At 41.0% G+C, this 121,896-nt stretch overlaps 2 protein-coding genes and 1 pseudogene across 6 annotated transcripts; 1 reads left to right on the forward strand and 2 right to left on the reverse strand.

The window, feature by feature from the left end:
* Nucleotides 1-7,477: 7,477 nt before the first annotated feature.
* On the reverse strand, nucleotides 7,478-20,128 carry GID8 (GID complex subunit 8 homolog). The gene is made up of 5 exons (XM_063459583.1): nucleotides 20,034-20,128; nucleotides 19,039-19,161; nucleotides 16,968-17,164; nucleotides 15,398-15,595; nucleotides 7,478-8,769 (listed from the first exon to the last, which is right to left on the reverse strand). The coding sequence occupies exons 2-5, from the start codon at nucleotides 19,154-19,156 to the stop codon at nucleotides 8,596-8,598; spliced, it is 687 nt and encodes a 228-aa protein (XP_063315653.1). The 5' UTR covers nucleotides 19,157-19,161; nucleotides 20,034-20,128; the 3' UTR covers nucleotides 7,478-8,595.
* A 3,711-nt stretch (nucleotides 20,129-23,839) lies between these two features.
* On the reverse strand, nucleotides 23,840-27,508 carry LOC134566212 (RRP12-like protein; annotated as a pseudogene).
* Nucleotides 27,509-63,569: 36,061 nt separating this feature from the next.
* DIDO1 (death inducer-obliterator 1) lies at nucleotides 63,570-111,955 on the forward strand. Of its 5 annotated transcripts, none has more exons than XM_063459576.1 (17): nucleotides 63,570-63,657; nucleotides 74,149-74,326; nucleotides 74,979-75,060; nucleotides 80,973-81,738; nucleotides 82,125-82,440; nucleotides 84,061-84,297; nucleotides 85,814-86,033; nucleotides 98,622-99,126; nucleotides 100,440-100,599; nucleotides 100,748-100,864; nucleotides 101,101-101,202; nucleotides 101,420-101,558; nucleotides 101,890-102,400; nucleotides 103,955-104,108; nucleotides 104,526-104,615; nucleotides 104,974-105,169; nucleotides 107,033-111,955. In XM_063459576.1, the coding sequence occupies exons 3-17, from the start codon at nucleotides 74,994-74,996 to the stop codon at nucleotides 110,446-110,448; spliced, it is 6,996 nt and encodes a 2,331-aa protein (XP_063315646.1). In that variant the 5' UTR covers nucleotides 63,570-63,657; nucleotides 74,149-74,326; nucleotides 74,979-74,993; the 3' UTR covers nucleotides 110,449-111,955. The 5 variants fall into 5 exon arrangements, with proteins under 5 accessions (XP_063315646.1, XP_063315648.1, XP_063315649.1 ...); XM_063459578.1 differs by having other exon boundaries at nucleotides 82,125-82,431; XM_063459577.1 differs by having other exon boundaries at nucleotides 63,591-63,657; nucleotides 74,285-74,326.
* Nucleotides 111,956-121,896: the final 9,941 nt, after the last annotated feature.

Here is a 121,896-nt window from a genome sequence, read left to right on the forward strand (position 1 = left end):
CTTTATTTTTGTAGTGCGATTTGATTGCAGGCAGGCGTGATATGCCACAATAGCAATAACCAGCGTTTCACAAGAGACAATAGTGGCAGATTGCAATACTGCACCTTCCTTTTTAAAACCATTTTTTTTTTTTAATTCTTTATTTTCAGTTTTGGTGCAACATTTTGATGTTTACAGACAATGAAAAAAATCGAGGTTCTGTGTCATTCGTGGTTTGCACCATTTTGGGTCGAGCTATAACAATTTCTTGAACAATAGTAACATGTTAAACAAAACATATTGATCAGTACATAGGTGTCGTGATGTTTTGTGCGTCCGTGTGTTTGGGATTGGACTTTGGTGTATTGCATTAGCTCCCTTCAAGTGTGGGTCTGGTGGTGATGGTACTCTATGAGAGGGTTGTGTTAGTATTCGAGACGTGTCATGGTCAGACTCTCTGTAATGTGCTGAGTATAGGTGTCTGTATGCGTTACTGGAGGTGAGCTGTTTGTCGTAGGTGGTTTGTTCGGGTTGGTTACCCCTAACCAAGGGGGCTGCGGGGGGGGGGGGAGGAGTTGTCGGGCGCCCTGTGATTGGATGTGTGGTGTGCTGGCTCTCGTTGGCTTGGAGAGGGTGAGTGCATCAGTGGCCTGTAGTGTTTGAGTATTTATAGCGGAGGTTTACTAGTAGAAAAGATAAGACATAAAACATAAGTAAAGTCACGGAAAGAACTCAAAATATAATGTGTGCACCAGTCATGGTGGCAAAGCCTGTGGTATCAGTCCACTTCTATCATGGTACAGGATGTTGTGATCCGCTGGGTCTTGGTTCCGACTGGGCGGTGTTCCCGGGGTCCCGTACTTCCATTTGAGGGCTTTTTGGTGGTGGAGGCCTCGGGTTGGGTAGATTCAAGGTGGTTAGGAGGGTAGGTGCTTCCTCCACGGAGGTTAGGACATGAGTGGTGCCGTCTTGTGTTACTTCTAGTGTCCCGTTAGTACCCCACCTGTATGCAATTCCCGCTGCTCGGAGTTGTGCGGTGAGCAATCCATATGATTTGCGCCACATGAGGGTGGCTTTTGATAGGTCTTGAAAGAACGTTAGGGAAGCGTTCTCAAACAGCAGTGGCGTCTTGCCTTTCAGCCCGGCCATTATGCATAGTTTGTCTTGCACTGTGACACATCTGAGGATGACGTCTCTGGCCGTTGGGGTCTTTATGTGTGGAGGGGTGGGCAGGCGGTGTACCCCATCTATGTTCATTTTCTTTACCGCTGTGTGTGGGAGTATTGTGGCTAGTAGGCGTCTGGCGTAATGCGGCAGATCTTCGGCTGATATCTCCGCAGGGATGCCCCTGATTTTTATGTGTGATCGGCATTGTCGATCTTCCATGGTTGACATTTTGAGTGACAGGTATGTTTGTTGTTGCTGGATTTGTTTAATGGAGTCTTCCATCGTGTTAATGTGAGTATGTACCATCACTACTTCTGCATCCGTGGCTCTCACCTTTTCTGTGACCGTGTGCAGTTCGGTCTTGAGAAGGGCTGTGTCAGGTGCTAGGAGTTTGTGGATGTCTGCTAATAGGAGCTTTAAATCACGTTAGGTGGTTGGTGCAGAGTCGTCTAGGGACTCCAGCAGTGGCTGTGGTGGTGCTTGTAAGTGCCCTTGTGAGTCAGGTCTGGGTTGTGGTGGGTTGTGTACCCTTTCAGGCTGTGTTGCCCAGGGGGGTTCTTGGGAGTTCAGGCTTTGTGGTGCCTGGGTGTGTAGCTGCAACGTTTGGTGCTTCCCAAAGAGTTTTTGCCCCTGCCGTCCTGCTTTGGGAGATTCCGGCCGTTGTTGGGGTGTGGTAGGTGCCAGGGTTGACTCCGGCGTTCCCGCCGCGGGAGTGGGTTTGGGCTGGGCGGGCTTTTGTAGCATAGTCCCAATATCTCTGCCCCCGGCCGTACCTTGTGGTTTCTGTGATCGGCGTCCCATTGCCGGCATATGTGTCGGAGCTTTGGATAGGTCCGGGGAGCTGGAGGACTCGGTGTGTTCCGCCGGGTATCTACTCAGCAGGTCATCGAGGCCCAGGATCGTTGGGGTGTAGTAGGCCCCGGTTTTGCATCTCCGATTCTGCAAACGTTGCAGTTGAAAAAAAGGCATCGGGAGATGCAGCTCGATGTGCTGATGCCGGTAGTGTATGTGGCGATGTCGGATGGGTCAGGGAAAGGTTGATATTTTGTGGATTTTGTCCGCAGAATTTGGGAGCTGACGGAAATGGCGTCCTTTCGTGTCGGGTAGCAAGCCCCGCCCCTTATGGCAGCATTTTGATATCCAAACATTGTAAATCCATCATTCAGTACTTACTTTATTGCATAGAATACAGAAGGCATGTCCTATCTCTATAGATGGCGGATAGGAGATCCAGTGTACTCAAATACCATTATAAATACCACAAAAAGAAATAGGATGTGGTGACTGCGCACTTTGGATTTCCTGTATTAGAGATTGCAAACCTTTATATTGCTCCATTGTAAAGGAACACTCCAACAGATTTTATTTAATTTTTCACAAATTAGTACATATACCCCAATGAAAACAAAGCCCTCCCCTTCTAACCCCGCCCAGACTTTCTGTGGCTGTCCAATCACAGACTTCCCAATGCAGCTCAATGAGGAGTCTTTGCAACGCAGGTGCTCTGGGTTATTGCTGCCTCTTGAGTTTAGCTCAACTTAGCTAAGCAAACCATGAAGTAACCGGATCAGGTTTCTGATTAACAGCGAGTGGGGTGGGTGTGTTGAAGAAAAAGATGACACTTCACACGTAAGGCACTTGAACAAGCTAAAGTGCGTTAGGTGTGTGGAGTGTCTAAGTGTAGAGAGCGCTACTGAAAAACACTGCACATTTAGATTACAAGCTTTCAAGACAATTTAGCCAATCGCAACCACTACTTTTAATACCTTTCCCCATGAATGTTTGGTGCCATTAATTTATGCTAGTCAACACATTTCACTTAACCCCTTAAGGACACATGACATGTGTGACATGTCATGATTCCCTTTTATTCCAGAAGTTTGGTCCTTAAGGGGTTAATTGTGATTTTTGTTTCTGTTCTATAAAGCAGTTTAAATTTTTTCTATTTCCATTTATTCAACATTTAGCAACACATTCAAATCATTCAACTTAAGATGAATTGTAATATGATAAAATAACTGCAATAACCCTCAAACATTATAAAATATGCAATGATTTTTACCAATTAGGGCAGCTAAAAAAAAAGCAGCAAGATGTGTATATAATAATATAGATATATATATATATATATAGATATATATATATATATATATATATATATATATATATATATTCCATCCATAAGTATGTAGACACAAACCGGTCCTCAATGCACGCCTACCAGTTCAGGATTTAGGGATTACCCAGTAGTGTCAAAGTGTTTTTTCTTTTATTATATGTATAAATATAAGGACTACTTGACCTCATGGCTCTCGCTGTGCTGAACAGTGTCAGAACAGTAATGGGTATTTAAAGGACCACTATAGGCACCCAGACCACTTCAGCTCAATGAAGTGGTCTGGGTGCCAGCTCCATCTAGTGTTAACCCTGGAGCTGTAAACATAGCAGTTTAAGAGAAACTGCTATGTTTACATTAGGTTTAATCCAGCCTCTAGTGGCTGTCTCACTGACAGCCGCTAGAGGTGCTTCCGCGCTTTCACAGTGAGAAGACGCCAACGTCCATAGGAAAGCATTAAGAAATCAAACAAATACTTAACCCCTTAAGGACAGACGACGGATACATCCCGTCATGATTCCCTTTTATTCCAGAAGTTGTGTCATTAAGGGGTTAAAGTACAGCTAGTGTCCAATATGATGATACAAGTTGAAAAATCTTTTGTTTATTAAAGGAACACTCCAGGCACCCAGACCACTTCTGCCCATTGGAGTGGGCTGGGTGCCAACTCCCATCACCCTTAACCCTGCAAGTGTAATTATTGCAGTTTGGACGGAGCCTGATTCAGCGCCGAGGGACATCTGCGTTGGATTCAGGTAACTTACTGACAGGGTTTAACCCCTTCAGCAACATGGGATGGGGGTGGGAGGGAGAGGGTCCTGCAGTGCCAGGAAAACAGATGTTTATAGAAAGGTTTTATTTGCAGGTTTTTATTGGAGTTTGATTTAAATAGACAAATTTCTACAATATGATGTGTTGTAATCAGACACACAATTAAATACAGATAAGTGTACTATATGGGTTATTATAAATATACATGATTGAGGGTATGAATTGAAAAGGCTGAACTATACAAACAGAACAGATTAATACTATTTAGTGAACCCTAAAGCTAAATCATTTCCACACAATAGATGATGTTGAAGGTGAATGGCCACGGTGTGTTTTAATGGCACATTTTAGCAATCAACTAAGTAACTAAAAAAAAAAAAAAATCATAATAAATAAAAGTTACATATGTAGTGAATGTAAAACTGTGCTGGCACCTGATGCAAATGCTGATACTCCAGAGGAAGTTTCATTGAGAAAAATCAGGAAACAAATGAAAAATTTAGCCGCTTTGTAGAGATATCCATACAGCCATTTTATTTAAAATGATCCCAAATGTTACTGTTACCCATTGTATAGCACCAATAGTGTTGCCGCCAGCTATAATCACATTAGATTGTATATTTTTAACTTGTATGTTGTTCATGGTGGGATAATTATCCATTATTTTTTCCACAGATACTTTTGCTTTTCCGTTTTTGTTTAGTATTTATATAGACATTTAGTTGCACCCCTGCATGGATATAAACTTGGTCAGCCGGTTAGGTTTCCTATAGGATATCGTGGTCCGGACTCCTTTTCCGGGAGATATTATCTGTTAGTCCGCAGCTGCTTGTGATTGTTGTGGGGATATTCATGCAGGTCTGCAAACTAAGTCTGTGCCGTTTTGAGAAAGTGCTGTTCAATAGCATGAAACACGTAAACTTGGCTGCCGGCAACATGGTTGAAGTATTTAGCACATTGCTGTACAATGGATATTTTAATCATCTTCAATAAAGTTTGGAATCGTTATAAATAAAATACAGTGTGGAGCCCTCTGAAAAGCAAAGGAAATTTTAATTTATATTTCCTGGTATATTTTGCAGGAGAACCACGCTCCTGGCTGCAGGACATGGAAGATACAATATAATAGAATCAAACAGCGGTACTGGCACAATAGGGAGTACATTTCAATTACAGCTTTTTTTTGGTTACTGGTTTCAATTTACATAAAAGTAGCAAAATCTTACCTTTGTTCCAGTCTGCTCCTGCTGACATCATCAGAAGTGTTGATAATAGCCAATCACAATGCTTTCCCTTGGGAAAGCATTGGATTGGCTGAGCTTGTCAAATAGGCAGATCAGGGGCAGAGCCAGCACAAGCGATACACAGCCAAGTTCAATCAGCATCTCCGCATACAGATGCATTGAATTCAGTGTCTCCATGCAGAGGGCGGAGACACTGAATGTCAGTCACACTGTGCAGCACTGCCCCAGGAAGCCCCTTTAGCAGTCATCTGAGGAGTGGCCAGTGAAGGTATCCCTAGGCTGTATTGTAAACACTGTTTTCTCTGAAAAGACAGTATTTACTGCAAAAAGCCTGAAGGGAATGATTATACTCACCAGAACAAATACAATAAGTTGTAGTTGTTTTGGGGACTATAGTGTCCCTTTAAGGTTCACTGAAAATAATGCCAGATCCTCATTAAAAAGGTCAGAGTGGTAAAGATTTTTGAATGAGGTGGAATAGGGTTGGAATAGGATTATAATGAAAGGGCTAGAATGGTTGTAATACAGGGCCTCAAACATTACAATGTTTTAGGGACTGTCACTGCACTCAGTGAGACACTACACTACCCAAATAAAAAATAAATAAAATACATTGACCGTAACATTTCAGATAAAACTATTTCTGCGCTGGTCACATGCAGATTAATGTGTAGACAGTTAGTGTGTAATGTAATCCTTACCCACTTCCCAAGGATGTGATTGGAGGTCACTAAAACTATCTTCATATACATCATTTTTCAGTGGCGCTATAGCACTTCCTGTAAGATGAGAGTTTTGGGGCTAAAGATAAAGAATAAAATGAAACCAGCACAACATCTAGAACTTCAGAAATTTTAATTGCAAAATATTTCCCGAGCTCTCCCCCCAACCTGAATTATGTGTAACACACACACAGGTCTTGCACATCATATACATTACACACACGTCCTGCAGAACAGGAATGTAAAACTATATACAGAGGTAAATGGCTATTTACACACACACACCCCGTGTAATTCATGCTGACAGCTACCGGCAAATCCCTGCACAGACCTGGTGAATATTGCCCACATGGGGCAGCTTGCCAGTCTGGTTCAGGCTAATAGAGCTGTGCCTCACTGTATTTCACGTGTATCGCTATTTCGCTTTAGTGTTGAAGCCTAAATCCTCGTCCTTTTCTATGGTAATTGATCTAAATAAGATGAAGTGATCCATGATAAACAGTGTTTTTCACTCAGCTGGGAATCTGCAGAGACCTAAAAAGGGAGCCACAAAACAGTTGAATTGGAAAACTTTTCAATTGGTCTATTTTGGTTTAAAATGTGCCACCCCCTTGACATTTCTCCCTAAATCTGACATTTCCCATCTCAATAAGTGCCAGTAAAACACTGGGAAACAGACACAGGACAGACTGTCTGCGCTATGCAAGATGTGCAGGGAAAGCACCATTGTAAATACTCTAAACCATTTCTAATATTTACTACATAATTAAACATCTCTATCAGAATCAGATCCTCAGATTTTACTCTCCATGAGTGACAAACAGTTAAGTGGCAATGTACAGTTGGGCTGGGGTTGATCAGTAGCGGAGGATACACCGAATACCTTGAAAGAAAACAAGAGAAGGGTGAACATTACTGAACACTCAATACAGAAAGAAGGGCTGACTGCCAAGGTGAAAATCTATTTTAGAAGCTAGATATTAGAATTGGCAGCAATTGAGTAATTGGGGGGCTACCGATATCTCTTGTAGACCTTTGCTGCATGACTGTATAGGTGGGCTTGCAGGATGTCAATGTAAGCAGTGTCATGTAATACAATGCAGTGACAATGTGCCACCCTTTGAGATTTGGAAAACCACAAGATTAACATTAAAAACTCATGGGGAAATGAGGAGCGATGTGAAATTCCCAACTTCATATGCTCTGAATTTTTAAACAGCACTCGGAAAATGACACAAACACACAACTAACAGTATTAAGTAGTGGGAGATCATGACAGGTCTGCCGTGCAATAATCCCAGTTAACACAAGCAAAATGCTAATTAACCCTCTACATTCCCTGCCAGAATGCCAAATACACACAGCTCATTAGCGCAGAGAATACAAGACACTGAACTCTATGTCCAGCGCACAGCATGCCTTATCACAGAGCTTGCTGGATCTCACCTGATTCTGCCATTGACAGCAGTCATCTTGCATTTTTCAGATTTTATTATATATTGCATAATCTGCAAAATCATTAATGTTGTGTGGTTTACTGTATATAAACTGGTTTATTTCGACACCAACAATGGCACTCAAGGTAGTCTACTAAAGAAAGCGAAATGGTGAACCTCAGAGACATTTTATCAGAAAGGCGAGCAGCAGGAGTCTTAAATAGGATTATTTTCAAAGTGGATAATACTCAATGTTTTTTTTTATAAAAAGTCTCATTAAGCTGGACTATTAAGTGGGTGAAAATATGACAGTTAAACCAGCGTTGCTTAGCTCTTAGAGATCAGAAGGGTGAAACACAAACATCTGACTTTATTAAGCGGGAACTACAGAGGCCACAAATAATATACAAATTTCTAGTTCACAAAAAAAAGTGGGATTTAAGTTTTATAGATGTTTTGTCGGAAGCTGCATGAACAATTCCAAAATTAAAGTCTTTATTTACAACTTAAACTTGGAACAAGTCACACGACTATAAAATTGCTAAGGCAGTGAAGGCATCCGTTTTGGCACTGCAGCTGTAACAGCCTACGTTTCCCGAGAGGTGACTGATTAAGGATCAAGGGAAATCTGATAAGCCATTGTGCCATAGGTTAACCAACACTAAGCCAAGGTAAGTAATGGAGAAATCTAGCTTACAGAACAAACGGGCCTGTAATACTATTTCCAAAATAGCTGCCGAGGTCTCTGACAAGATGAATGGAGTAAATGATAACTCCTTAAACGTGAACACATTTCTGAAACGTTCAATTTCCTCAGCTACGGTTTTAAAACACTGCATATACGGACAGACTTCTAATTTTTGTGCCGGATGCATAGACTAGAGTTTGTGGTAGATGTGCACCCAAACCTTTCTTGGTAGGTCCAGGCACCGCAGGGTCTGTGCAGGCACCAGAGTTTAATAATCTTCCTCCTGCCATCCTTGCCATGCCTCTCGCATGGAACCATCTGTAAACAGGAAACGATGTCAGAGAAAAAGGGAGATGGCCCCAAGGAGGGGCCCTCCAGCACACTAGTTAAAAGGTTTGCAGTCACAGACTGTTAATGCAGGAGGATGAAGAAGGGTGATGTTTCTGGGTCCCATTTGGGATGATGAAGGGTTTTATTTGGGTTCCTCCACTGTCCCTTTGCTGAGGTCAGCCATTTTGGGGTATTTTACTTTCTTTTGGTCTAACTCGTTCTGTGCCCACAGGAGCAGTTTGAGGAGTTTTGCCAGTTTAGGTGTGGATTCGCGGTTCTCATAATCTAAGACAGCCTGGTTGACTTCGCTCCAAACCTGCAGGAAGAATGATAAAATGAAACTAGTTAACATGACGAAAGCACAACGACGGTGGAAAAGAGCATCATTAATCAAGCTGAAAGGAAAAATGTGAACAATCACCTTTAACTAGTGATATTTAATTTATACAAATGACTTGACTCTTCCCATATGGTAGAAATCCTAATCCTCAATTTAATGCACTCCACACACCATGACCACTTAGTGTTTTGACGTAGTCATGGTGCACAGCCCAATGAAAATGTTGCTCCTGGCCTTTTCCATGATTTTACTTCCTGCTCGTAGCACTCGGACCCACCTTGAATCTGAATGCAAAAAATCATATATGAAAATAATGACCATAAGCTAATTGGGTATTATGAAAAAAATAAGCATCTCCAATCTAAGATATTTTTTATTCTAAAAGTCCAGATGAACAAACAAAATACACCTGCAATAGGTAACAATTGTACGTTACGGACTATAAAGAGTGATTCGTGATTGTACTGGCCAAAATGACAAATGAAAATCCAAACATTTGCGCCTCGTAAAGCATAGCTATTCTCTGCCTAAACACTACGAGCTGACAGAGACGGTGCCTTGTTCATACAAGGAGAAAATAAATCACATCAGTCGTTTAAAAAACAAACATTAAACCGTGCCTAGCCACATTCACAACTGCAAGCCCTGATGAAGTATTTAGAAAGCAAGTCCTCCAGAGCAGAAGAGTGCATCTATAATATCCAGCGCAACATTGGAGTCGACCATCAATAAAGACTGCAGGCTGAGCACAGATGTTCGTATTAATGACACTGTAAGTGGGTGCATGTATCTGTAGGCGCTTGGTTATCAGAGTCAGTGCTGCCCCAGTCTTTATACTGAGAGAACAATGAGGCTTTTTATATACAGATAAAGGCATATATATCACACACACGGAAATCATAGGCCAGAGACAGATTAACAGCAGCCATTGGAAAATGGACACTTCTTGTTAAATTGAAAACCATTTTTTATCTATTCTGATTATTTTCATCTATTTAGATTATTTTCAATTTATATTCCTACATATGCAGCCATTTGTAGTATCACTTCAGAGGTTTTTATGATGCACAATAAAATTGTTAAATTCATTTTATATGTTGTATTGTCTGTCTGTTGCTCATTATCCTACACCGTTGGTGGTATATATAAAGTCTATATGGCTAGGCATTAGTTTCTATTAGGAGCTATTTCTAGAGGGGTGATACAGTCCTTTTACTTTCTAGGTTTCCCATCAGATGTGTATAGGTTAGTGCTATTTCCCTATATAGGACTTGCAGCATCTCCATTCCTGTCTTTTCCTTTTTTTTATTTTAGAAGAATATTAAAAGAAAAAAAAGTGTTTCTTTTAAGGAGTTTGAATATAAGTTTTTTTGTGTTTATCTTTATTGCTCCACCACTTAGCTTTTTGTATACTGTTTGTTAAACTGGCTGAAGGTCACCTGACAGACATGTCTAGTCACACCATCTGAACAATGGCAATGAGTACATAAGATTGTCACAATCTTTAACAATAAACCTCTCATTACAGAGCCATATTTGGAAACCAATTAAAAGTGACATTTATTTGAAACAAGTGGTGAATATAGAGCATCTAGATTGCAATTAATTGAAATATACTGAATTCATATGGATTCCATCAATCATGCCATTTTTTTTTAGATCTCAGGAGGGATTGGATCTCCCGATATCCACATACAGCCTGCCAAAAACAATGCAAAATTCCTGTGTCCTGTCAAAATACGGCACTCACAAATAATGAATTGCAAGCAAAAAAAAAAGAAAGAAAAACAGGACAAAAGTCAATGAATGTATAGAATTTATTGTTTCATCTCCTGCAGAGCCATTAGAAGTTTTGTCTTTCAATACTTACGGGGCCACGGAAAGGCGCACAAAACATGCTATACATTATAACAAACTACATAAAGTCCAAACACCCCATCAGGCACGTTTTTAAGGGTTGTGCTGAATAATGCCAGAGAAAAATCTAATCCTTAGCATTAGAGGTAGTGCACAACCTACAAGTATCCTCAGAGGCCTGTATGTCTAATTTATAGTGTTGGAGAAAGTGTGGAAGATCAGGTATCATAGATGGAGTAGGCAAAGCCTTGGGTGCCCAAGATGTAGAATTTGACAAGGAGTAACTTTAGAGGACTTGCAGGCAAGAATGATAGGCTCTTTAATCCATCTTGCTAATTAACCTTCTGATGCCATGAGACCCATCACCGTGCTAGAGAACACACAGCCTGATGGATCGACAAAAAGGACTTGTTTTCTCTGCGTTTTACATCAAAGCAATGGAATTTACTTTCCTTCATGTTTTGAGGATTTTGCTAAAATGTTGGGAGAACAATATCTTAATTACTATTGCCCACGAAGAAACCTTAGGAAGATAAGAGCGACTTTCAAAATGACTATATCCATATGAAAACCCAGCCTTTTTGCTATGCAATGGGCAACAAAAATACAGTTTTCCAGGCAAAAATGTTAAGATTGCACTCCTCTAATAGCTCAAAAGGAGATTCACATAGTGCTAAAAGGACCAAATTAAGATTCAATGGAGGTACTTTTCCTCTGATAGTTGGAAGGATGTTTTAGACTGCTCTAAAAAAATACTAAAAATAAATAAATAAAAAAATCTGTAGATCTGGAAAAAAAATCTGGAGATTAGAGGATCTGAAGCCAAGTCTTTGATGGCGTTGAAACAAATAGCAGAAAATTGGAATTTCAAAGATGCTTGACGTAAACCTTTTCTAAATCCCAATTGGAGAGGTTTTAGTTTATTCTGAACAGAGATTGGTATTGAATTTTTGTGATTTTCCTGGCACCAAGAAGAAAATTCCCTCCAAATCCTGGAATAAACTCTAATGGTGGATTCTTTCTTGACTGCAATCATATTCAAGGCCTTTGGAACGTAGTAACTGCAATTCAGATACCACTCTGTGAGCTTGAAAGTCTTGAGAGTCTGTAGAGGTACCAAGTTGTGTGCCAAGATTCCTACTGAATGTTGGAGATGACCGTTTTCTTTTGAAAGGTTCAACAGAATTGAAAACCAGCTCTCTCCAGAGGCCAGAAGGGAAGCGTCGCAATGATTTTTGTTTTTTCCCCAAATTAAATTATCTGCAAAAAATAAATAAAAATGCAAAAAGAACTTGTATATAGAAAACGTAGGCCAGATGAAAATTCCAGGGAATGGATAGGGCATCCACAAAGTCCAGATTGCCTGACCGGCTGATTGCAACAAATATATATATTTTTTCTGTTCACTCATGAATTTTAATACTATTTGCCGTAATGTATGACGGTAAAGAGACCAATCTGCTTGCTTCAAATGTTTCCTGCTCAGAATCTACCAAAATATTGGTTTCTCCTTTTATATGAACCATAGATAGGGAGAGCATAAAATTGGTGCACAACCTTGTCAGGGAGGGAGAACGAGTCCTTCCTTGTCTGTTCAGATATGCAACTGTGGAAGTGCTGTCTGATTGAGTTTGAATGTGATGTCCCTTTAGGTGTTTCTTGAAACTCAGGAAAGCTAAACATGGTTGATTTGAGCACTTAGTAATTTGATAACATCCAGGAATCCTGGAAGTGTCCATTGTCCTTTTGTTGCATATTTCCCCAGATGGGATCCCCAACCAAAATCTAAAGCATCCACGGTGACTATAAAGTAATTCTTCATTCTGAATGAAAGATCCATCAAAAAGATAGATCCTATCCTTATTTTGGATGGACACATTTTCATTGGTCTAGGGAAGATATTCCTCTGTCCCATTTCGACAGAATATTTCTTTGAGGTCTCATTCTTGCCTTGGCCCAGCAGACAATGAAAATTGTACCAGTAAAGACACCAAACAACCTCATTGTTTCGCTTATGGAAGAGACCTTTTCTTTTTGTCTGTAGAACCAAAATGGACATGAAGATATTTGCTTTCTCTTCTGCTGGAAGAAATACTTTCATTTGAATGGAGTCTATGATTAGATCCAAAAACTGAATAGATCTTATGGGAACCGATTCACATTTTTCTTGATTTAAAATTAAGCCATGTGGCGCTTAGGCAGATGGAGGCTATTTTTCTTAAAGTTATTTTGAGGATGCTGTAAGAAGTCAATCATCTAAATATGAAACAAGAGAGACTTTTTTTTTTTAAGCAGCCGTAATGACCCTTGGACTTCAATAAACACCCGAGGGGCTGAGATTAGACTAAACTGGAGGTTCCTGAAATGGTAATGCCATGATTCTTTTTTCCATTTGATGCAGTAACCTTTTACTTTCTGCAATAGGAACATGCAGATAAGTATCCTTGAGGTCAAGTGACCCTAGCCAAGCCCCTTCTTGAATAATGTGTGTTGCTGCTTGCATGTTCTCCATAAGGATTTTTTTTTTCCTGATGATGAATCAATTTACTTCGTTTAGGTCTAGGATGGGACTGAATGACCTGACTGGCTTTTGTATTAAAAATATTCTTGAGTAGGTTTCTGAAATTTATTCTGCATGAGGATGTTCTTCTATGACATTTTTCTTTCAAAGATTCTGTACTTCCGCAAACAGAGTAGAAGCAGTTCTGGGTGATTGGACTGAAGTGCACATAATTCTTCTTGGAGGTAAGTCAGTGAAACTGGTATCCTCTTTTAATAGTAAGGATCCAGTTGACTGTGAAGATTTTCTGGAGAGTGAAGGCAAGAAGTCTTCCTCCTACTGCTCTGGCATAATAGCCTGCGATCTTTAGTTTTTCCAGCAAATTTTATTGTTTGTTTATTTTTATAATCAAATGGCTGTCTCCGATTTCGTCGTCTGGTAGGCTACAAAAAGAATCTCTGTAAGAAGACTTGTTTCTATAGAAGAATGTCTCAGTCAACCATTCCTTTTTCCGGTCCTCTAGGCAAGGCCTTTTTTTTCCTTCTGCCATCTGTTTTAACAGATTGTCCAGGTGAGACTCAAAGGGACTACCATGTTCAAAAGGGAAGAGGGCAAAGGGAACATTTCAATGCAGAGTCTGCTGTAAATTTTGGAGTCAAACTGCTTGCCTGACCACAGTGGATATGCCAATAGATTTGGCGGATGGTTTAAGAGCTTCTGAAGTTGAATTGGAAAGAAAATCTATAGCCCTTCTGAAACTTCACCGGATCGGCCAGAGTCTACCAGATAAAACTTTTCCAATGGAATCTGGCCAGATACACTGGACCTTAGCTACCGATGTTCCTGCAACAAGAGCTTTACTTTGAGCCGCATTAGTAGAAAAAAATAAGTTTACTTGAGGCTGATTCCGCTTTTTTATCCATTGCATCCTGAAGTCCTTTGGAATCTCCAATAGGAAGAGTAATTTTCATCCCAATTTTAGGAAAATCTTCCAATTGTATGCCGGTGTCTTCTTTAAAAGCAAACCTAGTTTTAAGATGTTTCGAAAGATTGCCTTTTTTTGAATGGATTATCTCAGCTTCAGATCCTTTAATTTAGGATGGAATGTAAAATTATTTGAGCTTTGTGTGTTTAAAAGATTCCATATCTTTTGCCAAATACTCAATTTCCATAAGAAGTTTGACTTGTTTGATAAGTCTATGCAGACTTTCTTTGGAAAATAATTCTCTTTGTTAGAGAAGACTTCCGAGTCTTCGGAAGAAGAACCTGTAAAAGAAGAGTCAGAACCGGAATTTGTCGCTTTTAGGAGGAGACTTTAGTACCGACTCAGGCAAAGATGACAGGGCTGAATGAATGGCAGCCACTTTAATATCAACAAAAGTCTGCTGTAAACAGTTTTGATTTTGCCTTTCTCAACTTGCTTATCTGGAGTCTCTAAGTTAGATATACTACAAAAAAAACACACTTTTTTTTTTAAATGCCCTTAGAATGTGTGCTGGAAGGCTGGTTAGAGCACACTGCAACAGAACTGGCAGCATTCAGATAACAGGTAGTTGCATCTGGGAATTTCGAAAAATCGAATTTGGTGTCTAAATATCAGTTATCAAATGGCAAATTTGAATAGAGTGCCGCTGAGAAGCACCTTCGGCATATCCGGCACGGAGGAAGTTATAAAAATGTGAAACGCATGCGCTTCCAATGTTTCCAGGCCCACCCGGAGATCAATTTCCCCCGCTGAAATGGAGCCCTCAGCTGCCTCTGCACCTTACTCCTAGAGAAAAATGTAAGTGCCTGACTATCCTGCCAAAGGCAGGCGAAGAACTCTGGTTACTTTGCTGTTTTGGGTGTTTATATCATGGGAGAGGAGTGTTAGGAGGGGCATAACTTTTACATTTCTAGTGTGTGTGTCTGGCTTTCCTGTCAAGACATGGTGGATACCAGTGTTCTGCACTGCCTCTAATTTGGAGGGAAAATATAAGCATCACAAGTACGAGTACAAAACGCTAAATTATAAAATTTCTCTGGTAAAACAATCTGTACTATATGGGGTATTCAGCAATCTATGCTCCAAGCCTTCATTGACCCACACTGGAGGTGGTCATAATATTGACAGTCTTTTCCCTGCAAATTGTTTCACACAGCGAGAGCTTCAGGCAAGTGAGGTTATTGGTTTGTTTTTCATTGTTGTCTTGCATACGCCAAGCAGTGTCCATTCACAGTATGAGAAGAACACATGTTCCCACTTACCTTCTGTCTCTGCATCATGTTTAGAAGGTCTCCAAAAGGAGAGTCCTCTGGGTTATCGAATGCCAGTAAGGCCAGAGTTCGTTCCATTTCAGTCAGACATTCCCGGCTCTCTTCACCCTGCTCTGCCAGCTGCGTCTGTGCAAACTCCAGTGCTGCCTCGGTTTCCCGCTGTCTGATCAGCTCTATGAGGTGTTGTTGCTGCAAAAACAAAAGACAAGCCATCATTCAACAGATCAACAAAGGTATGTTTACTAAAATATAACACTATGTATGTTGTGGACATTTCCACTGATAACCTAACGAATAGGAAGATCCAGATCTTTGCTGAGCTATGGCTAACATCAATGTATGATAAGGTTTAAAAGGAACAGTTTAGGCACCATAGTAACTTCATTTAAATGGTTATGTTGCCAGGAGGCACCCTTTCGCACTTTTACTTCAAGGGGTTAAAATGTTCTCAAAGTTGCCTCCATTGCCGATCTCAACTCCCCCCAGACGGCATCAAGCTTATGAAATTTCAGATTCAGGAAGTGCGTAGTGTCACAGAGCAGGGGCCCTGCTGATTATCTGAAGGTGCTCAGCTTAGGCTCTAAGCCAATCTGAGGTGCCCCTGCCCGTTGGCACTCCGCGCTTCCTGAACCTGAAATTTCAGAAGCCAGACGCTTCCTGGGGGGAGTAGAGATCAGCACTAGAGGCAACTTTGGGATTAAAGGACCACTATAGTGCCAGGAAAACACTCGTTTTCCTGGCACTATAGTGCCCTGATGGTGCCCCCACCCTCAGGTACCCCCTCCTGCCGGGCTGGATGGAGAGTAAAGGGTTAAAACGTACCTTTATTCCAGCGCCGGGCGGGGAGCTCTCCTCCTCCTCTCCGCCTCCGATCCTCCCTTTCGGCTGAATGCGCATGCGCGGCAAGAGCTGCGCGCGCATTCAGCCGGTCGCATAGGAAAGCATTTACAATGCTTTCCTATGGACGCTTGCGTGCTCTCACTGTGATTTTCACAGTGAGAATCACGCAAGCGCCTCTAGCGGCTGTCAGTGAGACAGCCACTAGAGGATTTGGAGGCTGGATTAACCCTATTATAAACATAGCAGTTTCTCTGAAACTGCTATGTTTATAAAAAAAAAAAAAAAAAAAAGGGTTAATCCTAGAGGGACCTGGCACCCAGACCACTTCATTAAGCTGAAGTGGTCTGCGTTCCTAGAGTGGTCCTTTAAGCCGTTTGAGAATGGTCTAACCTGTTTAGGTAAGAGTGTGCCCGGGGTCCCCCTGGCACCATAACAATGTAAATAAAGTTGTTATGGTGCTTGAATTGTTCCTTTAATCACTCAAATAGGTTAGAAAACCCAGTGAAAGCTTTATGAATTCAACAGCAGTGAGGTGCACTTAATGCAGATGCTTGTATTTGGCCCAATTAGTGCCACATGCAACAGAGAAACATGCAAGACCCAGTGTGCTCTTGGTGGGGTACTTGACAACGACATAAAAGGAGAAATGTTACTTATAAAACTGGATTTATAACTAATTTTCTAACATTCCTTGAGCGTTGTGGGATTACCACAGCCTTACCTGAAGGTGGAAGTACAGGTAGCGGTTGGTATCCAGCAGCTCAGGGTGAAGCGAGTTTATCAGCCCAATGGCTTCCTGAATCTGACCTTTGAGGATCATTTCTCGGATTTTGATCCTCTCATCCAGGCTCTCTAGGTCCACGCTGGGTTCTATGCCAGATTCCATCCGAAACTTCTCAGCTGCTTCTTTGAATCCCTCTAGGGGGGAGGGGGGAACAAAGTCATTAGTGCTAAGACCCACATTGACAATGTCTCTGAAATTATAAATCTTCTGTTTTCAGTGGATTGATCCTTTGAGGTGCAGTAATTACTCCTTCAATATGCACTGCATTATGGGAAATATCCCTATTCACATTCTGGTGTAATCTGTCGCCTTCATATCCTGAAAGGCTCAAGTTATGAGGATTGTTTGTTCGAACTGATGATTAATTTGACTTTATTTTAATTATGATGATGCATTCAGCACAAAGGGTGTTCCCAATATAAAATAAGCACTGTATCTGCTCGAAGGCAGTGTCATTACAGATAGGACACATTTTGCAGTAACCAAGTCTTAATCAGTCAAATTGCATGTTGTCGCCCAAACATGTAAAGAAGGAACTCCTTAACTGAGATTTGGGGTTTTCCCCATCCACAACTTAAAAGCTATTATATTCGTATTTCACATTTTCATACAAGATTGCAATAGACATGAAACAATAACATACTCTGATTAATAAAACTACAGAGAAATGGGAAATGAGTTGGCCTGTATTTGTGCATGGGAAGCAGACTGCCTCCCCTAGCTATGTTAATAAAGGGAAAGTACTGCTGGCCATCTATATATTATAATTTCCATGTCTATATTTACAAACATGATTAATGGGTGTTTTTATTTGCTAGAACTAAAAATACCAGTGGTAATAGATGGTCTTTCAGTAAATAAATGGCATCGAGTCAGAGTAACACGACCCATGATAAGACAGTAAAGAGCTTTGCCAGTTTTATGGGCAGACTCCAGGGGCAGGTGCGAAGGGTAATAGGCAAAGACTGATCAGAGACTGCTTGCCTTGGAGTAAAAGATGTTTACCTGGTGCACCCTTACATCTTAAATAAATAGGAAACACCCATCGTGCAAATATCACCAACACGTTGGTGCAGTGAACCCGTCATCTAACAAACAGACTGATTACATCAACCTACACAATGTCACATTCACAGTTATGGAACAGCTTCCACCACAGCAACATGGTCCATGGCTGAAACTCCAACACAATCCAAATATCTATACATACATACATACATAAACATTCTTTTTTAAAGATGACAAAAAAAAAAAAAAAAAACACTGTCATGTCTTGCTACTTTTTATTAGCCATTACTGCACAGCTCCTGACAATCTGTGGAGGAAGCCACGAGATGCCATAGAAGCACTTGGGCCAGCAGCCCACCAGGTAATTCTTGTCATAATAAAATTAAACAAAAACAAAAAATAACTATTGCCAGTGGTAAGAGTGGATTACGGACATCAGTTCCTTCTGGAAAACAGCTAATCATCTTTCATTGAGGAAAAAAAAAAGCATTGAAAGAATAAAGGTCGAGGGACAAGACTGGGAGGTGAGCACTGTGGGAAAATCCTAAATGGCGAAAGAAGTGAAGTTTGCCTTAACCTCCACCCTTTGTCAAGTGTAAGAAAAAGATGTAAGAAAGTAGTCCCCACTTTGCTTTATGTATTTTAGAGGAAGAGGGTAAAAGAGAGAAAAGATTTGGCTAGAGGAGGAAAAGATTAATAGATTTAAGAAGGGTAAGTATGACTCGATAGACCCGCTTTAATAATTAAGTGTACTTTTAAACTTGCACTAGTTCAGTAGAAATTATAAATAAAGCTTTGAAGAAATTAATTTATATTTCCCATGTTCTGTTTATATCTAATCATTTATTATTTTGTCCTATGCATACAATATGCAACAAACACCTCACTTTATGATAAAGCTGTAAACTTTTGTGAAACAGACAGGGAAAAAAAAGGCCTCAGACGTGAACGCACTGAATTTCACAACAGGCTCATTCGTGAAAGGGTTAACGTCACTCACCAGTCACCAGATAATTCATGATTAGACGGTTCATATCCGCTCTTTGGATGTGTAAGTTATTAAGCTTTTCCATCCATTCATCTTTTGTGATCTCATCAGGTTTTTCTGAATAACTCATTGTGCCTTTAAAAGGAGAAATAAAAAATAAAAATCTTTGTTACAGGGCCACAGACTTAGTGTTGAACACTTTGCATATTATATACAGGTGTGTACGTTTGAAGAGGCAATACTGAGCATAGGAAGTCAAGGTGACAGATGCAGGGTGCTTTTTGAATATAATAGAGATGTGGGGATGGGATGGTGACTGCACATTTCCAATACTCCACATATCCCCGTTACTGTATGTATCATTATACTTCCTTATATTCGTTCAGCACTTCCAGAAAACTTTTCAGAATCCTTTATTTTCAAACAGATGGGGGCATGCAAGGTGTGGGAAATCTGATTAAAAACAGCTTATGTATATTAATTTGTAACCTTTTTTGATTTTGTATTCAGACAGGGATATTTAGTAAGACCAAAATAGCCAAATTATAAAGCCTGTTTTCAGTTTGGCTATTTTGGCCTTCAATTTAAAATTCTCACTTGAGTATATAACCCTGAAAAAGTAACCCAGATTAGTGTACACAGATTGCCCAGGGTACAGGCGGTATACAGGGGGTGCAGGCGGTATACGGGGGGTGCAGGCGGTATACGGGGGGTGCAGGCGGTATACGGGGGGTACAGGCGGTATATAAAGGGTACAGGCGGTATATGAGGGGTACAGGCGGTATATGAGGGGTACAGGCGGTATATGAGGGGTACAGGCGGTATATAAAGGGTACAGGCGGTATATGAGGGGTACAGGCGGTATATAAAGGGTGCAGGCGGTATATGAGGGGTACAGGCGGTATATAAAGGGTGCAGGCGGTATATGAGGGGTGCAGGGATGGGTTATGAAGTCTGGCCCGTGGGCCGCTTTGACAGGCGGGGTCGAGTCGGTAACGGGGACTCACCGAACTTCCGGCGGCTGCGTCACTGCCGCACCGAATGCACAGCCCGGTCACCTGACCTGATCTCGCGAGACTCTGCCAGCTGACCGCCGGGGGCGGGGTCATGGGACACGTGATTAGCATCTGCGCGAGAATGGGGCGGGGCTATAGAAACTAAATGGCGGCCAATGTTTAATAAATACCACAAAAACCGTGTTATATACATCAATTATCATACAGTGTAATATAAAGTCACATAATATCATACAGTGTAATATAATGTCATGGTATCCATCGATTATCACAAAATGTCACATAATATCATACAGTGTAATATAATTTCATCTTATCCATCAATTATATAATGTCACATAATATCATCCAGTGTCATATAATGGTATCCATATTATTATTATACGAACGGTGGCCACCCAGGGGAGCACTCATTAATTACTTCCCTTGCGGTTCCACACTTATGTTTCAAGTTGCCAACGTTCTAAGTGATTGGTACAAACATTCCAATGGGCACTGGGGAGGTCCTCATTCGGGAACCGAACGAGGTGTGAAGCAATCCATGAATGCTCCCCCTGGACGGCGTTCGTATAACAAACGGGCCGCCTCCCAGGGGAGGCATGTGCCGAGGCTTCCGTTGCGGTTTGTGGTTTTTGACACCTCATTACGAGGTGCGAAGTTCTAAACCAACATTCTAAATGAGTTGTCTGGGTGGTCCTGTTCAGGAGGGGAATGCATTCTCTTCGTGTAGGACCTCCTGAATGGGGAGCAGGCACATTTATACAAAAAGTCCAGGGAAATACACAGAATATAACACAGTAATTCCGTGGCAGCGGTCCTGCCACAGGGGCAAGGCCGGGAGAGAGAAAGCCCCTATGCCCAACCAACCCAGCCAGCACCACTGGACCTCAGGGAAGCCACCCTCCAGCAAAAGGTAGGAAACTGGAGGGTGGCTATAAAAGTGTTACGTTTGCATGTGTGTATCACCATGTCTGTCAGTGTGTATGTAAATGTGTATCAGTATGTCTGTCTGTGTGTCAATATCTCTGTCTGTATGTTTGTGTGTGTTACTATGTCTGTCAGTGTGTGTCTGTGTGGGTGTCACTGTGTGTGAGTATGTCTGTCAGTGTGTATGTGTGTCAGTATATCGGTCTGTTTTGTGTCAATATGTCTGTTAGACATGTGCAATTCGTTTCGGTCCGAATTCGAATTCGGACGAATTTCGGGAAATTCAGAATGTCCGAATAGCTGAATTGCCAAAGTGACGAATTCCTGAAGTCCCAAAGTTCCGAAATTGCCGAATTTCCGAAGTGCCGAAGTAGCCGAAGTTCCGAAGTGTCGAAGTTCCAAAGCACAGTATTGCCTAAGTACTAATATACTTACCCAATGGAAGAATGAAGAATATTACACTGTATACAATTTTAAATAAAAAGTATACAAACATAGCCAGGATTCAGCTGCAAGCATTTGCAACACTTACAACAATCAAGTAACACACATTCATATAAAAATGAACTTCCGAAGTGTCGAAGTGCCGAAATTCCGAAGTTGCCGAAGTCCTGAATGGCCGAAGTCCCGAATGGCCGAAGTCCCGAATTGACGCAGTCCGGAAATTCGGAATGCCGAACCGAACCGAAATGTTTCCCCATGCACATCCCTAATGTCTGTTACAATGTGTGTCAGTATGTCTGTCAGTGTGTAAGTTTTCTGTCACAGTGTCTGTGTGTGTGTCAGTATGTCTGTCACAGTGTCTGTATCTGTGTCAGTATGTCTGTGTGTGTCTGTCGGTATGTCTGTCACAGTGTCTGTGTCAGTAGGTGTCACAGTGTCTGTGTATGTGTGTCAGTATGTCTGTCACAGTGTGTATGTGTCAGTATGTCTGTCACAGTGTGTTTCAGTCTGTTTGTCACATTGTCTGTGTGTGTGTCAGTATTTCTGTCTGTGTGTGTCAGTATGTCGGTGTGTTTCAGTATGTCTGTCAAATTGTCTGTGTCAGTACGTCTGTCTGTGTGTGTCAGTATGCTTGTCTGTGTGTGTCAGTATGTCTGTCACAGTGTGTGTCAGTATGTCTGTCACAGTGAGTGTCAGTATGTCTGTCACAATGTCTGTGTGTGTGTCAGTATGTCTGTGTGTGTGTCAGTATGCTTGTCTGTGTGTGTCAGTAAGTTTGTCAGTATATGTCTGTGTATCTGTATGTAGTCAGTGTGTGTATATCTGTTTATCTGCATGAATGTCATTGTGTGTTTCTGTGTGTATTTGTATCTGCATGTGTGTCAGTGTTTGTATCTGTGTGTACGTGTATCTGCATGTGTGTCAGGTTGTGTATCTGTGTGTTTGTACGTTTGTCAGTGTGTGTATCTGTGCATTTGCATGTGTGTCAGGTTGTGTATCTGTGTGTCTGTAATTTTATGTGTGCCAGTGTGTGTAGATGTGTCTGTATATCTGCATGCATATATATCTGTGTACGTGCATGTGTTTCTGTGTGTGTGTATTTATCATAGTGTGTGGCAGTGAATGTGTATATGTGCACACATTTTGGCATTCAAATGCCAACACTACACACAAATACACCCCTGCATTCAAACTTCAACACTACGTACAAACACAATCCTGCATAGAAACGTCAACACTACATACAAACACACCTCTGTCTTAATCACCAAAATTATATATAAATGCACACCACTTCATTAAAAAACACTTCACATAAATGCATGCTTGCATTAAAACGCCAACACCACATACAAACACCCCCCTACATTCGCACAAACATAGTCCATACAAAAAACATGCTTTCATTCAAACACACAAACACTGCTCAGTGCTCAATACAACCCTGCAAGCATGGGAAAATGGTAGAGCCCCAGCTGTGAAAGCGTTGTTGGAGTTGCACGACAGGTGGGGATCTACCTTTTGGCCACCCGTGCAATAGGGGGGCCCAAAAAAACTCTTGCACCAGGGCCATGTCTACTTTACTTCTGCCACTGCGTTGTTGTGGAGGGTGTGAATGCATGCCAGGGAATGGGATGGAGTAGAGGGGGGGGGGGAGCAGGGTCCAGGGGACCCTAGCAAATGCTTGCCCAGGGTCCAATCGATATTAAAGACAGTCCTGAAGTTAACATCTGATTGAAAATTAAACCATTTTTCATGTAGGCTGTGTCAGTTACAACCAGAGGAGATGTAGCTAGGGCTGCATAAACAGAAACAAAAATGATTTAACTTCTACATGGCAGAGAATTGAGCAGTAAGACCTCAGGGGCATGATATATACACTAAAACTGTTTTATTAAGCTAAAGTTGTTTTGGTGACCATAGTGTTCCTTTAATAAAGCCGTTATGGAGACCCTGTACCTATTCATGTTCTACAGCTGCTCAGATCTGTTAACTTACAACCTGTAGATAATTTGGTTTTATTTAAGGTTTCCTTATTTTCATATTGCGTACATACCTCTAAATAGTTGTGTAGCATCCATTTCATGCCAGTCAGGGTAGCTCTTAGCTAAGAATTTTCTTAGTTTTCTTTTGTCATATACACAAACATACCCACAGACATAGACATACACCACAATCACAGGTAGAAAGAGGATCGAGGTACTCCAAGTATCTTCAATTTTATTTATTTATTTTTTATATATATATTTGATATATTTGCTGATCCACACATTATGTCTCAATGAATCCTAAAACATAAGCCAGGATCAATCTATGTCAGAATTTTGGACAGGGATTAGCCTGATTGCTCCAATGACTCTGAGCAATTATAGGGCACTACATGGTTTAGAAATAGATGCAAAAACAAAATAAAAATGCACCTCTGTTAACACTGGATTTATAATTAGTAAACACAGGAGAGTCCTCCACTCCCATAATTAAAACTGAAGTTGGTGATTGCGCATTGTCCTCCATCAGTCCACATATCAGCGCAAGAAAAAAACAAGTTTGTTTATTAAAGAAATTGGATTCAAAGAAAGTCCAAACAGGGAGATAAAACTAAGTAGAGCTCAAGTCTTTCACTCTTTCCTTTTCTTTCTTCCGGTCTGTGCCCCTCTCTATGCAGCCTTTACAAAACCCTTAAACTGGCCTTGAATCTTCCCCTTTTTCCTTTGATTTAATGTGGCTTTGTTAAGAGGGATGTAGGCGTACGGATGTATGTTTGTCTTTCTGCTATACGTCACATTTTCCTTTCTTTGACTTTTAATGTATTCCAATCTCTGTTTTTTTGGAGAACGGTCTGTGAATCATTGAGCCACCAGCTTTATACTGTGACGAGCTGCCCACTGCATATTCATCATCATCATCTACTTCTCAGAAGCGCTTCTTTTGTGCTTTTTTCGTTTGAAGTCCAACCTCCTGCATTAGATCGCCCATCTCTTCATCCACATTTACATTTGATTTCTCTTCCTCTGCTTCAGCATCCGGGATAATAACATGGCCATCCAATGTGGTTTTAAAGTCGTGCTTCAGCTTCGAACCTTTTACATTCGGTCTTGTGGCAAAGACTCTCTGTGCTTCATTTGGATCTAGGAAGTTTAGTGGTTCATCTTGCTCTCCTTCTTTTAGCCAGGCATGGCTCTTCTGCCAGGGCTTCTCTTTCTCATCATCTTCATCGTCAGTATCTGCCAACAGATAGTCTATGCTGTCTCCCTTGATCTTTGTTTCCTTGTCATCCTCCTCGCCCTGAGAAGATTCCTGTCTCATGGCTTTCTGTTTCTTGTACTTTGCCTTTGCCTTGTGGATGTTTACGAGACCTTTATGATACTCATCAGGAAGCATATTTTTCACCACATCAAACCCAAACTTTCGGTTGAATTTGGTGAAGACGTTTCGAAGTTTCACACGAAAATGACCCCTTATGTCTTTATTTATATTTCCAATTGTCTCTATCATCATCTGCAGATGTTTAGAGAGAACTTTTATGTCCATGATAAAGATGATTACTTTAATAAAACCCAGAGCTGCTTTCACATTTTCACGCGTTTTGGAGATTAGAAGAAGACACACATTCTGTAAAAGATGTTTCGATGATATCCACTCCCATCTGTTCTTTGAATTCAAAGAGGAGCCTTGTAAGTGTAAAAACTACACAGCTGATCATTGTCACAGTGCCAGTCAATCCAGCGTACACAACGGCAAGGTAACTTTCCATAGCATCTCTGGGGTCATCTCTGAAATGGAGGAAAGCATGACCAATCTCTGCAAGGAGTGTGTAAGCATTCTTTTGTGCCCCCATCGACATCTCCCTGGTACAGATCATCACCTCAGTGTAGCGGAGAGCTGGTCTCTCACAGACTATCTCCGCTGGTAATCCAAATAAGGCTCAGGAACAAGTAATCAAACCCAAGAGAATAATATCCACGATTAGTAAAGTAATCCAAAGGTATCCCACATGTTTCCCAATGACTGGACGACACACAGCATTAGGAACAGAACTGAACTTTTAATCCACACAACCTTCTTTTATAGACTTCTCCCATGCAAGGGAGGGATTCACATTAATTAGTACAGTATCCAATAGTGTAGTTTTACCCGATTTTTGGATGTACCCCAAAACAGTCAGATAGAATTATATACTGGGTACTCCCTGGTAGCCCTGATCTGGGTGACAAACATATTAAAAATTCACCCAGATCGGACCAGGGGTTCGGGAGTTAGATGGAAGGTGAAATTTGACCGACCGCACACGAGGTAGTATCCGAAAAAGGCTCCATGTGTCGGTCTCCGTTCAGGAGTTAAAATACATAGAAATAATTGCCATCCACAGCTAATCTTATATTCGTATTAATTCCTTTGTTTCAGGACATTTATTTTACCGAACGAGGGGCTGGTTGGAGTGTCCAATTTGAGTTCCAGACACTCAACGACTAAACACAGCTGAGATTTTCTTGCATAAGATGGCCGCCACCATGCGGTTCGTATGCCGAACGGCGACCACACAGATACATACAAAGTAACGATTTCACGGTCAATTAGTTTGCGGTTACAGAGTGTGAAAGCTTAATGAGGTGCACACATCTCGCTGGGGTGGTCTGATGGTTCGGTATTTTCATTCGTATGAAAAACAGAATGAAAACTACTGAACAATTAGATGAAAGCTACATACAATACTGCTATACATGGCCATAATTACACAAAATACATTTTTAACACAAATTCTCGAGGACAGCCCAATGCCATCCGCTACACTGCTCCCCCTTGCCCACAAGCCGGCATACACTGTCTGATCCAGCACGGATCGGCTTGGGGATGTCCAGGGATGCTCACGGATCATTTTTCAAAGTCTGTTTGTCTAGACAACCCGTTAGCGTTTCCATTTTGTTTTCCCGGGCGGTACTGAATGTTAAAGTCAAAGGGCTGCATTGTCCCCAGCCACCCAGTTCAGCCATACTAACGGGTTCTGATCTGTGAGCAATGAAAAGGGCTGTCCATACAAATACGGTTGCAACTTCTTTAGGGCCCACACCACAGCCAGGCATTTCTTTTCGATGGCGGTGTAGCTTACTTCTTTGGGTAACAACTTACGACTGATGCTATGGGATGTTCTCCGCCATCGGCCCCGACTTGGCTCAGTACTGCCCCCAATACAAACATAGAAGCGTCTGTGTGGACAAGAAAACATTTACTTGGATTGGGAGCGGCCACGACAGGGGCATTTACAAGGGCATTTTTCAAGTGTTGGAATGCCTGTTCACACTCCGGGGTCCAAGTTACTTGGCGGGGAAGATTCTTACGGGTAAGGTCAGTAAGGGGCTTGGCCAGGGCACTATAATTGGGCACAAACTTTCTAGAATGAGTGTGTGTGTCTGTCTGTGAGTATGTGTGTGTGTCTGTCAGTGAGTATGTGTGTGTGTCTGTCAGTGAGTATGTGTGTGTGTGTCTATCAGTGTGTCTGAGTGTGTGTCTGTCAGTGTGTGTGTGTGTGTGTCTGTCAGTGAGTATGTGTGTGTGTGTGTGTGTGTGTGTGTGTGCGGCCCACATAAACTTAAACCTTGTTTATGTGGCCCGTGCCACACTTTGAGTTTGACATGCTTGCTGTAGACCATCTACTGGTCTGTAATAGTGAGATAGGCTTAAACTGTGTCCAATACTAGAAGCTTGGTTGCCCCTCCTTAACCTACACCAGGGGGCTGACTGTACACGTTGAACAAGATTGGGAGAAAGTTCTTGGCAAATCGGCCCACTTCAGCTTTGTCAGCCTCTTCCTCACAGCCTTTGCTGATGAGCGTGTGCAGAGCTTGGCACACAGTGAGACGGAGGTCTGGTCTGTCATTGATTGCCATCCCTAAAGTACGAGCAATGCCTTTGAAAGATGTGGCTATATCTGTAGGCTTAGTGCAGAATCCAGGCAGCCTTGTCCAGATCTGCCACTGAAGAGTCTCGCAGATTTTGGCTTCAAGATTTCTCTGAGCCTGGCTTAATTTAATTCTTAATGTTGACAGCCATAGGAAGGAAGTATCGGGTAAAGAACCCAAGTTCTGTGTTTTTAACATGATCCCGAATCACATGGACATTTGGAGCTTTCTCCAAAACAGCCAGCCAAACCAACAAAGACTGCAAATCATACTTGGGAAAAATAAAACAAAATGGAATAAAATAAATGACAATATAAAACATAAAGTCTAATAAACGATCCGGTGCATTTCGTTCGGCAAAGGGACTTCCTCGGGGATCTGTGACACAGATTCCTGAGGAAGTTCCTTCGTCGGACGAAACGCTTTGGATCGTTTATTAGACACAGATCCCTGAGGAAGTCCCTTCGCCGGACGAAACGCGTCGGATTGTTTATTACACTTTATGTTTTATATTGTCATTGTCATTTATTTTATTCCATTTTGTTTTATGCTGCTGTTTGGCGTCCTGCTTCAGTTATCAAGCTGCTACCACATTCCATTTTGCTCCAGTTTGTACGTGCATTCTAATACATTTTTCTACATTTAAAAAATTTACTTTCACCATATTTCAATTCACTTTCAATTTAAATTCACCATATGCAATTGGTCCTTCTGACTCTAGGTTCGACGCCATGGATCACAGAATGGACCAGATGGCTCTAGCACTACAGGCGTTACTATCTCGTTCTAGTAATCAACCAGAGGAGATGCGTAATACTTCTATCTCTCCTGTGAGTTCAGGTCTAGAGGTCTAGAGGTAGCCACTGTAGGTGCTTCTTCCCGTATCACTCCACCTGTACGTTATGGTGGTTCTCCAGAGAAGTGTCGTGGTTTCTTAAACCAAATAGGTATCCATTTTGAATTACAACCCCGCTCCTATCCTACAGATAGGGCGAAGGTTGGATTTATTATCACATTACTTGTTGAGAAAGCTTTGAGATGGGCCAATCCATTGTGGGAAAATGATAATCCGTTAGTATATAATTATAATGCCTTTGTAGCTGCTTTCAGAAGAACTTTTGACCCTCCAGGTAGAAAGGTCAATGCAGCTAGATTACTGTTGCGCCTTAGACAAGATAACCGAACACTTGTGGATTATGCACTAGAGTTCAGGTCTTTGGCGGCAGAGGTTAAGTGGAATGAACAGGCTTATATAGATGTATTTTTAAACGGGTTATCAGACATAATCCTTGACGAGGTTGCTACTAGAGAGCTTCCTGAAAATTTGGAGGATTTAATTTCTTTTATTTCTCGCATTGACGAACGTTTAAGAGAGAGGCAGAACACTCGAGAGAGAAACCGTAGACCTTCCTTTAAACTAGCTCCTTCATTTCAAAGTTCTGAATCCACAACCTCACTTTTTCCAGAACCTATGCAGATAGGCAATACTCGCCTCTCAGAAGAGGAGAGACAGTACAGGAGAAGGGAGGGGTTGTGTATGTACTGTGGAGTCAGAGGTCATTTACGCCTAAATTGTCCTAATCGCTCGGGAAACGCTCGCACCTAAGTTTCTCTAGAGGACAGGCCTTGGGTGTTTCTATTTTGTCCTCTAATCTTAATTATAAAGATCACAGGCTTTTGCTACCCATTTCTTTAACTTGGGAGAAGGGAGTAATAGAAACTATGGCATTGATTGATTCCGGAGCTGCTGAGAGCTTTATCGACCAAGTTTTTGTTACCAAACACGCTATCCCATCCCAGTTAAGGGAGACACCCTTGGCCGTTGAGGCCATAGATGGTAGACCTTTAGTTGAGCCTGTTATTTTCCGTGAAACCATACCCGTTAAATTAACTGTTGGTATCTTACACGAGGAAGACATATCTTTATTGCTTATTTCTTCTCCTTCTGTTCCCATAGTCCTGGGGTATCCTTGGTTAAAAAAACATAACCCTATTATTGATTGGGAATTAGGGGAGATAATCTCATGGGGTCAGGGTTGTCAGGACAGGTGCTTACGGACAGTGTCACCGCTTTGCGCAGTTAACACACCGATTAATTCTACCTACTCTACAGAGGTACAAATACCGCCCCTGTACCTGGATTTAAAGGCAGTATTTGACAAAAAGAATGCTGATACTTTACCTCCACACAGGTCTTTTGATTGTAAGATTAATCTACTACCTGGTACTATGCCCCCCAGGGGTAATGTATATCCTTTGTCCACTAAAGAGAACTTAGTCTTAGAGGAGTATATTCGTGAGAACCTTGAAAAAGGATTCATTAGGAGATCCTCCTCTCCTGCCGGGGCTGGGTTTTTTTTTGTTAAAAAGAAGGATGGTACACTAAGACCTTGCATTGATTATCGAGGTTTGAACAAAATAACCATTAGAAATGCCTACCCAATTCCTTTGATTACCGAGCTCTTTGATCGTCTAAAAGGCTCCAAGATTTTCACCAAGTTAGATCTCAGAGGGGCGTATAACTTGGTGAGAATTCAGCAGGGACACGAGTGGATGACGGCGTTCAATACCCGTTATGGGCACTATGAATACACAGTAATGCCTTTTGGTCTCTGTAATGCTCCGGCAGTATTTCAGGACCTGATCAATGAAGTTCTTAGAGAATTTCAACATGACTGCGTTATTGTATATCTGGATGATATACTTATACACTCTAGAGAGATTGAGACTCACCACAGACAAGTCAGAAGGGTATTGCGCAAGCTTCTTCAGCATGGCCTGTACTGCAAATTGGAGAAATGCAGCTCTGACCAATCCCAGATAAACTTTCTTGGTTATGTGATTTCTGGGGAAGGGTTTAAGATGGACCCGGATAAGCTCCAGTCCATTTTGGATTGGCCTTTACCCAGGGGTCTCAAGGCCATTCAGAGGTTTATTGGATTCTCCAACTATTATAGGCGCTTCATTAAGGGTTACTCTTCAATTATAGCTCCTATTACCAATATGACCAGACAGGGGGCTGACACTAAGAACTGGTCTACTGAAGCCCTTCTTGCCTTCAAAACACTCAAGGAACTGTTTGCTTCTGCACCAATTTTAGTTCACCCTGATACGACTCTGCCTTTCCTACTCGAGGTAGACGCCTCAGAGACAGGTATAGGTGCTATCCTGTCCCAAAGGTTAGGTGTGGATAAGCCCTTACATCCATGTGTTTTTTTTTCCAAGAAACTATCAGGTCCTGAGAGCAGATATGACATTGGTGACAGGGAACTACTAGCAGTTATCATGGCTTTAAAGGAGTGGAGACATTTATTGGAGGGCACCTTACATCCTGTTACTATTTTGACAGACCACAAGAACCTGTCCTATATTGGGGAGGCCAAGCGCTTGTCCTCCAGGCAAGCTCGTTGGTCTTTATTCCTCACGCATTTCAATTACGTGCTCACTTATAGACCTGGTTCTAAGAATTCTAAAGCCGATGCTTTGTCTCGACAATATGAACCTTCTGCGATATCGGAGCCGGTTTTGTCTTCTATAGTACCCAGGTGCAATATTATCGCCAACACGAGTCTTAAGATTCACTCTCCGTTGCTTGGTCAGATCATGAGGTTGCAGCATCTGGCGCCTAGACAGACTCCTGGGGCAAGGCATTTCGTTCCTCCTGAACTCCAACTGGAACTCTTACAGTGTTTTCACAACAGTAAGGCGGCTGGGCATCCGGGGATTCGCAAGACATGTTCCTTGATCTCTAAAGATTTCTGGTGGCCTTCTTTACGGAAGGATATTAGAGATTTCATCGGAGCATGTGAGGTCTGTATGAAGACTAAGCAACCTCATACGCTTCCATGTGGGTTGTTACATCCCTTGAACATTCCAGAGAGACCATGGTCCTGTTTGGCTATGGACTTCATTGTAGATTTGCCTGTTTCTAAAAAACAGACTGTGATCCTCACGGTGGTTGATAGGTTTACTAAGATGGCTCATTTCGTGCCCTTAACTAAACTCCCGACTTCTCCTGAATTGGCGGAGATATTCGCGAGAGAGATTTTTCGCTTACATGGGATACCTTCCGAAATTGTTTCCGATAGAGGTCCCCAATTTGTTTCACGTTTTTGGAGATCCTTCTGTTCTCAACTAGGCATCAAATTGAATTTTTCTTCTGCCTATCACCCTCAGTCTAACGGAGCTGCTGAACGTACCAATCAAAAGATTGAACAATATTTGCGTTGTTTTGTTTCTGAACACCAGGACTATTGGGTCGGTTTGATTCCTTGGGCGGAGTTTGCACACAATAATCTCGTTTGTGATTCTACTCGTTCCAGCCCCTTCTTCATGAATTATGGCTTTCATCCTTCCATTCTTCCCTCGGTTTCTCCTTCCCAAGGGGTACCGTCGGTTGATGTTCATGTTGCCAATTTGAGGAAGTTGTGGGATCAGACTCGACAAATTCTCCTACATAATTCCATGTTGTTCAAAAAACACGCTGATAAGCACAGAAGGGTGGCTCCAGTTTTTGTTCCAGGTGATAGGGTATGGTTGAGTACAAGAAACATTCGTTTAACCCCTTAAGGACACATGACGTGTGTGACACGTCCTGATTCCCTTTTATTCCAGAAGTTTGGTCCTTAAGGGGTTAAAGGTTCCTTCTATGAAATTCGCTCCTCGTTACATTGGCCCTTACAGGGTTCTGACTCGAATTAACCCAGTTGCGTATCGCCTAGCTCTTCCAGCTGCCTTACGCATTCCTAACTCCTTTCATGTTTCCTTACTGAAACCGTTAGTCTGTAACAGATTTTCCTCCACTATATCCTCTCCTCGCTCTGTTCAGGTTGAGGGTCAGGAGGAGTATGAAATCAACTCCATCATCGATTCTCGAATCTCCCGGGGGAAGTTACAATATCTTATTGACTGGAAGGGATATGGTCCTGAGGAGAGGACTTGGGTACCTCAGGAGGATGTACATGCTCCTCGCCTCCGCAGGTCTTTTCACTCCCGTTTTCCATCTCGTCCCGGTTCCTTCCGCCCGGTGGCCGTTTCTGAGAGGGGGGGTACTGTCAGGGTACCTGTAGTCTCTACCTCAGAGGAGGTGAGAGACTTAGACGTTTATCCTCCCAGAGGGGTTGTTTCTTCCGTTCCTCGCGGTCCTCTCGGCCATTTACAAGCCGACCGCGAGGGATCCACTTCCTTATATGACGCGACGCTCAGTAGTCGACGTCATGACGCCAACCCGAGCCGACCTGTCAGTCAAGTCCCGAGCACTAATCAGGACTCATCGGGGGCGTGATTACCCTCTAGAATCAAGGTATAAAGTAAGGCTTTTGGCATCTGCTCATTGCCCTGTCGTGGTTCTAGCCTGTCTAGTCACTCAGTGCTCTTGTATTCTAGTGGTCTCTTTGGTTCTGACCCGGCTTGTTTGTACTACCCTGTTTACCTCTGTTACCCTTTGACTCGGCTTGTCTCTCGCTTACCTGTCCTCTCGTTCCCTCGACCTCGGCTTGTTCTTAGACCATTCTCTACTTACTCCTTACGTTAAGTCCGGCCATTCTAAGGTCCGGTATACGTACCTACCACCTGTTTGTACTCTGCGTGTTGGATCCCTGTCCTGATCCTGACACTCCCAGTATCGTTGTACTTTGCCAAATGTAATATTAGTGCAGTCAGACAATCCACTCAGAAAAGAAACTCCAGATATCTCAGTTATCGCCATCTCATTCTCATCTTCCATGTTTTCTTGTGTGCTCCCGGATTTTGGGGGCATTGGCAGTGACCCTGACTGGAGATCATTGTGAAGTTTCAGAGCATCTACTTTTTCCTGAGGGGCGGCTGAAGAAGCGGCTCCTGGCGGCCTCTCTGTGTCTTCGACCCTCCGGGTTGGACTGGCTGCTGAGTCCTGTCTTCCATTGTTTCACTTCACCGGCCGCACCGGAGCGAGGCCTCCCTGATTTCCATGAAACCATGTAATATAACATGGGATAAAACCATATAATATCATATAACATGGAATAAAACCATATAATATCATATAACATGGGGTAAAACCACATAATATCATATAACATGGGATAACACCATATAATATCATATAACATGGGATAACACCATATAATATCATATAACATGGGATAACACCATATAATATCATATAACATGGGATAACACCATATAATATCATATAACATGGGGTAAAACCATATAATATCATATAACATGGGATAACACCATATTATATCATATAACATGGGATAACACCATATAATATCATATAACATGGGATAACACCATATAATATAATATAACATGGGATAACACCATATAATATCATATAACATGGAATAAAACCATATAATATCATATAACATGGGGTAAAACCACATAATATCATATAACATGGGATAACACCATATAATATCATATAACATGGGATAACACCATATAATATCATATAACATGGGATAACACCATATAATATCATATAACATGGGATAACACCATATAATATCATATAACATGGAATAAAACCATATAATATCATATAACATGGGGTAAAACCATATAATATCATATAACATGGGATAACACCATATTATATCATATAACATGGGATAACACCATATTATATCATATAACATGGGATAACACCATATAATATCATATAACATGGGATAACACCATATAATATCATATAACATGGGATAACACCATATAATATCATATAACATGGGATAACACCATATTATATCATATAACATGGGATAACACCATATAATATAATATAACATGGGATAACACCATATAATATAATATAACATGGGATAACACCATATAATATCATATAACATGGGATAACACCATATAATATCATATAACATGGGATAACACCATATAATATAATATAACATGGGATAACACCATATAATATCATATAACATGGGATAACACCATATAATATCATATAACATGGGATAACACCATATAATATAATATAACATGGGATAACACCATATAATATCATATAACATGGGATAACACCATATAATATAATATAACATGGGATAACACCATATAATATCATATAACATGGGGTAAAACCATATAATATCATATAACATGGGATAACACCATATTATATCATATAACATGGGGTAAAACCATATAATATAATATAACATGGGATAACACCATATAATATAATATAACATGGGATAACACCATATAATATCATATAACATGGGGTAAAACCATATAATATCATATAACATGGGATAACACCATATAATATCATATAACATGGGATAACACCATATAATATCATATAACATGGGATAACACCATATAATATAATATAACATGGGATAACACCATATAATATAATATAACATGGGATAACACCATATAATATCATATAACATGGGATAACACCATATAATATCATATAACATGGGATAACACCATATAATATCATATAACATGGGATAACACCATATAATATCATATAACATGGAATAAAACCATATAATATCATATAACATGGGGTAAAACCATATAATATCATATAACATGGGATAACACCATATTATATCATATAACATGGGATAACACCATATTATATCATATAACATGGGATAACACCATATAATATCATATAACATGGGATAACACCATATAATATCATATAACATGGGATAACACCATATAATATCATATAACATGGGATAACACCATATTATATCATATAACATGGGATAACACCATATAATATAATATAACATGGGATAACACCATATAATATAATATAACATGGGATAACACCATATAATATAATATAACATGGGATAACACCATATAATATCATATAACATGGGATAACACCATATAATATCATATAACATGGGATAACACCATATAATATAATATAACATGGGATAACACCATATAATATCATATAACATGGGATAACACCATATAATATCATATAACATGGGATAACACCATATAATATAATATAACATGGGATAACACCATATAATATCATATAACATGGGATAACACCATATAATATAATATAACATGGGATAACACCATATAATATCATATAACATGGGATAACACCATATAATATCATATAACATGGGATAACACCATATAATATCATATAACATGGGATAACACCATATAATATCATATAACATGGAATAAAACCATATAATATCATATAACATGGGGTAAAACCATATAATATCATATAACATGGGATAACACCATATTATATCATATAACATGGGATAACACCATATTATATCATATAACATGGGATAACACCATATAATATCATATAACATGGGATAACACCATATAATATCATATAACATGGAATAAAACCATATAATATCATATAACATGGGATAACACCATATAATATAATATAACATGGGATAAAACCATATAATATCACATAACAAAATCCCTTATGTAAGTACATACTCACCATTCTCTTCTCAAATCCAGGACATTATATGTAAAAACTGGCATATTTTACAGCTTGATAAACAGATCGGCATTCTTTTCAAAGATCCCCCTATATTTGCACATTATAGGAGGGGCCGTACAATACGTAACACTGTAGTAAACGTGGACAGCTTTATTCCTAGTAAACAGACTTTTTTGTCCAAACCCATTTTTGGTACCTACCGCTGCCTTTCCTGCAATCATTGCAGTGGCATTATCAAGGGGGAATGCTGCACACCCCCGAGCACAGGTAAAAAAACAAAACTCTGAGGTTTCTTCAACTGTCAGACTGATTTCATTGTTTATTTTCTTAGATGCCCATGTGGTTTGAGTAATGTGGGCAAACCCATACATGCATTAAAAGACCGCATCTCACAACACAAAACCACTATCTGTAGTCCTAAAGCAGACACCCCTGTAGCTCGACACTTCAGGGAAATGAGACACAATGTGTCTCAACTCAGGTACCAGGTCCTTGAAAGGGTACCCCACCTAGTGAGAGGAGGCAATAGGGAAAAGATTCTTCTTCAATAGGAAGCACGTTGGACATACCTACTGGATACAGTGGCCCTTCATGGTCTCAATGAGAAGCTTGAATGGCACTGGCTCCTGTATGTGTGTTACTTTTTGCACCCACTGGATGGCGAGTCTTGTAAGTGTATTCACCCTCTAATGTTTACCTTAGGTTTCTCCCTATGGTCTACTTAGCTATTTTTTGTAGAGCATTCCTCTCTGTTACAGTGCTCCTGTCACTTTAAATGTCCTGTGTTCACATCAGTCTTTTTTCTTTCTACCAGTTGAGCTCCATCTATTCCCCACTACTTTGTGGGGGTTCTTTGTTTAGACCCTACGTATTTCCACTGTGGGTAGGGCTAGACTCTCTGTATTTACTTTTTGCATATATTTTCTGTATATTGTGATTACTGTTTTTGTGCACTGTGTATTTGGATTCCTTCTGATGCCTAGTTATGATTATTTTTCTTTCCCAGTATTTTACTTTATTGTATTATGTACTTGAATATATTTTGAGCTACCTTCTGATTGCATTATAATAGGGCTTACACCAATGTAATTTTTAATCTTTTCTATATGCTGCTATTGAGGAATCTTTATCTGTTCTCGATTGCTTTGCCCTAGTTTGATGCTTTCTGATCTCCCAGGCAGTCAGGAGATCAGTGTAGAGCCTTTTCCTTACTTTTGTTTATTGTTGCTTAGCAACGTGATGCCCATGGCATGATGGGAAACATAAGAAAAAACGATTATAAATAGGATGGCGCAAATGAGAGAAGGATCTTAGTACATGCAGCAACCAACAAAAACAAATCCTGGTAAAGCGATTTGAACATAAAATAACTTACAGTAGTGATGGTGCGCAACAACAAAAATCGTATTCACTATGGACCTCTTATAGAGAGTGAAAGTAACCCTGTGTACATGAAATTAGGTGTTTACAGAGTGGAAATATTATAAATAATTGAAAAACAAACAGTGGTTGTGGTGAAACAAAGCACAATCTGTAGGTATACTTGCAAACATGGAAATCACGCTGACACCTATTAAGGAGACAAAAACAGAAAGAGAGCTCCTAGTGCAGCATAGTAATTTACTTATAAATATATAGAATAAAGCAAACAGAGGTGCCCTTTAGGTGTTACACTCACAAGATTGGAGTGGTAAAAGCACCACTCGTTGCTATAGCACTCAGGGAGGATCAGCCCCTAGAGTGCGTGGGATCCGTGGAAAGGAAGCTTTCTCCCAGTGGGCCATAAAAATATTTGCATAGCTGGGTGCATAAGTGCTGCCCATCGCCGTCCCTCTTAAGCTGAAGGACTTAGAATGGAAGGAGGGATATTGCCTGGTAACCTGTGATGTCACTTCTCTATATACATGTATACCACATGATAGGATGTGCAGCAGTCAAGTATTTCTTAGAACAAGATCAGACACTATTACCTGCACAAATTGATTTTTTTAGTAGAATGTATTAGATGGACTCTGAATAACAATTACTTCTGGTTTGGCTCTTCCTTTTATTTACAGAAAAGAGGGACGGCGATGGGCAGCACTTACGCACCCAGCTATGCAAATATTTTTATGGCCCACTGGGAGAATTCTTTTATTTATAATGAACATAGCTGGACTGCGTGGGTGCGGATCTATCATCGTTATATTGATGATATGATTTTTATTTGGGAAGGCACAGAAGACCATTTTAGAGATTTTTTAGAATCCGTAAATAATAATACTTGGTGCATACGCCTTACAAGTAATATCAGCACTTTATCCATTGATTTTTTAGATCTCAAGATATACATAGAAAATGGGGTCCTGAAAACACAGACTTTTTAAAAAAAAGTTGACGTGAATGGTTATGTTTCATATCACAGTGGGCACTATTCACCATGGCTTAACAACATACCCAAGGGCCAACTACTTAGGTTGAAACGGAATTGTACAGAGGAAAAAGTGTTTGATCAGCAGGCTGAAGACCTTCTAAAGAAATTTAGGGAAAAATCCTATCCAGACTGTGGCGAAACCAACTTCGCCACTGTGAACTGGAGAAGCCTGGTTGCCCGCCTGCTGCCTTTGGACTATGGACCAGACTTTATGGGAATGTGATACCCCAGATAGCTATACCATGGAGCCTATTCATATAATGAAAGACTATGGGAAAGACTTTAGCTCCATGGCAATTGTACTGTGTGAATAGGATCTGAGCGCTATTCGGTAGTTTTGTGCGCTTAGATCCCAGCTATCTGGGAATATGTGAAATGTCTGTGTGTTATGGTTAAAAAGTAACTTTCTGTATTTTAAAGTGTTTTATGTCTTTCTGTAACCATGTGGTTAATGGAGTATGTCTCTGTGCTGGAGATAATTAGATTACTTCCCCCCATTGTCTCCAGGATAGAGGGCCCTGTAAAACCATGCTTCCAGAAGGTCAAATGCACATTTGTACTAACTTTTGAACCCCTGGTCTGATCCATGCCATTTTTTAATATGTTGTTCCCCTGAATAGATTGATTGTGGATATGTATTTTTATGTGAATGTGATGTATGGTTTTAGAGTTAGGAAAGTTGTGTAAAAGTATATTTTAAACTGTATGCATAATGGGATTATGTGTCACACTAAGGGGAGGGGATGTGTGGGAGGTAACATCTATGTCATTGGTTCTTTTATGCCTCCCCCTGGGTGTGGCCTGTATGTGTGAGTTGGAAATAAAAGCCAGGCTGGATGAGCCAGTCCTGAGTTCATGTTTAACCCTCAAAATGAAGTGTCGTCTCGTTCTTGGGGGGAATTGGATTGTAAGCTGACTGCCAGGAGTGTAAGCGGATTGTATGCTTTTCTTGTTCAGCTGTTCCAGTTTGGAGTGTTATCTTGTATCCAGTTCGGGAGTTTGGTGTTCTGCAGTAGCTGTGCCTGTCTCTCAAAAAGGGGATTATCGCCTAAACGGATTTTATTCCCTTTTATGCTGAAACGGTCCGCAACAATTGGTGGCAAGCGGCGGGATCGTTCCTACAACCAGAGGGACAGCTACAGACAACACCATTCCTGGATTACAAAGTAAGGGCAACGCCAGTACCCGTACAGCGCCCCTATCTACGAAGGAATTCGGGAAAATGGAGGAGAAGCTTCAAGATACAGTGTACAGTTACGTATGCCTGGGGTCTGGAGTAGTCCCAGAGGAGGACATGCTGAGGTACAGAGATATGGCCAGAGCCAGATTGTGGGACGAAGCCCTAGAAGAAGTACAGTATTCACGAGGGGATCGGCGCCGCAGCAGAAGGCAGCGAATCCTGGCTAGAATGGCAGAGCGGATGCCCCTCCTGAGAAAACAGACCACAGAAAAGTGGGTGACTAGACTCGAGATTCTAGTATATGCAGAAGTGGCGCTAGACGACGCATACCAGGCGATACAATGGTACGCAGCTCAGTGTGTCCCCGAGATGGCAGAGTATGAGTTCCCAGAAGGCGGAGATTACACTGACCTTGGCCGATTTTGGGATAACATTGACGATGAGGACTTTGGGAAAGTGACCGACTCTCGTTTTTGGGACCTGTACTACGACCGAGAGGACATGCTGGGTCTCCCTAGCGCTATTGACCTCGAGGCAGACCTACAGTATTTGGTCGCCGAGGAATGGAACCTGGAGGGGGATTACTGGGACTCATCAATGAGGCCCGGGAAGAGACAACCGGTCCTCCTTCCCAACAGCAACCAGCGGTACCCGAGGTAGCAGATCTCCTAGACTGGTCCTGTGAGCACCCCCAGCAGCAAAGTGATATGCCAAGAAGGCAGTGTGAAGTGAAGGGAGAGGAGAGCAGCGTCCTCCCTCCCCAGCGGCAGTGTGTCCCCCAGGGAGCAGAAGGTATCGTCCTTCCTCCCCAGCGGCAGTGTGTACCTCAGGGAGCAGAAGGTATCGTCCTTCCTCCCCAGCGGGAGTGTGTACCCCAGGGAGCTGATGGTGTCGTCCATCCTCCCCAGCGGCAGTGTGTGTTCCAGGGAGCCGAAGGTGCAGTCCTTCCTCCCCAGCGGCAGTGTGTAACCCAGGGAGCTGATGGTGTCGTCCATCATCCCCAGCGGCAGTGTGTCTTGCAGGGAGCAGAGACAGTCAGTCTCGCACCCCAGCAGCCGGACAAGAGAATGAAAGGGGAGACAGCTGGTCCCCCTTTCCACCAGCAGAGAGAGTGGCAGGGAGAGGAGCCTGCTAACCCCTCTCCCCAGCAGCAGTTTACCGTCCAGAGAGAGGAGCTTGTTACACCCTCTCTCCAGCGGCAGCCTAACCCACCAAGGGGAGATGTTAAGCCCCACATCCATGCAGATGGGACCGTAGTCTCTGCACTTACAGCACCAGGGGTAGGGACGGTTGGTCCTGTCCCCCAGCCACAGAGCGATATATCCAAAGGGGAGACAGTCGGTCTCCAGCAACCAGGCTCCCACCAGACTACTCCCGTGGTAGTGCTGGCAACAGGACAGAGTACCGCCGGTCTCTGCCCCCTCAGCCACCCACCAAGGCAGCCTACCAGTCCCCCACACAGCCGTGGTGAGGCACCTGAACCTGGACAAGACCCAGGTGTAATAACTGTTTATTGTGGGTGGGCTGCTCTGCTGTTTCTGTTTTGTGGGTGGGTTGCTGGACTAACCAGGGCACTGACCGGCAGGAGGTCAGGTACCCTGTTAGTCTAATTGGTAAAGGGGAGAATTGTGGCGAAACCAACTTCGCCACTGTGAACTGGAGAAGCCTGGTTGCCCGCCTGCTGCCTTTGGACTATGGGCCAGACTTTATGGGAATGTGATACCCCAGATAGCTATACCATGGAGCCTATTCATATAATGAAAGACTATGGGAAAGACTTTAGCTCCATGGCAATTGTACTGTGTGAATAGGATCTGCGCGCTATTCGGTAGTTTTGTGCGCTCAGATCCCAGCTATCTGGGAATATGTGAAATGTCTGTGTGTTATGGTTAAAAAGTAACTTTCTGTATTTTAAAGTGTTTTATGTATTTCTGTAACCATGTGGTTAATGGAGTCTGTCTCTGTGCTGGAGATAATTAGATTACTTCTCCCATTGTCTCCAGGATAGAGGGCCCTGTAAAACCATGCTTCTAGAAGGTCAAATGCACATTTGTACTAACTTTTGAACCCCTGGTCTGATCCATGCCATTTTTTAATATGTTGTTCCCCTGAATGGATTGATTATGGATATGTATTTTTTATGTGAATGTGATGTATGATTTTAGAGTTAGGAAAGTTGTGTAAAAGTATATTTTAAACTGTATGCATAATGGGATTATGTGTCACACTAAGGGGAGGGGATGTGTGGGAGGTAACATCTATGTCATTGGTTCTTTTATGCCTCCCCCTGGGTGTGGCCTGTATGTGTGAGTTGGAAATAAAAGCCAGGCTGGATGAGCCAGTCCTGAGTTCCTGTTTAACCCTCAAAATGAAGTGTCGTCTCGTTCTTGGGGGGAATTGGATTGTAAGCTGACTGCCAGGAGTGTAAGCGGATTGTATGCTTTTCTTGTTCAGCTGTTCCAGTTCGGAGTGTTATCTTGTATCCAGTTCGGGAGTTTGGTGTTCTGCAGTAGCTGTGCCTGTCTCTCAAAAAGGGGATTATCGCCTAAACGGATTTTAGTCCCTTTTAAGCTGAAACGGTCCGCAACACAGACGATATCCTAAAAAAAAGCTTTTAACAAGGTAAAACCAATTGCACAAATAGATCTAATTCAAAAAGAAAAGGTGAAAAATATGAACCAGGAAAGTTTTAATGAAGTGTTAGTCTTTGATTTTAACCCCTTAAGGACCGGCCTGTTTTTGCGATGTTTGTACGTTAAGGACCAGAGCAGTTTTAACACTTTTGTGGTGTTTGTGTTTAGCTGTAATTTTCCGCTCTCTCATTTACGGTTCCCATACAAGTTATATATTGTTTTTTTCAGGACAAAAGGGGCTTTCTTTACATACCATTATTTGTATTATGTCATATATTGTATTTAAAAAAAATAATAAAATATGGTGAAAAAATTTAAAAAAAAACATGTTTTTGGACTTTTACTTGAAAAATCTTTTACTTATCTACAAAAGCTAATGAAAAAAACTGCTCAATAGATTCTGTCCCGAGTTTAAAAACACCCAGTGTTTACATGCTTTATTGCTTTTTTTTTGCAAGTTATAGGCCTATAAATACAAGTAGGAAATTGCTGTTTCAATATATATATATTTTAAATGTATCAATAGTGACCTTGTAACACCGTTATCTGTCATAAATCCCCGAAACACACCTAACATGTACATATTTTTTTAAAGTAGACAACCCAGGGTATTCAAAATTGGGTATGTCCAGTTTTTTTTAGTAGCCACCTAGTCACAAACACTGGCCAAAGTTAGCATTTATATTTGTTTGTGTGTTAAAAATGCAAGAAACGCTAACTTTGGCCGGTGTTTGTGGCTACTAAAAAAGGCTGAACATACCCCATTTGCAATACCTTGGGTTGTCTTCTTTTGCAAATGGTATGCCATCATGGGGCTAATTCTCATTCCTTGGCTACCATACGCTCTCAAAGGCAACCTAACCAATCCGACAAATTTCAATTAAAAAAAAAGTAAAATCAAGCCTTATATTTGACTCTGTAACTTTCACAAACACTATAAAACCTCTACATGTGGGGTACTGTTATACTCAGGAGACTTCGCTGAACACAAATATTAGTGTATCAGAACAGTAAAATGTATCACAGCAATAATATCCTCAGTGAAAGTGCTGTTTGTGTGTGAAAAATGCAAAAAAACTCACTTTCACTGACAATATCATCGCTGTGATATGTTTTACTGTTTTGAAACACTAATATTTGTGTTCATCGAAGTCTCCCAAGTAAAACAGTACCCCCATGTACAGGTTTTAGGGTGTCATAGAAAGTTACAGGGTTAAACACAGTGCTAGCAAATTAAATTATCTGGACTTTCGGCCTGGGTTGGCAGGCAGGTCCCTCAAATTGCAATCATTAAAATTACTTAATTAGGTAAAAATATTACATAAATACGCACGTAGAATTTTAATATATATACATATTTATATATTTGACGTCTACGTGTATATTTATGAAATTTTTTATGTAATTATGTATATGGACATATGTATATTTCGTATTGTTTTTATTTATTTATTTATACATAGATATATATATCATTACATTCTAAGTGTATTTTGATATAAATATATATATATATATCAAAATACTGTTAGAATAAAATTGCATATATAAATATTTTTTTTATAATTATTAAAAATTATTTTAATTTTTTGTTATTTATTTTTATTAACATATTATTTGTATTTTATAATAATATATATATATACCATATATATAGCAATTATATATATTGTATATATTCGTGTGTAATTTAAATATAAGTGTATTTTTATATTAATATACGTATATATAAATATAAAAATACTCTTAATATGACATTATAATATATTATATATAGATATAATACATGTATATATATCATATATATATATATACACATATTATTTATTTTTTTTACACTGATTTTACACTGTTTTTTTTTCACTTTATTTTTTTGATTTTTCACTTGCAGGGAGACTGCCTGTCAGCACAGACAGTCCCCCTGCAGGCAGACACATGGACACCTATTGCGGTCATGTGATCGAGTGATCACATGGCCGTGGGGTCCTGATCTGCCGAGGGGGGACTGCCCGGGCAGACAGGCAGTCCCCCTGGACCGGGTGGAGCACTGATCGCCGCCGTGGGACCGACGGCGATCAGGTAAGTAGCCCCAAACCGTTATGACGGTTCAGGACCGTCAGCGGTCCAAACGCACGTTTTACCGCTGACGGTCCTGAACCGTCAGCGGTCCTGAAGGGGTTAAGAATCAGCATAAATATTTGAAAAAAACAACAGACTCTGGCCAATATTAAAAACAGACAAAGACTTAAGTGGGCTACTCCCGTCCAAACCCAAAATTACCTTTAGAGGGGCTCCGAGTTTAAGAAGCAATCTTGTACATAGTTATTTGAGAGAAAAGCCTAAGAGAGTAACGGAGAATTTCCTAGGACACCCCATCGGTTTCTACAGATGCAAGATGTGTCTTGCCTGTAGGAATATGGGGAATATTAAAGAGAGCAAAGTGGAAAAATGTAGGTCAGAGAGAACGCAAAGAGAATTCAAGATTAAAGAGCACATTACTTGTCACAGCAATAATGTGATCTACTTGTTGAAATGTCCATGTAGACTGAGTATGTGGGAAGGACGACCCGTCCACTCCACATAAGGATAAGAGAACATATTTATAACATTAGAAAAGGATTAGAAAGTCATAGTGTCTCAGAACATTTTAAGAAAGTGCATGGACAGGATCCACGGGGACTAGAGTTCATAGGCATTAAGAAGGTACAGCGGGACTGGAGGGGAGGTGATTTTATTCGTAAGATCGGACAGGAGGAGATGAGATGGATCTTTCAAATGGAAACACTAACTCCGTTCGGTCTTAACAAAGATTTTGAACTTTGTAATTTTCTGTAGTATTTTAAAATTTTTATGTTTTTATATTTTTGATCTTAAATTGTGCTTTTTTTTCTTCTCTCTTTCCATGATATATGATCAGCAGTGCTACTAATAAAATACTTATTTTGGACTTTGAAATGTTGATGAGAAAGTTTGTATTGATTTTAAAATGGTTGGTAACATGGACTGGTGTATATAAGACACAGGACAGTGGGAGGAAGCATCAGCCGTTTGACAAAGCTCTGTGGGTGGGGCGAAATGCATTACGGACCCGGAACCAGGAAGTGACTTGGAGACAGTCGGCAACAGCAGCCAGGATAGCAGCCGGAAGATTTTTTTACGGTTTCCTGAGGCTGGTGAGCGGACTAACTACCTCCCCAACAAGTTTTGCTGTTTTTAAATTGCTATTAATAAAGTTTACTTACCTGAGATCCGGATTGCAAGCTTCCTTTCCACGGATTCCACGCACTCTAGGGGCTGATCCTCCGAGTGCTATAGCAACAAGTGGTGCTTTTACCACTCCAATCTTGTGAGTGTAACACCTAAAGGGCACCTCTGTTTGCTTTATTCTATATATTTATAAGTAAATTACTATGCTGCACTAGGAGCTCTCTTTCTGTTTTTGTCTCCTTAATAGGTGTCAGAGTGATTTCCATGTTTGCAAGTATACCTACAGATTGTGCTTTGTTTCACCACAACCACTGTTTGTTTTTCAATTATTTACAATATTTCCACTCTGTAAACACCTCATTTCATGTACACAGGGTTACTTTCACTCTCTATAAGAGGTCCATAGTGAATACAATTTTTGTTGTTGTTGGGAAACATGGCAAGATGATGACCGAATCCCAGGAGGACTCCAATCATTCACTAATCACAGAGAGGGATGGCTTTGGACTTAATCACTGTTTTTTTCCCCTGTATATAAGGGTTTGTGTGTTGTAAGCTGGGAGGGACATGGTGTATTGAGAAAGGGAACAAATGAAACGTTTGTGATATTCTGTCCTTCAAATAAATACCAGTAGCACCTTGGTGTGCACAAAGCAACTTTTTGCGCAGCCTCTTGTTTGTTCTATCTACCCTGTAATATAATATAACATGGGGTAAAACCATATAATATTGTATAACATGGGATAACATCCTATAATATCAAACAACATGGGGTAAAACCATATAATATCATATAACATGGAATAAAACCATATAATATCATATAACATGGGATAACACCATATAATATCATATAACATGGGGTAAAACCATATAATATCATATATAACATGGGGTAAAACCATATAATATCAAAAAACATGGGGTAAACCATATAATATCGTATAACATGGGATAACACCATATAATATCATATAACATGAGGTAAAACCATATAATATCAAACAACATGGGATATAAAGCCCATATAATATTATAAAAGGGATATAAAGCCCATATAATATTACAGAAGGTATATAAAGCCCATATAATATAATAGAAGGGATATAAAGCCAATATAATATTACACACCGGATATAAAGCCCATATAATATAATAGAAGGGATATAAAGCCAATATAATATTACACACCGGATATAAAGCCCATATAATATTATAGAAGGGATATAAAGCCCATATAATATACAATAAGGGATATAAAGCCCATATAATATTATACACGGGATATAAAGCCCATATAATATTATACACGGGATATAACGCCCATATAATATAAGGGATATAAAGCCCATATAATATTATACACGGGATATAAAGCCCATATAATATAATAGAAGGGATATAAAGCTCATATTATATTATACACAGGATTTAAAGCCCATATAATATAATAGAATGGATATAAAGCTTATATAATATTATACACGGGATATAAAGCCCATATAATATTATACATGGGATATAAAGCCCATATAATATTATACACGGGATATAAAGCCCATATAATATAATAGAAGGGATATAACGCTCATATTATATTATACACGGGATTTAAAGCCCATATAATATAATAGAAGGGATATAAAGCTCATATAATATTATACATGGGATATAAAGCCCATATAATATTATACATGGGATATAAAGCCCATATAATATTATAGAAGGGATATAAAGCCCATATAATATTACACACTGGATATAAAGCTCAAATAATATAATATAATATAAGGGATATAAAGCCCATATAATATTATACACGGGATATAAAGCCCATATAATATAATATAAGGTATATAAAGCCCATATAATATTACAGAAGGGATATAAAGCCCATATAATATTATACACGGGATATAAAGCCCATATAATGGCCTAGACACCGACCGGGATGGCCGCATAATTCCGGAGCTCCGTCGAATCCACTCTTAATCCGGCACTAGCCATAAGCATCGAGACCTAAAAACTAGCCTAATACCCTCCACTATGCCAGGCAGACACTCCGGCTTGAAACAGGACCCGAAAAAAAGGGGCGACAGGAGAGAAACCGGCAGATCGGTGGCTGACATGCTAACAACGCCGCGAGGCAGACAGGCCTCACAAGATGGGCGCCAGCACAGCCCGCGTGGATCCCTCTCCCCGGCCTCTACCACGGGCAGTGACCTGCCAGAAACGCAACCAGGGGACCCTGCACAAATACTGGCTAAACTTCAGGAGGTGAAAAGCTTCCTTGCCAAGGAAATCTCCAACAGCACGAGAGAGGTCAAGGCAGAAATCCAGGCGTTGGACGCCCGGACGGCGGCCCTAGAGGAAAAGATGGATCAGGCCCATAACAACACCGCATCATACTCGAGAGCAATGGAACAGCGGATCTGTGACTTAGAACTCACGGTGGAAGACCTCGCCAACCGCTCCAGGCGCAATAATGTGAGACTTAGAGGCCTCCCCGAAACAGCCGCGGAAGGGAACCTGGTGAGCAAAATGGAGCACTATTTCAAGCACTTACTCCCAGACATCCCTGATACCTACTGGGCAATCGATCGAGCACACAGAGCGCTCCGAGCCCGTAGAACGGAGGGACAGGCACCGAGAGACATCATCATCCGTTTTCATTACTATTCCACAAAAGAAGCGGTGATGAAGTATGCTAGGACCAATGAGCTAAATTATCAAAACGCTATCATCACCTTATACCACGACTTTTCCCCAACCACACTTCAATGCAGGAGAAACTGGAGATCCCTGACAACTCTGCTTCAAGAGCGGGAAATCACATATACATGGGGACACCCCTTCAAGTTGGTGGCTTTCAAGGCCGGGACTACCTACACCCTGCAACCAGGAGGGGACCCACTAAGATTCCTTAGGAGCCTCCAGATAGAACCACCAAGAAGTTTTGCCCTATCCGGAGAAACACCGCCCGAGCTTGAAGATCTACCCACAGACTGGACAGTCGTCAAAGCAGCTAAAGCCTCGACGGACCGCCACACCTGAGACCCTCAGCGGTCACCTCACGACCACCTATGGTTCACTCTCCCAACCTGCCGGGACCCGGTTCCTAAGGAGAGAGAGACTCACCTGAACTGTCGTACACTTCATCGCTGACAGCTGATCGGTATCGTATGCAGCCTTTGCCTAGTTAAAGTCTTCTACATGGGACTTAATTTTTTGCACCCAGCTCTGAAAGAGCGATCCGTGGAGGTGGGGTGTGCTTGTGTACTGTATGTTGTGATATGATGACCCCCACACGGAGTACCCCAACATGCTGTACACTACCAGTTCATTGGGGCACCCCCCCCCCTCAGCGGTCACCTCACGACCACCTATGGTTCACTCTCCCAACCTGCCGGGACCCGGTTCCTAAGGAGAGAGAGACTCACCTGAACTGTCGTACACTTCATCGCTGACAGCTGATCGGTATCGTATGCAGCCTTTGCCTAGTTAAAGTCTTCTACATGGGACTTAATTTTTTGCACCCAGCTCTGAAAGAGCGATCCGTGGAGGTGGGGTGTGCTTGTGTACTGTATGTTGTGATATGATGACCCCCACACGGAGTACCCCAACATGCTGTACACTACCAGTGTCCCCCCCCCCCAAGGTAGAGACACCCTATCCATACCAGCAACCTGCTAAATATAGTAGACATGTGATAGGTAATAGGCAACACCAAATGTTAAAAACTATGTTATGTTGAGAAAAAAAAAAAAAAAAAGCATAAAAACAAAAAAATGGAAAAAATAAAAATAAAAAAGAGGGTTAAAAACTGGAAGAAAGTTTAGCATCGCAACCAGTTACCTGCAAACTTGTTCTGGTTACGCGTATAAATGTTAGAATTGGGGTTATTGCATTAACGTGTGTAGCAACACCCTTGCAGCCTACCCGATATCAGTACAGCAGACCGAATAGGTCTCTGGATCAATTAGAGACCCAGAGCTCCGTTAGCAGCAAGGGGTATTAGGTTCATCTTTAACGAGTAGACCTGATAAGCTGAATGCCCCTGTACACCCCCCCCCCCCCCCCCGCCTTCACCCCATTAAGCTCAGAGGGCTTTAAGATATGGAGCTAGGCTCCACGACCCTGTTACAGCATTAGAGGCCTCATACAGAGGCACAGTGGACTGGAGACTCCCCCCCCCCCCTCGCAGGAGAAAATTTGGACCTGCGAAGGTGAGGGGCACCCCCACCCGACACTGGCAAGCTGTAAGACCAGTGTGCACAAATTGTTATATTACTATGTACCAAAGGTTAACAGTTACTTTATGTTTATGTTCATGTTTTTATTTATGATTTTGGGTATGACTAACACGACTGGAGGTAGGAACCAGCTCTGGTTAGAGAGCCTAGACATGCAGTCTGTCGACGAGAGGGAGACCAACAGACAACGGACAGGTAGGGAAGAAACACACTCAGCAATCACACGCCACACGAGAGTAATGGGCACATGATGCTAAAATTTTTATCCATTAACGCCAAAGGCCTAAACATACCTACCAAACGCAGATTGCTCCTACGTGATCTCAAGGCAAAAAAAGCAGACATAGCGTTGGTACAAGAGACCCACATACCGAAGGCCTCGCCAACCAAATTAGGGGATAACATTTACAACATTATCCACGAGGCCAGGGCGCTACGTAAACACGCAGGCGTGGCCGTACTCATACACAAGCGCTGCCCTTTTACGGTCACACACACACAGAAGGACCCTGAAGGCAGATACTTGGCCATCACCGGCAACTACTACAATACCAAACTGCACATAGTAAACTTGTACGCACCCAACAAACCAGATAGTGATTACTGGAATTCAATAACATCCCTACTCACCTCCCTACAGGGAGGCATAATGGTGGTGGGAGGAGACCTAAATGCCGTACCCAGCCTGGCGACCGACCGTAGCTCTAAAATAGGGACTCAGCGTTCACAGGGAAGAGGGGGTCAGGACAAACTCCTCCATACCTTTCTACAACGCACTGGACTAATGGACGCGTGGAGACTACAACACCCAGACACCTTAGACTATACATACTACTGCGCACCCCACACTACATACTCCAGAATAGACAACCTTCTCCTCAACGGAGCTGGCATGGCTAAACTAATACACTCAGAAATCAACAATATCACATGGTCGGACCATGCAGATGTGACTATAACCTTAGGCATAGGCCAACATCGCAACGCATGGACATGGAGACTCAACACAGACCTACTCACTGACAACGACATATCCGCTACCACCCGACTGAAAATCTTAGACTATTTCACCACTAACGACACGGAAGATATCAACCCGACCGCATTGTGGGCAGCACACAAAGCGGTGTTAAGGGGACACCTCATACAGGCAGCCACACATAAAAAACGAACCAAAACGAAACGCCTCCTAGAACTACAAACCACAATGAGGAAACTAGAGCTACGACATAAGCAGGCGCCCACAACCACCATATACACAAAGCTACAAACCGTACGTCACGCTATAAAAGAACTTACCATAGCAGACATAGCACGCTCCTTAGTTTGGTCAAAGCGCTTTTTCTATGAAAAAGCCAACAAGATGGACACACTACTAGCACGGACCCTCCGACCCAGACCAGGGCGTAAACCCATAACCACGCTACGAACCGCTGCCAATGACCTGGTACACACCCCGAAAGACATCAATAGCACGTTCACCGAATACTTCCAGAAACTATACAACCACACCCCAAGAGAAGGGGAAGCGCAGACACAATATACCACACGCATAACAGAATTCCTGTCCCAATTAAACCTCCCCCAGGGGTCCACAGTGGAGGCCAACACCCTGGAGAACCCCATCACACAGGAGGAGGTAGAATCGGTGATAGCAACCCTTAAAGGTCGCAAAGCACCGGGCCCTGACGGGTACGATATGGGCTATTACAAAAGATATAAACCGGAACTAGCCCCCTACCTCACCAAATTATACAACCACTTCCTCCAAGGCGGCACTCCAGACCGCGACATGGCTACGGCCAACATAATTTTAATCCCCAAACCAGACAAAGACGGTACACTAGCCACTAATTACAGACCAATATCACTTATAAACGCGGACTTAAAAATATTCGCAAAGATATTGTCGAGGAGACTAACCCCACTACTCCCAAAATTAATACACCCAGACCAAGTTGGCTTCATGCCGGGGCGCCAATTATACGAGAATACATGCAGAGGAGCTGATCTGATGTGGCTCATGTCTAACTCTAAGTCACCAGCCCTGGCATTGTCCCTTGACGCAGAGAAGGCCTTTGACAGGGTCCAATGGTCTTTCCTGTTCCATTTATTACAAATACAAGGCTTCCCGGACACATACATCACTGCCATAAAAGCCCTATACACAGATCTTCAGGCACAAACCATAATAACGGGCGCCCCGAGGACACCATTTCGAGTGAGCAATGGTACGAGACAGGGTTGTCCCTTGTCGCCGCTGTTGTTCGCGATAGTACTTGAGCCACTCCTGCATCTCATCAGAACTGATCCAAATATTAAAGGGGTACTGTCAGGGTACCTGAGGCCTCTACCTCTAAGGGAGGTAGAGATTTGGTGGTTTGCCCGTCCAGGCGAGCTGTTTCCTTCGTTCCTCGCGGTTCATCCAGTCACTTAAACACCGGCCGCGAGGAATCCACGTCCTTTTCTAGCGGGACGCTCAATACGTGACGTCATGACGCTATCACGAGCGACCTGTCACTCAAGTGTCCGATATCCAATCGGCACTTGTCAGAGGCGTGATTACCATCCAGAGCCAGGGTATTTAAGCTTACTTCTCTCTTCAGCTCATTGCCCTGTCGTGGTTCTAGCTTGTCTAGTCACTCAGTGCTCTGGTATTCTAGTTTACTCTATTTGGTTTTGACTCGGCTTGTTGTACTACCCTGCTTCTCTGTTCTCCCTTGACCCGGCTTGTCTCTCGCTTATCTGTCTTCCCGTTCCCTCGACCTCGGCTTGTCTCTGACTATTCTCTTTACTCTCGGTACGTTAGTCCGGCCTTTCTAAGGCCCGGTATACGTACCTTTCCACTCTTTGTACTCTGCGTGTTGGATCCCTGTCCCGATCCTGACAGGTACAAATTAGGGGGGAACAATTTAAAACAGCAGCATATGCGGACGATATACTCCTCACACTGGAAGATCCGATCCCCTCAATGGCGAATCTGGAAAAACTACTTCAAATTTACGGGGAGTTATCCGGGTACAAAGTCAATCTCACCAAATCAATAGCGCTACCATTTCACATTCCCGAACAAGAGTTACAATACATTAGACGAACGCACCACATCAAAACGTCTACGACCACACTCACATATCTAGGCGTCAGGCTAACTGCGGACCACAAAGCACTTTACCAACACAACTACACATCGCTGCTCAACAGACTTAAGACAGACCTAGACAACTGGACAGATAAGCCGATTACATGGCTTGGCCGATTACACTCAGTAAAAATGAATATACTGCCAAGACTGCTATTCCTCTTCCAAGCGCTCCCAGTCCGGGTCACCAAGAATGACCTAGCAGACACACAAAAGGCAATAGATGCCTTTATATGGCAAAGAAAGAGACCCAGGATAGCCAAGGCAACTCTGTATAACCCTAAATGGAGGGGAGGTTTAGGTATGCCACACCTGCACCATTACTACACGGCCGCACAATTGGCTCAAATAGCTCACTGGCACTGCCCGACTAACCAACGTAGGTGGGTGGACATAGAATCCCTCATGACTGGGGCAGACCTACCGCAATTTCTTATGTGGGTGCCCAGAGAACACAGAGTACTCCTACGGACAGAATGCCCGGCAATCCTTAACTCCCTTAGCTTATGGGACAGGGTCGCAAAGAAACTTAAACTAACAGATTTACCATCCTCAATGACTCCGGTCTTGCGCAACAGGGCATTCCCACCCGGACTGAGGGCACGAGAGTTTCAGGGCATAGAGGCCACAGGTCTACAACGCTACACACACCTGTTTTCAAACAACCAATTAGTTTCTTACCAACATCTACAATCCCTGGCCCCACTAAAAACAAGTGACTTCTTCAGATATCTCCAGATACGGGACTTCGCACAGACCAGAGAAGTCAGAACGGCAATAGCCAAACCGCTCACTTTCTATGAGAAAATTTGCTTGCAAGAGCGTATGCCAACCAAACTAATCTCGCTCTTATACAATCATATATGCCTAGAATCAGGGACCTGGGGCAATCAGACACACACAGACAAATGGGAGACGGACTTAGGGGAGACATTGGAGGGGACAGACTGGCAGGATATCTGGGAGGCTAATGCAAAAGTTTCCGTATGCACGGCCCTCCAGGAGCAATCATACAAAATACTACTTCGGTGGTACACGACCCCTGTTAAACAATGCCATATGCAATTAAGCCCCACAGACACTTGCTGGAGGCTCTGCGGAGAAAAAGGCACATACATCCACATGTGGTGGCACTGTGTCAAGGTTAAAGAGTACTGGGGAAAAGTTACAGACCTAACCTCGAATATTCTGCAACGCAGGATAACACTTGACCCTTGGGCATGCCTACTATCACGGCCAACAGAGGGGCTAAATAAACACGACCAAAAACTGTTAAATATGCTTAACCTGGCAGCTCGTAGAGCATTAGCACAATATTGGATTAAACACGAAGTACCCCCGATCTCCCTAGTCCTCTCCAAAATCAGGGATAATTACCTGATGGACAAGCTAACCGCACAGGTTCGCGATTCCAATGCCTCCTTCCAAAAAACTTGGGCACTCTGGGAACAATATGACATATAACATACTAAGCATAATCCCAACTCCGATAGTCTTGAAGATACAAAATACAGCATGACATACCCAATGTTACAGGTTTTACAGTTTTTGTTTTATACTGTACATATATTACCATACTTTATTATATTATATTTTGATGGATATTTTTACGTGTATATGTCTCAATGCACAATAGTCATCGATGTATATATGTACCTACGAACTGAGACGAAATCTAAATACATGTAGACTCGGCACAACACAAAGATATGTCTGAAAGGCTTCTGCGCAAGCCATTTGCGAAGTATTTTCTATGCACTAACATACCCTTCCTTTCTGTATTGCAACTATTAAGATGATTCTTATGATTGGGCCTCTGCGTAGGCCAAAAGTAATATGATGCAATGTGCCGGTCGACATTTAAATAAAGAATTGAAAAAAAAAATAAAGCCCATATAATATAATAGAAGGGATATAAAGCCCATCTAATATTATAGAAGGGCTATGAAGCCAATATAATATTATACACGGGATATAAAGCCCATATAATATAATATAAGGGATATAAAGCCCATATAATATAATAGAAGGGATATAAAGCCCATATAATATAATAGAAGGGATATAAAGCCCATATAATATTATAGAAGGGATATAAAGCCCATATAATATTATAGAAGGGATATAAAGCCCATATAATATAATATAAGGGATATAAAGCCCATATAATATAATAAAAGGGATATAAAGCCCATATAATATAATATAAGGGATATAAAGCCCATATAATATTATACACGGGATATAAAGCCCATATAATATAATAGAAGGGATATAAAGCTCATATTATATTATACACGGGATATAAAGCCCATATAATATAATAGAAGAGATATAAAGCCCATCTAATATTATAGAAGGGATATAAAGCCCATATAATATAATATAAGTGATATAAAGCTCATATTATATTATACACTGGATATAAAGCCCATATAATATAATAGAAGGGATATAAAGCCCATCTAATATTATAGAAGGGATATGAAGCCCATATAATATAATATAAGGGATATAAAGCCCATATAATATAATATAAGGGATATAAAGCCCATATAATATAATATAAGGGATATAAAGCCCATATAATATAATATAAGGGATATAAAGCCCATATAATATAATATAAGGGATATAAAGCCCATATAATATAATATAAGGGATATAAAGCCCATATAATATAATAGAAGGGATATAAAGCCCATCTAATATTATAGAAGGGATATAAAGCTTATATAATATTATACATGGGATATAAAGCCCATATAATATTATACATGGGATATGAAGCCCATATAATATTATACACGGGATATAAAGCCCATATAATATAATAGAAGGGATATAAAGCTCATATTATATTATACACGGGATTTAAAGCCCATATAATATAATAGAAGGGATATAAAGCTCATATAATATTATACACGGGATATAAAGCCCATATAATATTATACATGGGATATAAAGCCCATATAATATTATACATGGGATATAAAGCCCATATAATATTATAGAAGGGATATAAAGCCCATATAATATTACACACCGGATATAAAGCTCAAATAATATAATATAATATAAGGGATATAAAGCCCATATAATATTATACACGGGATATAAAGCCCATATAATATAATATAAGGGATATAAAGCCCATATAATATTATAGAAGGGATGTAAAGCCCATATAATATTATACACGGGATATAAAGCCCATATAATATAATAGAAGGGATATAAAGCCCATCTAATATTATAGAAGGGCTATGAAGCCAATATAATATTATACACGGGATATAAAGCCCATATAATATAATATAAGGGATATAAAGCCCATATAATATAATAGAAGGGATATAAAGCCTATATAATATAATAGAAGGGATATAAAGCCCATATAATATTATAGAAGGGATATAAAGCCCATATAATATTATAGAAGGGATATAAAGCCCATATAATATAATATAAGGGATATAAAGCCCATATAATATAATAAAAGGGATATAAAGCCCATATAATATAATATAAGGGATATAAAGCCCATATAATATTATACACGGGATATAAAGCCCATATAATATAATAGAAGGGATATAAAGCTCATATTATATTATACACGGGATATAAAGCCCATATAATATAATAGAAGAGATATAAAGCCCATCTAATATCATAGAAGGGATATAAAGCCCATATAATATAATAAAAGGGATATAAAGCCCATATAATATAATATAAGGGATATAAAGCCCATATAATATTATACACGGGATATAAAGCCCATATAATATAATAGAAGGGATATAAAGCTCATATTATATTATACACGGGATATAAAGCCCATATAATATAATAGAAGAGATATAAAGCCCATCTAATATTATAGAAGGGATATAAAGCCCATATAATATTATAGAAGGGATATAAAGCCCATATAATATTACACATCGGATATAAAGCCCATCTAATATTATAGAAGGGATATAAAGCCCATATAATATACTATAAGGGATATAAAGCCCATATAATATTATACACAGGATATAAAGCCCATATAATATTATACACGGGATATAAAGCCCATATAATATAATAGAAGGGATATAAAGCCCATCTAAAATTATAGAAGGCATATAAAGCCCATCTAATATTATAGAAGGCATATAAAGCCCATATAATATTATACACGGGATATAAAGCCCATATAATATTATACACGGGATATAAAGCCCATATAATATTATACACGGGATATAAAGCCCATGTAATATTATAGCAGGGATATAAAGCCCATATAATATAATATAAGGGATATAAAGCCCATATAATATAATATAAGGGATATAAAGCCCATATAATATAATAGAAGGGATATAAAGCCCATATAATATTACACACCGGATATAAAGCCCATATAATATTATAGAAGGGATATAAAGCCCATATAATATTACACACCGGATATAAAGCCCATATAATATTATAGAAGGGATATAAAGCCCATTTAAAATAATAGAAGGGACATAAAGCCCAAATAATATTATAGAAGGGATATAAAGCCCATATAAAATAATAGAAGGGATATAAAGCCATTTGCGAAGTATTTTCTATGCACTAACATACCCTTCCTTTCTGTATTGCAACTATTAAGATGATTCTTATGATTGGGCCTCTGCGTAGGCCAAAAGTAATATGATGCAATGTGCCGGTCGACATTTAAATAAAGAATTGAAAAAAAAAATAAAGCCCATATAATATAATAGAAGGGATATAAAGCCCATCTAATATTATAGAAGGGCTATGAAGCCAATATAATATTATACACGGGATATAAAGCCCATATAATATAATATAAGGGATATAAAGCCCATATAATATAATAGAAGGGATATAAAGCCCATATAATATAATAGAAGGGATATAAAGCCCATATAATATTATAGAAGGGATATAAAGCCCATATAATATTATAGAAGGGATATAAAGCCCATATAATATAATATAAGGGATATAAAGCCCATATAATATAATAAAAGGGATATAAAGCCCATATAATATAATATAAGGGATATAAAGCCCATATAATATTATACACGGGATATAAAGCCCATATAATATAATAGAAGGGATATAAAGCTCATATTATATTATACACGGGATATAAAGCCCATATAATATAATAGAAGAGATATAAAGCCCATCTAATATTATAGAAGGGATATAAAGCCCATATAATATAATAGAAGTGATATAAAGCTCATATTATATTATACACTGGATATAAAGCCCATATAATATAATAGAAGGGATATAAAGCCCATCTAATATTATAGAAGGGATATGAAGCCCATATAATATAATATAAGGGATATAAAGCCCATATAATATAATATAAGGGATATAAAGCCCATATAATATAATATAAGGGATATAAAGCCCATATAATATAATATAAGGGATATAAAGCCCATATAATATAATATAAGGGATATAAAGCCCATATAATATAATATAAGGGATATAAAGCCCATCTAATATTATAGAAGGGATATAAAGCCCATATAATATAATATAAGAGATATAAAGCCCATATAATATAATAGAAGGGATATAAAGCCCATCTAATATTATAGAAGGGATATAAAGCTTATATAATATTATACATGGGATATAAAGCCCATATAATATTATACATGGGATATAAAGCCCATATAATATTATACACGGGATATAAAGCCCATATAATATAATAGAAGGGATATAAAGCTCATATTATATTATACACGGGATTTAAAGCCCATATAATATAATAGAAGGGATATAAAGCTCATATAATATTATACACGGGATATAAAGCCCATATAATATTATACATGGGATATAAAGCCCATATAATATTATACATGGGATATAAAGCCCATATAATATTATAGAAGGGATATAAAGCCCATATAATATTACACACCGGATATAAAGCTCAAATAATATAATATAATATAAGGGATATAAAGCCCATATAATATTATACACGGGATATAAAGCCCATATAATATAATATAAGGGATATAAAGCCCATATAATATTATAGAAGGGATGTAAAGCCCATATAATATTATACACGGGATATAAAGCCCATATAATATAATAGAAGGGATATAAAGCCCATCTAATATTATAGAAGGGCTATGAAGCCAATATAATATTATACACGGGATATAAAGCCCATATAATATAATATAAGGGATATAAAGCCCATATAATATAATAGAAGGGATATAAAGCCTATATAATATAATAGAAGGGATATAAAGCCCATATAATATTATAGAAGGGATATAAAGCCCATATAATATTATAGAAGGGATATAAAGCCCATATAATATAATATAAGGGATATAAAGCCCATATAATATAATAAAAGGGATATAAAGCCCATATAATATAATATAAGGGATATAAAGCCCATATAATATTATACACGGGATATAAAGCCCATATAATATAATAGAAGGGATATAAAGCTCATATTATATTATACACGGGATATAAAGCCCATATAATATAATAGAAGAGATATAAAGCCCATCTAATATTATAGAAGGGATATAAAGCCCATATAATATAATAAAAGGGATATAAAGCCCATATAATATAATATAAGGGATATAAAGCCCATATAATATTATACACGGGATATAAAGCCCATATAATATAATAGAAGGGATATAAAGCTCATATTATATTATACACGGGATATAAAGCCCATATAATATAATAGAAGAGATATAAAGCCCATCTAATATTATAGAAGGGATATAAAGCCCATATAATATTATAGAAGGGATATAAAGCCCATATAATATTACACATCGGATATAAAGCCCATCTAATATTATAGAAGGGATATAAAGCCCATATAATATACTATAAGGGATATAAAGCCCATATAATATTATACACAGGATATAAAGCCCATATAATATTATACACGGGATATAAAGCCCATATAATATAATAGAAGGGATATAAAGCCCATCTAAAATTATAGAAGGCATATAAAGCCCATCTAATATTATAGAAGGCATATAAAGCCCATATAATATTATACACGGGATATAAAGCCCATATAATATTATACACGGGATATAAAGCCCATATAATATTATACACGGGATATAAAGCCCATGTAATATTATAGAAGGGATATAAAGCCCATATAATATAATATAAGGGATATAAAGCCCATATAATATAATATAAGGGATATAAAGCCCATATAATATAATAGAAGGGATATAAAGCCCATATAATATTACACACCGGATATAAAGCCCATATAATATTATAGAAGGGATATAAAGCCCATATAATATTACACACCGGATATAAAGCCCATATAATATTATAGAAGGGATATAAAGCCCATTTAAAATAATAGAAGGGACATAAAGCCCAAATAATATTATAGAAGGGATATAAAGCCCATATAAAATAATAGAAGGGATATAAAGCCCATATAATATACTATAAGGGATATAAAGCCCATATAATATTATACACGGGATATAAAGCCCATATAATATAATAGAAGGGATATAAAGCCCATATAATATTATAGAAGGGATATAAAGCCCATATAATATAATATAAGGGATATAAAGCCCATATAATATAATATAAGGGATATAAAGCCCATATAATATAATATAAGGGATATAAAGCCCATATAATATTATACACAGGATATAAAGCCCATATAATATTATAGAAGGGATATAAAGCCCATATAATATTATAGAAGGGATATAAAGCCCATATAATATAATATAAGGGATATAAAGCCCATATGATATTATAGAAGGGATATAAAGCCCATATAAAATAATAGAAGGGATATAAAGCCCATATAATATTACAGAAGGGATATAAAGCCCATATAATATAATATAAGGGATATAAAGCCCATATAATATTATACACGGGATATAAAGCCCATATAATATAATATAAGGGATATAAAGCCCATATAATATTATACACGGGATATAAAGCCCATATAATATAATATAAGGGATATAAAGCCCATATAATATTATAGAAGGGATATAAAGCCCATATAATATAATATAAGGGATATAAAGCCCATATAATATTATAGAAGGGATATAAAGCCCATATAATATTATAGAAGGGATATAAAGCCCATATAATATAATATAAGGGATATAAAGCCCATATGATATTATAGAAGGGATATAAAGCCCATATAATATAATAGAAGGGATATAAAGCCCATATAATATAATATAAGGGATATAAAGCCCATATAATATTATAGAAGGGATATAAAGCCCATTTAATATAATATAAGGGATATAAAGCCCATATGATATTATAGAAGGGATATAAAGCCCATATAAAATAATAGAAGGGATATAAAGCCCATATAATATGATAGAAGGGATATAAAGCCCATATAATATAATAAAAGGGATATAAAGCCCATATAATATAATATAAGGGATATAAAGCCCATATAATATTATACACGGGATATAAAGCCCATATAATATAATAGAAGGGATATAAAGCTCATATTATATTATACACGGGATATAAAGCCCATATAATATAATAGAAGAGATATAAAGCCCATCTAATATTATAGAAGGGATATAAAGCCCATATAATATTATAGAAGGGATATAAAGCCCATATAATATTACACATCGGATATAAAGCCCATCTAATATTATAGAAGGGATATAAAGCCCATATAATATACTATAAGGGATATAAAGCCCATATAATATTATACACAGGATATAAAGCCCATATAATATTATACACGGGATATAAAGCCCCTATAATATAATAGAAGGGATATAAAGCCCATCTAAAATTATAGAAGGCATATAAAGCCCATCTAATATTATAGAAGGCATATAAAGCCCATATAATATTATACACGGGATATAAAGCCCATATAATATTATACACGGGATATAAAGCCCATATAATATTATACACGGGATATAAAGCCCATGTAATATTATAGAAGGGATATAAAGCCCATATAATATAATATAAGGGATATAAAGCCCATATAATATAATATAAGGGATATAAAGCCCATATAATATAATAGAAGGGATATAAAGCCCATATAATATTACACACCGGATATAAAGCCCATATAATATTATAGAAGGGATATAAAGCCCATATAATATTACACACCGGATATAAAGCCCATATAATATTATAGAAGGGATATAAAGCCCATTTAAAATAATAGAAGGGACATAAAGCCCAAATAATATTATAGAAGGGATATAAAGCCCATATAAAATAATAGAAGGGATATAAAGCCCATATAATATACTATAAGGGATATAAAGCCCATATAATATTATACACGGGATATAAAGCCCATATAATATAATAGAAGGGATATAAAGCCCATATAATATTATAGAAGGGATATAAAGCCCATATAATATAATATAAGGGATATAAAGCCCATATAATATAATATAAGGGATATAAAGCCCATATAATATAATATAAGGGATATAAAGCCCATATAATATTATACACAGGATATAAAGCCCATATAATATTATAGAAGGGATATAAAGCCCATATAATATTATAGAAGGGATATAAAGCCCATATAATATAATATAAGGGATATAAAGCCCATATGATATTATAGAAGGGATATAAAGCCCATATAAAATAATAGAAGGGATATAAAGCCCATATAATATTACAGAAGGGATATAAAGCCCGTATAATATGATAGAAGGGATATAAAGCCCATATAATATTATAGAAGGGATATAAAGCCCATATAATATAATATAAGGGATATAAAGCCCATATAATATTATACACGGGATATAAAGCCCATATAATATAATATAAGGGATATAAAGCCCATATAATATTATACACGGGATATAAAGCCCATATAATATAATATAAGGGATATAAAGCCCATATAATATTATAGAAGGGATATAAAGCCCATATAATATAATATAAGGGATATAAAGCCCATATAATATTATAGAAGGGATATAAAGCCCATATAATATTATAGAAGGGATATAAAGCCCATATAATATAATATAAGGGATATAAAGCCCATATGATATTATAGAAGGGATATAAAGCCCATATAATATAATAGAAGGGATATAAAGCCCATATAATATAATATAAGGGATATAAAGCCCATATAATATTATAGAAGGGATATAAAGCCCATATAATATAATATAAGGGATATAAAGCCCATATGATATTATAGAAGGGATATAAAGCCCATATAAAATAATAGAAGGGATATAAAGCCCATATAATATGATAGAAGGGATATAAAGCCCATATAATATTATAGAAGGGATATAAAGCCCGTATAATATGATAGAAGGGATATAAAGCCCATATAATATTATAGAAGGGATATAAAGCCCATATAATATAATATAAGGGATATAAAGCCCATATAATATAATATAAGGGATATAAAGCCCATATGATATTATAGAAGGGATATAAAGCCCATATAAAATAATAGAAGGGATATAAAGCCCATATAATATGATAGAAGGGATATAAAGCCCATATAATATTATAGAAGGGATATAAAGCCCGTATAATATGACAGAAGGGATATAAAGCCCATATAATATTATAGAAGGGATATAAAGCCCATATAATATTATAGAAGGGATATAAAGCCCATATAATATTATAGAAGGGATATAAAGCCCATATAATATGATAGAAGGGATATAAAGCCCATATAACGCTGCATAATGATATATTTGATAACTAACACAGTATAATTCTGTAATATTAACATTAAGCCCCGCCCACGGCCACCATTTTGTCGAAGCTCGCTCTCGCGCCTCGTGCTCGCGCAGCCCCTACAGAGCAGTCTGGGAAACCCCGGATATCGGCAGCTAATGGCGGACACTGAACGTGTGAGGAGAGTCTGAGCGGGCGGAGGCCGAGGTAAGGGACAGTCGATGAGGTGGACAGACATAGAGTGGTGACGGTGAGAGAGAGAGAGGTGGTGGTGACGGTGAGAGAGAGGTCGGGGGGGGGGTGACGGTGAGAGAGAGGTCGGGGGGGGGGTGACGGTGAGAGAGAGGTCGGGGGGGGGTGACGGTGAGAGAGAGGTCGGGGGGGGGTGACGGTGAGAGAGAGGTCGGGGGGGGGGGCGGTGAGAGAGAGGTCGGGGGGGGGGCGGTGAGAGAGAGGTCGGGGGGGGGGCGGTGAGAGAGAGGTCGGGGGGGGGGGCGGTGAGAGAGAGGTCGGGGGGGGGGGGCGGTGAGAGAGAGGTCGGGGGGGGGGGCGGTGAGAGAGAGGTCGGGGGGGGGGGCGGTGAGAGAGAGGTCGGGGGGGGGCGGTGAGAGAGAGGTCGGGGGGGGGCGGTGAGAGAGAGGTCGGGGGGGGGGCGGTGAGCGAGAGGTCGGGGGGGGGGCGGTGAGCGAGAGGTCGGGGGGGGGGCGGTGAGAGAGAGGTCGGGGGGGGGGGCGGTGAGAGAGAGGTCGGGGGGGGGCGGTGAGAGAGAGGTCGGGGGGGGGCGGTGAGAGAGGTCGGGGGGGGGGCGGTGAGAGAGAGGTCGGGGGGGGGGGCGGTGAGAGAGAGGTCGGGGGGGGGGGCGGTGAGAGAGAGGTCGGGGGGGGCGGTGAGAGAGAGGTGGGGGGGACGGTGAGAGAGAGGTGGGGGGGGACGGTGAGAGAGAGGTGGGGGGGACGGTGAGAGAGAGGTGGGGGGGACGGTGAGAGAGAGGTGGGGGGACGGTGAGAGAGAGGTCGGGGGGGCGGGACGGTGAGAGAGAGGTGGGGGGGACGGTGAGAGAGAGGTGGGGGGGACGGTGAGAGAGGTCGGAGGGGGGGTGACGGTGAGAGAGTGGTCGGGGGGGTGACGGTGAGAGAGTGGTCGAGGGGGGTGACGGTGAGAGAGTGGTCGGGGGGGTGACGGTGAGAGAGTGGTCGGGGGGGTGACGGTGAGAGAGAGGTCGGGGGGGTGACGGTGAGAGAGTGGTCGGGGGGGGGTGACGGAGAGAGAGAGGTGGGGGGTGACGGTGAGAGAGAGAGGTGGGGGGGTGACGGTGAGAGAGAGAGGTGGGGGGTGACGGTGAGAGAGAGAGGTGGGGGGGTGACGGTGAGAGAGAGAGGTGGGGGTGACGGTGAGAGAGAGAGGTGGGGGGGTGACGGTGAGAGAGAGGTGGGGGGGTGACGGTGAGAGAGAGGTGGGGGGGTGACGGTGAGAGAGAGGTGGGGGGGTGACGGTGAGAGAGAGGTGGGGGGTGACGGTGAGAGAGAGGTGGGGGGTGACGGTGAGAGAGAGGTGGGGGGGTGACGGTGAGAGAGAGGTGGGGGGTGACGGTAAGAGAGAGGTGGGGGGGTGACGGTGAGAGAGAGGTGGGGGGGGTGACGGTGAGAGAGAGGTGGGGGGGTGGCGGTGAGAGAGAGGTGGGGGGGTGGCGGTGAGAGAGAGGTGGGGGGGTGGCGGGGAGAGAGAGAGGTGTGGGGGGTGGCGGGGAGAGAGAGAGGTGTGGGGGGGTGACGGTGAGAGGTGTGGGGGGGTGACGGTGAGAGGTGTGGGGGGGTGACGGTGAGAGAGAGAGGTGGGGGGGTTGACGGTGAGAGAGAGAGGTGGGGGGGTTGACGGTGAGAGAGAGAGGTGGGGGGGTTGACGGTGAGAGAGAGAGGTGGGGGGGTTGACGGTGAGAGAGAGAGGTGGGGGGGTTGACGGTGAGAGAGAGAGGTGGGGGGGTTGACGGTGAGAGAGAGAGGTGGGGGGGTTGACGGTGAGAGAGAGAGGTGGGGGGGTTGACGGTGAGAGAGAGAGGTGGGGGGGTTGACGGTGAGAGAGAGAGGTGGGGGGGTTGACGGTGAGAGAGAGAGGTGGGGGGGTTGACGGTGAGAGAGAGAGGTGGGGGGGTTGACGGTGAGAGAGAGAGGTGGGGGGGTTGACGGTGAGAGAGAGAGGTGGGGGGGTTGACGGTGAGAGAGAGAGGTGGGGGGGTTGACGGTGAGAGAGAGGTGGGGGGGTTGACGGTGAGAGAGAGGTGGGGGGGTTGACGGTGAGAGAGAGGTGGGGGGGTTGACGGTGAGAGAGAGGTCGCGGGGGGGTGACGGTGAGAGAGAGGTCGCGGGGGGGTGAGAGAGAGGTCGCGGGGGGTGTCGGTGAGAGAGAGGTCGCGGGGGGTGTCGGTGAGAGAGAGAGGTCGCGGGGGGGTGTCGGTGAGAGAGAGGTCGCGGGGGGTGTCGGTGAGAGAGAGGTCGCGGGGGGGTGTCGGTGAGAGAGAGGTCGCGGGGGGGTGTCGGTGAGAGAGAGGTCGGGGACACTCGGTTGAGAGGCTCTTCTTTGTCTATATGTCTTTATGTCTCCACTTATCGTACAGTGCTGGGTACATAGTGCCTGTTTGGGGTCTGGTTATGGAGTACAGTGCTGGGTACATAGTGCCTGTTTGGGGTCTGGGTATGGAGTACAGTGCTGGGTACATAGTGTCTCACATTGTTTCTAATGTAACTGTTTTTCTTGCTTTTAAAAAAAAAAAAAAAAAAGGCCCTGCACCCTGTGCGTGGTAGGTAATGGTTGATAAGGATGGCCTTCTGACGTGATGCAGTGACTGAGCCTTGTGTATTTGACCGGTCAGCAGTTTACAAAGGTGTTTCCAGAGTGCTGTCTGCATTAAATAAATATTCTAAGCACCGTACCAGCTAAGGGGGGGCTTTTTTTTGGTAAATTGTCAAATCTTATTAGAATAGTTTGACTTGTTACTTGGGGTCTAATGGCCGTTGCTTTGCATCCCCTACAGCCTTCATTGGGGCCGGATGCTCTCAATCAGATCATGGAGATGCAGGGCATCATTTAGTTGCTGGCACACTCTGCCATTAAATTTGCTGTGCACTGCATGAGCTGATAGACATTCTTTACCCTTGAAGGACCATAAGATTACCGCCATCAATATAAAAATTATATATTTTTTCCCTTTAAGAATGTATTTGAGCAAGAAATAAAACCATTTCCACACTTGTGTCATTTTTGGGGGAGGAATTATGACACGGGACAAATGTGTCCCTATGGTCCTCAAGGGAGAGAAGGTTGAAGCATTGTCTGTTTCTGGAACTTTAAATTTATTTTACAATAAATTCTACAGAAGGTCATAATAAATAATAATAGAGTCAAATTCTGACTATTTAGGTAACTTTTTATGGAACGCCAAAAGAAGCAATTTAAAAAATAAATAAATTTAAGTTCGTACACTTCAGTTGCAGTTGCTGTAACTAAGCCATTTCATGAACTAACTGGCAAAAAAATATAGATCCATTTGTTGATAAGAACTAATATTTTGACTCAAACAAAAAAAAGTATTTTAAGCTCTTAATCAGATGATACAGGCAATTAAAAACATGGGACAAATACGTCCCTTGGTCCTCAAAGGGTTAAGCAGAGTGGATGTGGGGCCCTCAAATCAATTGGAGGGATTTGACCTCAAGTCAAACTATTCAAAGACCCGTTTGATAACTTAAAAGGACACTATAGTCACCAGAACAACTACAGCCTTTTGTATTTGTTCCGGTAAGTAGAATCATTCCCTTCAGGCTAGAGAACATGCTAGTGATGCCTCCACTGGCCACTCCTCAGATGGCAGCAAGAGGTGCTTTCTGAGGCAGTGCTGCACAGTGTGACTAACATTCAGTGTCTCTGCCCTCTGCATGGGTGCACTGAACTTTGCCTCATAGAGATACATTGATTCAGTGCATTTATATGAGGAGATGCTGATTGGCCAGGACTGTGTTTGGCTTGTGTTGATTTTTGCCCCTGGTCTGCCTCCTTGATAGTTTCAGCCAATTGATTGGCTCAGAATACCATTTCTGATGATGTCCGTTAAAGGACCACTCTAGTGCCAGGAAAACATACTCGTTTTCCTAGCACTAGAGTGCCCTGAGGGTGCCCCCACCCTCAGGGTCCCCCTCCCGCCCGGCTCTGGAAAGGGGAAAAGGGGTAAAACGTAACTTTTTCCAGCACTGGGCGGGGAGCTCTCCTCCTCCTCTTCGCCCCGTCGGCTGAATGCGCACGTGCGGCAAGAGCTGCGCACGCATTCGCCGATTGCATAGGAAAGCCTTTACAATGCTTTCCTATGGACGCTTGCGTGCTCTCACTGTGATTTTTACAGTGAGAATCACGCAAGCGGCTGTCAATGAGACAGCCACTAGAGGATTAGGGGGAAGGCTTAACCAATTTATAAACATAGCAGTTTCTTTGAAACTGCTATGTTTATAAAAAAATGGGTTAACCCTAGCTGGACCTGGCACCCAGACCACTTCATTAAGCTGAAGTGGTCTGGGTGCCTAGAGTGGTCCTTTAAGCAGGCAGGTGGTGGTTTTAACACTATAGGGTCAGGAATAGATGTTTGTGTTCCTGACACTAGTCACCAAAACAACCTTCATTTAAAGGATCAATATAGTGTCAGGAAAACAAAGCGGTGCCCTGAGGGTGCCTCCCCTCCCGTGGCGCTGAAGGGGTTAAAACCCCTTCAGTTACTTACTTTAATCTAGCCCCGGGCTCCCTCGGCGCTGGTGAGCTCTCCTCTCCGTCCGACATCAGTGGAGCCGAATGCGCATGCGCGGCAAGTGCCGCGGGCGCATTCAAAGTGTCAATAGGAAAGCATTTCTTAATGCTTTCCTATGGACGCGAAATTCGCATCCAGCGTCGCAGATGCGCCTCTAGTGGCTGTCCGTAAGACGGCAACTAGAGGCTGGATTAACCCCAAATGTAAACATAGCAGTTTCTCTGAAACTGCTATGTTTGCATCTGCGACCTGGCACCCAGACCACTTCATTGAGCCGAAGTGGTCTGGGTGACTATAGGGTCCCTTTAATGAAGCAGGATGGGTGTATAAATCATGCCCCTGCAGTCTCACTGCTCTATTCTGACATGTAGGAATTCACTTTGTTTATACTGTCCTAGGTACACCTTCCTGCATGTGATTTTATATTGCATTCCCAAACACTTACTGAAACAAGTCACCTAATGTTTACACTTCCTTTATTGCAAATTCTGTTTAATTTAGATTTTATCGCGTGCTGTTGCTAGATCCCGCAGGAGCCTTCTGTGTGTTATTCTCCAGGGCTGCACCGTTCCTTTGCCAACACCCTTCCTTTCTCCATTAGACATTCACGCATTCTCCATTCTTTCAAACAATAATTGAAATCTCACATCTTCAGGAAAGCATATCAATTAAACTGTTAATAACTAAGCCCCTGCACTGATTCCTCTCCTGCAACTGCCATATAGTGAATACTTCTAGCAACCTAGTTTTCTACCCTACCTTTTGTGTCACTATACCCCACTCCCTCTCACATGTAAACTCACTGAGCAGGCCCTCAATCCCTGTTACTGTGTCACTATACCCCACTCCCTCTAGCATGTAAGATCATTGAGCAGGCCCTCAACTCCTCTGTTACTGTGTCACTATACCCCACTCCCTCTAGCATGTAAGATCATTGAGCAAGGCCCTCAACTCCTCTGTTACTGTGTCACTATACCCCACTCCCTCTAGCATGTAAGATAATTGAGCAAGGCCCTCAACTCCTCTGTTCTTGTGCGTCAAACTCGTCTGGTTACAATTGTTTGTTCGTCCACCAAGTTGTACAGCGCTGCAGAAGTTGTTGGCGCTTTATAAATAATGTAAAAGTGATTACACTCCTAAATGAGACTGCAGGAGCATGATCTATATATACACCAAAACTGCTTCATTAAGAGAAAGTTGTTTTGGTAACTATAAAGAGAAAGGTGTCCTGGCACCATACTACAGCACGTATTAAAGGGTGCTTGGGTCCTTTTTAAAATCTTTATTGGTAAATGATTAATTTGTTTGAAGATGTATCTGTGGCATTTTCTAGATTTGAAAGGGACATTATAGTCACCAGACCAACTACAGCTTATTGTATTTGTTCTGGTGAATCATTCCATTCATGGTTTTTGCAGTGAACACTGTCTTTTCAGAGAAAATGCAGTGTTTACGTTACAGCCTTGGGATACTTCTACTGGCTACACCTCAGATGGCTACTAGAGGTGCTTAAAGGACCACTATAGTGCCAGGAAAACATACTCGTTTTCCTGGCTCTATAGGGTCCTTGGGTCACCCTCATGGCCCCCCTCCTGCCAGGCTCTAGTTTGAGGAAGGGTTTATTCCCTTACCTTTTTTCCAGCGTTGGGCTTCCTCCCTTCCTGTCATCAGCTGAATGCGCATGCGTGGCATGAGCCGCGCGCGCATTCAGCCAGTCTCATAGGAAAGCATTCTCAATGCTTTTCTATGGATACTGGCATCTTCTCACTGTCAAAATCAGTGGGAAGCACCTGTAGCGACTGTCAATGAGACAGCCACTAGAGGCTGGATTAACCCTAATGTAAACATAGCAGTTTCTCTGAAACTGTTTACAGCAGAAAGGGTTAATCCTAGATGGACCTGGAACCCAGACCACTTCATTAAGCTGAAGTGGTCTGGGTGCCTATAGTGGTCCTTTAAACTGCCATTCAGTGTCTCCACCCTCTGCATGGAGACACTGAACTTTCCTCATAGAGATGCATTGTTTCAGTGTATCTCTATGAGGAGATGCTGATTGGCCAGGGCTGTGTTTGAATCATGCTGACTCTGACCCATATCTGCCTCCTTGACAAGCTCAGCCAATCCAATGCTTTCCTATGTGATTTGGCTTTTGTCAAGACTTCTGATGATGTCAACCAAGCGGGCAGATCAGAGCCAGCAACAGCAAATAAAATTAAGATTTTGCTATATTTAGGGGGGGATAGATGGTGTTTTTAACACTATAGGGTCAGGAACAAAAACATGTATTCCCGACCCTATAGTGTTAAAAACATGTTTTTGTTCCTGACCCTATAGTGTTCCTTTAAAGTTTAAATATATCGGTAAGGTTTAGAGTCTTTTTAATGGATTATTGACATGATGTAAGAGTGGGATTCACTCATTTCAGGTTTCCTTTTCACCTGCAAATGTGGTATGTCTCCTGAGACCAGGAGGTTGCTGAGAATTTTGAGCCAATCCCTGAACCCTGTTCCTAGTGCAGTTTAAAGAGAAACTATGGGGCAAAAAAAACCCTATTTGATTTTGAATGCCTTATAACAATATGTATACCTGTATTCAGTTTCTCTTGATGCACTTTTTTTTTCCTGTGGTCTTCATGCAGCAGATGAAAGATAATAAAAAAAACTCGCCTTTTCATGTTTTGTAGCTGTCCAGATGAAGGACACTGTCTGCAAAAAACAGCACCTATTAGGAGCCTCCTTCATTATTGTTGTTAGTAAAGTACAAACCTATGCTTCTGTGCTGTACAATAGGTGATCTAACAAACTAGTACATTAAATTGTAACAAGACAGGAAAAGACTTGCATATCTTTCTAAATCTCCTCCCACACATACTGTGCCAGGTGCCTTGTCTGTTGGACTCTGCTCAACTGGAAGGAGAAGAGTTCAACACAAATTGTTCAGAGCAAACCATATGCAATGCAATATTTGCATTGCTTTCCCCATGTCTTTGCAGAGTGGGATGGCCCTAAAACTGGATTTGGGAATCTCTGCGGCAGGTTAACTGAACATTTGTGTGGATTTGCATATGCGCATCTGTGCTTGGAGCTCATGGAGGGAGAGTATCCTATACAAGTAGTACTGCCAGCTTTGATGGGATCCTGCCTTTCATTCTCAAAAGTTGTTTGACAATTTACAATGGGGGAGGGTCCCGGGCACTCCTGGCTCCATAACCTCTATAGCAGGCGTGCCTTTCCATTGTGTGGAGTACGCCAGTAACAGTGCTTGGAGTGTGCCTTTCATCATGTATGTGTATTAGTAGATTGTGCCTAGCCTACCTTTTAGCTAAACTTATTCTCTGGTTGTAATTGCATGATCAGTAAAACTTGGACATGATCCCTTCCTCAGAGATTAAAGGTTATTTTGTGGTTTAGCATTAATCTCTTATGGATTACATTCACACAGCTGGAGCTCCTCCTACAGGCTGCACTTGACTCTTGCTTTTGGTTAATTATTATTTTAGTTTTTCTAGAATATAGAAAGCGGTGTTAGAAAGTTAAATGTCACAACAATAATTATGTGTCGTTAAAAGAACACTATTCCTTACGCTATAGTGCCCTATTGCCGTTTAGGTCCCTGGCACCCCACCAGCAAGGACATAATTGTGGCACCGTTCCAAAATTGTCAAACTTTTTTTAAGAAGACAACTTACCTGGGAGTTCAGAAGCTCCTGCACTGAGCTAAGCCCAGTGTTCATTATTGGCCGAGTGTGATCAGCTAATGAGCCCGGTATGGCACTGTTTAGCTCAGTGAAGCGAACACAAGGGTGCCAGGGCACTCCTGGTGCCATAACCACTACTGTCGGCTTTAGTAGTTATGGTGCTTGGGATGTTCCTTTTTAAAGGTGAAAAAATAAATGTCAGAAGTTGTCAGCCTTGGTGTTCTTTTTCCCTATGGGTCAACTGATTTAAATACGGTATTTCAACTAGTTTTTGTTGCCTGAAACTCATATTAATAAAGAGAGGAGAGTGTTTTTAAATGTGGAGCGATTACTATAAAAATTGCTATTTTCCATTTTTATTTTGTGCTGATTACTCCATTTTTAGAACCATTTTCCTGTTGACAATTGTTAAAGAGGTAGTTTTACTTAAAGGGACACTATAGTCACCAGAACAACTACAGCTTATTGTAGTTGTTCTGTTGAGCAGGAATTTTCATGCAAAGACTGCCCTTTCAGAGTGTTTACATGTTTAAAACTATTTGGGTCAGGAATACACGTTTGTGCGCAAAATACTGTACTGTGCAAATAATCCCCATAACTTTACGCGTATATTTAAGAAGCACTTTCAGTGACTGCCACTAGCGGCATTTAAACCCTGCAATATAAACATTGTTGTTCCTGCAGAATGGTTATGTTTTCACTTTCTTGCTTAAAGGATCCCACTATAGGCACCCAGACCACTTCAGCTAGAGAAACTGCTATGTTTACAAATGGGTTAATCCAGCCTCTAGTGGCTGTCTCATTGACTGCCGCTAGAGGCGCATCCGCGCTTCTCACTGTGATTTTCACAGTGAGAATACGCCAGCGTCCATAGGAAAGCATTAAGAATGCTTTCCTATGAGACTGGCTGAATGCGCGCGTGGCTCGTGCCGCACATGCGCATTCAGCCGATGACGGGAAAGGAGGAAGCCAGAGGGAGCCCGGCGCTGGAAAAAAGGTAAGGGATTAACCCCTTCCTCACCCTAGAGCCCGGCAGGAGGAGGGCCCTGAGGGTGAGGGGGACCCTATAGAGCCAGGAAAACGAGTTTGTTTTCCTGGCACTATAGTGGTCCTTTAAACCTACGGGGACATTGGTTGTGTGGGTGCCTACAGTGTTCTTTTAAAGGAACACTATAACGTTACAAATACAAACTTCCTGATCATACAGTGACCACCTAGCTGTTTAGGTGCTTGCATCACTTTAAAGGGACACTATGGTCACCAGAACTACATCATCTTATTGAATTTGTTCTGGTGAGTAGAATCATTACCTTCAGGCTTTTTGCTGTAAATACTGTTTTTTTCAGAGAAAATGCAGTGTTTACATTACAGCCTAGTGATAACTTCACTGGCCACTCCACAGACGGCTGTTAGAGATCTGGCTTGAGTACAGTAAGATTTTTACTATATTTATGGAGGCATGAGGGACCCAGGGGGGCTAGATGGTGGTTTTTACACTATAGGGTCAGGAATACATGTTTGTGTTCCTGACCCTATAGTGATCCTTTAAGCACTATAATCTATGCCTATTACCTGTGTTCCAACAGGTGTTGCTCCCCATTTCTACTAGCTCCTATGGTGAGCGGGAAGCTTCTAAACAGGATCTTCTGCTGGCTCTCGTGAACAAACACCAAAACAGTTTGACTTCTTTCCTGGTGTACACAGGGCGCAGCTTTCCACCTTGTTACTGAAGATGGAGAACTAGAGGCAGGTGATCAGGTGACTTTCTCAGCCAATGAGTTGGCTCTGCATTGCAGGGCTTCGCTCAGAAGAACTCCTGCTTAGGAGCTTCTAACTCTCCATAGGAGGTATCGACTGTAGCCATACTACCATAATCACTACAGCAAGCGTTAATGCTTGGAGCATTCATTTACATTTGAACTTTACCACCTGAAATAAACACTGTTCTATATCACTGGGATAAAGGCCATTTCTTGAAAAGGTTACGTCAAAAGCAAAATAAAAAAATAATAATATATATATTTATATTAGTAATATCCCAGTATATAGTAAAATTTGAGTGCTTTTGGTGTACTTTTTTGTGCGTTTTTTTATTATAATAAATGGAAACGATGTCGGAATTGCCCCCCCCTCTACCCCCCTCTTTTTAATGTATATGGGCGTGTCCATTTTGTATCTCTGTTCATGTGTTTAAAGTACTTTTATTTGTTTTTAGGATACGCCCATAAGGGGTGGGGTTATTTTTGGAGTCTTTCTGCCGAGCTCTCAGGAGCATGCCCCCTCCAGAGACAGTCTGTGCTTGCACTGAGAACCACTGATCCCGAGGTGACCTTCACTTTCTATTCATTTAGATCTGCAGGGAGAATCGAAACTGCCATCTGCCTCAATCATAGGTAAAAATAAGCTACCTGGAAATCTCTATTTTATTCTGTTTTAACTTTGGCTGTTGTGCGCACGTTGAAATGTTTTGCTGCAATCTGGCTGACTAGATCTTTGGGATTTTTAAAAAAAAATTTTTTTCCTGTGAGGCAAGAAAAACCCACTTTTCTGTGGTATAATTTATGGTTCATGGTTCATGATTCATGTCTGAAGAGGTTTGAAAGTGCTTGTGAAAATCAATGTTCACCTTAGTGTAGTGACCATTATGGATGAGGGCTTTCTCCAAAACCATACAAAGCACATTCTTGTATATATGGCTACTTTATTCTTTTCCCTCCCATAGTTAAGGCAAATGTAAAACTGATAGTGAACAGTTTTTGGGATAATTTAACCGGTTTTCCGTGTGTATGAAGTGCATACAGTAAGATGATGTGTTCTGTGTTTGGACTATATTCTCTTTTTAGACGTTGAAGCCGGGTGAATGGTGGGATCCAGATATAGAGAGAGATAGTATTTGAAATGCTTTGAGAGTGTATTCGTTTTTGTCTGATGTGCACCGCCAGTAAACTGTGTGCTAGTTTCTGCCTTGGCTTTTGCACTTATTTAAAGCTTGCTCTGTAAGGCCTGGCTACTGCTGCTCTTACAAAAATGCATATTTATTTTCAGAATTGCATCCGTGCAATGGAGGACGATACAAGTTCTCAGCCCTCTGAACCCCAGCTTGAGAACATGGGGAGCACTTCTCCTGGTATGCCTCTTCTATAGATTAGAGACTGTAATACTGATATTAAGTAGGCCTGCATCTCAAGGTGAATGGCTTAGTATTTAGCACTATTTTGAGGGCGGAGCTCTGTAAATCATACAGTTGGGCTGATTTTGCATAGTCATTATCACAAGTTGAGGTTTCTCTCCAATTCAATGAATTACACCTGAGGAGTCTTTTACAGGTTAACATGTAGTGCTATTTACTTCGTCACTTGCCTAGGGGTGCAAGCTGCTCTTTTCAGGTTCCTTTTTAACATAAAAATAAATTGTGACTATTCAATGTATTCATCAGATCCTCTCCTTACATTTGCTAATTTAAAAATGTGCGCATATTGCCACTTCATTACAATAATTTGTTTTGGTACATTTTGAATTTACATTGCAGCTGTTTATAAGAGCATTGAATAAAATATAAATCAGTTGACAGTATTCCAAATTATTAAATCCATATACCCTGTCTCCTATTTTAAACTGTATTCTTCGGAGAGTGCTCCAGGTTATTAATTTGCATATGTATTTTCCAATTTGTTTAACTATACAAAGCCTGCTGGTATTCTAACCTAGTTGAATAGTCATGTCTTGCCTAATGAGACCCCCTGTTGCCGGTTTCACATGCTGCAGGGTCTGACATTCAGTGTACCTGACATAAAATGTTTTCTCCAACCATTCCTTTTTTAAACTTGTGAATAACACCTTAAAGACATTATTTGTCACTCCCCCTGCCCATCCCCACCCCCTTCCTCCTCATAAAGAAGCCTTTGATTGAACCATTTAACCAGCTCAGAGCATGCGCATGCTGAGGGAAATATGGGATATCGTATGGGAGGGCTACAGTTAATGCGGGTGGTAGGGAAGAGCTACCTTCTCCTTGCAGGCAGAGCAGTGATTTTTTTTTTTTATATGCACTGAATTTACATTGGCAGCCCATCACATGTGCTGGGGGTGCAACTATCTCCCAGCACACAATTAATAATATCTCTGGATGTGCAGGGTTTCAAGCACGTCCAGACTCCACTGCACGTCCAGACTCCTTCTGCTATGACCACTTCAAATCACTGGTGGTTGAAGTAACCCTTTTAATGCATAACTGCTGTTTTCGTAGTTGCATGGAGTACGCTTTCATTTAAAGGTTGATTTTGTGCATCCTATCTAATGCCGCCTGCTGTGGTGGTTATGATGCCAGGTGTGCCCTGCCGCTGTTACCGTAATGAGGCAAACCATATTTTGCAGTGGCTTCTCTTAATTAGGTCCACTCTGCACCAAGTCTCCTCTGATGCTGGTAAACTGGCTTCTGGCATTCGATCATTGGCTGAGAGCAACAACTGGTTACTCTCAGCCAATATGATAGAAACATTTAAATACATTACGGAAATCAACACCGTAAAGGTTGAGACTATATTTAAAGGACCACTCTAGTGCCAGGAAAACATACTCGTTTTCCTGGCGCTAGAGTGCCCTGAGGGTGCCCCCACCCTCAGGGACCCACTCCCGCCGGGCTCTGGGGGGAGGAAGGGGTTAAACTTACCTCTTTCTCCAGCGCCGGGCGGGGAGCTTTCCTCCTCCTCCTCCTCTTCTTCCTCGCGACGTCATCGGCTGAATGCGCATGCGCTGCAGGAGCCGCGCTCGCATTCAGCCGGTCGCATAGGAAAGCATTCATAATGCTTTCCTATGGACGCTTGCGTGCTCTCACTGTGATTTTCACAGTGAGAAGCACGCAAGCGCCTCTAGCGGCTGTCAATGAGACAGCCACTAGAGGCTCTGGAGGCTGGCTTAACCCTCAGTATAAACATAGCAGTTTCTCTGAAACTGCTATGTTTATAAAAAAAAAAAGGGTAAAAGCTAGCTGGACCTGGCACCCAGACCACTTCATTAAGCTGAAGTGGTCTGGGTGCCTAGAGTGGTCCTTTAAAAGAAGAAAAACTACCACAAAAAGGGGACAGTCTTAAATTAGAGGGGCAAAGGTTTAAAAATAATTCCAGGAAGTATTACTTTACAGAGAGGGTAGTGGGTGCATAGAATGGCCTTCCAGCTGAAGTGGTTAACACAGTGAGGAGTTTAAGCATGCGTGGGATAGGCATAAGGCTATCCTAGATTTAAGATAAGGCCACGGATTAATTAAAAGTATTTTGAAAATTGGGCAGACTAAATGGGCCGAATGGTTCTTATCTGCCGTCACTTTCTACGAATGGCCCTCCATGCACAGAATGCAATTGGCCAGTCCATATCTCTTGTTTAGCGCTGGCTAATGACTGAGTTACACCTCTGGTATTAATATAAAATAAGTTAGTACTGCATTTCATACAGAATCCTTCAGAAACACTGAAATTATCTCCATGCTGTGTATTTCATGTAAAGTTAGTGTGAAATACTCCTATCCATCGCTGCGGCAACATCGTTTCTGTGAATAGGCTTGGCTAGTAGATTGTGGTATGTTTGTGCAGTCATTAAACTCATTCCTAGTTCAGTGGGAGTTACTGAAACCAGAAACAGGCATGTGATGTAGCTATGTAATAACTTTGGCAGTTAAAGGCTACCTCTGTGCACCATAACAACATCATTGGAATGAAATTGTTGCCTGGAGGTCCCTGGCATAGGCTTACCTTCTAGTGTTTAAACCTTTCACGAACAGTTTAAAACCAAAGTTTTCTCTCCGTTGGAGTTTAGTATTGCCCCTGTCCTAATGCTGCTCTCAGATTCTTAAAAATGGGAAGCCTCTGACTGCCATTGACATGGGTGCTCCTGACTGGCTGAGAGTGACTTAAGAAATGTACATAGTTTTCTCAAGCTAGTGGGGAGATACTTTATTGGCTTAGAGCATCAGCTGATACTCTCAACTAATCAGTGGCGCCCCGGTCTATGGCAATCTGTGGCTTCCCGTATGAAGAATCTGAGAGGATCGCAAGAACTGAGGCAGAACTAAAATGCGCGAGAGAGAAGGCTTTGAGATTAAATCTTGGTGCTTGGTGTTCTTTTAAGCTTGCATTCCATGAAACGTGTGTCTCATACCCCATTACAGCAGGCAGGGTTAACCCTAGAGGGACCTGGCACCTAGACCACTTCATTGAGCTGAAGTGGTCTGGGTGCCTATAGTGGACCTTTAAGTTTAACTGGATGATTTGTAAAATCAGACATTAATTCGTAAAGTGTGAGATCTACTTAACACGCTAGTAAACTAGCTTAAAATGTATTACCCCACTGTATTTTGAAGTTTAACTATTTTAGACGCTCAATTAGGGCACAATAACATAGCTACTATAAACCGCTTGTGGCGTATAAAGAGGTACCTGGTGTTAAATTATCACATTGGCCTTTTGTCCATGAGACTACACGTGCGAAAAACAAATTGCATATAGAAAAATAAAACAGAGCAAGCACAGCTGTGGGGAATCTGCGGTCTTGTCAAACCACCTGACAGCCGATGCCTTTTGATGGGAGGCTACCGACCCAGGGGTTTCAGATTTCGAGCTGCATGTGGGCACTCCGCCGGTTCCAAGTGCTGGGATGATCCTGTGTGACTCTGGTTCCAGCAGTGATCCACAACGAGTGCTTGGCTTCGTGTCCACCTCCATGCATGAGGGAATCTTCCAGCATCGCAGTTGGCACTTGTGGTAACTTCTGATCATCTCCCAGCTTCGGCGGTTTTGCTTCAGCCACGGCAGTCGCATGTGCTTCCTTCTTTGTGCGGTTCGCAGGCCGGTAAGTGGCTGCTTAGTCGGGAGCTGTTCCTCTGACAGCGAGGCAATCGCTTTGGTGTCTTCTCCAGCCGCCTCTTCTGTAATGTGATTGTAGTGTTGCGAAGTGCAGGCTTGACTTGGTGATCCGGTTGCTGAGCCTCAACCAAAATTGTACACAGATGTAGTCGAACGTCTGAAGAAGTGGTTCAATGGATGGGGGGCTGTGAGTAGGCGCATGTCGCCATAGGCCCTGGTGGGATGGCCATCTTGAGTATTAGGTCGCAATTTCAAAGCTTTGTAGAGTAGGCCAACAAAGTGCACCAATGGGGACCGGGAAATCCCCTGCAGGTCCAGAGGGGGGGGGGGGGAGAAGAGGGCTGAAGAACAGTTGTCGCAAACGCCAGTAGTTCCAAGCTGGGAGATCGCCTGTTTCTCCGTTCAATAGCATTTTTTTTATGTAGATGACAAATTTATTGTTTACAGGTGTCGTAGTGCAGTACCCAAAAGGTTTCCATGGCAACATACACAAAGCATTTGCAGCCAATTAAAACTGTGCTCTTCATGTTAGTTTCCCGGCAGACATTGATTCCTTCAGGCTATGCCTTCAGCATTTCAGCCAATAACAACCTAGTATGCAATGCATATATGGGCAACTGCAATTATAACCCTGTGGAGATGTGGTGCGGGCATTGATGCCTTCAGGACTGTGTGAGTGTAGGCACCCATAGAAATTGTGCATGGGAGCAGGATTTTCAGTAACTGAGTGTGTCCATACATAGTGTGAGTTATCGGTTCCAGGCCTTTGCCAAGTATCTGAGTGATGTTTCATTGAATGTAGTATAAACGTAAAACTGCAAGTTCTGAGAAGGAGTGTTGGTTGTCACTAACAATAAAGACTGTAAATCCCTTTGTATTCTTAGCATGTGTATGTTTCCTTGTCCACATTGATATTAATGGAACTTGTCATGGGCAAAACTACTTTAGCTCTTTTAAAAGAGCTTCAAATTCCCTCTATACATTGTGCTAGCAGTTTGTGCACTGGGCTAGCAGTTTAAAAATTAGGATTTTCTCCCATATACCTCTTAGTTTCCCGGCAGACACTCAGTTCTGTGGAATTGAGTCTGGCAGAGCAGCAGGGACCTGCCACGGTAGTCACTCCGCTCTCCACCATAGCGCTAGCTAAGGAATATAGGAAGGGATTGACAAGAAGTGCCCCCACACTGGACAAATAAAGAGCAATGAAATGGGGGAGCTGGGCGCGGGTGTTACAGAAGTGTAACACCCACCTCTGTAAGGAGATTGTGGCTCGGGAGCGGGCAGTTAGGTAAGTAGTGATGGTTTCTCTTTATTAAGAATTAAGATGTTCCCTGTGAAGAATGTGGGGCCTGGGAGGGTGTGTGGTTAGTTCATACTGAATTGTAGCAGATGTTGATTTAAGAAAGATGGTGGCCCTATTCAGATGTGCTGACCAAAGTTATTCATAGTTCCTTTTTATATAGTGGCCCTTTCATATGATGTCATAGAAAAACCTTTTAAGTTTGAGAAATTATCCCTAACCAGCTGTCCTTGAGTGTCTCCACACCCAGACACATGGCTTGTCTGTACGCCTCACATGCTTGCAAATCTAACCATGTAACAGAGCAGTTCATAGATTTATAAAATCCGTGTGTTTCTTAAATCTATTAAAAGAAGGTGGAACTGGAAAATAAAAAAAAATAAACCAACCTCATTAAAGCAGTCATTTTTTGTTGCAAACGATAGATTCAGTCTTGAAACAAATCTATCCTTACCAGAATTTCATCCGTTTCCAACACACCTCTACTCACATCTTTTTCTTGTGCTCAGAGCATGTTTTCAGCATGCATCTGGCCACTTTCTGATTGGCTCATTATTCTGTAGTGTTTCATTAAGGCGTGTTTGGGAGACAAGATTTTGGTTATTCACATAACGGATGTTGATATACCAATGGTAATGTTGCAATTTCATTGTTCTAATGTTTATTTGTATTAAATGTACTTTTATTCGCTGTTACTGTAAACTGATCTTGCATTCTGATAGTTTAAAGTTAGCTCTGTCTGTAGAATATATTAGAACACATCTGATATTAAAGTGTGTGTTCATTTCCTTTTTATTTGTCCTAAATTAACATATGGAAAAGATGAGGGTCATTACTGGTGTTAATGCGAAATGGACTAATTCTTTTCCCTCTTCTAAATATCAGTGTCTATTTGGGATGATCAGAGCGGGGAAGAAACCCTGAGAACACCTAAACCTACAAGCAAGGAATTCAGGAAAACGTGGGGGTTCCGCAAGACAACTATTGCTAAACGCGAAGGAGCCTTTGACACAGATATGGAGGCTGAGTCTTCTCAACAAGCTGGTCCTTCCCTTAGACGTAGTGGCCGTCAGCCAAAACGCACAGAGCGCGTAGAAGAGTTTCTTACTGCGGTTAGGAGAAACAGAGGGCGTAAAAGTACTACCTTAGAAGATTCGAGTGATAGGTCATGTCCGGTTACTGATGCAGAGACTGCTTCAGAGGGTAGTGTGGAGAGTACACCAGATACCAAAACTGATGGTCAAAGGGCAGACACAAGCATAAAACGCGAAGTAATTGTTAAAACTGAACTGAAGTGTGAAGAGGATGACAGTTCAGACAGTGATGGTATAACTCTGAAAGAACTGCAGAATAGACTGAGGAGCCGACACTCTGATAAACCAGCTAGTGACAGAGTTCAGGATCAGTCTGTGACTACTCCCAAAAATGAATCTCTGGCTCTGACAGAAAGCTCTGTGCGCACCCGAAGTGCTAATCGTGCAGCTCAGTTACAGCACCAAACCTTACCCATAAAGCAGGAAGCACAAAGTCCTCAACCAGCAGAAGAGCGAAAGCTTGACAATATTTGGCAGAGTCCCAGAAGCCGTCCCGAACGCGAAATCTATGATCCAAATACTCTTTATTGTATCTGCCACCAACCCCATAATAACAGGTACGTGTTAAAAAGTTTAAAATACATATTGTGAAATGCCTCCTATAACAGCCACCAGTTTTTATATAAAATACTTTCTTGCAATCCTGTCCCTCAATAAATTAATATTGTCCGTTTTAATATATGGTGCGCCGAGTTCTTTTTCCATTCAAAATTTCCACTTTGTTTTAATGATTTCCTTTGAAATTTTGCGGTGGTTTGCTATCTTTTTTTTTTTCAGGCAAATCCCTATCAAATTTGTTCCCCTTAATTGTGTGCCCCTTTTCTGGGTAACATTTTGTCAGACTGAACACAGCTTACCAATAAAAGTATTCAGTTGCACATCAGCCTAGTGAATTTACTGTGGATCTTTTTTAACTTATTATTCTTGACCTGCTTTGTCCTAGGTTTATGATTTGCTGTGACAGATGTGAAGAATGGTTTCACGGAGATTGCGTTGGAATTTCTGAAGCTCGTGGTCGATTATTGGAAAGAAACACAGAGGATTACATTTGTCCGAACTGCATGATGTTGCAGGTAAAGGATGAAGCTGACAGTGAACAGAAAGATCCGCCTCCTGGAGAGAGTAGCTCGTGTGCTCAGCAGACAAGCACTGAAGCCATTGAAAAGTCTTTAGATGATCAAGGCATAAAGGGCAGGATTGAGAAAGCTGCACATCCTAGTGGGAAGAAGAAACTCAAAATATTTCATCCTGTGTGTCCCGTGAGTACCCTGGTTTACTGGATTTATTGTATCTATTACTGAAAATTAATTCATACTCCTTGACAAGAACATACATTTTTCAGCATGTTTTGCTTTTGTCCAATGAAGAGTGGATATTTGAAAATTTCAGAGGTGTACTGGTGCAAAGGCTGAAAAGTTAGAAGCCTCCCAATTCCTTGATGTTTAGAGATAGAAGTAATATATCTAATTGTGATATTCTTAATTTTACTTATTTAAAAGTCTCTGTAAATAGTATGAATACTAGAGTTTATTGTATTGGTCTTTTTAGTTTCTGCCTCCTTAATTGGATTGAACTATTTTAAAGCAGTTTAATAAATACCGCTGCTCTTTGCTCCAGTAATGCACAAGTGAACGTTGATATTCTCCCAATCCACGTAGGGCATCAGTTCAGTGCTCACAACTCTTTGCTGCATAGCCACTACAATGAACTGAAGCAGTTTTGGTGCTGGTTGTCTGCTTTAATTGGAGTATGTCTTGACTTGAAATGTGTGAATGTTTTGATTGGCACATTCTTCACCAAACTGTCAACAACTTTTATTGTATTAACCCCTTAATGACACAACTTCTGGAATAAAAGGGAATCATGACGGAATATATCCGTCGTCTGTCCTTAAGGGGTTAAGCTTTATAGAAGGTGTCCATAAGTATGATTTTCCATTCTGCTTTATTGATGGAGGCGTCCACTGTTGCATTGTGTCATGTTACTTTCATGAGGCTATCCATGAGCCTGTACTATACTGCTATAAATTTGGTGGCAGCAAGCTTTACTAACAAGGTCTGTCCATCAGTTTGCTTGCTGCAAGCTTTATTAATGAGGATTGCCCATCAGTTTGCTTGCTGCAAGCTTTATTAATGAGGACTGTCCATCAGTTTGCTTGCTGCAAGCTTTATTAAAGGACCACTCTAGTGCCAGGAAAACATACTCGTTTTCCTGGCACTAGAGTGCCCTGAGGGTGCCCCCACCCTCAGGGTCCCCCTCCCGCCCGGCTCTGGAAAGGGGAAAAGAGGTAAAACTTACCCTTTTCCAGCGCTGGGCGGGGAGCTCTCCTCCTCCTCTCCGCCCCGTCGGCTGAATGCGCACGCGCGGCAAGAGCTGCGCACGCATTCAGCCGGTCGCATAGGAAAGCATTTATAATGCTTTCCTATGGACGCTTGCGTGCTCTCACTGTGATTTTCACAGTGAGAATCACGCAAGCGCCTCCTGCGGCTGTCAATGGGACAGCCACTAGAGGATTAGGGGGAAGGCTTAACCAATTTATAAACATAGCAGTTTCTCTGACAACTGATGTTGGTGAGCTTCATTTGTGCTGGCCTTTATGAGTGGATATTTTATGTTAAGTTGTGCATTGACAAGTGATGGTGTGCTTTATTGAATTTGGCTTCTGCTGTTAAGCCTGATTGGGTTGGATTTTGTGGATTGGTACTGATGAGCTTTTTTGAGATGGAGCTTTGACAAGGAATTGGATGTTGGTGAACTTGACTAGGTTTAGTCTTTGAGAAGGAATTTTGGAGTGTTTGGTTGGCTCAGGCATTGCTCAGTTTAAGTGAGTCTGGTTGAGCTGTAACAAGTTTAATTTGAGGATTTGCTTTGTTGTGTAGGTGGTGGAGCCCGCAGCTCTTGAAGAGTTTTCCACTGTATCAGAGTCTCCTGAAATGGCAAAATGCATTGGCCCGGGCTGTTCAAACATTGCCCTTCCAGATTCTGTTTATTGCAGTCATGACTGCATCCTGAAACATGCAGCCGCCGCCATGAAATCCCTTTGCGCAGCCAAAGAAACCAAACCGAAAGAAAAGGCGAAGGTAAAATCTGAGAAGAAATCTCCACCCAAACCCCAGGTAAGAGTACTATCCAAGTGTGGTCTGTGTGGGCATATTTTTTTTTAAATGTTTTAAATTTTCTTTTTTTTATCATGCCACTCTGGATGACTAGGTATAGCTCTGGTCTATCTCTAGTAGATGCATATAGAATGATCTGTCAGAAACGTCTTGTGAGTGGACAAGTCAGATTTACCATCTCTTTAAAGGGACACTATAGGCACCCAGACTTCTGTCTCCCTTAGACCTGCAATGTAAATCATTGCAGTTTTAGAGTAACTGCAATAATTACATTGCTGGAAAATAATGCCTCTAGTGGTTTTTATGCAGACAGCCACTAGAGGCACTTCCTGGTGGTTAAGCAACTTTTGGTTGCCTATCTGAAGCTGGATGTCCTCTCGCTCTGCATAAAGACATCTAGCATCCGTTAAATCACCACAGGAGAGCATTGAGTTCTCCAAGTGCATTAGGGCCCCCTGCTGGGCGCTGAAATTGGGTAAGTGTTAAAAGGGTTTTTTAAACCCTTGCTATGCTGTGGGGGCACAGAGGGAACTATAGTGTAATTAATGCAACTTTGCTCCCATTGCTTTCAGTGGGATAATAACCTTTATATATAAAATAACAAGGGTTGGTGATTTCTGTCCTGACAAAAGCCTTATGCTTGGTAATATAATATAAAGGCAAAATAAACAATTGCTTTGATGTTAAACCATATTCAAGAGTAGTTCATTTTAACTCCATTCAGTGACCTTTAACTTTCAGAAAACACATTGTGGCTGTTTAAAAGTTTGTGTGTGTGTCCTTTTTAAACAGAAACACACTTGTCAATTTTCAATATCTTATTTAATTATCTCTATATGAAACTATGTATCTGTCAGGTGTGAAGAATAAATTATTTGTAGAAATCCACACCTCTTGAACCTGCATTCCGCATAGAGCGTGCATACAGACGAGGAGAAATTAGTGTTTCTACATCTACTCTTCATTTGCAATGTTTTGCCCTGGCTGTGCCAGGGCTGACCTGGATTGTGTCGTTTGTAAAAGCTTTACTATAAATTGAATAGAAAACACAGCATCTCACATAAAAACAATAAACACGAGTTCTAGGTGATTGTCAGTGTTTATTTAATGGTGTAAATTACTGAAAATTTACAGTTTCTTTTGAATGACCTTTCCCATAAACTATTTATAATGGATTATTCTAGAGTTTTTATAGATTTTAAAGATTTCTTGGCCTGTCGCACTTATATTTTCACAAAACCTGTACTACTTACTCATTCTATTACTTATTATGGGCTTTGGTACATGTGACCTTTTATCGGGGATATGAAACCACTCAAATATACTGAAATAGACTTAAGGTATCTGTTCTGCGTGAATGGATTGCAGTTTTAATTCTAAAACAGAAGTAGTCCTTTCTCGAACACCATCCAGCCTGCCAGAGCTGTTTTTATTTTCTTTAGTTCCACTAATTAGCCTTTCCATTTGTACTCTTCATGTGACACTGAGACACTGCTAACTTCTCTATCTGCTACAGGTGACTGTGAAACCAGCAGCCCTATCGACTGCCCTTCATCACGAAAAGCCAGAAACACTGATGAAAAAAGTCCTAATAATGATACCAAGAATGGAGACCAATGTCCAAAGTGAGCATCCAGCGGAGAGCAGCAGCGCCCCCTCCTGGGAGAGCGACCATAATTACATTGCAGTAAAGACAGAAAAGACTGCAGCCATTTCATCCACACTATTTTACAAATGTATGTATCACCGAAGGATCTCTCCCCATAACAAAATACCTGTTTCAGTCACCCACAGATCTTTCTTTCACATGTCTTCCATGCACCACTCGCCAGACAGCATAGGGTTTTTTCTTTTATTGTTATTAACCAGAAACCCTTTTGTCCCTTAAAATGTTATCTACACTTAAGGATGGGTATATTTTTGGGAAGTGGTTGTTTCCTGGTGTAGTGATTTAAACAGCGTTTTAACCTTTGAAGGGTAAGTATTGAGCACCAATAGGTTGGGTTCATTTATTCACATTTTTATACTTTTATTCTGAAGGATGAGCTCACTAGAGTGTTGACAATTCTTATAAACTGTGAGGTAGCTCAAGAGTTAAACCCTCAGCGTCAGTCAAATCTTTCATTCCCATTAATTTGGGCTCAATCTTTTTAAGATCGAAGAAAAGCTATTGTATAATAAATATAGACTCCGGAACCTAAACATCAAATTATACTCTGGTTTAAGATACAGAATATGATGGGCCTACCTGGAAGGGCTGCATGTAAAGTCACCCCAGTAATGTCCAAAAAGCCTTTTGTGGAGTTTAGCTGTCAGACATGTACTGAGATGTAGCTAGAACATAGTTTACTCTGCTTGCATTGTAGTCACCCAGTTTCTTTTCCCTTTTATACTTTTATTAGTAAGACTTGTAGAGCGATTGAGTGGACCAGCAATACGCTTCTTTCAATGTTTCTCTAAGGCTTCTCAATCTTCTGAGCAGGGACCTGGCAGCCATGAACACACTGGTACATAATTCAACCAAATTAGTCCATAGCAGAACATTTGTGAAGCCAAGAGAAGGATGCTTTATGCTTCAGTTTGGGTAGTTTCTGTGCTGTAGACATCCCTTACACTTCCAGATTGCTCTGCATGGAAAAATGTGAATTACTCCCACACTTGGCTGCGATGGAGGAATTCTTAACTAAAGAGGGGTTTAATCTGACAAATATAGTCATGTGTTTGAACCTTAAGGGGTTTGGGAAATTACATAGTTGTTCATTTTGCGAGTTAATGTGAATTGCATGAAGATCTTTCCTTTTTATCCAGCGAGGAGTCTACTGCAGGTAAGTGATCATCCTATACATATTGTACTGTTTCACCACAAATTATTAAAAAACAAAAATTGAATCTCACTTTCTTGTGAAACTCTGTTTTGAACGATCACGGATGCTAAATCTTCCAATTGTTTTCATGTTCAGATTGTGCTCAACCTATCTCCATGATGAAGGGCCAGAGGTTCTCTTCAAGGGCAGTCCCTTGGTCACAATTTGGAACCCAGCCCCCCCCCGCTTTGCTATTCATTCTTGCACCACCCTGTTTCTCTACTTTGTGCTCCCTGTTAGGGTACACCAGCTGAAGAAGACTCAAGTTTGACTTTGTGACCTATATTAATGTTAAATGGCAAGTAAGCGAAGATTAGGAACATGTATGTGAAGATTTATCAGGAGCTGTGGTACTTTCTAAATTCAAGCCATGTCTCCTCTTACTATCCATCTCACAATCACAGAATGAAACTGTAGGGAATTTGGGCAGGCTAAGCAACAAGAAGCACTCCAGCAGCAGTAGACTGACTAATACTGAGCTTGGTTTATCCTGTACCTTCGTGGGTGCACCAGTTGTAGTCCACTGAAATCAACTGTCAGGGTGCTTATCTCCACTCTAGTTAATGATAGACATACTTGTGACTAAGCTTGATTAAGTCCCAACTGGGCTGTTTAACACCAGGGGTTTCCTAGTGGAAGACTGGAAGCAGTGATTTACTCAAATCTAAAATGGTTGGGGAGAATATACAAACATTTTGGGAGTTGACCGTAGTTGGGTGTGTGCTGAGGTTTCAGGGTTGTGGGTGGTTGAAGGCCTACGTTTAAGGATTTAAGATGGTTAAAGAACTATTTGTGAGGTGGTGGCTATGGTTGTATTACAGAAGGACCATGCTTCTGGAAGGGGTGGTAAAAAGACTGTTTTGTTTGGCTGGGATTTGGGAGCTGTTGTGCGAAAAAGGGGAGAAAAAGACACACCTGTTCTGCTAGTACTATTACACGTAACATAAATGCAGTAGCTATTACAGACTGTTTCTTTTAGGATTTCACATAACAGGTGTCCCCCATTTTTATTTGGGAGTAAACCAGAATACCTGTACTGAACCAAGGTGACTGCTCAAACAAGTTTGGGAAATCCTCTATTTGGTTATGAGTTGAGCAGTTAACCAACTTGGGTTAATGATTATCTTGGCAGGAGACCCCTGGGTCTTTCAAGCTAGGTATGATCCAAAGTACAGGGGCGTTGCAACAACTAAACCTAACTACATTTCATAATTTGGGTTAAATGGCCTAAAGCAAAATGCTTCACGGCTGCAGTCCCAGTCTACTGCTTTTAGTGTGTAAATGTTTTTGTATTTTAATATCCACTTATGGCCAACCGTGCAGGTTGAACCTGTAAATTGGGGTGATTCGAGGGTCGGACATATTGCATAGTCCTGTCATCTGAAGGCGTAGTATGCAGGATGCGGAAGAAACCACCTAGGATGCTAACCCTCCTGCTACTTTAAGGTCCATCTTCCTAGCCTTGATGACGATCAGCCTGAAGGATAACTGCATCATGTCACCTGATGAAGTCTCAAGTCTTTACCATGTGTGTGCACGTCTCATCACATCTCAAGTCGTCATTGCAGAATCTGAACCTCACTAAAAGGGGGGTTTCTTTTCCCTCCTTTCTCTGTAATGACAGCTTCAGACTGAAGACATTGGAAGTAAAGGTTTGTCCTACATCTGTATATGACCGTCTGCATTAGAGAGGTGGTACATGTCCTGTCAAGGTTAGAGGTCTCAACACGTTTAACACTTCATCTTCTTTTAATTGTGCCCAAACTCAACCCAGTAACTGTTTTAGTAAACCTTCAGCCACCATGATTTTAGGGGGGTAGGCCACGAATAAGCCCATTTTGCCTTAAATTTTTCCCAGACCCTATTCTTAGGTGTGCGTATTCTCATTCTAAATTTTGGTTTGAAATAGAACTTTGTGAAAAGTGTTGCGGTTATGACCCAGAGACTGCTTACCGGGGTATTTCCTTAACTGGAAAGTCACTTGGAAACTGCACGTTTTGTGCGGAGAGCACCCAGTTAGGAGAGGTGTAAACCTTAATTGTATTTAGTCCCATTAAATAACCACTTGAGCTGTAATAGGTCACGGCCACCTAGTTTTCTAACCCCCTATCATACTAGTTATCTAAACCTTCCCATACCTAAGAATAAAACTCCTACTTACTTGAACTCATCTCCTCCAGCCCTACTAGTGAAACACCTAGTTACTTGACCCCATCTCTTCCAGCTCTACTAGTAAAACACCTAGTTACTTGACCCCATCACCTCCAGCCTTACTAGTAAAACACCTTGTTACTTGATCCCATCACCTCCAGCCCTACTAGTAAAACACCTTGTTACTTGACCCCATCTCGTCCAGCCCTTCTAGCAAAACACCTTGTTACTTGGCCCTATCACCTTCAGCCCTACTAGTAAAACGCCTAGTTACTTGACCCCATCTCTTCCAGTCCTACTAGTAAAACACCTAGTTACTTGACTGACCCACCCCCAGTCATACTAGTAAAACACCTAGTTACTTGACCCCCCCCCCCCCAGTTCTAGCAAAACCTAATTACTTGACTGCCCCTGCCACCCCTATTCATACTAATAAAACACCTAGTGCACTAGAGTTGTTGTGTGGTGGAAAGATCGTGATCATTCTAGTAAACCAACTCACGGGTTCTTTACTAAAGTGAGATTTGCTGGGAATGAAGTGAATTTCAAAATTTTGGTCATTTTGCTGAACTTCTACAATAAAAAAAAAAGTGAACGGTTTTCACTTTGACTGTTTTGAAATTCCTGGCAATACTCACTTTAGTATATAACCCTTCGAGTGTGGTCAGAGCAGATAGATTGTTAGACACATGCTGTGGGGGCTTTGCGTGTCAATATAAATAGTGCTTTATGGTGGAAATCTGCCTTGAAACAACAATTTATGCTTCCCTCCTGCAGGATGTGAATAATGCATACTAGCAGACAGACCTTTTCATACGCTGCACAGACCTCTTCATGCACTGCCCACCAGTATGGCTATATATTGTTAGCAATGGATGTCTCCTGTAGGCCAGTGCTATGATTGGCCTGGGATAGTCTTAATAAAGCCAGGAACATTTATTAAGCAGAGTGTGGATAAAAAAAAACTAGGGTCTTGTAGATCTTTAGTATAGATTGGCCCATTTTGCTCATGCATTATCTAGATTTATTCATCTGGCTGTTGACAATCGGGACTTTTCCCATTTAACAGTCTGCAGGCACAGAATAAACTCCTCCGTTCCTTATGTTAACGTGAGATCTATTTGCACATTTTTAGTAAAAAATATGATTGGTCAGAGTAGATACATTTTCCATCAAAATGAGTTTTCGAGAGATTGCTTCTGATTTTGTTGCCGCTCAGGTTCCCGTTTTCTGCACACATTTATTTTGCTCCCTGTTAGGGTTGAGCATTCCCTATGAATAATTGGGGGTATTCTACCTATTGCAACACTTTCTTAATGAAAATATACAGTGTTATTCTCTTATTTTATATTGAGAAAAGGAATGTTTGATATTTTTTAACTTGGTGCAGCAGTTTTGAGAATTTTGCATTGCACTAGTTTTTAACCCACTATTCTACTTAAATTTGATTGCAAATAAAATGGCTTCATTACTAGTTTAAATTTGTATATCTACCGGCCCAGTATTATGATCATTTAAAAGTAGTTGAGTTTTAACTGCATTCAACTCAGTTTGAGGAGTAGTGCTTATTTACAACCTTATGCTAGACATTCATTTGGACTGTGGCTTTTACTGACATGACAAATAATGTGCCTTGAACCGTTTAATGAGAATATCATTAGTTTTTATCTTGCTGAGCGTCCATGTTGGGTCAGACTCTGTTAGTCTGAGCAGCAGTTGGTCAGGTATCTTACTGCTGCTGTGATTGCTGTGTTGACCTGCAGCAACCAGTAATTTAGTGTGGGCAGCAGGAGGTCAGAAGGCAGGAAGGTCCAATATGGTCCCTCAGCCATGTATAAAAATATACATTTTTCATTAAATGTAAAACTTTTACAAACGAGAAGTGGAAATTTTGGTGACCGTTGTTGTCCTTTACTTAACAATAACAAGCTAGATACTGGTGAAATTCTTCAAATGTAGAAGAAAATGCAAATACTGTTAGCTAATATTGTGGCGCAGTGACCTAAATTAATGTGCCTGCAAAGGAGGTGTGTATAGGAATTTCTTGTGGGAGCTAGCCATCTACTCCAAGACTTGGTTGTGACTAAAATACCGGGGGGGAATACAATGCTCACTATCTTTACAATCTTTGTAATGGTGGGTCCTTTACATTGTATGTGTTAGATTTTTGCATAGAAAGCCTTTAACCTAATTAATGGTAGCCTAATTAATTAGTGTTTAGGTGCTTAGCCGTGTGCACTAGTACAGTGGTTTACGTATGACCGTACTGGTATGATTTAGTAATGTGCATTTAGTATATGTTTGTGGGTTTTACTATAGGAGGAAAACAGGTCCGATTTCCTCTCAAAACCATGGGTGATGTATTTAATGTCGCCTGGTTCAAGCTGCCAAGAATAGGCTGCATGTTATGGCACGTGACCTTAAAAACTACCTCCTGCACCATGTGAGAATGGTCTTCCCTCAACCCCAAGTCTGAGCACTCCTTGTACATATGCCACAACTTCTGAGAGGGATATGTAGCGAATGGCTGAAAGAATCCCAGGTGAAATGTTATCAACTTTAACCTTTGAGTGTACCTGTAAGAAGTTACCTGGAAAACGCGCTGCCCTCTTATTGACTGTGCATTCAAATAAGTGACTTGCACTTATTGATCCTCTCAACACCGTGTATTGGGGAACTACTTCCCTGTCTGATGTGGGAAGCTGTCTAATGTTTGTGACATTATTTTTAGCTCTAAAATAAAGTACCCTGATATTGGTAGGGGGTTTACTCTGGGTGCGTCATGTGCTCTACTGAAAACTGAAGCCAACAAACAAATCCTCAAATCTGCTCACCATGGAAATCCAGAAGAACTCTCCCATTTTAGCTGGTCGCTAGCTCTGCTCGATGAACGGTCCAACCAGTTCCATGAAATGTTGAAAACCTACCAGAAATTGGCCAAACAGCCTAAACCCTAGCACCATGGGTAAAGCGACCGGTCTACGGTTATGTGGTGTCTCCTGATGTTTCCAGGCACCCTGCATGTCTTTAGAATGTAGGAGGGCGTAGGAACACAACTGCAGTTATCACAGTTGTTGAGTGTTTTGAATTATCTTCACTGAATTTGAGACCACATTCCAAGCCTACTAATCGGAGTGGGAGCTCCTGAGGCCCTATGAAAGTTGCTGGGAGTCTCTCCCGAAACTCAGACTCGAGCAAGTTTCCCCTGAATTGGCGTCAGCTTCCACATTCTGATGACAAAAATAGAGAATGTGAACCTGGAGCAGCTGAATTAATGCTGTGTGTCTACATACGTCAGAGCAAAGTGTCTGCAAGCTACCAATACTGCTGTGCTCTGCATGCCAACTGCTAAGGGGAAAAAAATTGGGGTTGAGTAAATTAAGCAGCATATTTCCCATTTTTCTTATTAGATCATTTAGTTCACACATAGAAGTGCATCTCAGGTTTGCATGACCTTTGTTCTAGGTGGCCAGGTTCTCTGTATTCTGCCCCAGACTGCACCTTGCCTGGGGAAGTAGAACCTGCCTATGACCTTACACCAACCAAGCCAGAAAAATTTGGAATGTTTTTTTTCAAATTTTTCTAAGGATTTGACACTAGCCTGAAACGCTAGCACAAGGCTACGTTAATTGTTATACTAAGCCTGTCCATTTTTTTTTTTATTACAGTAGATTTCTAATTTATAGTTTTTAGCAATTGCCGCAGTATAACTGTTACGGCATTGCTGCACAAGTTGGTTTCCCAATAAGAAGTGTAGGGGCAGGTAGTATACAATATACCATGGGCAGGTGGCAAAGATGGGTAGTATACCATGGGCAGGGAGTAAGTAATGGTGACATATAGCATATGCTATAAAAACAGGTCAAGTCCTGTATTTTACAACATACCTAGAGGTTGGGTAGTTTACAGTGTACCTTGTTCTGTGGGGGTAGAGGCGCGTAGTGGATAGACTATCCTCTGCAGGGGAGGTGTCAGAGAGACTTGATAAATGCAGTAACTACAACAGAGAGTAGGACATTACACGTCAGAGTCCAATGCCAGGAATCATAAATTGCTGATCAAACCAGAGAAACTGAGCACTATATCTCACGTTTGGGTTTACGATATGTAAAGGGTGCAGCAAAAGCTCAAAACCGCACTTTCTATTGTCTTGAGACGTAAGTAGAGTATTTTCAGACTTTGTGAACTCACCAGTTGAAGGTCTGGCTACACCAAAATACAGCACCAACTGTCATTCTTTTGGCCAATGCAAAACAAAATATTGTATATACATTCACTGATTACCTTCACCTCATGGGGTCTAGTGCTTATGAGGCTTACAACTTAGTGTATGATTCTAACAGCCAAGCAAGAGGGAAAAATGAATTGAGGATATGTCAAAGTGCATATGTAGTGTGGAGTAGTTGGTACGCAGTGTTCCATATAGTATGGATTACTGGTTTTAGTCAGACAACTGCATCATCCTAATGTGCTGACCAAATGTTTTATACTCATTTAAATTTTGTTAATATGCATTTCTGAAAATGACAGCCGGTTACTATAAAAAAAAAAAAAAAAAATTCAAACGCATGGAATATTTCATAAATTTTACTTTCACTCCTAATGTGTATACTTTGTTTTCTGGCCCTGTCAGATTACACCGTAATTTATTCAATTATACTTACTGATAATAATTAAAAAATAAATAAAAATATAAATATATATATATATATTTGTAGAAAAGGAAAATTTTAAACAATCTGTTAAATTAAGAATTTTAACTTTTCTGAGTATGTGTGATAAGCAATTTTATACATGAAATTACTATTTATTTATAGATTTGTTTTTATATCTCTGATTTAGTCAGTATCTATGGAGTTACTATAATTCAGTATTTAAAAATAATTTCATTCCCCACGTGAACCCTGTTGAGAAAATGAAGCTGATGCAATGTATAGCGCAGGTATTGCACAGATCTGCACATTTATGGAAAGTCTGGATTGACGTCTACCCATGGTCTGGACCCAAGATTGGGTGCTCATTTTATATCATTTGCTCTCCAGTGGATGGAAGGCTGCCAGTAACATTCCATGGTAGACTGTACTATAGGAATACACACATATCTTCAAGATTAAATGGGATTTTATGGAGTGCACAGTTCCTATGATTGGGGCACAGTCTTCCCTTTACATCCTTTTAAAGGAACACTCAATGCACTATAACTACTACAGCCGCTGTAGCGGTTATGGAGCTAGTCATGCCCCGTGACACTGTATCTGGAAGAGCTGCTCGAATCTCATGGCAAATTGGAGAATTCAAATCAAAAACCCCCAGGAAAGAGTCCAGAATCCTTGCCGATATGGGAGAATGGAGTTTGATTAGAAAATGAATCCACTAAATACGGGCACTTTTCGGTGAACACATTATCTTAAACCTCAAAATGAATTGTTTAAATAGTGGTCACTCCTTGTAAACCCCTCTCCTTACTATTTTTAAATGAGCATAATTTTACTAAATACAGTGGGGTGCTTAACTGTGATAGTGAATATGTAGTTCACTCAGTGAGATCGAAAATAACATTTGTACTTCACATTCACTTCTGTGTCTTTTACAATCTGGTATTGTGTATATACCTGTTAAGATAAATCTAAATAACAAAAAATAGTGGAGTACCCTTTAAAATATATTGTATCTATATGTAAAAAAACATGAAAAATTTGTATCTTGTAATACTACTTTTTTATTTTTGAAATTTTTTTTTATTGTACGAACATAATTTTTTAATGGCAATCTCTTTTGGGAGAACCTCCCCTTTTCAAGTCTAAAGAGAAATGCTTTAGACTTGCGAAAGGGAGGTTCTCCCGAAAGCTTGTCATTAAAAAGTTCTGTTGGTCTAATAAAAAAGGTATTACGATACAAAATATCCTTTTTTTTTTTTTTTTTACATCTGCATCACTGGACTAATACGGCTACAAAAGTGTGTGTGTGTATGTGTATATATATATATATATATATATATGTGTGTATGTATATATTTATTTTAAACAGAATAATGGGGCACTCACATGCTCCAGAGCTATAATCTAGCTCTGGGAATATATGCCAGTAGGTCCGTGTAGGTGACCTTCACCTTTCTTCTTGAAGAGTGGTGGTAGATTTCCTTTTATGTAATGATGGATTTGAGTATCTCAGGGAAAGAGATTCAGAAATAGTATAACATCGTATAGGAGAGATTCCAATATGTAAAAAGTAAAATAACCACCACAAGCCTGGAGTCTATAAATTGGCTCAGTAGAACAGCAAGGTATGGTAAGGCACCATACCACCCTCTTTAGAGATGCAGAAACTGTGATGGTTAATGAGTAGCAAATCAAAGTATACATTTTAAAAAGTATATACTTTATTAAGAATTACAAATAAAATATTATAAAATATCTAGAGAAGTACCAGAGACACGTTTTGCTGAAATAGTTTCCTCAATTCGGTGCAATTACATTAATATAGCATGTACACCAGATAAGCGCTCATATAGATGAACTGTTTTTTGTTTTACATTGACACACAGGCTTTGACTCTAGGGTCGCCTTCTTCAAATTTCTGTAGTTAATCCCAGGGGTTCACATTGGCATAGGGCGTGCCAAGTATCTCTCTGCCAAATGTCATGTGTGGTTATGGGATCCCATAGATTAGGAGCCTGGGTTGTTTGGAGTTGTAGTTTGCAGCTGTTTGTCAGTGTGCCATATCCAAAGCTATACACACGGCACATATTGGGCTAATGGTGGGCAGATTATGGCCTATCCTCTTTTCTATAAAATTTTAATGTAATTCAAAGTTCTACTCATTCATAAAGTATCTACCTTCCTTGTTGTACATCCATGGGAAAATACTATCAATTAAAGCCAATGATTCCTTATACTGAAATTGTAAAATTAAGCAGAAAGATGTTAGCGTTATGTAAGATAAGAGGAAAGATCTTTTGAACACGCACCTTTATAGTGGAATTTGGTTCCCGACCAGTTTCCAAGCCTTGTTTGAGAGCATTGTGCATGCTGCCCATCAGATTGTAACCTAGGACCTTATGAAAATTCCATTGTTACACTATTTTTAGATGGAATTTTCATTCTGAGAATGGTTAAGGCTAGGGATGGGAACATCAGTAGGATCTTGTCCTATGCGGTTATGAAAATATTCTGCAGGCTTTCAGTAAAAACCCATTTCACTATCCTGTCCAAAGGAAGAGTGCAGCAGTAAACCAGTCCTGCTTTTCCTGTATATTCCGCCACTGTACATAACAGGAATATGCTCCACTAACTGCATGCACGGAGCGGAAGCCCAATGTGGATGAAAGAGATTGAGGCCATGGTGTTTATGTAATGGGAAGATTCAACCATTTTCCTGCAATACATACACCAGAATAGGCAACCTTTGGCGCACTGCTCATGTTTTGGACTACATCTCCCCTAATGGCTTTGCCAGCAAGAAGTAGTCCGCAACATGTGGAGTTCTGAAGGTTGCACACTCCTGACCGTGTTTGAAAAAGTGTACACATTTAATTACTATCCTTTTACTACAGCAGAATATTCCTCAAGGGTTTGCCCTTCAGTGATGTAAAAGTTAAAAGAAAATGTAATTTATATTTTTGTTTTCACAAGAAAGCCAGATGGGAGATACGAAAAGGGTTTAAACTCTGGGTATATTAAATGACCCTAATATAAGCAGAGCAGCCTTGGTATAACTATACCTGTAGTTTTATTACATTTAAAAACATTCAGCACAATTATAAACATGTTCTATACAAATACTGTCTCTTCCCAAAGTGTTAATTAAGAAAATGAAATTTATTTTAAAAATGCTTTCATACAAAAATCCTAAACGGAATGGGGCCAATGGCCTCTTTAATGGACGTGCCGTCTGAGTTTTAATTGACTTGAAACAGAAGCAGCACTTTCCTGGAGACCATGCAAGGAGAAGGCCTGTTGGACCAAAATATGGATTCTGCGTATGCTGTACAAAGCATAAAGAAAACCTGTCGCCAGTGATGCCAGTTACCTATAATTCATGACTGATGGCACAGAGTCCATTTTTAAGAACTCCTGATGTTAAAAAAAAAAAAGTAAACTAGCTAACCCCCTTATGCCTGACTTCTCTATACTAAGACACAGTGATTAGAGTCTTGGATTTGCTACTGCTATTTTGTCTTTTTGTTTTGCTCTTGAAAGTCCAAATTTATCCTCCCAAATAAAGGATGGATTTTCCAAACAGAACCCTCTTAAAAACACAAGTCAATGGGCTGATCACTATTTTCCTTAAATTGTGGTTCCCTATACTATTTTTCATATTTGTGTACAAACTATTCAATAAAAATTGAACTGATGGAAGAAAAACATTTAGTTGCATAGTTTTCAGGTCCTCCCCTGCAGTTCCATCGTTTACTCTTCCTGTATTGCATTGTTCATATTTAGAATAATGTTACACCCAGACGTGTGTATTTAATATGGTTTGTAGCAAGGGCTTAGAGAGTCTGTACACAAAACCTTTAACTTCGAATCATCCATTTATGGTACCACCGACTCCAGTAATCCAAAATTACTTCCGATTTGGACTCCACTACTTCGATCCCACATCCCTGCTTTGTAGGAGATCTTATCCGATTTGGACTCCACTACTTCGATCCCACATCCCTGCTTTGTAGGAGATCTTATCCGATTTGGACTCCACTACTTCGATCCCACATCCCTGCTTTGTAGGAGATCTTATCCGATTTGGACTCCACTACTTCGATCCCACATCCCTGCTTTGTAGGAGATCTTATTTTGAGGGGCTAGGCTTTATCTTTCCGGATTGCCTGTTTAATTCTATATCGGAAATCTCAACTAGTTAGGGTTTGTTTTAGTTTTTCTTTAAGTATTTTTATTTATAAGTGGTTAGGGCTTTTTAATCCTTAATTTAACATAGGTAATAAACTTTAAAAAAAAAACAAAAAAAACTGGTTTATACTTTTAGTTACTTTTTAAACAGATAAATGTATTTATTTTTGAAGTTCACCAGAAGGACAACTACTAATTCACCAAACCATCATTGTAACTTAATACATATTTTTTTTTTCCAAGCATTTGATTATGTGTAAAACTTGCATTGAATGAGTTGGTTTAGGACGTATTCACCATTGATAATGTGTAGCTGTGAATAATACAATATCAGATTGTAATCTGTGGAAACTGTTGCAGGAGTTTGTTTTTAAAATATTTTACACAGTGCCTTTTGTTAGTACTTGGTACAATGTATTGTGGGTTAAAGATTTTCATGATCTGTTTTTTTAACTCTTTGTAGCTGATAAAGCAGAAGACAATGAGAAGAAACCTGAAGTAGCTGCTACACATCCAGCTCCTGCTGTTAAAAAAGCTCCCCCATCACCATCCTCTCTCATGCCAATGAAACCAATCTCTTCCCTGCCACGAATACCAATGTTGAAGAAGACCACTTCCTCCACAGCACCAGTAAAGCAGCCAGTAAAACTGCTTCCTGCCATCTCCAAGAACCCATCAACCAGCAAAGTTGTGTCTCCTCCACCTTCCTCAGCCATCAAGAAACTTGGACCAATCCCCAAAAAGTCCTCTGTGCCGCTTACGTCTGTTGTGTCTGGTTTAAGGAAACCAGTCCCTTCCACTATAACCACTGAACAGAAGAAACCAGCTGCAGGATCCTCCACGCACCCACTCTCTTCCTCTGGATCGAGCTCCCAATCCAAGCCAGTGGCCAGTTCCTCTCAGTCTGCGCCGAACATACAGATAAGGCAGAACATACGCAGATCTCTGAAAGAAATCCTATGGAAAAGGTGGGGGAAGAATTGTCACAAGGAAATTTTAAATTTAGAAAATTTAAATGGAGAGTATAATATAAATTGCTACCTTTTATGCATGAGGTGGGGAACCGAAACGACTGTGTAAGGGCATCAAGGTTAATGAATTAGATTCAGTGTATTAAAGTGAAAGCACACAAAATACATGCAACATTTATTTAGTCAAATCAACATACGGCTGTTGGACATAAACCTAAAATGTTTAACAATAGATTTAAGCGGTGTGCGTTCATTTTCAATGGGAGAGCAGCAAGAAGGGTTAGAACACTACAATAAATTGTCTGATTATTAGTTTGGGACTAGGAGCAATGAGAGCATGCCTTGTTTAGGAAGTGATGCCTGCTATAGTAAGATTATGGTGCTGGTTTTGGTACTTGGTTTGAGCTATTTTGTCAGCCATTTCATAGTTAAGCATTTCATTAATGGTGAAGTTTAGATTCAGAGACTGGCTTATTTTTTTTTCCTTTTCATAAAACAAGAGAGCCAGTTACCCATACCATGTTGAATAGTGTTTCTGGGTTTGAACTGACACTTCTACTTAGGGATTGTGTTAGATCTTTTCAAGTTAGCTCAGCTAGGAACTCGACAGGAAATCAGGGGCATGCAGAAACTCCAGCCATAATGCCCATAGATAATTGGCCATGACATGTATACTGTGGCTGGAAGTAAACGCACATATAGCACTGCTGCTTATACTAACACTCTATTGGTGACTAGTTCATAGGAAGTGGGCAAATGGGTAACGAATCGTGAGCCATAACCAGGTTGCTCCCATCACTTCTTGTGGTCAAGACAAGCTGTTCTACCCTGGCAAACACTGCAGTAGTGATTACTGGGGCAAACACATGGACAATTCTTCTTCACGGTCTAAAAGAAACAGACAATCTGAACATATTACAGCAATCATTTATATAGATGCAATTTGTAGTATATTGTATCTGCATAAATTTCTGTATCCTGCAAATATTTTATAACTGGTTCCTTACAAAATTTGTTTGCATGTATTTTTTTTTTTTTTATTCGGGTTTCCCCCGTATTTTTAATTATAGGTCAGGGTCATGATGTCTTCATTCCGCCTCCACTTCCCAATAAGAAGTCTGTTTTTAATGCTAACTGAGATCATTCACATCTTGTATTGGTTGAACTTTTCACATCTGTCAAAGATGAAATGCAATATTAAACCCTTTTAGATTAATTGATGACAAATCAAAACATTTGTTTACATTATTATGTATTAATGTATGGTCAGACAATGATCTGGAGTGTAAATATACATGTTTGTTCTATAGGGTCACTGATAGTGATGATCTGGAGATGGCCGAGAGTGACGTAATAAAGATTGCAATGAACATTGAGAAAGAAATGTTCAATCTGTTTCGAGATACTGACAGCAGGTACAAGAGCAAGTACCGCAACCTAATGTTTAACCTCAAAGATCCTAAAAATCAGGTGAGTGCTTTACCGATAAACTTGCTGAGTAACATTTCACTGTCTACTAAAACAATAATTGTTTACAGCTTTGCATTGGTGTATTTCACCAACACTGCCAATAAGCATTGTGTCATCCATGTTTTGATCAAAGCATTTTATTTTTCAGGGGCTTTTCCACAGAGTTCTTCGAGAAAAAATATCACCAGCAAAATTGGTTCGCTTCAAACCAGAGGAGCTTGTATCAAAAAAGTTATCTTCTTGGAAGGACATGGGACCTAAACCGGTGAGTTATCTTACCGACATAGACCACATTTTCAGTGGAAGAAGACTATGCTGCACATTCCATTGTGCGATTTACAAACTGTATTAGTCAAAAAGTGTAAAATTTTCATTGGACAATGTGAACATTACCATTTCAGGTATATTTCAAGTATGTCCTGTCAGTTTAAGAATAAATACCGGGGTTAAATTGTTAATTTCTCAGTGCGGCTCTGACATCCTACTTGTTCTTTTCCTCAGAATTCAGCCCTGAAAGTGAAGTCACGGATGGACAGGCTGCTCTCCCCAAGGCAAGCTGTGATAGACATGGAGGAATCTCCACCAATGTCTGATACGGATACGGTAAGCTGTGCTTACACTGTGCCCATCCTGCTGCTCTTTCTGCCATTCCTCATTGTTTCAATAGGAAATACATCATTGTACAGAATGTTTTAGCACGCAGTCCAAGGGATGTGATGCTATCAGTCTGTAGAACACAATGGTTCACTGTGTTGTGTGTGTGATTTAATTCCCCTACAGGAGATGGTGTTTTAACCCTTCATTTTCTTTCATGCATCAGGAGCAACCAGAAACTGTGAAGATTCCTCCACCTGAGAAAAGCATTTCGGTCCTGCCTGACATATTCAGCAGTATGTTGAGTGACACCACCAGCCAGCATCGTGCCCATCTCTTCGACCTCAAGTGCAAAATCTGTACAGGTAGCTGTCCACAATAGCAGTTTTCTTTAATTTTAAGGAATGAACGCCATCAGCTTCTGCCATGCCCGTGGTGTTTCTCTGCTCTGTCAGTTGGCATGGGTATATCATTTACAAGCATCATGTTCTTTGATATTCCCAGTTAAAGAATGGGAGTCCCGAGACTGCCTGAGTAAAGTATTTATTTAGAAAATCATTTACTGGGATAGATCATGTAATCTCTAAGATGGCTGATAAATCTACCATGGAACATTCCTTTTAGATTTCAGGAAGCGTCTTTGTAATGTCCCACTCACCCATTTAATCCTGATTTTATTCTGTGTATGATATTCAGGTCAGATGTCAGCTGATGATGAGCCCCCACACAAGCGTCAGAAAACTGCTGCTGCAACATCCAAGAAACCTGAACCAAAGTCTGAGCCAAAGCCAGAGATTCCTGATGAGGCTTTACCACCGCCACCAACAGATGATGAATCTGACACACAGATGGAAACCAGTGACAGCACCACAGCTATTCCCGAGAAAGGCCCAGATAGCACACCCTTACCCAATGCTTCCCCCAGCCATCCTGAGCTGCCCTTGATTACTCAAGGCCCTCTATACCAACCCATCAGTCATGTCACCACAGTCACAGTATCTGGCAGGGACCCAAGAACTGCAGTCAGTCGTCCAGCTCTTGTCATATCAACTGCCACAGACAACACTTCCAAAGTGGTGCGCGAGCCTGAGGAACCATCTGCAGCAGCATCCGTCTCTCTTCCTTCAGTCTTCAGTGCACCCAAGTCTATACTGACGAAACCACAAGTCTCCGACAGCAGATATTTAGCTTCTTCACCAAGCCACAAGTGCGTAGTCCTTGTAGTTATCTAAATGTACTGCTATTTTAACGCCGTCAGATACAGTTGCATTCCATGTCATCAGAATTTGACCTTTTAAAAACCTTACTCTATAAGGAATGTCCTTCTTAACTACAGACAGGCCTGGCTTGTGACGAATGGGTAGTGTATTTCTTTTCAAAGTAAAGTCTTTAAAGAGCAGATTGTTAGGACCTACACTAACACTGGTCCTAAACTGGTTAAAAGGGGTTGTTCAGTGTGCGTTAACTTGTTGGTGGGTGTACTGACAGGACAAATGATCGTTTATGCACAAAACGTATAATTGCAGCATGTCAGTAGCCCTCGTGACTGTATGATATAGTGTCATCTTGCACTATTCCTGTCACTGAAGCCTTAGGCATGCCAATGGTGCAATTGTTAGTATTTTACCCAAATAAACTTCTCCTGAGCCCTTCTGGTCTTGTAGGAGCACAGAAGGTAAATTTAAATCAAAAACAAATGTTCAATAGGTGTAAATCTGTTTGTATCCACCTCCTATATACTGTGATTAGTAGAAATTTTTACTCCTCTCAGAATTACTGTTTTTAGATTATGACCCCATTATTAGAAGCCGATGATGTAATGGTGAATGTGTTGTATGAAAACATGGCTGCAGTATAGGGATACAGTTTTCATAACAAATATCGATTTCTAAGTTTGATTCTCATTAGTACCAAACAAAATTGTAGTCTCACTCTCTTATCTGATGCAGTACAACACTCTGTAATGGTATACTATAGTCACCAAAACAGCTTATCTTAACCCCTTAAGGACCAAACTTCTGGAATAAAAGGGAATCATGACATGTCACACATGTCATGTGTCCTTAAGGGGTTAATGAAGCAGTTTTAGTGTACAAATCAGGTCTTTGAAGTCTCATTGCTCAATTCTCTGCCATTTAGTAGTTAAATCACTTTTGTTTATGTTCATGCAGCCATAGCCACACATTCCCTGGCTACGACTGACACAGCCTGCATGGAACTAAATAGTTTAATTTTCAATCAGATGTTAACTGTACATGTTTTTACCTCCTGCTATGTAAATTGAAGTTTAGTCACACATAGCAGGGATTAGCAAGCTATTAACAGAAGATAAGCAATTCTAAATTAAACAGTCTGTACAATAAATGAATGTATACATGTCACTTTAGATCTCTCTTTACAGGAAATGTTTGGAGGATTGTGCAAGTTACATGGCGGGAGGTGTGGCTAGGGCTGTATAAACAAAGTGATTTAATTCCTATATCTCAGAAAATTGAGCAGCGAGTCTCCAGGGGCATGATCTATATACCAAACCTGCTTCATTAAGATAAAGTTTTTTGTTTGTTTTTTCGTGACTATAGTGTCCCTTTAAGTTCCTTCGAGCGTTTGATATTTTTTGTAAGTAAAGAAAAGCTATCGTGTAGGAGCCTTCTGTATTTTTTCTTTTTCCTACAGAAGAGTTAATACTACTGTCTCTTCCAATTACTTTGGAAGGACTCCCTATTTTTTTATTTGACCCGCTTTTCTGGTTTCATATTTTCAGTATCGCAGATATTCGCACTTCTCATGATGGAGACACTTCCCTTTTCCTGTCACGCTTGAGTCCCATCTGGAAAGGATTTATAAACATGCAATCTGTGGCCAAGTTTGTCACAAAAGCATTCCCCGTTTCCGGCTCCATTGAATACCTGAATGAGGTTAGTCAGCGGGGTTTACCTGGCACCCACACCTTCCCTCCTCACCCCCCGCCACCACCACCTATTAATCCATTTTGTCTTAATTCAGTTCTACAGACTGGGAAAATAAGTCTGTGCTATGTGGTTGTAGACTCAATTACAAATTCTTTAATGCTGCTGATTATCCATATAGTAGCATTAAGGAAATTTATAAGCACTAAAACCACTTCATTTTACTGAATTAAGACAATGTGAAACGGCACGGTTTCCATTTTATATGAAATTTACCTCTAGTTTCTGTCTGTTTTAGTATTTTGAGAGGGTGAGTGGGGAGGTTAACAATTGTTTTGACCTAGGCAGGCATTGGGTCACTGGGATCTATACGTGGTTATTTTATAAGTGCTTTGCAAATTATTTATCCTCCACATCTTAATTTAGGACCTACCAGACACTATCCATATTGGTGGAAGGATCTCTCCGAAGACAGTCTGGGATTATGTCGGAAAACTTAAATCGTCTGTTTCAAAGGTATTTATGAAGTGCAAAAGCTTCAACGTGTGCAATACATTTATAGTAAAATCTGATTAACATTGAAAGTAAAATGCAGTACAATAAATGATTCTGCTTTAACGTATTGAGGAGTCCAGCAGAGTTCATGGTAAACTTACTTCAAATAGTTATGCTGCTATTTTTTTCCCTCATTTATCAAAATTACACAAAATTAACTAAAAATTTTAGTTTCATTACATAATCATATCTTGAAGAATCACACGACTTTGCCAAATGTAATATTGTTTCCATATGTAAACTAGCCAACTGTGTTTTGGCTTTCGAGAATAGCCATGTATAAATATTTTTTTTTGTGTGGACTTTGCCGCCTCTGCAGGAGCTGTCTCTGATTCGTTTCCACCCAGCCACAGAAGAGGAAGAAGTGGCCTACATTTCTCTCTACTCATATTTTAGCAGCCGTGGACGTTTTGGGGTCGTAGCAAATAACAACAGACATGTCAAGGATCTCTATCTCATACCGTTAAGTGCCAAGGATCCCATTCCATCCAAATTGTTGCCCTTTGAGGGACCAGGTAAGCAGCCTTTAGAAGAGTTAGATGCTAGTGTAAATGAAATGTATCTGTATATACATGTCCATGGTAAGTAAGTGTATAGGGCAGTGTATACAACGCACTAGGTTAACTGGAGAGCAATGTTTTTTATAAATTGTTGCTGTAGGTAAATGTTTAGTGTGTGTGTATATGGTGGATCAAAAAAACATTGAAACAATTAGGTAATCATGTTTTGTTTTTTTCCTCTATTAAAAATAAATAAAAACAAAAAAAAACTGAAATGTGGTCATTTATTTATTCACATCAACTCACTTTATATAATTTAACAATACTGCAGTCATAGGTACAAGTATGTATATCTGTCTCCGCCAAAACCTCTAAACACTATTTAGTAAAATAATTGGCGGCAATCCATGGTCAATACAAGGAGTCGGACCTACAGCAGTCACCATGAAGATGTTTCCAGCAATGAAGAAAGTCTTCAAGAGAAAACAAAACTCTTAAAATCCAGGATTCCATCAATAATTTCTGCAATTAAATGATACATGAAATCTGCACTACAGGGATGGTAGGAAGTCCATAGTTTGAATAATTGTTTGCTGTGGGGTGTATTCTTTAGTGGCGGAGTCCTTCATTTAGACAAAGTATTGCATTTTATGCTCTTTAAATTTCTCTCTGGCCCAGATCTTCCCTGCACATCTGTTTGACTTGGCTAACTCTATCCCTACTTCCCCTGATGCCCTGGGTATGACCATATGAGCTTTCCCCGAGCAACTAAATTCTGTATTGTGGAGATATTGCAAGGCCTCCCTTAGTTTCTCAACAGAATGAAGTACTTTACAAGTACAACTTAACTTCCTTAACCAACTTAACTTCCTTCACCATGTACAAAGGCATTTCGCTTGCCCCAAGTGGCCTTAATTTCAGTTGGCTAAGCTAGCAGCTTGGACGGTTTACAAATCAGTTCTTTTTGGGGGTGTGGCATCCATTTAAAAAATGGCTGGGAGTAAAAAGATCATTTGGTTCTGGGGAGAGCAAATCAGAAACATAGAGAAATAATTTGGTTTACTTTTTCGGAATCCATCACATGTTGCGCACATTTTACAGAACTGATAACCTAATTAAGAATAGTTAGAGTCCGGTTTCCCAAAGTACATGTATGTTTTGGGAGTATAATAGCTTCAGGCAACAATGCAACTTGTAACTTAGTAAAACAAAGGCTGATTTTATAAGCGCATATTATCTAAATATTAGCATTTAAAGACTGCCATTTGGGGTGTTTATTTTTTGTTTTTACACTAAGAATTTCAATTAAACGTGAATCCCTAACCCAGAACAAGTGACGGTTCTAGAGATCCGTGAGGGAAGATTGGTTTACCATGCCAAATAATTTTTCTGTAAGCTTTCATTAAGATGTACTGCCTAGTGCAGACTATAAAATATTCCTTTTTTTTTTCTTTCTTCATAACTCTGAAGTTTTGGACTTTTGCAACATAAAAAGGTTAAGTCTAGACGCAAGAGTTTTTGTATTTTGTAAAGACCTACGTGACCTGTATACATCATGATTTTATATATATTTTATTTAAGTTTCTCCAAATATGATATCTTAATATTTAGATACATATAGCCTTTTGAAGTAGAGGTCTTTATTTAACTAAAAACCCTACCTTATTAAAATAAAAATATATATACACACACACACACACACTTGTGCCAAGTTCGTTGCTATATTCAAACTATTTCAAGACATTTTAATATGTGCGCGAGTTATTTATTTTTGTATCCATAATGTCTGTTCTCTGTAGTCAGGAAATGTGCATATGTGAATTGCTTGAATGTGCGATTAAGATTTTATTGACTCTTTATTCTTCTGTTAACTTCTAGGTCTTGAATCTGGACGTCCAAACCTAATTTTGGGATTGGTTATTTGTCAGCGGACCAAACGACCAGCTGCTAATGAGCCAGAAAAGTTTGAAGACAAGCGAGCAAAAGGTCCAACCCAGGAGGAAGCAGACATCTTAAACTTCACAAAAGTGCCTGTGACTTCTGTAATAGACAAAAAAACCCAGAAATATAATCCATATTCAGCTGAATTAATGAAAAGTACAACGCCACCCGGCTCACCACCTCCTCTTCCAGAACCAAAAGCAACCGTTTCTAAATCAGACATTGTTCCTTCTGTCTCTAATACATCAGTTCGCTCTTCATCACCTGTACAGGAGACTGCTGTGTCTGCATCATCAGCCTCTTCAAAGACTGCTACCCCATTGGAACATATTCTAAAGACCCTTTTTGGAAAAACATCAGAGGGGAAGAATGAAAGTGCCAGCGCTCCTAAAGAAGAACTAGTTACAGAGAGAGTATTTGCAGGCATTCCCTTAATAGACCCAATTATTCAGCAGTTTGGGCAGTTATCTAAAGAAAAGCCTATTGAAGACGAAGATGACAGACCGTATGACCCAGAAGAAGAGTATGACCCGGAAAAAGCATTTGGCAGCTCTACAATTGTTAGTAATGATAAACCATATGAGCCAGAACAGCCATGTGAAAATTTGGAAGATGAAGAAGCCTATGATCCTGAAGACGAAACCATATTAGAAGAAGCAAAAGTACCAATTGAAGATTTACCAAATAAAATGCCCTCTACAAGTAACCTAAAATCTGTGGAAGTGGCTTCAGAATATGTATCCTCTATTTCTGACTCTTCCTCCCTCATTGAGCAGCAGAAAATGCTGGATGAATTGAATAAACAAATAGAAGAACAAAAGAAGCAACTGGAAGAGCAGGAGGAAGCTCTGAGACTGCAACGTGCCGCTGTTGGTGTTTCTATGGCACACTTCTCCGTTTCCGATGCACTGATGTCGCCTCCACCAAAATCGTCAATACTTAAAAGTGAATTGTTTCAGTTAGAGCCAAATGCAGAGGTATCCACACCACTGAGCAATGATCAATTTATGAATCAAAATCGTGATCCACGACAACTTCGAGATCCTCGACAACTGGCATCGAAAAGGATACGCACAGAGAATGACCCTCCCAACACACAATTGCAAACTGAAAAAAATCCCCAAACATTTACTACTGAAAGCAGCGAAGACACTCCTAAGGACTCCATGGTTAATCTGCTTAGCATCAAAGTAGAAAAAGTGAAGCCTAATTTGGAAGTGGGCCAGCAGAGTCCTCAAAAACCAAATGACAAAATTTATGAAAAAAACTTAAATACCTTCATGCCTGAAGACAGCTCTTGGTACAAAAGGCTTGACTCTTCAGAGTCTGTAACATCCAGTGAAGCAACAAGCACCTCAAAGTCCATTCGTAAGGTGTTGCTACCAACTCCTGGAACTAGTGCACTGTTACAGCAGAAATTTACACTTGGGGAAGGGGAAAGTGTAGCTCACTCTACTCCACCTGTGGCTCCCTGGCCTAATGAATCTCAAAACTTTGACTCACAAATATCATTGACTGCCCCTACTTCTCAGACAGGTATGCCACAAGAACATGTTTCAGGTGCTTTTGAACCAGAAAAGGCAACATTTCTACCCCAAAAAGACCATATGCACAATCAAGCACCTCCCTTTATAGAGCCAATTAAGCCAGTGGTTCAGCAAGAAAACAGACTTGGACCTCCATATTTAATGTGTCCCACAGGAGGCCCAGCTCAAATGCAGTTTAAAAATGAACAGGATATTCCATCAATATTTGGTGAACCCAGGCCAATTCAAATGCCCAACCTTCCAGGAACAAGACCACCTACTCGATTCTCTGACGAGAATGTTCCATCCCATTTAGAAATGCAAAGAGGTCCATTACCTGAACGTTTAATGGATCAAAAGGGGCCTATGCCTTTAATGTCTACACAGTTTGGTCCTCCCCCTTCTATTAATCATCCATTTGGAGATAGAACTCAACCTCCTCAATTTGTTGGTCAAAGAGGACAATCACCACCTATATTTGACCCACAAAGTGGTCCTCCTTCAGAATTTAATGATTCTCATTTTAGTGGTGTGAATGATGGTTCTCCCAGGTTTGATGGTCAAAGGGGTCAGGTGCCACCTCAATTTATGGGAAATAGAGGACAGCAGTTTAATTTTGAGGGCCCAAGAAGACCACCACCACCATCTCAATTTAAAATGCATAGAGGTGTTCCAATACAACCCCAATATGGAGGTCCTCATGGCCCTCCGCCAAACCAATTTGGAGGTCCTCGTGGACCTTTTCCAAATGAATTTGAAGTCATAAGAGGCCAATCTGCAGGCCCCTATCCTGGACCAAGGGGCCCCCAGCCACACAAGTTCGAGGAGCAAAGAGAAAGTCCACCACCAATATTTACCAACCAACGAGCGCCAGCACCACATCAATTTGGAGGGCAACGTGGACCTGTACCACCTAAATTTCCTGAACCGCAAACACAAATACTGAAACCCCAGCATAGACCTCTGCTTGAACTTCCAAGTATCCCTCCACCGCAAGCATGGAACAAAGGAGGAAAACCAGACATACCTCACAACTACGTAGAGCAGAGGCAAGGTCAGGAGCAACACTGGGAAGCAAATGAATTTAGACAAAATAAGGACCATAGAAACCAGGGATTTGAAGGAAGACCTAGAGAGCGATATGAAGGTCGTAGTGATCCTGAAGTGCACATGTCTGAACAAGTACCAGTCAGAGGATATGAGGAAAGGCGTGGGGAAAGAGAATCAGATGGCCATTGGGATAGAGATGGTGGTAGAAACTGGAACAGAGAAAGGGACAGGAACTGGGATAGAAACAAAGATTGGGAGCGACCAAGGACAAAAGAACCAAACCGTGAATGGGATAAAAGTAGGGATGGAGACAGAGAATCGGAGAGGAACCGGGACCGTGACAGAGATAAAGAAAGGGATAGAGACCGTGACAGAGATAAAGACAGAGACCGGGAAAGAGAGAAGGAGCGTGACAGAGAACGGGAACGAGACAAAGAAAGGGATAGGGATAGGGATAGGGATAGAGAAAGGGAGAGGGAATATAGAGAGCGGGATCGGGACAGAGACAGAGAGCGGGACAGAGATAGAGGGAGAGACAGGGAAAGGGACAGAGACAAAGATCGGGCTCGAGACAGGGAAAGGGATGCTTATAGGCGCCGTGACAGAGAAAGGTCTAGAAGCCGGGACAGGGACAGAACAAGGGAAAGAGACAGAGAGAGAGGAAAAGATCGGTCGAACAGAAGTAAAAGCACAGAGACAAACAAAGACTCTAAATCTGATCGTTTAAAGGACTCTTACAGAAGCCTCCCAACAGAAGCTGCATCTAGTCAAACATAATGGCTGCCTGAACATAGGCAGATAACATTCAAAGGAACTGTACTTTACTGTATATATTTAATTGTATATTTGTATAGAGATGTGATGTCATTTTATTTTACAAAAAGATTCCTTGTAAGTCAATCTTTCCTTTCAGCTGTTTATAAACAGCCATGGACTATTTAATTTGTTGTAAAAAAACTTCCTCCAATTTTCTACCAAAGTACTTTAAACCCATTTAAAATCAAGCTCACTTCCGCTGCTGGATTTGGTTCCGGCTGGATTTGTTATATACAGATGGATGTAATGCCAGTGAAGAGCATATTGCTTTTTAAAGAGACTGTGTAGTTATGTTTTGCTATAACTTGTAAACCTATTCTATTTTTTTTTTTTTTTTAACCAAATTGCAGCTCAGTCTAGAAGAACCGTGCACTGAAAGTAATTGGTTTTCCTATATTGTGAAGTGCATACTTTATAAAGTTGTGAGTTTATTGTATATAATAGTCAAAAGATTACTGTATTTATCTTCCTTGAAGGAAACCTTTGTAAAAATGGTTTCAAAATACACCTCTCAAACCATAGAGTTTGTAATGTTAATGTTGGTATTTAATACGGCAAAGCTCCGTAATGGACTGGTGCAGGACTCGGACCATTACTGTTAGGATTGGTCAAACTGATTAGGTTATTTATTCTGCATGCAGTTTCCAATTGGAACAAATAGGTGACGCAACAAAGATTAAATATTGACACATTTATAAAGGGCATGCACATAACTTGGTGGTAAATTTTGAGAATCTAAACAGACTATACCAGTATTCACACTGTTAAAGTAGTAGGAGCGCACCAGTATTTGTCTAAAAATTCATTAATTTTCCCAAATCATTTTTTTTTTTCTGACATGGAAAATGGCTGTCTCCACAGTTGTAAGAGTGTATGTGTGTGTGACCAGTCACCACTAGCCATTGGCAAGTAGAAATTAGTGTGCCACACACTCTCCAGGCTTGTAGTGGCATAGGATTTAACATTCTGAGCCCTGTACGTATGCATATTTGTGTCTATATTTAAAAACAAAAAAAACAACGGAAAATTACCATATTTTTGGGAAACAGTCTAAATATCCAAATAAATATTTTTATGAGAGCGCTGATAAAGGATCTGACATTTATAATCTTGTGGAGTACTTTAAATCTAAGTGGTGACAAACTACTTTATTTAATTTTTAAAGCCAAAAAAACAATATGTTCCCCTTAAGCTAAACGAAGTGTCCAAGTCTGGGCTGTTTCCTTCTAGTATGACCTGCAAGTCCCTTTGTAGTAAGATTTTTTACAGCGATTCAATGTGGTGTGTAAAAAGGTTCCCTCAGATTAAATCATCACTATAATGCTTGCCTGTGTAAAGATCAAGTCACGGTTTAAGGAATTCCCTGAGTATGTTGTCATATCCATTTTATATTCCAAACACTGTACATTGAAATTGTAATATGTTTTTCTTTTTGTAAGAAGAATAAATAGCTACATCTGTTAAACTATCACCTTGAATTCATTCAATATGTCATGGGATTTCTTCCAATTCTGGGGCGGAAAAAAATCCTATTGGATTTATTTTAACTATTATTTTACCCTTTCATCTTTTAATCACATCTCTGCAAAGCTCCGTTTTTAAAATTAATATACATTTATTTTAAACACAGCACACATAGAGAGCTCAAAAGGACTAAAGCGTTTGTTTAGTTTTTTGCATAACTTGCCAAAAATAAAAAAATATGTAAATATACACGTTTTCTTGTATACTTGCCCCTCACATAAGTATTCAGGGGGTATAAAACAAACTGAAAATAACTTGCAGACCATAAAATATGAATTAAAATTGTCCAATCCCCTGCTCTTTAGTATTGGTAAGCAATCTGCTGGCACCCCTACCCCCACACACAACACCCCTACCCCTCCACAGAGCACCCCCCCACACGCAGTACCCCTATCTCCACACACACAGCACCCCCCCCCCCACACAGCACAGCCCCCTATCCCCCACACCGACCGCACCCATACCCCCCCCCCCACACAGCACTCCCTCCCCCACACAGAACCCCGCCCCCCACACACACAGCACACCAACCCCACAAACACACATTACCCCTTCCCCCCACACACAACACCCCTACCCCCCCCACAGCACCCCTACACCCCAAACACAGCATCCCTCATACACAGCATCCCACACACACACACACCACCCCCACACTCACAGCACCCCTCACACACACACACACACACAGCACCCCTCACACACAGCACTCCACACCCTTACACACAAACACATACACTGCACCCTTCAATGCAGTCTGTGTGTGTATTCAGCAGACTGTGTGTATTCAGCAGACTGTGTGTATGTATTCAGCAGTCTGTGTGTGTATTCAGCAGTGTATGTATTCAGCAGTTTGTGTGTGTGTATTTAGCAGTCTGTCTGTGTGTGTGTATTTAGCAGTCGGTGTGTGAATGTGTTCATCAGTCTGTGTGTATGCATTGCATTTGCTGGAGATACTAATAAATATAAGCTTAATTTTATCTATTTATATCATTATTTAAAAGTTGTATCATTAATCTCTCTGTTGTGTTCTTCTTTTAAAAACAGAAGATGTCAATTAGTTCGGACAACTGTACGAGTTAGTTTTTTTTTTTTTTTTAAACTTAAACTTCAGTATTCAGGTTTAATTGCCGTGTTGGCACTTTGAGGAAAAAAAAGTTGGCATGTATTGCGGTTAGGGCACTCGGGCTCAAAAAGGTTTGCCATCACTGCTCTACAGTGTGGAAGGAGGTAGGGATGTACTGAACTGATCGCTGGCGAACATAGCGTGTTCGCGTTTGACGCCGCGGGCGAACACATGGGCGGTTCGATCCGCCCCCTATTCGTCATCATTGAGCAAACTTTGACCCTGTGCCTCACGGTCAGCAGACACATTCCAGCAAATCAGCAGCAGACCCTCCCTTCCACACCCTCCCACCTCCCTCCCAGCATCCATTTTAGATTCATTCTGCATGCTTAGTGAGAGGAGGGAAAGTGTAGCTGCTGCTGATTAGATAGGGAAATTGATAGCTAGGCTAGGGTATTCAATGTCCACTACAGTCCTGAAGGACTCATCTGATCTCTGCTGTAAGAACAGCACCCCAAAAAAACCTTTTTAGGGCTAGAACATCAGTCTGCTTTTTTTTTTTTTTTTGTGTAATGTAATTGCAGTTGCCTGCCTGCCAGCTTCTGTGTCAGGCTCACAGTGCATACTGTGCCCATTTGCCCAGTGCCACCACTCACTCACTCACTGCTGGTGTCACAATAGCTTAAGCTTGCATTTAAAACCAAAAAAAGTTTTTCACTGTAATAGATTGAAGAAGAGCAGTTAGTTGTCTGCCAGCTTCTGTGTCAGGCTCAGTGGATACTGTGCCCATTTGCCTAGTCAGCGCCACCACTCATATCTGGTGTGTCTATAGCGTGCTTTTACAAAGAAAGTTTTCCAGTGTAAGCTAATAGCAGTCAGTGTCCTTAAAGCGGGTGTGTCAGGCCTTCCTTCAGCGTGTGCCCTGCAGAACCCTGCCAGTGTACTTTGACAGTTGCCACTCATATCTGGTGTCTCTGTAGCGTGCTTTTATAAAGAAACAGTTTTCCAGTGTAAGCTAATAGCAGTCCGTGTCCTTAAAGTGGGTGTGTCAGGTCTTCCTTCAGCGTGTGCCCTGCAGACCCCTGCCAGTGTACTGTGACAGTTGCCACTCATATCTGGTGTCTCTCTATAGCGTGCTTTTACAAAGCAAAAAAGTTTTCCAGTGTAAGCTAATAGCAGTCAGTGTCCTTAAAGCGGGTGTGTCAGGACTTCCTTCAGCGTGTGCCTTGCAGAATCCTGCCAGCGTACTTGACAGTTGCCACTCATATCTGGTGTCTCTGTAGCGTGCTTTTACAAAGAAAAACAGTTTTCCAGTGTAAGCTAATAGCAGTCAGTGTCCTTAAAGCGGGTGTGTCAGGCCTTCCTTCAGCGTGTGCCCTGCAGACCCCTGCCAGTGTACTTTGACAGTTGCCACTCATATCTGGTGTCTCTATAGTGTGCCTTTACAAAGAAAAAACTTTTTTCACTGTTATAGATTGAATAGCAGTTAGTTGTCTTCAAGCGGATGTGTCAGGCCTACAGCGTGTACTCTGCAGACCTCTGCCACTGCACAGTGCAACTCATATCTGGTCTATGTCTCAGGCAGGCAGCATTACACACATGGACGTATGGTGTGATGATGATGATTTTGTACCCGCTGCTGCTTCCTTTGCTGAGTTGTCAGATACAAGTGAAGCGGTTGATGATGACGATGTGTCCATGGATGTCACGTGGGTGCCTGCTAGAAGAGAAGAAGAACAGGGGGAAAGTTCAGATGGGGAGACAGAGAAGAGGAGGAGACGAGTTGGAAGCAGGGGGAGGTTGTCGCAAGGAGCTAGTGGCATAGTCAGACAGCATGCATCGGCACCCGGGGTCAGCCCGACAGCACGCCAATCAACGCATGCTGTGTCCACCACCAGAATGCCATCATTGCAGAGCTCAGCAGTGTGGCATTTTTTTGGTGTGTCTGTCTCTGACAACAGCGATGCCATTTGCAACCTGTGCCAAAAGAAACTGAGTCGTGGGAAGTCCAACACCCACTTAGGTACAACTGCTTTGCGTAGGCACATGATCGCACATCACAAACGCCTATGGGATCAACACATGAGTACATGCAGCACACAAACTCAAAGCCGCCATCCTCCTCCTGGTCCAGCATCTTCAGCCACGTCAACCACTGCTGTCCTCCTTGCCCCCTCTCAACCATCCGCCACTCCGGCTCTCGCCTTGAGCAGTTCCCACTCATCTGCCCACAGTCAGATGTCTGTCAAGGACATGTTTGAGCGTAAGAAGCCAATGTCACAAAGTCACCCCTTGCCCAGCGTCTAACAGTTGGCTTGTCCGAACTATTAGCCCGCCAGCATTTTTCGTAGATATGCATTTTTATTTCTTCTTAGATAACAAAAAAATTCTGAGACGACATTGGCAGGGCTATTCACTTGTGTGATCTGTCATGAATTGTCATTTGAATGTTAATTTGAACTGTGGGGCACAAGAACTTGAATCGAAAACATCTTTAAGCCAACTATGTTTTCACTAAGCTTAGTGAATAACTAACATTAACGAGTCGGATTAAACGCACTCTGCACTCGAGGTATGATCTGTTTAAATGACCCCACTCGGGCCCTAGATGGTAAAACGTTTCACATGGGCATACGAAAGGTACACATGGCAATTAAAATCAGAAAATATGTAAAACATTTTTAGATATACTGGAAATGAGTACACCAATACGATTAAGCACTGTACTTTCAGGATTCATGTTTGCACTTTTTTTTTTAAGAATTTGACAGGAATTTTTGAAGTTGTTCCCCTCCTCTTGACACGATCAATGACCTGAGAGTCTCCGTAAGCAAGGTTGACCTGTTAGTCCCGTTTTCCATTCAAGTTGTGCATGATGTCCCGGCTAGGTTTCCAGGGACAAATGTTGGAGCCTCGGCGTTGCCCCAATATGGAGGGAGCGTGGAGTTTGTTGGAGGCTTCGATGTGAGAAGCGAGTCCGGGGGGAGACCCAGTTGCCCCAGGATTCCCTCTGCCTCCTGCATGTTGCGTACGGTATGCCTGGCGTACGCATGGCGACTTCTCGCTTCAGTAGTTAGGACACGCCCCTCTAGCCCGCCAGCTTTTACCATACAAGCTGGTGGAGTCTGAGGCGTTCAAAAAATTTGTAGCTATTGGGACACCACAGTGGAAGGTACCCGGCCGAAATTTCTTTTCAAAAAAGGCAATCCCCAACCTGTCCTCGATTGTGCAAAAGGAAGTAATGGCATGTCTGGCACACAGTGTTGGGGCAAGGGTCCATCTGACCACTGATACCTGGTCTGCAAACCATGGTCAGGGCAGGTATATCACCTACACTGCGCATTGGGTAAACCTGCTGACGGCTGCCAAGCATGGAATGCGTGGCTCTGCAGAGGAGTTGGTGACACCGTCACGACTTGCAGGCAGGCCTGCTGCCATCTCCTCTACTCCTCCTACTCCATCCTCTTTCATAACCTCCTCGGCTGAGTCCTCTTCTACTGCTGCGTCTTGCTCCACATCAACGGCACCCCCCCCCAGCTCCCCAGGTGCTATTCCACATCCCTATTCTGCTGTGTGTCAGTGTGTATCATGGTCTTTGAGGACAGATGTGAATCCATATCTGCCAAGTGACCCTATGTAGGGGGAACAGTCTCTATTCTACTCTGTGTCAGTGTGTATCATGGGCTCTGAGGACGGGGAACAGTCTCTATTCTGCTCTTTGTCAGTGTGTATCAGGGGCTTTGAGGACAGGTGTCAATCCATACCTGCCAAGTGACCCTATGTAGGGGGAACAGTCTCTATTCTGCTCTTTGTCAGTGTGTATCAGGGGCTTTGAGGACGGGGAACAGTCTCTATTCTGCTCTGTGTCAGTGTGTATCATGGTCTCTGAGGACGGGGAACAGTCTCTATTCTACTCTGTGTGAGGAGGAGGAACGGGAAATGAGTAGCTCGGCATCCAACCTTGTGCAAATGTGGTCTTTCATGCTGTCGTGCCTGTTGAGGGACCCTCGTATAAAAAGGCTGAAGGAGAACGACCTGTGCTGGGTGTCCACGCTACTAGACCCCCGGTCTCTATTCTGCTCTGTGTCAGTGTGTATCATGGTCTCTGAGGACGGGGAACAGTCTCTATTCTGCTCTTTGTCAGTGTGTATCAGGGGCTTTGAGCACAGGTGTCAATACATACCTGCCAAGTGACCCTATGTAGGGGGAACAGTCTCTATTCTGCTCTTTGTCAGTGTGTATCAGGGGCTTTGAGGACGGGGAACAGTCTCTATTCTGCTCTGTGTCAGTGTGTATCATGGTCTCTGAGGATGGGGAACAGTCTATTCTGCTCTGTGTCAGTGTGTATCAGGGGCTTTGAGGACAGGTGTCAATCCATACCTGCCAAGTGACCCTATGTAAGGGGAACAGTCCCTATTCTGCTCTGTGTCAGTGTGTATCAGGGTCTCTGAGGACAGGGGTCAATCCATATGTCAAGGTGTCAATATGTCACATGTCAGGTGTCAATCCATATCCATTGCGATTTAGGAATGTTAAGTGATTTCTGCCCTTTATGGATTAAAACCAGACTCTGCATCAACTGTGTAATTTTCCATGGGAGTTTTGCCATGGATCCCCCTCCGGCATGCCACAGTCAAGGTTTTAGTCCCCTTGAAACAACTTTTCCATCACTTTTGTGGCCAGAAACAGTCCCTGTGGGTTTTAAAATTCGCCTGCCCATTGAAGTCAATGGCGGTTCGCCAGTTCGCGAACGTTTGCGGAAGTTCCCGTTCACCATTCGCGAACCGAAAATTTTGTGTTCGCAACATCACTAGAAGGAGGTAGAGAGCTCAATTTCTCCATTAGAGCAAAATCAATGAAAAAAATAAGCCTACCTTTTGTGTACGAGAGGTTGGAAATGAAGGGTTTAAACAAATCACGATGCCTTCCGGGGTAGATTAGTAAACATTAAATCTCTCTTTACAGGAAGTGTTTAGGAATGCTGTGTAAGTCACATGGATGGAGGTAACACGGGCTGTATAAACAAATTGATTTGATCTCTATAAACAGCAGAGATTTCAGCAGTGAGGCTGCAGGGGTATTGTGATGGAGTACCTCTGCCCAATCCGCTTTCTTGGACCCTGGAACGTTTCTGCCCCAATCACCAAAGCTTGACTGGGGTCTCACAGTAGCTCTTCCAACTGACCAGGCTACAGCTCTCCTTTTAGGCAGGTATTGTCTCCTCTGCCTTTTCCACTGCACCCCTTCTTCCAAGCAGGAATAGTCCCTTCTGCCTATTCCTTTGCAACTCTCTCCTTCCAGGCAGGTTTTCGGAACACTGCCTATAATGTGATTATACAGGGAAACAAATGTGTGAGTTATAGGCGCTTATTTGTTTGGTAATTTACAGTATTAGCAGCTTGAACACTTTGTGGGTGCTCCAAAATTCACCCACTGGTTTAGAAAACAAGACAGAACACACAGAGAGGATAGAGAGTGAGAAAACCCTCTCCACTCCGTGGGATAGTAGTGCAGCGCTATATAATAAAGTTTAAAAAGAAAAATTCACCCTCTGAGCCAGGTGAGCACATTCTATATTTTTAAACAGCCTGTTTTGTGCCTGCAGATCTCACTTAGAGTGTGTATCCCCTTGTGTTTCCTTTTTCTCTACAATATATTGGAAGTACCACCTTGAGAAGATTCAAAAAAGGGGTTGTATGTTACCCTAAACATACCTGCTGAAGAGTTTAGAGCCTATTCCTTAAAAGGCTCATTAGCATGTGAGTTTGCTACTTTATAGAAAATACTATTCATTGGTCATAACAACCCTGCACTATATAGTCTATATTTGTGTTTTTCTCTGTATGTATGTATATATTACCAAGTTGAACTATCCAACAAGCTCTAAATGGGGTGAGTTTTTCTTTTTAAACTTTATTATATAGCGCTGCACTACTATCCTACGGAGTGGAGAGGGTTTTCTCACTCTCTGTGTGTTATATAATGTGATTATAGCTATTGCCTTTACAAAGGCAATTGTGGTGCTCAGTCCTAGGTTTTTTTGTTGTTTTTTTTTTCATTCCAGGGCTTGAGGGATCATGCAGCCAGCAAACAGGTCCAAAGGCTCTCTCACTGGGATCCTTAAAAATCCATACAGGACATTCTAAATGGAACTAACATGCAATACTTTTTTTTTTTTTTTTTTAAACTCTGGACTAACCCATATGATCATTACACTTAGATTGCTGTGACAAATGTAATCAAATAGAAATAACCAAAAAATTTCAGAAAGCATACAGGGAATTATAACAACATTTTTATAAAGGTGTGGGGAAGAAGATATTTAACACCAAATGTCTCTCCTGCCTGCAGAATTAGCAATATGCAAATATATCTGAATATGCAAATGTCAACTAGCATATGGTAGAGCTATAACCAGTTCTAAGGAAAACAGCATGCAGTGGTATGCAATCCCCATTTGCAGGATATCCCTCTGGTTTTGGTACACAGTAGAATGATGGTAAATCACAACTAGATAACAATGAGGTAGATCATATGGAATGACAAAAAAGCAGCCATTAGTGCTCTCTATATAGATAGGTAAGTATCAATAAGGTAAATAAAAATATACTTACAATAGAGTGAGCAGACTGACCGCTCTATGTATCGAGCCTGGGTGGTATAATCCCCACCAAAGATTTCTTTGGTTGGTTGTCCGCACTATGTAATGTGTCCAGGTTTCAGGTAAAAGTATAAAAATAAATAATAAAAAGTTCTACAAACATATGGCTAAAAGGCAGGTAGTGTGGTAACCAAAATACTTTAACAGCATAAAAAAACACTTGTTTCTCCCCTTATGAGAAATCCCTAAGGGGAGAAACGCGTTGTGGTTTTTATGCTGTTGTTAAATAAAGTATTTTGACTACCTGCATTTTAGCCATATAGTTGTAGAACTTTTTTTTTTTTTTAATTCTTTATTTATTGTGTGCAAAGAATAACATACAGGCTTGTTATGCCACAACAACATTGACAAGCACATTGTCATCATACATTTTAGGTACAGTGTTATGGCATATGGAAGAATTGCACTTTTAGAAATTTTAGGTTGAACTATAGGTCTAGTACACAATGTTTTAAGTATTTGAAAGCGTGATAGGTAAGTAGACGAAAGTGGTAAACTCTGAGACAGGTTAGATAGACATGGTCGCTGATAAGTAAAGGGTATATGTTAACATCGTCGAGAGTACAGCACTAGTTTGTTGTAAAGATCAAAATCTGCTTAAAACATGAACCCTAGCCTCTGTGAGTGACTAGTTAGAGAGATGGGAAGGATAGGAGACATGGAGGATATCAACCAGGTCTCTGTGGTACTATCAGCAGGAAGAGCAGTGCACAGGGTGCGTATATAAAATGAAATAAAACAAAATAAGCAGGGCAAGTCTATGTGCTTTGGAGGAGAGTCAGCTTTTAAGCAACCCAGTCACAGTAATGGTGTGGAGATGCAGGATCCGTCCCCATGACTCATAGGACCCTGGGATCAGCAGATGCCGGATCTACCAAGCCGCTGGAACTGGATACACCAGATTGTTGAGGTTGGGGTCAGGACAAAGTCTAGCAAAACAGAATATGTGTACACAACCCCAGTGAAAAAACAGTGATGATTAATAAACAAAAAGTGGAACTTCCTTTTGTGGGGTGAAGTTTCCAGAAAAAGGTCCCCAAAGACTTCCTCTTGTCTTCAATACAAATGCATAATAGAATAGGGGATCATCTGCTAAATACAGATCAAATGGGAAAACATAGCGTTTAACTGTGTGAGAGTGAGTGAAGTAATATAATTTTACAATTGGCCACTCACAGATTATCGGATGTAAATCAGCTTTGGATAAAATCTTTTTCTTCTGATTCTTCACACTCCCATCAGTCAATCAGAGTGTTTGGCTCAAAAGAGAAAATATTTGGAACAAATAAAGTGCAATTCCAGAGTAAAGTACAAAAATAATTTAATAACTTACATATAAGTTAAAAGCAATGAGCATATCACCACTGGGCGTCCTACGCGTTTCGTCCTAAAATGGGACTTCCTCAGGGACTTGGTGCATCAATAACAGCAGAAAATATATAATACAAAACATTCCCCCCGCCCGTTCTTATATACCCCCTCCCGGAGTTCATTATTCAATTATTCCCGGCCGGTGTTTCTTCTCTGTTCGGGCAGCACTTCCTGGTTGGGCTTCGATGACTTCTCAAGGCAGGTTCGATGACTTCTCGTTGGGTTTCTGCTGGCTGCAGCCACTTGCTGTGCCAGGCAGGGTAGAGGAATGATGAGTGTAGGGCATGTGTATAATCTCCAGCTTGGTAGTCCTTGATAGTGATCTTCAGCCCTGTAGTGGGGGTGCCATGCTTATGAGCAGGAACCTCAGCCTCTAGGTTGCAGGATCGTTGCTGTAGGTCCTAGCTGCTTGGTGCGTCAGCTATCGGCAGCCCGGCAAGGTCCTCCTCACTCTCCACAGCAGGTGAGGCAGATCGTGGGATCAGTGGGGGGCTTCTCTTGTCTCTCCTCAATGCAGAGCCAGAGGGCTGCTAAAATGTCATCCCGCTCAGAGAGCTGAACGAATTTCTGTCGCTTGAGAAGGCCCTTCCGTGACCTCCGCCATCTTTGCAAATGGTATACCATTATGGGTGTAATTCTCATTTCTGGGCTGCTATACAGTCTCAAAGGCAACATAGGGTCAGTAAGCCAATCTGGCAAATATCAATGGGTAAAAACTGAAATGGGCAAGCCCTATATTTGACCCTGTAACTTGCCAAAACACCATAAAACCTGTATATGGAGAGCA

This window comes from Pelobates fuscus, chromosome 6 (assembly GCF_036172605.1).
Source record: "Pelobates fuscus isolate aPelFus1 chromosome 6, aPelFus1.pri, whole genome shotgun sequence".
Classification (NCBI taxonomy): Eukaryota; Metazoa; Chordata; class Amphibia; order Anura; family Pelobatidae; genus Pelobates; species Pelobates fuscus.

Excerpts from the sequence above, each read along its gene's own strand:
- GID8 (XM_063459583.1), bottom strand. The coding sequence starts at position 19,156 with ATGAGTTATTCAGAAAAACCTGATGAGATCACAAAAGATGAATGGATG. Across the intron at positions 15,596-16,967 it reads ACCTGTACTTCCACCTTCAG|CAACAACACCTCATAGAGCT; the intron begins GTAAGGCTGTGG and ends TTGTTTTTGCAG. Across the intron at positions 8,770-15,397 it reads ACATGATGCAGAGACAGAAG|GTTTGGAGCGAAGTCAACCA; the intron begins GTAAGTGGGAAC and ends TTCTTCCTGCAG.
- DIDO1 (XM_063459576.1), top strand. The coding sequence starts at position 74,994 with ATGGAGGACGATACAAGTTCTCAGCCCTCTGAACCCCAGCTTGAGAAC. Across the intron at positions 82,441-84,060 it reads TATTTCATCCTGTGTGTCCC|GTGGTGGAGCCCGCAGCTCT; the intron begins GTGAGTACCCTG and ends TTTGTTGTGTAG. Across the intron at positions 104,109-104,525 it reads CCATTGAATACCTGAATGAG|GACCTACCAGACACTATCCA; the intron begins GTTAGTCAGCGG and ends ATCTTAATTTAG.